At 44.7% G+C, this 144,179-nt stretch overlaps 2 protein-coding genes and 1 long non-coding RNA gene across 8 annotated transcripts; 1 reads left to right on the top strand and 2 right to left on the bottom strand.

The window, feature by feature from the left end:
• Window positions 1-14,746: 14,746 nt before the first annotated feature.
• On the bottom strand, window positions 14,747-66,275 carry SMAD2 (SMAD family member 2). 3 transcript variants are annotated; one of them, XM_062611749.1, is made up of 12 exons: window positions 66,061-66,275; window positions 65,524-65,580; window positions 56,163-56,442; window positions 30,284-30,373; window positions 28,949-29,142; window positions 28,323-28,457; window positions 25,158-25,232; window positions 23,810-23,863; window positions 22,492-22,704; window positions 20,313-20,450; window positions 20,012-20,156; window positions 14,747-16,956 (listed from the first exon to the last, which is right to left on the bottom strand). In XM_062611749.1, exons 3-12 carry the CDS (start codon window positions 56,390-56,392, stop codon window positions 16,833-16,835), a joined length of 1,398 nt encoding a protein of 465 aa, XP_062467733.1. In that variant the 5' UTR covers window positions 56,393-56,442; window positions 65,524-65,580; window positions 66,061-66,275; the 3' UTR covers window positions 14,747-16,832. The 3 variants fall into 3 exon arrangements, with proteins under 3 accessions (XP_062467733.1, XP_062467732.1, XP_062467734.1); XM_062611748.1 differs by lacking the exon at window positions 65,524-65,580; XM_062611750.1 differs by lacking the exons at window positions 30,284-30,373; window positions 65,524-65,580; window positions 66,061-66,275.
• Window positions 66,276-79,301: 13,026 nt separating this feature from the next.
• LOC134160093 (uncharacterized) lies at window positions 79,302-92,044 on the top strand. The gene is made up of 3 exons (XR_009963437.1): window positions 79,302-81,262; window positions 89,877-89,978; window positions 91,685-92,044. It is a non-coding gene; the product is annotated as an uncharacterized LOC134160093 (long non-coding RNA).
• Window positions 92,045-93,211: 1,167 nt separating this feature from the next.
• On the bottom strand, window positions 93,212-142,024 carry ZBTB7C (zinc finger and BTB domain containing 7C). Of its 4 annotated transcripts, none has more exons than XR_009963436.1 (4): window positions 141,911-142,024; window positions 103,454-104,650; window positions 96,297-98,469; window positions 93,212-96,257 (listed from the first exon to the last, which is right to left on the bottom strand). XR_009963436.1 is itself a non-coding variant. In XM_062611756.1 (3 exons), the coding sequence occupies exons 1-3, from the start codon at window positions 104,915-104,917 to the stop codon at window positions 97,833-97,835; spliced, it is 1,842 nt and encodes a 613-aa protein (XP_062467740.1). In that variant the 5' UTR covers window positions 104,918-105,288; the 3' UTR covers window positions 93,212-97,832. The 4 variants fall into 4 exon arrangements, 1 of the variants encoding a protein (XP_062467740.1); XR_009963435.1 differs by lacking the exon at window positions 141,911-142,024 and adding an exon at window positions 104,910-105,288 and having other exon boundaries at window positions 93,212-96,218; window positions 96,258-98,469; XR_009963434.1 differs by lacking the exon at window positions 141,911-142,024 and adding an exon at window positions 104,910-105,288.
• Between the last annotated feature and the right edge of the window lie 2,155 nt (window positions 142,025-144,179).

Genomic DNA, 144,179 nt, shown 5'->3' with positions numbered 1-144,179 from the left:
CGTCACAAGAACAATTTCACAAACTGAAAAACTACAGGAGATATTTTCAAGTTAGGCAGAAAAAGCTCAAAGATGCAAATTGAGATAATCAGGATGCTGAAGAAGGTGTCTTCATTTTTCCCAACAGATTTTTGTCATCTGTGTGAGTCATCAAGCTCTTTTCCTCCCATGTTGTAGGGAAAAGGGGCTGGGAAACAAAGCAACCACAGTGCAAAACCACTTCTTGGAACACCAGCAGCACCTCTGCTGAACCAGAAGCAAAGCATGGCAAAGGCAATACAAGAGAGAGAGAAGCAGCCACTGAAACTGGCTCCTTTTGCAGGTATACAAAGCACCTGTGGCCTGGAAGTCCTCTGTCAGCTCCTGTTTTACCTCTGTCCTAAAGAAAATGGGATTCTTGGGCATTGACAAAAGACTATCAGCAAAAAGCAAGGTTAAAAACGCAGTAATTCAGCCAGTTAACTGCCATCGTTGTTCTTCCTATCTCTGCATTCTTGATAAACAAATCCGTAACAAGATTTTACTGCTCTGTTCCCTGGAGCAGTCTATTAGTCTGTCATTCAACATACAATACCAGTCGAAGCCGAACTCCCACAATACAACATCCCTTAAGATGATCTCCTTTGCATGCGCTATGATGTAATTATGCTAATTATCCAGCCTGCTTTAATACCCTCATCTTTTCCAGGAGGTTTATGATCAAACCTGTTCCTTTAATTTACTTCCCTGCCATTGGAGCCAGAGTGCTTCAATGCACTCTGCCACACGTACACGTCTCTTCGGGATGTTATGGTATGTCAAGGCCACAGGGAGCTTGGACATAACTTTGGTCCAGCTGAAAACTTTAAACATTACTTCTCCTAAGTAGCATTTAGCCAAGGTTTGGTATTTTCTGCTATCTGTAACATTATGATGATAATGCCTGTGCATCTCAAGGTTTCAGCTTTTTTTCCTTGCAGTGTACTAAATTCCATGGGAAACCCTCACATATTTACCCTTCCACTTGAAATGAAAGCCTTGCCTCTTAAATTAACACTTGTCTGCACAAAAAAAGAACCACCCCAAACCCCTAAAAATTTTGGAGATCAGATCATTACACATAGTATAAACCCGATGCATAGTATGAATTGATGCAGCAACTAAGAAGCTGGTCTTTCGATGTCTGGAATCAACTGCTTTAAGTAATACATATGAAAAATACAATTTTACATAAAAATCTCCTTATCTTCCAGACTGCCTGAAATACAGTGTGGTTCAAAACACTGCCCGTGCGGAAGATGGGATATCCTTCACATTCAATGAGTTTAGGAATATTTTCTTTCACATTTATAAAGTTTCAGTGCAAGTGCTCTGCAGGATATGTGTTTTGTAGCTTTTTAGTTGACATGTTCATGCCTGCTTTCCTTTTTTTTTTTTTTAACAAAAAAAATGAATATAATAAAATTTGAATTTTCATGCCTTGGGGTTACCACAAATCTTTCTCCCCCATTAAATATGATTTAAATACCAGTTGGCCATAACCATAGTAAAATAACCAAACATGACTCAGATCCCTTTGATAGAGGGTTTTTTGGTGTGCACCATTTCCATAAATTCCTGGGGGGTGTGTGGTGGCCTTTAGTACTTTGTGATTTGAAAGTGTTTTCACAAACTATTTCCTGTTTTTTTTTTTTCCCCACTCTGTTACTGCTTATCAGAAGGACCTTGTGTCATTGCACAAGAAAAATGATGCTCCTTGTAAATCACTACACATTTATTCATGGGCTGCGCAGAGGGTTTGCACCACAAGTTCTGTGCCTCCCTGCAGCGGCTCTGCAGGCATGGAAATGGTACAGTGACCTCTGCAGAGCATGAGCCAGCACCAGGGCTACCCACAGCTCAGAGCACGGGTGGGTGAAGGTCCATCAGATCCTTTTCCTCTCAGATACAGAAACACAGCTCCAGCAGACTCCACACAAGCTGGTGGGAATGGAATAACCAGCTTGTTCTTTGTGTACAGTTGCTTTCTACCCATGCTGGGTCTTACCTTCAAGTGACAGCCCTCATGTCATCCCAGTAATTCCCCTATATCATTAATGCAAAGGGCAGAGGGGCTGTCCTCTGTGCCAAAAGCAACTGTGAAGCTGCTCAGCTCAATGTTGAGGCTGCCCTCAGGACTTGAGAGACAGGATGCTGCTTAGAGGAGATTTGGAAAAGGACCCATGATGTGTGCCAGAGAAGGAAGCACCTTGGCTCTTTCAACTTGAACAAGAGCCTAGGGGAGCAGGCATCTCAGCAATATGGCAGCAAGACTCAACACATCCCCCTTGTCTTTGCTTGGAATTGCTGAGTTCTCACCTTGCAGCAACAGTTGGCAATGATCAACCAGAAAGACCTTAAAATGGGAGAACTTCCCTGGCATGGAAGGTGTGAAAGAGAGCGCCTTAGAGGTGTTGAGGCTTGGGGAAGGGAACTAGATTAGTCTCTTGGCTGAATCAGACACAGCCGTAGAGAAAAATGTGTGTAAGCTGTGAAGGAAGAGAGCTCAGCTGTGTCAGCCATGAAGAGTCAGGCTTCCTCCATCCTCCCACCACAGGCTAAGGAATCAGAGGAAGGAAACAGATGTCCAACCAGCCACGAGGCATGGGGACAAAATGGATCTTAGAAGAGCCAAAGGGGAAGCCCAGGTATCCCAAAATAGTCAGAAGCTGTAACAGAAAGAGGGGCAAAGCTGCTCCTACAAGACCTCTCTTCAGGTGAATTGGAGTTAGCAAGAAAGACCTTGAGGACATGTCAGCTGTGAGGAACAGCGTTTTAGATTTGGGATGAATCAAGTGGACAAATCTCTGTCTCAGGTTATAGATTGTCCCATATGGATTTCAGGGACCTCAACCTCTTTGCTGGACTGTGATATAAAGACCGCTTCCAAACTGCTTCACTGACCACAAACATCAAAGTGGTCTTCACCATCCTGTCTTCATCAGGATGATGAAATAGCGAAGCTCTAGGAGAGTTCAGCCATGCAATCTGGAACATCTCTGAAAGACCCTGGGCACAAACCTGCTCAAAAGCAGACGCATCAATGTTTCCCACTCACATAGGAATTTATTTACATTGGGCTAGCCCCCATCATATGCCTTTGAAAGCATTTCAAGAATAGATCTCCTACCTGGGGGTGGGGAGATGTAAAACTGAATTCATCTCTAGAGCGTTCAAGGGCAAGCAGGAGGGGAGCTGCTGAGACAAGCAAATCCTGTTGTCTTTACACCAAACCCACAGGGAAATTGGGACCGCCAGACAGAGGAAAAGGTAATCTTTTTGATATAGCAAAACGTGGTTGACAGAGCAGAAAGCTTTGCATGAATGCCTTTAGAACAGCCCAGAGCTTTAGGGCATGAATGTGAAATTTCTGTGTCTACCAGCACTAAACCAAGGCTACTGAAGTTGCATGTATGAGCTACTCCAACCAGAAAATGATGGCGTTTGCTAACACTAACCTGGGGAAGAGACAGGCCTTTGTTCCCAACCACGGAACAAGTCTTCCCACAGCATGAATGGTGACCAGGTTGTTGTGGGAAAGTCTGGCAGTCGAGTAAAGGGAGGCAGCTCCATCTGGGAACACCTGAAGCAAAGCTTATATATGAAACGTCATGTGAAGAACAAAGACCATGTGCCCAAGAGCAATAGACACGATCTGACCATGGTGGTTGGCTGGGATGCCAACTGCAGAATCAAGTTTCATAGAATAGAATGAGGTTTAACATAGTGGAAACCTTGCCCACAGGAAGCCGAGGTTTCTTTCTGGGGAGCCACGAGATGCTCTAACAAACTCCATTCTCACAATAATACATGACTTCAATCAAGATTCACACCTACCCCAGACCACAAAATCTTACCTGCAACCACTGTAGAATGCCTTTGAAACAAGATTTGTGGCTTTTTTTTTCCCCAGATTCTAGCTGTCCTAGGCTTTGTGAGACATACAGTTCAGCACAAACTGTCTTGAGAGGGGAAAATGACTGCTTTCAATGACACAGAGCAAGAGATTGCTTCCCCAGGTTGTAAGATAATGAGGCTGGAGAATTAAACAATAGCACAGCACAGACAGTTGTTGGAAGGCAAGATATTCCTGTTGCTAAGAGTCAGGGGGGGAAACAAAAACCATGAAGGCTGTTAGGAGTGGCCTGAATTCATACAAAAACTTTGAGAAATGCTCACATGGAAAGAGAAGTTATTATGCCCTCTGTAACAAAAGCAGGAGGAACACTAGAACTGAATGTCCGTCCTGTGTGGAGAGAGTCAGATCATTTACAGAGAACCATAGAATGATTCATGTTGTGAGGGACCTTAAAGCTCATCCAGCTCCAACCCCTGCCACGAGCAGGGACCCCTTCCACTAGAGCAGCTTGCTCCAAGCCCCTGTGTCCAACCTGGCCTTGAACACTGCCAGGGATGGGGCAGCCACAGCTTCTCTGGGCACCCTGTGCCAGCACCTCAGTATCCTCACAGGGAAGAGCTCCTGCCTAAGAGCTCACCTGTCAGAAACTCTCTCTCAGAAGTGCCTGGCTTTTTCTTTAACGCAAAGCTAACAAAATTTGGTTGTTTCTCTTGTATAGATTGAAAACTATCACCCAGCACTGTTTAACAAAGGCTTTCTTGATACTTTAAGTTCCTTAAATCACCGTAACTGGAGAAACCTCTCTTTTTTTAAAGCAGTAATTTTCATAGGATTGAGTTATTCTCAATACAACACTAAAGCCAAGGTGTTAATCTGTTTTTGGGGGTTTTGTTCAAACTTCTTCACTCAAGCACCAGGTCATATTTAAAACCCTGCTATCAGTGAAACAGCATGTGTCACTGGTCATTCTCACCCACCTTCTCTGTGAGGTGAGAACTGCACAGATGGTTTATCACATTGCTTTAGAAATATGCACCGGGTTGGTGCCTAAGGTCAAACGAGCCTGACTTACATAAGGAATCAAGGTCAGTGGGGGTCCTTAGGCCTTGGGCAAAGCAGCTTTACCCTTATAGCAAGCAAGCGTGGCTGGTAGTAGTGTCACATCTGCAAATTCCAAGACTACTGAGAACAAAAATAGTAGGTCAACTGATGTACAACTAGTTTCATAAATATCAACACCTGTTTCTCATTATTTTGCCTCTTTGAAGAAGATACTTTCCTATTTCAGCTGGTCAGAAGGCCACCCCATCTTGAGTTACAGGCTGGTCACAGTACCTCCACCACCATCTCATTAAGTAAGGACAAGAGGTCCACCGTGATGAACCTCATTGGGCTGAAACCAGACCAACTCCACAAGCCGAAGGAAGGAGGACACAAAGCAAAACACATCTTTGTAGCCATATACGTGCCACTTCAAAGTTTCCATGACTCAGACATATGGGCTGCCAATGGTGGTACCCTGTCAAAACAAATACTGTGGCTTAGTGAAACAAGCCTGAGGCTGGGAGGCAGGAAGAAGTGGGTTTAGTGCTGGTTCTGCAGACGCACCTTCGGGTAACGGCAACCACGAAATTCCCCGGGATCTTAAACTCAATTGAAAGTACATAGGGTTGACACAAATGAGAAGTACCTGAGGACTCCATCAAAACAGGGCCATAAAACACTACCCACTGACTGCGCTTATCTGCTTTCCATCTGTACATAGATACCGTTCATCATACTCTAACCCTTGGCACTCCTCCACACAGACTTCTAACAGATCATTTTCCCTCTACTCCTCCACAGCTGTGGAGGTTTGACGCCTGCAGTGAGAGAATCTGATGCCTCTGCTGAATAAAACAACCCGTGCAAGAACCTTTTAAGGGAGCGAGGCTGAGAAAAGAGATTTTATTTTAACTTCTCAATTTATGATCATGTTACCTCCGTCACATTCAATATCAGCATTTCAACCCCTTTTAATCTTCGCACTTAATTAGCTCTTTTTGGTGGGAAAGAGACTCTAAGGGACTTGGCTTGTGATATAGTTGGCATTGCCTTGACCACATGGATAACAAGAACACAAAGTACAATCCCACACTGCTCAATGAAAGGCCAGGTTTCATCAGTGCCAGCTAGAGCACAGGGCGTTTAAGAATATCAAAAGAGAGGGAATAGCTCCTGTACACCTCCAAAGGCACATCTTAGATATCACTAGCTTTAGAATTAGCTCAGTCATGGCTGGGGAAAAATCTCACAGCCAGAGCTCCATGGCTGCAGACACAGGAGTATTAGCATCTGATAGGTGAACTTGGGGTTGAACTGCAACCAACACTTAAACATTCCACACCATGGGAAGAAGTTCATCCATTCAGTTAGATCTTGGGCAGAGGTTCTTCCCTGTGAGGGTGCTGAGGCGCTGGCACAGGGTGCCCAGAGAAGCTGTGGCTGCCCCATCCCTGGCAGTGCTCAAGGCCAGGTTGGACACAGGGGCTTGGAGCAAGCTGCTCCAGTGGAAGGTGTCCCCGCCCGTGGCAGGGGTTGGAGCTGGAGGAGCTCTAAGGTCCCTTCCAGCACAAACCAGTCTGTGGTTCTATGAATTCCTCATTGCTCCCATGTTGTTCTAATCCACTGACACATTTTTCTTAACTGGATGTCTTTCAATTTTTTGGCCTAATGTTTAGGAATACAAATGTATTTCGACACTTGGCTAACTCATTAAGATGGGTTTTGGCAGGGTCCTAGCAAATTTAGCCTACCAGCAGCCTCTGCAAGCAGACTGGAGCTCCTCAAGCCAGCATCTGAATCAGTGTCAAAAAAAAAGTCAGTTAATCCATTGCCATCTGTCTTTATTTTGTTAGCCATCCAGTTGGATGCAACAGTCCCATTGATAGCAATTAGTGTGGCCAGTGCTACCTGCTGCAGCACTAATTAACAGCACACGAGTTCTTCTAAACATACCCCTATTTTTTGACAGTACCAGACACGGGATTGGTTGAAGGCAGGGGGAGAAGCATCTTTTGCTTCCCAAAATTATGCTCAACCTCCCAGTGTTACGATAAATCATTCATTTGAGCAACCTGCTCCCGTGGAAGGTGTCCCTGCCCATGGCACGGGGTTGGAACTGGATGAGCTGTAAGGTCCCTTCCAACTCCAACCATTCTGTGGTTCTATGTTTCTTTCTGTTCACTTAAGTGCATCAGCTCTCAGAGAACTCCTGGCTACAAACAGGTCCCACAACTTTAAAGTCACCTTTTGGTTCCCTAATAATGATGACGATCAAGAGGTTTGACCTGAGTGTCCACCCCTAAACTTTAGGCCACAAAAAAAAAGGCCACAGCTCAGGAAGCACACACAAATTATGGTCATTACCATGTCATTACGGTATTACTACAGCTGCAGGTAAGACTCTTGTTAGTCCACCTTGATTTGATCAGAAATGAGGTCCAAGAGGGTACATTTGAACACACACACACGAAATAGGAATTCTGAGTAATTTGTCTCCTTAGGATGGTACCAAGATCAGAACTGCCTTCCCAATGCACCAAGTTCATGTCTTATACCACACATAATCAGTTCAACTGGTGGCTGACTTGTTTCCCAGGGTCTTCACTGAGACAGGACAGCATTGCCATACTGTTTGTCTGCTGAGTGAAACTACACACAACGGTGTCTGCTGACACAGCAAACTAAAAATATAGTAGACATTTGTCACCAAGTGTCCTACGCTTGAAATGAAGCCTCATTGAGCTTAAGTTCAACTAGGCTTTGGTCCATCAGCCAGGCAAGTTTCAACCCAGTGCTCTCAGTCCAAACAGGACTAAAATATTTAGACTGTTACCTGCACACTAACTCACTTCCTACCTTCCCCCCTTTCTTTCAGTAGATAACTCTGACACTGTTTCTTCCTCCCCTTTTCTAACATGACTTCTGTTATTGGCAAATGAGCATTTTGGGGGAAAAATCCTCTTTCATATTCTTCCTCCAGGCCAAAAAGAGCAGAGTTTTCTCCATGTTTGATAGGCATGGCTGCTGATTATGATGCAAAACTCCACTAACTTGGAATTTCAGTGTTTTTCTAATGCAATCAGGAGACAAATTAGTCTTGAAGAGTTTCAGCAGACCAGACTGTGCTGAGTCTCTAGAAAAAACGTAAATCTCTCTCCCCTCACAAATCCCAGAACCACAGACTGGTTTGTGTCGGAAGGGACCTTAAAGCTCCTCCAGCTCCAACCCCTGCCACGGGCAGGGACCCCTTCCACTGGAGCAGCTTGCTCCAAGCCCCTGTGTCCAACCTGGCCTTGAACACTGCCAGGGATGGGGCAGCCACAGCTTCTCTGGGCACCCTGTGCCAGCGCCTCAGCACCCTCACAGGGAAGAGCTTCTGCCTAAGAGCTCATCTCAGTCTCCCCTCGGGCAGGTTAAAGCCATTCCCCTTGGCCTGGCCCTCCATCCCTTGTCCCAAGCCCCTCTCCAGCTTTCCTGCAGCCCCTTTAGGCACTGGAGCTGCTCTAAGGTCTCCCCTTCAGGAGCCTTCTCTTCAGGGGAAAAAAGCCCAGAATCAAACCCCACAACAGAACACCTTCACTCCACAGGATGATGCACAGCACACCTGCTGGGCAGCACTTGGAACACGCCAAGGATTGTCCAAGCATTCTGATTAAAGAAAAAGCAAAATTGCCTTCTTCAAAATCAAAATCAAAATCAATGGAAATGCTACTGCAAACCTCCTTCCACAGAGGTTTTGTGGGGTTTATCACTATTTACTTGTAAGAGTGCTTCTTCTCATAGTCAGGTTGCAGTCTTTTTCACCCAGTGCCAGGCTGCAGGACACATTGCATCAGTTCTTCAGCCTTGAACTCAAGTTGCTTCTGAAGGGACTAGATTGAGCCTGAGCTTTGACAATAAGAGATGCAAAACTAGATTCGTGCTCCCCTCAGCCCAATTTCCATTAAGCTTCCTCCTGTGCTCCAACAACTCTTTTGGTGCTCTAACAAAGGAAAATTAAGTTTGATGATCTTGAACTAGCAGATACATATCAAGAGTGTTCGGGTAACTAGTAAGGTTGCTTTTGTGAATGTATATTGCTGCTGAAGCCAAGCATCAGCAACTCACTCATTTTTTTTTAGCTCCACCACTTTTCCTGTTCTATTAAACCTCAGCATTTCTCAGCCCTGGCTCTTTGCCCATTTTAATTTCATATGCTGCACAAGCATCAAAGTCTGAGTACATTATGAAGATATTTTGCCTCACATCAGTACTAACATCACTGTTGCTAATAGCTGTGGTTTTTCTTCCTGTTGGACTCAGACTTCTGAAGATGTAAAAGATAATGTACTTGTCTAAAGGGGATTATTGTTCCTAAATTAACGTTATCATTTCCAAGGCTTAACTACAGAAAAAGGAGTGGTTCATGTCAGCATATGAATGCCCACCATAGTGCTGTCTCTGTGAGCCTTCTGCAAAGCAGGATCCTATTGGTATGTCCCATCTGGAGGTAGATGCTCTCCAGAGCAACCACACTCTTTTGCACCCCACCACATTCCTCACTGCTCAACAGTCTTCCCATACTTTCACGACAACTTTGCTCCTCGGATGCTTGACAGTCCTTCACCCGAAAGAGGATTTCATTTACTCCCCATAACAGATCTAGGTTATTCTGGATCCTTCTCTACCAAAGTCAATGCTCTTTGCTATTCAGCACTTACAAAAACACACGGCAGCTAATTCTGAACTCTTTCCTCCACTACTGGACCGCAGTCTGGGTAGTGAGCATCCATCCTACCCTCAGGTGGACCTTGTTGAGCTTTTACCCATCTACGCTTGGAGTAGACACAAGCCCAGTTGCCAAAAGCCAAAACCAAGCTCTGCATTCCTTGGCAAGCTTTGGAAGCAAGCATGTGAGGAAGCACAGCACAGATGCAAAGCACAACTACCTCCACCTGTACGCACCTTGGCTCAGGGCCGTAAGACATTTCAGTAGGACCTATACCTGAGCTAACATCCCCTCTGACAGTGCACACTCCTTCTCTGTGTGGTGTCACTCGGATTTCCCCCAGCTCACAAATACCTGACACTGTTTCAGGGCAAGATAAATTCTGCTCTTCTCAGAGCTTCAGCAGGATCAAATCTGGCTCCTCTCCTGAAAAGCCTGCCTCATTGACTGAGGTGAGGCATGGAACAGGCTGCCCAAAGGAGTGGTAAATGCTCCATCCCTGGCAATGTTCAGTGCCAGGTTGGACAGAGCCTTAGCTGACATGGTCTAGTGTGAGGTGTCCCTGCCCATGGCAGGGGGTTGGCTGCACACTCCTTAGTAGCCTCCCTTAGTAGCTAGTCTTTGATCAAAGGTGACCAACTGCCTGAACATCCCCTCTCAAAGGTTAAGAGCTGAGGGACAGCACCCACTTCTTTATCCAAAGATAAACTCCAACTGCTGACAACCCAAGTTTAATCACCTTTTACACTTGCTTACACGACAACTGTTCTTGGAATCTTAGTTCAAAATGAAAAGCCAGGTAGGCCAGACTTTAAAGTAAAGGTACATTTTAAAAATCAAATGGAATTTGCAGCCTCAGGTGCACATTGCTCATGAGCTCAATTAATTCATGAGGCATACGTAATTGTTTTACAATACCTTACTACAGGTTTAGATGAGCAAATGGCTAGATGCTGTTAACAGAAAAATCAAGTGACAGTAGCTTTGCTTCAACCTTTCCTGTTGCAAATTAACAGAACAACAGCAGAGCTGGAGCACCTATGTCCATTGCCACTTAGGATCCTATTCCAAAAGGAACAGGACAAGCAACTTGGCTTCACTGAATCCATCCCAACTAGATCTTCTACATGGGGGAAAAGAATCAAGAGCACTGAGGTCTGACATCTTTACATATCCACTACTTGTCATTCATTTTTCTTTTGCCAACTAACTAGATTTAATCCTGATTACAGTTAATGAAACAACAGCTAATGTAACATCAAAGACTGCTCTCAGCTTTGAAGCCTGGATTCCCGTATTCGTAGCTGTGACAATCTAGTACTAGGAACTTACTCCACAAACTCTGCTTTCCCAAGAGAAGGAACAACAACCTTACTTAGCAAAATTTATACCCAAGAGAGGATGGAAAAGGGGCCAAGGTGACTGAGGGTTATTTTTAAGTTGCTTCTTTTAATAAGGTTTATTATGGTCATCTACTAGCCAAGCTTAAGCGGTTGGGAAAAAAGACATTTCATTAATAGCTTTGTAACAGCAACCAACTTTCAGACCAGTTGCAATAGAATTCCATTAGCAGACCCTTTTAGAAACACTTTCTAAGACAGCTGTCATGTTACTTGCTACACGTGTTATTCTTCTAATGAAGACAGCACCCCATTGACTCTTCAGAGCGAGCATTGATGCTTCAGTGTCCCCAAAATCAGGTTATAGTCAAACTTGTTTTGGTAAGAGCAGCACTGCTTTGTACTCAAGTAAAACACTGTGTGGGTGGAGTATAGTGAAATCCTGTATTTCACAATATTTAAAGTCAAAACCCAGCTGCAGTAAAATTTCAGTTTGCAATGCTAAAAAAAGCCGTAACCACAACGCAGTATGACAAGTTTGAAGGTTGAAACAAAACACAGTTCTCTGTGCCAACAATTTAGAGCTGCAGATGATTATCAAACCCCCAAAATTTCACACTCTCCCACTTCAACAGGAAAAGCCAAGCTGGACAGATGAAAATAAAAACCTTGGTGAAATACGGTAGTTGTGATTTTGTGTAAACCAGTTTAAGCCAACAGCCTCTCTAGCAGAGAGCAATGCAGAGACCCATATTCAGACTTAACCTCTCCCTGTTGATTCTACAGGGAATCTGAAGCGAAGCTAGCTAGCACTGCTTGTCTGCAAGGTGGTTCAGTTCTGATGAAGCACAATGTCCTTAGGAAGAACCAGAAACCACCACAGCTCTCCCCATGTTCTAGATTTGTGTAACAGCATCTGGAAGCCAAAGGACTCCATGCAAGATGCTGAAGTAACAGCAGAGAGTTCTCATTTCACAGAGCTTATCACCCAGGTAGGAAACATACATGAAAAGGAAGGGGGAAATACACAGAGATGATGCTTAACTATCAATTCTCACAGTAAAGGTGAAACAGTCCAGACATACGATGTTGCTCTCAAAGCCTCAGCCCTAAAACAACGTCCACATTAAGCTGACTTCTTCTGTGGAGGCGGAAGGATTCCGAAATGTTAGCTCAGTTTATCCAAGCTGCTAAAAGGCAACTCAAAAGTAATTTTGGGGCTCAGCTGTTTACTAATTTTTGACTACTTGACTATGAAAATCAAGCTCAGACAGGGCTGGTGGTGACAAGAGAGAGATGAGAACCCAAGTGCATAGAAACTCAGGCCAAACTCAAGGCAACAGTTACATACAGAGCTCTTCCAGCTTCACAATACAGGTAAGCAACTGGCTACCCATACTTAAAGTGTTTCCAGTTGAACACTCCCTGTCTGGTTTTTTATTTAAAAAAATTACCTCATAAAACCCCCAAAATAATCCACTTTTCATTTGTACTTCAGACATCAGTACTTTGACTGGCAGAGAAGAAGGATGAAGTCATTCTCCTTATGTACCACAGGCATTACACATTAAGATGTTTGAGCAGGCAGGGGTCAGATTTTGAGGGAGAACAGCAATGAGGTTAAGTCAGAAAGGAACTTGAAGAAACAGAAGTAGGTTAAAATTACTCAAAAGCTGCCAAAAGGCATCTATATAAAACACAGGCAAGCAAACATTCTGAATGCAGGTAAGCTCCTTGTTCCACTAAGCTGTGGCTGAAACAGTGTCCTGGGTTCAGCAGTAGCAGACATTTTTCTCCTCAGTAGCTGGTGCAGTGCTGTGTTTTTGATTTGCAGCCTGGGAACAGCGCTGATAACATCAATGTTTTTAGTTGTTGCTCAGTAATGTTTACTCTGACCAAGGACTTTCTCAACCTCATGCTTAGCCAGGGAGGAGGAGAAGCTGGGAGGAAGCAGAGACAGGACACCTGACCCAAACTAGCCAAAGAGGTATTCCATACCACAGCACATCATGCCCAATATATAAACTGGGGGGAGTCACCCAGAAGGGCTAGATCACTGCTCAGGTCGGGCTGGGTATCAGTCAGAGAGTGGTGAGCAGTTGTATTCTCTTCCCTCGTTATTTCCCTTATCATTACTATTATTGGTGGTAGCAGCAGTGGTTTGTGTTATACCTTAATTCCTGGACTGTTCTTATCTCAACCTGTGGGAGTTACGTTCTTTCGATTCTCCTCCCCATCCCTACAGGAGTGGAGGGAGTAAGAGGAGCAGCTGTGTGGTTCTGAGTTACTGTCTAGGCTTAAACCATGACAAACAGTAACAACAGGAGAGGATAATTCAGTGGTTCTAACAGGAGCCAAACCAAGGTGACTTTCACAGACTGAGATGGCCTTGCAGGCAGGAAGCACCACAGGGCCACAGATAACGCCTGCAGCATCCTTGTACGCTATCTGGAAGCATGCATCAAAAAGAGGGGTACCGTCAAGGTTATCACTATGTTCAAGGCAAAGCAAGTAATACTGCTGTAACTGAAAGAGCCCACACAGAAATTCGTACAAGGAGGCTATAGAATTTGGTCACCCAACTGATTAAAGAACACACAAATGCATAATAAATGCAATTGAGTCTTTCACCATGGCTCCTAAGAGACAAGGGGTTCTTAATCTGTTTCACAGGTGAAAGTAAACATTTGAGGTAGTAGGATGCAATTTTGATTGTGGTAGAAAAAAGTAACTGCTTTAACGAACCTGATCTCAGCAAGTCTGCCACTGATACTAAGCTGCATGGTTCATTTGCTATGCTGGAGGGAAAGGATGGGATTCACAGGAACCTTGACATGCTTGAGAGGTGGCCAACGTCAACCTCATGAAGTTCAACCATGATAAGGGGAAGGTCCTGCACACAGGTCAGGGCAATTCCAGGCACAGATACAGGTTGGGCAGAGATTAAGAGCAGCCCTGAGTGGTGTTGAGTGAGAAGCTCCCCATGACCCAGCTTCAGTGAGCACTTGAGCCCAGAACCCCCGTGTGCTGGGCTGCGCCCCCAAAGCATGAGCAGCAGCTCAGGGAGGGGATCCTGCCCCTCTGCTGCACTCCTGTGGGACCCCACTTGCAGCACTGCATACAGTTCAGGCAGCCTTAACATAAGGAGGACAAGGAGGTGCTGGACCAAGCCTGAAGACAGGCTGAGAACACTGGGGCTATTCAGCCTGGAAAAGAGAAGCTGCATGGAGACCTCAGAGCAGCCTTCCAGTATCTGAAGGGGGCCTACAAGGATGCTGGAGAGGGACTCATCATTAGGGACTGCAGAGATGGGACATGGGGTGATGAGGTCAAATTGAAACAGGGGAAGTTCAGGTTAGATACACAAGTTTTTTACTGTGAGAGTCATAAGGCACTGGAACAGGCTGCCCAAAGAAGTGGTAAATGGCCGTGTTCACAACTAAGTTGGACACAGGGGCTTGGAGCAAGCTGCTCTAGTGGAAGGTGTCCTGCCCACAGCAGAGGTTGGAGCTGGATGAGCTTTAAGGTCCCTTCCAACACAAACCAGTCTGCGATTGTGTGACTGGAGTAGAAGTTTGCATCACTAAACACACAAAGATCCAGAACCTCCACTACAGCTTTACAAAGAAGTGGTTTTAACATCTAAACTACACTTTTCCAGCCACAACATGCAGGACACTCGTGCCATTTATTTAGGTGGATTAGGGTGATTCCTATCCTTCAACAGAAAATATATACAGCAATAATATAAGAGCTAATAAAACCCCACAACTATCATTGTGAGAATTAAAACTTTTATTAGTGTGTTCACATATTAGGCAAACGCAACACGCATGAAGCTTATTTCTTAGGTTCACAAGTTCTACCAATACATTAGTCTACTGGTAAAACTAGCACAAACTGGTAACTGCTTTGCCGTTATTTTTCTTTTAAAGATATCTGGCCCATATTTTCAAGGTTTGATTTTTGGTATTGCTTCAAAGTCCTCATTTTTATGGCATAAACATATCCACCGCTATCATCAATTCGGTCAACTGATTAAAAGCTGTAACACTGGCCACATTTTGTTCTCAAAGCTGAAGTTATGACTAGATGTACTTGCAGAGTACAGCGCTAGTGCAATGGATGAAACAATGGGAAAAACAGACAAAGGCAATCCCGCTACTGCCACAATAACAAAAGAATGACAGACAGCTAGATCACAAGATTGTTAGTAAAATGTGTATTTTTCAAGTCAGAATAACCCTTCTATACAGTTTCCCAACCCTTCCCCAAAAGACTTATTTGTAGAATATATTTCAGAACATTTTTAGTATGGTGCAGCTGTAGTGTCCAAGGGTTGACAATAACATGCACTGTCATGAGGAACCTGGAAGTCCTCCTTCGCTGCTCATACCTCAGCAACCACTATCCTAGAGGTTTTGCAGAAGCAACTACTTTTAATAACAAGGCCCATTATGACATAATGAATGCGTATGATCTGGTATGCAAGTAAGCTAAACAAAGCCACACGGTTCAAAAATTTAAATTCTATTACTGAAATATGTTAAGAAGCTGCATCTATTTAAAACTTATACGAAAGAGTTTAGTTTACTCTGGGAAAGGATTTTTAAAAGGTATTTGGCTTCAAAAACTAAAAATGTTTAATGAAAAAAATTCAGATATAAGGAGTAAGCCAACCACCTTGTGTACTTAATCCAGTGTCCAACGCTATAGTAAAATTCTTATTCTATAAGGAAAACACACACTGATTATAATGAAACTTTACTGTGAGGGTGGTGAGGCACTGGCACAGTTTGCCCAAAGAGGTGGTAAATGGTCCATCCCTGGCAGTGCTCAAGGCCAGGTTAGGCAGAGCCTTGGGCAACATGGTCTAGTGTGAGGCGTCCCTGCCCACAGCAGGGGATCTGAACAACATGATCTTAAGGTCCTTTCCAACCCAAACCATTCTATGATTCTATTGATTCTATGATTCTATGACTCTATGATTCAAAGTAGAAAAAAAGTTCCAAATTACATCAGTACAGCAATACTGTTGGCAATAGATGCATCAATGCAGATGAGTAGAGAGAAGTAGACTTACTGAGATGGACAGTCAGAATTTATAGTATGAATTCATTTTAGGCCCCATTAAGTATATAAAGTGTCTTAAGATTTTGCAGATGGATCTCAAGACATTTCTCTTTCCCTTCCAATAGAGGGATTTTATTTTTTTTATTTTTTTTTTTTTAAGAAGGCAGCAAAAAGTTAAGCTTTTCTACAAGGAAAGTCTGATTTTTAAGCTTAGGACAACTTGAAAACTTGCTTATATAAAAAATACAAAAGAATAAAGGAATAGAGTCTTGGAATTTCATGAGAGATTTGCCCCCCCAGACAAAAAACCCAAACTACTATTTATGAGAACTAAAATGTAGAACAGCACAATAGTGTGATATTTGAGATCATGTACGTATACTTAGCTATTCATGTTATTGATAAACCATTAGGACACTCAATTATATACCCAATAAAAACACCATTAAGAGTCTTTATAACTGTCCCTTCTTTCTGAAGGCATTTCTATACACTAAGTTTTCATCTAGTATCAGAGTATAGGAAACAGAATCCACAAGGTGCTTTAACTGATGAGACCTCAAGTGCTGTTTTTGTTTGGTTTTTTTTTGGCTTTTTTTTTTGTTTGTAGGGTTTTTTCCTTTTTTTTTGGTTTTTGTTTTTTTTTTTTCTTTTTTTTTTTAGAAACCTTTTTTTATGGATAGTAAAGAGTTCATAGGGACCACACACAACTACTATGACAGAAGAGCAGTTATATTAAGTCTGTTGATTGGACTCAGTATTTAGCCCACTGATAAAGGAGGAAGGAGTTTTATGACATGCTGGAGCAGCGTACTGAAGGGGAGCCCATCTGAGTCAACACTTTGTCCAACCATTGCAGAGGTCCATTCAGATGAAGTTCAATCCAGCAGGGAGTGCTTGTTACTGTCTGCCGCCTACAAAATAAAGAATAGGGAAGTCAGGAAGTGTTGGCTGCCACAACTCCATGCTGATCATAAAGGTCTGGCTTTCTGGAGCAATCAACAAGATAAACGTAGTGCTAGATGTTGTCAGAAACCCTATGTCAAAACAGACTCTGTGGTTATACTGTGCTAGCTGATGCTATCTCAAAGGAACACTAAACTTTATCTCTGATTTCCTGTGATCTCACACTTCTACATGTGTTCTGTGCAACATCATAACACAAAAAACTTCAGTGAAAACTGCTCCCTTCTTCTCCTATATAAACTTGCCCATAATTTTCCCCTAATTAAACACCATATATCAAGCCTTAGCAAAGATGAAGAGCTGACAACCATAAAAACTTCGCTCACTCTGCCATATAAACTTGTTTCAGGGATCTGTTATTCAAAAATCTTCCTTCTCATCTCCAAAGTAAAGAAATCTGTATTGGACATACTCTGCTGAAAAATCCTGTTATTTCACTGTACCCACTCCAGGCATGGGAGTTTTCCCAACGTAGACTGGCAAGACTACTGTTGCTAGGCCAGTTTTTCCTAGTAATTCTAGCCACCCCAAAGTCAAAGCAAGGCATTAAGATTCAAAGGCAGCAGATTAGTCAGACACAAACCCAGCCCCTACATTTTTACTGTTGGCACTGTAACCCTTTGCTTTAAGGAAATCTGTTTGTATAAACAGAGAAACTGAAAAGGCAGAAAGATTAAGGCAGCAAAAGGATGGGTTTCAAAAGTTGTGGTTTCACATTTTCTAGGAGAAGAGCTGGGGTCTGTGCTCTCAGCACTCTAAAAAACATTGTTATCTCAGCCCCAAATGCCTATGACAAAAAAAAAAAACTGATCCAACAGAAGAACAATCTAAACCACAGGAAATACAATTCCATTTAGTCTCGAATCCTCTCCCAAAGAAGGAAGTTCATTATTCCACTGCTGTCAACTCCCATACAATGTGTTCCATAACACACTTCCTCCAAATTTTATTACTGGTTCTGTTCAACAACCCTGGCTTTGCACTATGCTGACAAAGGCTGATAGAATAATGACAGTCACTTAGCAGTCAACTCAAAGGTAAAACTAAGCCTCTTCTACCCCACAGACTTCCAGTTCATCTACCACTAAGTCTCTTTGCTGTAATCACCTTCTACCTAACTTTCTTCAGAAGATGATCCTAGACCTGGATAGCTCCTGTGCCAATGTGAACACCTGGCAGCTAAACTGAACTTCTACCACCATCTTCAATTCAAGTAAACATGTATCAAGCAACACAGGCTATTTTGTCTACAAGCTTATACGATGCAACATCTTGCCATACCTGCTCGTTTATGCACATACACCATATGACTAAAATGCCAGTAATGCTTTGACTTTGCCAAGGCCTGCTCAATAAGAAACATGAGGCATGGAAGCTGTAATAAGAATGATGGATTACTACAGTGCTTTCTGGTCTGTTTTGACAACTCAGACTACATTCATTACAATTCAAGGTTGTGTTTGCAGGAGCAACCTCTTCTTGTTTTAATCCAACTGCAGCATAACTCACAAATATACTGCATCAATAATTTATTAGCATCATCTTAAACAGAGATGCAAAGAAACTAGTTCAGCATTATGTCAGTAATCAGTTTCTGTGCTGTTCCAGCAGTGTTTCCACTGCAGCTTTTCCAATCTTATGACCTCTGAATGGTTTACAGACTACTAAGAACCACCATTCTCTCTCCTTAAAAATAACTTTACCAAAAGCCTCCTCACTGTTTTAACCCAGCACCTACACTCCATTCACTTCAAGTTGTCTCCATATAATCTGACTGATTAAGCCTTTCTTCTGTTTGATTTGAATGTTGTATTTAATTATGCCTAAGTGCATACACACTCTTTCAAGCCAAATCTAATAGTTCTTTAAACTTGAGCCAGATTCTTTCTTGTGTACCTCTTGCTAACAGAGAAGTACCAATTTATTCCATTACTCAAATTTCTGATTTCATCTAATTAGGCTTTTACAAAATTGGCTTCATGTAGCCAAGAAGCCTCCCCACATACTGACACTGCTATTTACATGTTTTATTTCAAGAGCAGACACAAGAATCAAACCCCCAGGATTCACAATGGAGCCTACATGCCATTATTCAACCTCAGAAATGCTACAGATTAAAAAAAAATTATATATTGCAATAGGGTATTGATATATCAGACTTCATTCTTTCAGTGGACAGTTTCTAGGGAGGTTTAAGGGATCTGCTGAAAATCACATTGCCAGCTCTCCAAAATAAAGAGATCTTTAATACCACTCAGTCAGAAGTCAATTCCTTCCCTTCTCAAATTCCCAAAATAGATTAAAAACAGGCACTGTCCTCAACTACAGCTCTTAAGTTTGCACTAATAGAGAATGAAATTTGAATGTATTCCAAAGCAGATAAAAGACCTACTTTTTCCACTCAAAAACCTGTTTTTAGCAGTTTTATTGCACAAACAGTCATTTTACTCCTGCAAAGTCTTTTTTCCACTACGAGTCTCAAAATATTTCCCATCTCTTAAATTTATGTTCTCCAGCTGTTTTATTCTGCAGAATGCACTCCAAGTGACTCCATTTCTATTGGGTTCTATCAACTACTTCCCACACCAAAACCTAATGAACTTTTTTATAGTCCATATATATATATATATACACATAACAGGACAGAGGCCAAAAAGACTGCACAACCAACAGACAGCAAATAATCTCATAGCACAAACTGTGAAACTCCCAGATGTTGTCAGGAATTTCCCCACAATAAGCAAGCAAGCACAACCACGTGAGGAAACAGAACTTTGATAACATTCCTTGATCAACAGCCCACTTCGATGCAATACTTAATCAGTTTACCACTCTTTATGACTTAGGAGCAACAGGTTCAACTTACAGTAAGCATACCTACAGTAGCAGTGAGAACTCTGTATGTATAGGTTTCAAGCCAGAAAGAAATAGTGTATTAGTGAAAAAAAGAAAAATTAACAACTCTAAAAGAAAAGGTTTTTTTCTGTGTTTTTTTCCTCTTACCGATATTCAGCTCCCCATCCTTTAACAAAACTCATTCTAATAGTACACATTCTAGTAAGCTGATAAACTGCTTCAAAACCCTGATTCACAGATTGAGCCAGAAGAGCAGCAAATTCCTGGTTATTGAAGATCTTCAGATTGCATCCTATAAAGAAAAAAGTCAGAGTACAATCAATGAATATTTGTGTTTGCTACAGAGAACCCCAAAACTGTGAAGAAGCTATCAACAGGAAATCAAAAGTCATCCAGTTGAATGTATTCACTAGATACTTTTACATGAGACCTGTGGTAGGCTACTAACCTGGAGGAATTTTGCACACAGTTGCAGGATGCCAGCCATATCTTTGATTACAGTTGGGGCTCTGAACAAAAATCGCGCTATCACTTAGGCACTCAGCAAAAACTTCTCCACCGATGTAATAGAGACGCACTCCCCGGCCTGGAGAAGAATTTAAAGGAACTCTAGTTATGATATGACCCAAGCAGATTAACAAACAAGGGAGTGTTTTTTTTCAGAGAAGGCCAAAACTTTTCTTTACAGCGGAAGCAGAAATGTATTATCTACAGGACCACACTGCTGCAGCATCACAGGTGCAGCACGACCAAAGCACAATTAACTGGCACTTTCCTCCAATGAATACACAAAGTTTGAAGGAGAAGCAGAATGATTTCTGGTCAAGAGTGAGACAGAATTTCCTAGCCACATAATGGCTTGTAACCAAATCCAAGTTAGGAAGCATTGTTCCTAAACAACATTTTCATTTAAAGAAGTGCCAGAATTGAAGTTAAAAGGTTAGATTCAGAATTAAAACCTGTGCTAATATTAAGAAGTGTTATATGTGAAGTGCCACAGGCCACTATAGCAAAAAAAGGAAAATAAGTATACCACTTCAACAGTCTCAGCTTACATGCACCCACACTATTTCACAACCCACTGCATACCCCTTTTCTCTGTGCTACTTTGACAAAACCAACATGACTTTATTTAACCCTACTACAAAAAAATATACTTAAGATACCCTATTGCTCACATTTAAATTGTGATCTTGTTATCTCTGAGTGGAAAAAAAAACATATGGGTCATTTCTAGCATAAATAAGCAATGTACAACTGAGCTTTTGATAAAGCACACTGTTTATAATTATCAGGTCTTTTGAAGGCCACAGTTTCTCTTCCCCTTTTTCTCTATTTCTCTATTTTCAAAACAAAGTATTAGCTGCTCTATAAAGAGAGAGCTCTCCTTTCATTTTTGCTTTTCCTCATCGTTGACCTCTTTGATCAGTTAGCACAGTCATAGCTTGAACTTCTGCACATCTAAGAATTTACCAGACAAGCATTTACATTTGGTATCAAGGAAGTCAGAAGATTCTACTGAAAAGATTTTTTTTTTTAGTAAAAATAAAAACAAAGCAAAACAAAAAAAATCTTGTGAATGTGGCTGTCATTAAGCTGACAGCAGATGATTTAGGTTAGATCTCAGGCAGCTCTTCCCTGTGAGGGTGCTGAGGTGCTGGCACAGGGTGCCCAGAGAAGCTGTGACTGCCCCATCCCAGGCAGTGGTCAAGACCAGGCTGGACACAGGAGCTTGGAGCAAGCTGCTCTAGTGGAAGGTGTCCCTGCCCATGGCAGGGGCTTGGACCTGGATGAACTCTGAAGTCCCCTCCAACACAAACCAGTTTGTGGTTCTACTTCAGTGGTTAAACTTTTTTACTAAAAGCAAAATCAAAAAAGATCTCATGAATGATGTTAAATAAAAGAATCCATGAAAATATAAAGTAGTTCATTGAAGAGCTTGAAGTTAAATTGCTGCATTGTGGAAAACAACATTCTTTACTAGCCACTACAAAGAAAATCTTTATGATGTTAAAACAGCACATCATCTCAATGGCAGCTTTTCCCATTTCAGGAAAGAATTCAAAAAGTAAAATGCCCATTCTACATTTCATAAATTAGAATAAACAACATGTTAACTTTTGTAATTAAAGCTTAAATTTCAATTATAAGCAGCTCTGAATATAAATAATACCTAGGGCAGTGGTCTAACAAGGAGCCTGAAATCCAAAAACCTACCCCTCAGGATGCTTTGGTGCACCTTCTTTTTGCAGAACAGCAGCATGAGCAACAGAAATCCCATAGAGCTGAGTGGCTTCATCTGGTGCTGCCTTAACTGGCTACTGACTGAGGAAAGGCAACTCCTTTCAGCTCCAGCCATCACTGTAACTCTTCCCATTTGCTATACGGTAGCAGAGGATGCTACATTTCCCCCCAGTTTCAGAAACTGTGACCTCTGTGTCTTTCCACTACTGTCCTCAGCAAGAGAGACAAAGCTCTCCTTGGAAAGCCCTAAGAGAGAAGTTCAATGGCTGGCTGCACAAGGGTGAAAGGATCCCACCGCAAAGGTCTGCCCATCCTATGTGGATCATTCCTGATAACTTAATGCTAAAATGAAACTAAACAGTTAAAAGATCAGAGATTTTTACCTATATGTCGCCTTGTCATTTCCACCGTAGCGTTTCGGTTCACATTAGAAAGCAGACCTAGACAAAATCGCTCCGAATTTGATGGATCTGTAAAGCCATCTACAGTCAGGGAAGGCTGTGATGCATGGAAAGTTTCTCCCACTCTTTGATTCAATTCGTAATATGCTATTGAACACCAAAACGCAGGCTCCGAGTAAGTAACTGGCTGCAAGTCTAAAAAAGAAAAAAAAAAAACAAAAGAAAATTAAGAGACAAGCTTAACATAGAATTTGAGGCTGAAAAGTTTATCCAATCTGCTGTTAGTCTCTTCTAGAAATGACAGCAGTAGTCTCCTCAAACTACTCATATTATGTTCTGCTTGCTGTCATTTTCACCTACCCTAGTAAACAGAATGAAATTCAATATTCCATGAAGGAAAGGAGGAAGAACAGATGATCTAATCTGACCACAGCTCATTTAGTTTAGTACTTGCATCTTGCTCGGCAAAATTATTAAACTAATGTTGCTGTGAGTGCCAGACATTGAGACATTTCTGTTGGCTTTCTATAACTTGCAAACATTTTGGCAATGTTAAAAGATCAAACTATCAGACACTGAACAACACAAAGGAAAAAATATTAATATTAAAATGATGTTCCCTCTTATTACACTAGATCTTGTATTGTCTCTTTATCTAAAGGCAGTTCTAATCTCCTTTTACTCTCCCCTACTAGAGCTCAGTACCTTCCCTGGGCATCCTCAGCTTTTCCTGTGCTGCTTCTTTTCACCAACCCTAATTACATACACAACTCTCCAAACAGCATTTTCCTATCATATATCCCATCACTATTCCTCAAACAAACTCAAGGGAATCTGATCTTCCTGATGCATTTATACAGACACACAGCAATGACACCTGATCAAAGCAGGTGGGCAACTAATGTGGGGAAAACAACTGTGTTGCTGTTACAGGTGAAACAGTATGTAAGAGGAGCAGAACACAGATACAAGGAAGACAGCAAGTCTAGGCAGCACTATGGATAGGCTAACGTCCTTCAAACTTACTTCTTTTATAAATGCTATTCCACACACAATTATTCTTTCTCTTTGTTAGAATCTCAACAGTTACAGAAAGAGAGTATTTGTTAACAAGTTGTTAACCCAGCCCTACCATGTTATCATCAGGAAGCCAACCCAGTCTCCTCACTATACAGCTCTAATTTTTAAAGTACATACTCATTTTTAATGTAATTATATATATGTGTGTATATATATATATACACACACATATAAAGCGTTACCACACACAGAGAAACAATTAGATGCATTTCCAGCTTACCCAGGCTATGATTAACTGGAGAAAGAGTACTAGGAGACAGCTCTGCTGGAGATCCTGTTGAAGCAACACAGAGCACATGATTTCAGTGCAAATGATTCTTGTTATTTCAGATGGGTAGGTATAACCACTATCTAGATACAGTTTTGTACTGAAATTCTTTGGAATTAGAAGCCTCAGAAATCCTACAACCAATTTTCTGGCATGTCTGAATTAAGATTACATTTTATTTTCCAGGCTCTTGGGAACCTATACCTCCTCATAAAGATTTAATTAACATCTTAGTATTTGTTGTACTTGGCAGACGTCTCACTTCATGTGCACTCTGTGACCACGACTTTATTGATGCACTTCTCCAGTGAGAATGCAGTGACTTCTTCCAAAATTCAGTGAAAAAAAAAAAGGTAAGATTAAGTGGGTAAAGCAAGCGGGATACTGCCTCTCCATTCTCAAAGGAGAGGGTTTATCTCTGCAAAACAACAAGCTGGATTTTCTCTTTTGAGGAAATTATTCTTTCTTGGGATGAGGAATGAAAACAAACAGAAAACCATGCACTCTCAAATGCAGTTTCCACACTAGCGGGTAAAATAAAGAGAAGCTTTGCACAGAAACATACCTACAACAGCTGCTGATGTGAGGCTTTGTTAATTAAGGTACCTATTGTCAAATAGTAAGAAAACACTGTAGCTCTTCCAGAAACTAGTGCAGTTGATTTCAATTAACTGAAAAAGGTTGATAACATCAGCTAACCAAACACACACAAGTCTGCCAGAACACAGCAGGACATTCTTACCCAGCACATTAACTGTGCTTTATCCAAGTCTAAGGCCAACCAAATTACACAGAAATCCTTCCATACAAAGACACAAACACTTAATGTTTCTACTCCTCTTCCAATGGAGCCTTCCATACAAGAACTTATTTAAAATATGGCAGAAGTGGTAAGGTTGTCAGGAGACAGGTTCTCAAAATGCAGCATTTCTGTAACTTGTTTAGGCCAACAGACCTTTTGCTTCAATAAGCCTCTGTCCAGACAGTAAAATTAGGGGTAGGTTGAAACCAATTAGGTATTAAAATCTATTTTAAGCCTTTCTGATGAAGACCTAATTAGACCTATATGTTTTTACAAAACAAATGAAATGCACTTAATATGGCACAGAATATTTTAAAAGCATTCTCTTTGCAAAAATTACTTTGTTCACAAAAGACTGGAAGTGGTATTTTAACCAGAAAACACCTGGTTATACAGAGGGCTATTGCCATCAGCATTCAGGCTGCATTCAGTCTGCCCCGCATAGGGTTCACAACTATTAATACTATGTCTTGAAAGTAGCAAAAAATTAAATATTACCTGTATCCATGCTTTGGTTCAACTGCTGGTCACTTGTTTCTCCATCTTCACTAATATACCCTGGAGGTGGTGTTTCTGTTGGAAAAAAAAAAAAACAAACGGACCAAAAAAACCAAAGAACAACCAAACACAAATCTACCTATTTGGTGAATGACTGGGGAAATCTGAGAGATGCAGAATTCAGCACTGTAGTCCTCAAGCCTTCAGGAGTTCCATATCATACCTGACTACTGAACTAGAATTTCATTTTGTTGTCTCTCTCCCACTGGGTTAAATGTATTACTTGCCTATCTAAAATGTACCATCTCTTGTATTGCCAGTCAACTGTTCAAATGTGTTATATCATTAGCAGATAATCCTTGCTTGTTCCATTACTTTCACTACAGCTAGTAACAATTTTGCAATTGTAATAATCAGATTTCAGATTTAGTAGAATTACAAATGAAATAAACACCTACCTGGTGACTTCTAGAGAAAAATCCAAACAACTACCTGAGCTGTCTTTTTGTAGTATAACCATCAGATCAGATGCCCTCCCACACCTTATGTAAGTTTCTAGATTTAAGTGTTCTTAGTTCAGTCCCCAATCCATTTTACCTTCACTACAGCACAGCTGATTCCACTGTGTTATCTAACTGGTCACACTACAAAGGCTCTATCATCATCATCATTATTATTACCTCCAAGCTCTATGAAAACTACAGCCTAGTCTTAACTAGATTTAAGATGGCATTTCATAGACCAAAGTAAGCTCAGTAATAAGTTTGAAGCATTCTGATACTAGAAACTGTGTCTAATTCCACAGAAATGCCTTCAAAACCCAGGAGAGAATGGATGTTCCTCTTTATTCAAAATGTACTTTGTAATCCAGATAATGCATTAACCAACTGCCTTTCAGGAAATAATTTTCTTTGAACTGAGCAAATATCTTTTCCTATACATTAAAGGCAAAACCTGCATTTCTTTAGTGAAAGTGTTTGAGCTATCTCTACTATCACCTCAAAATTGTCTCCAAGACTTCTGAGGGAGTAAACACATCTAATTATACCATTACCAAACAGCAGAACTTTAAAGATGAAGCCTTTTGCTTAAGAATTAAAATCAAATTATATCAAATACTGTGTCTGAGATTTACAGAAATATAGCAAGATCAGAAGGAAGTCAGCGAGAGGAAGCCAGATTAAGTCAGTTAAATAAAAATGAACCAGAAGGACAATATCTTTGGCTCATTCTGTAAAACTAGTGTGCTAAGTATAGATGTGACAAAATTCAAGTGAGCATTTAAAAGGATGATTAAGGGGAATTTTTGCTACAAAAAAGTTTGACAAAAATCATATTTGTTTTGAATTACTCTTATAGAATTTGTTGTGATAAAGTGGACTCCACACATCTCCAAATCATTTGTTATAGTTAAGCTCACAGCCACAGTAAAAGGTTAATAACCATTTCCAATCCAACCCATGCCTCCTGTTTCCAGTTGCTAATATAGGCACTCTGGCACAGATTATTTTCCACATGTAGTTTCTGTCTGAACAGAGAAGATTTCCTCCACCTAGTATTATTAATACTGTTTCAGGGTCAGGGGTTGAGCACCACCACAGCTGCAAATAAATGCTCAAGTGCAACATTAGAAACTCTTAGCACAGCTTGAATGCTGGCAGAACTGTGGACGACTCAGGGCATCCATAACCTGAAAGGGAACATACAGCCCCAAAGGCCATCCTGCATCTTCATGACCACCATCTTACCAGCTGTAGGTAAAATCAGCCTCACTGTAGACCAAGCTCTGAGAGAGTGCTGGGGTGAGAAACTACCACAGTTGTGGCAACCTACAGCTACGGAAAACAGTTCTCTGAAGCAGGCTGTTGAGACACACAAGAGTTACCAATACTCAGCTAAGTACTCAAGATTAAGTTAGGGAGGTCAAATAAAGATGCCATGATATGAATACAACAGGAGGGTGTCGGTGACAAAGAGGAGGCAAGGTGTGGTTAGCTGCATAAACATTGCAAGATCACACGAATACCTGCAATCACCTTGAACAGACTTCCTGCAAATAAATACCTAGTTGCTTTAGCTCATTTCCACTGCAATGGATTTTCAAATCGTGGCTTTCCCACAGGTTGTTTGCAAATGCCAGCAAAAGCTCTCACACTGATTCAAAAAAGTATATGTAAGTTAAGAAAGTAACACCAGCTTCTAGCACCTTAACCTGTTCGTTGAAGATTTGGTGTCCCTGGGTGGCAACAAACGTGGCACAAACTAAACAGATAAGATCAAATTAACTGATTTGTTTTGGTGCCATTTCAATTCTTGGATACATTTAAAGAAAACATAAGCAACATCCCAAGATGTTTAGACACATCCCAAACGTGCACACTGCATGTATCTGAATTTCAAGGCAGCCATCCTATCCTTAGAGATTTGAATTCTGAGCTTGTTCACAACACAGCAGCAATAAACATTTATGAGTAAACTTCACATTTGCTTGGTTTTACACTTCAGACAACTTCCTGTAGAGACAGGAAACAGGAAGCTGGGCAGGAAACAAAGGTCACTGTTTTTATGTTTCAATAAGGGTACAGACTTTCGGGTGCACTGTAACAGATTAGCCTGGCTATTTGTTTTGGGGTGGAGAACAGGGAATTCTTGGTTGTCCTTCCATACTGAAAGGACAAGACTCCACACAGTAGAAACAAATACACAAAGCAGACCTTGATTGATTGTGAATTACAGATAAAAACACTTCTAAGTCACTGTTTTGCAACTTAAGGTTTTCTCCACATACTGTATGTGACAACACCGAGCAGCACTTTGCTACTCAATCTCCAATAGACAGCATTTGGCAACCCCTGTATGGTTGTAAAACAGGCTTACAGAATAATGTGAAAGTCTACTTTGCACTCATTAGAATTCTGAATCTTAATTAACCTATTGAAACCAATTAAGCTATTGTGAAACCACAGCAATATGGTTTCACACAGGACTGTGTTCTGCAAGCAACACTGTTCAGGTATTTCCATTGGAATTAATACATACAATCTAGTTGACTTAATTTACTGGTGCATCTTTCAAGTTATTTGATCACTTAGAAGGATGAAATTATCTTTGTACCAGTGACACCATGTTAAACATACTGTGTACAGTGGGAGCTAAAAAACATACCTGGTATGTAATTGCTCTGTGGCTCAATTCCAGCTGGAAAGTTAGTGTTTTCAGGAATGGAATGGGTATAGTCGTCAAGAGGTGGAAGCTCCGTCAGAATCTCAGTGTGCCGCGGCACTAGCACGGGAGGCAAAACTGGAAAAGCAAATTTCAAAGCATGCATGAGACCCTCAAAATACACACTTCTGTGAGCTAAAAGGGAAAAAAATCCCAACAACCAACTAAAACTGCTAAAAATTTCTTCAAATATTTTTAGATTTTCTAAATCTCAGTTCTGCTATTACTATAATTGTATGCTGGTGACTGGAAGAAACAAGTTTCTGAGGTGCATCTTGAGTAAGACCAATTCCACAAAGTTGCCTCTATTTTCCTTTTTAATACTTAGCCAGCTGGAAACTGCTAGCAGTATTGGAAGGGTTTATCTGGAGTATACAACATATTTGTAAAGATTTTTCAGTAACCTTGCTATTAAAAACTTTCAGGTGGATAATATTCTCAAAAGTTGCACCTTTAAGAATCTTGTACCTTTGGCAAGAGAAAGCATCATCTTCCTTTATTTTTCATTTAAAACATCATGCTGAATGAGTATAGGTGCTGCTATAGCAAGTCAGAAGGAGTGTTCCTACCTGGTGTCTCCACTCTCTGGTAGTGATAAGGGTTTACACATACTTCATCCTTTTTAAGATTAAAAGCATATTCACAGTTTTCAATTGCTTTAAGTTCATGGTGGCTGTGAAGATCTGGCCAGCGCCACAAACGACAGTAAATAACATGCGGTAATCCTTTACGATGAGATACCTGCAGACGACCATCGAGGGATCTATAGGGCAAAAATGTTGAGAAGTATTTACAGACTGCATGCTGTCTCTTGACTGCTTAAGCAACACTATACACACATGGCATTGGTTGCTTAGTTATTCCGAGAATTCAATGGGTTGACACTGCTAGTGACATTTATACTTGTATTAAAAGGCTTCAAATGGGATAGAAATGATGGTATCAAGCAGTGTTTTAACTTATTTTTGAGCTGCTCAAATTACTGCCAGTGAATTTCGACTTCATTAAAAGCCACTCTACCTCCAACCAAGTATTTAGGATGATTACTTCATATACTTTTTTAATTCAGAAGACAGTTGTTAAAAAGAATAATCACACACTTTAACAGTCCCTTCCGCTGCTAAACCTCAAGGCTTTGCTGTGGCACGGATGTTTTACGTCTTTAAGCATAAGAATTCCCACAGTATTGCAAATAAGCCTATAAGCAGTCAGCTGTCCAAGTGATCCACATGACAGTATAACACAAAAAGCATGAATGCACATCTTGTAAGGGCTGTACAGTTTATCTTCTTGACTTCATCTGCCTTGCTACCAGCTGAAAATGTTTTGCTAGTTTTAAGACAGACTGCATATGCTTACACAAATGCAGATGTTTATGATTGTTATGGGATGGGAGACAAACCTCAATACACAAATCAAGTAATGTGACATGAAAAAATAAAGACCCTGTTTAGAATTTGCCCACCATTAACTACTGAAGAACTTACAAACAATGTTTTAGTAGCTTGTATCTGAGCCAATTAGCAAGATTTAATTGAAAGCTTGTGGCATACAAAGCAGTTTAAACACTTTGTAAGATTAGACCTAAAGAATTAAGTTTCCCAATTTTGTTAATATAAATACCAGATCACATTAGGGCTTGCATTTTAACAAGTCTTCCCATTCTTTCAATAGCACTGGTGTGAAACAGGAATATTGCAGAATTAGAGTTTCATTGGTCAAAACATCAGCTGAGAACACTTGGATTTCTATACTGGCAAGCAAGTACTTTAAAATGCTGTACCATGAGAGACCCTAGGAAGCATTTTTGTCTTATTTTACAACTAAATCATCCCATTACAGACCCTCCAAAGCGAATCCCTCCCACAAGATTTCTATGATGCGAGAGAGGGCAGAATATTCACCTGGTTTGTTCACAGAAGCTGTAAAGGCCTGCTGTATCCCACTGATCTATCGTGTTTGGTGTACTCAGTCCCCAAATTTCAGAGCAAGTGCTGTGCATAAATTGAAAACAAAAACAAAAAATTGATATGAATATGGAACATGGTTATTCAAAACACCATGATGTCAAACATGGAAAAATGTACAGAACACTTCCTTTCACATAGAAGATAGAGCATTGTTAGGCTTGCATTTAAACTGACATCTCATGCTATATTTTCTATATGAAGGAGGCTATCAAAATGGAACACGTGATTCAAGGTAAATGATAATGTTTTTAAGAGGTGAACAAGTTCTCTGTTTTTAAGTAGTTAATACAGTTGTAATGTTCCTTAAAACAGGCAAAACTTCCTCAGCCCAGGTCTTAACAAAATTAAATTTTAAAGGGTAGTTTCTGGGCTTTTTTTTGTGTGTGGTTTTTTTTTTTTGTTTTTGTTTGGTTTTAAACATAAGTCTCCCTAAGACTTCAAAGAAAGGCCATCCAAAACAGAGTGTCACAATCTAACTCTCAGGTACCACCAACTTAAGCATTACTCTCCTTCTCCATGCACATACTCAAATTTGCTGCTTTTCCCAAAACAGGAAAACTTGGGACTCTGAAGAAAAGCACATTATAGCTGATACTTCTCACCATTTTCTGTACTCTGCTTAGTTGAATAACTACATAGTCTCTTCCACAGTATAAAAAACACAGTGTTTAACACAAGTTTACAGCATAGTATTTTAAGACTCAACTGAAGAATAATAAAACTTTAATTGCTAAATCAAACAGAAGGAAAGGAAAGAAAACTAATTCTTTCCCAAACTGATTCAATGACAAGATCACAACAGGAAACAAAAAAGGAGCCTTCAGTCACAGGCACAAAATAAAAGCAACAGCAGATTTAAGCAAAGCAGGAAAACAGCAGGGGCTTATAAATGGGCAGCAGACTTTCAGAAGCATAAATCAAGCTCAGCTCTAATGTATACTTGCTCTGCAACCATTGAAAACTGACAGTTTATATAAGTAATACACAACTAGACTTTGCACCTCAAAGAGAAGCGATTTCCATCTCCACTTTGTTGTTACAAAGCCTGAAGTTTGACTGGATGCTACGCTGCCTTCAAAATAAATAACCTCTTTAAAGAGGAGGCAACAGAAAGAAAAGACTCCAAGTTCACCAAACTCCTAGTTTTAAATATAGGCATTGTGATTTAAATTTATACTCCTAAGCTTGGCAGATACACTTACAAGTTTGGGTTGAGTCCTTAAGAGAAGAGGGGTGAGGTAGGTCTTCTTATTTCTCCTCCCCACACAGGGAGGATTTATTAGTGTTATGAAAGAAAAGACCAGAAAGCACAGCACTGTACTTAAAACTACATTCAGGGCTGACACACATCTCAATTCCACAGTGACTTTAACAAAACAGAAGTGTAGGCTATTGATGAAGAGAATCAATGGTTCTTGTTCCCTTCTCACCTGTCCATGAGAGACCTCATTTCTAATACCATCCCAGGGAGGATGAAGTGTCCATACAATTGAGCAGCAACCCAAATCAGTAAATTGGCTAGCTGACTACAGAACATACCTGAGGAAAATTTACATTTTGAGAGCTAGTTTTCAGCCACATCAGTTCCTCTGTTCATCAGTTCTTCTGTGAAGTGGAACTACATAAGCACTACAAAGGTGGAGGAGAGTGTAATTCTGAGCAGCAGCTTGCATTTACCACAAACACAAGTATTTCATATAATAATGGCCTTTGACATTTTACTGATTATGTACACAAGCAAAATTTCATACTAGATGGCTTTTTGCCTAGAGAGCTGTAGAGAGCCACAAGCAGGCCCATTTGCTAACATATATTCAGCTCTTCAAAAAGCCAACTCTCCCAAACAAGCTACATCTTATCTCAGACACAGGCACCACCACAGCTCTCCAGAAAGAGTGGGATAAAGAAGCATACTGACCATCACTGTACTACCGAAGCCTGTAACCTCTTTTTTATATTCCCAAAATGCTTCCATGACAGTGGGTTGCATGAAGGGCTGGAATAGTTGCCCTGAAGGCATGCAGACAGCCTGTGGGACACAGGGAAGCATCCCTGCACTGTATTGTGCCTTTATATATGCACTACTACTGCTGGTAAGTCAGATCATCATGTACATTAAATAAGAAGAACAATCAGGAGACACAAAGCCTGCTGCATATTAATTGATACAGTCAGCTCTGGCAGCATACTACCTTTGAGCAACAGATCCTTTATACAAAGCAACACTCCGAAGCTGATGCTGTCACTCAGATTACACGTTCCCCAAATTGTGGGGTGCATCACTGGTGCAAGCATGACATGCCATACATTTGCTTCACAAGACTTTTAAGACAGCACGTGCAAAAGTAAAATTTCACAGCCCCTGAGAAAGCATAATGAACAGGAACAGTATTTTATATTGCTAACTTCTTCTCTCTATAAATATTCAAACTACCAACGCTGACAGCAGATTCTACAACCTATGGAAAGAAAACCATACTGAAGTGGCTGCGTGATGAAGCTGCAGCTTGCAACTGAACTAGGACACCATGGAGGGAGGGCAGGCCAGGAGGTACAGAAAAAGATACCAGTTAGAGCAAAACTGCTCTTACAATCAGCAGCTTATATGACACGCTGTCTTCCAGGATGTCTGTCTCCTCTGAGCTCGGATAAATACCAGTGTTTTACTAGCTCATCTACTCCAGGACTACACTCAAACCTCCAATAATCCACAATCAAATACTGAAAAGTGTGCACAAAATCATCCAACATGATCAATAAAGTCAGCTGAACACAGCTTTTACTGTTCACTGGAAAAAACACTGAAGGAAATAAAGCGGGCTCCCCACTTCCCTGCTCACATAAAAGACTCACTGCCTAAAAGATGCAAGACCATTCCCCCCACGTCACCCAGACCGTAAAGTAGGGCTCTGAATATTCACACGCACACCAAATCAAAACAAAATGCCTCACAACTGTGAAAAGCGTATTTCATACACAGCACTCCCATGAAAGGCCACAGTATGCTTATTCATACACAAGCAAAAGGCTGATAGAGGGCAAACTCCCTACTCATCCCTGGCAGCTAGAAAGGTGACTGCATTCTGAATGATGTTCAAACCATCTAAAAGGGAGGTACACACTTTTCAGTAGCATGGAATTACTGCCCCAAAATAACTAGGAGGCATTCTCTCCTAAACCTCCCTTTCTGAAGCACACTAAACCCCTTGTGATATGAAGAGTCCTTCTATGCCTTAGTCCATAAAGAATTCAGGAGATTCAAGGACTAACATCTGCACTCATAAGTCTTGCCTGGAAACGTTCCCAGGCCCTGGGAATGTGATCATGTATGCTAGAAAGCAGCTAGGACATTCCCCCAACACTGGGCTGCGCCAAGTCCTGTTCTCCCACACAATTCCCAGGTTTGTGAGTCGCACTCCATCGGGATTCACACAGGGCAGCTCAGATGAAGCTACCCTGCCCTGGCACCTAAGAGTTTAAAGATATGGACATGGCAGTCCTGAGCCAGTTGGCTACAGTGCCTGGGGACATTTCCAGGCACGTTTAATTTATTAGGAGGGAGGCAGCCAAGACACATCACCATTTCACCTTTACTAAGCAGACTGCCCTCAAACTGAAGTCCAGAAGTACCTTTCAGGCTTCTTATTTTACTAAACAGGGGTGATTGGTTTTGAACTCTCAGTATATCACAGCAGTGGTAAGCCACCATTGTTTCCAGAATACAATTTGCCTCCTGCATCCAAGCTGTACTTTAAATCTTTCCTGTGTAGACAGCACTTAAAAGTACTCCAAAATACAAGTTTAAAGCAAATATACTTCCCTCTCACCAGACACTTTCATTCCAAGGAGCATTATCAGTGTTGTTCTCAAAACAATTTGTCTGTTGACAGAAACGAAGTTAATTATACAAAAGCTAATATTTTCAACCTTTCAACACTAGCTCAGATTAGCAAATCACCATGTTCTGTGGCCTCTAGCAGGCCGAGAGCAAGCCTTCTTGAGTATCAGATTGCTGCTTTTGCAGACCCCACAAAATTAGTAAGTTTATTACCAGGCACCAGGGACACAAAGCATCATACTGGTTCAGCTTCCCAGGTGTTCTGAAGTTCTAACAAGGGAAAACTATTTCCTGAAGAAAGAAGAGATGCTCAAAGGATACTTGCAAGGAATAACAGCTGCTCTTTGAGACCCAGGGAGAAGTTGAAGTCTAGCAGATATCTGGTTAACCTGCTACACACACTAAACCGGGGGCAACTCAGTCCTGCTATTCCTATCTGAGAATCTCCTAGAAAGAGTCATACAAGTTATTACTCGGTCGAACCAAAGATGCTTCTGTTGGAGCCCTTCTCTGAGTGGAGAGGGTTACAAAAAGGCTAGTGTATCAACCTGAATTTTCATCTTCTTCTAAGGAGCAGCATCTCAGATGATGCTGTACAGTTCTGGCAAGAAGAATCTCTAATGTGGCTACCATTATGCAGCAGCACACAGTATGCCTTCACTTCTTCCATTCCATCATTTCCTTTAACAGGAAAACCTGAGCTCCTAAAAAACCCCTTGAATGGCAGCATTGAGGGCAAGGTTGGACAGGGCCTTGGGCAACATGGTCTAGTATGAGGTGTCCCTGCCCATGGCAGGTGGGGGGTTGGAAGTACATGATCTTGAGGTCCTTTCCAGCAGAAACCATTCTATGATAAAACTGGACTATCAAGTCCCTATTCAAATACAGATGAATTCTTGATCTGCACATGAAGAATAAACATGGACAAACATGGTTTGCGCCACACTCCTAAGTGAACAATTTCATTTGCTTTAATGTATCATATCCCTCTTGAAGGAATCAAAGCCTGTATCAAAATCTGTAATAACCAGATATAAACTACATGGGATGATAGAGTCTCAAGTAACACGCTATAGTCACGTTCAAGAGTCAAAAAATACAGATGGACATCATCTCAACTGGAACACACTGCCCAAAAATAGATTCCTGTATTTGCAATATGATTAGGTGGTAAAGGAGACTGACTGACCAGCTAGATGAAAAAAAGGAACAGGGTAAGATGACCATTGCTAACCAGCATATTAATTAATGTTAGTCTGTGACAGCATGACCTCATCTTACTGAATATAGAAAGCCACTTGCATCCTGGCTTGCAGTGGTAGCAATTCTGAATTAGAAACTTCAGTAGTTGGAGATGCAGCTACACAGAACAAACCATAATCCCCACACTGATGTCCAGATGCCAACTAATAAAGCCACCTCAGGGTGGTACTCAACCTAGAGTGCTTAATCAGATTCAGTTTCTCAGCATGGTTAAAAGCCAAATAAATGTACAATCTGCAGATCCAAGCAAGCATGTGCAAGTACTGTCCAAATAGTCATAACCACAGTATCAAATAAGATGGTACCTACTTGCACATACTCCAAGACATCCAAGATATCCCTACAATTTCTTCAAGTGTATTTGCAAAACAGAAGATATAACCAGAGATAAAAGTGGTAGGTCTCATCAGTAATGCCCAGTTTTATAGAGATAGTTTTTTATTTGGGACTATAGTTATAGAATCATAGAATAGTTAGGGTTGGAAAGGACCTTAAGATCATCTAGTTCCAACCCCCCTGCCATGGGTTGGGGGGGGACGGGACACCTCACACTAAACCATCTCACCCAAGGCTTCGTCCAACCTGGCCTTGAACACTGCCAGGGATGGAGCATTCACAACTTCCCTGGGCAACCCATTCCAGTGCCTCACCACCCTCACAGGAAAGAATTTCCTCCTTATATCCAACCTAAATGTCCTCTGTTTAAGTTTGAACCCATTATCTCTTGTCCTATCACTACAGTCCCTAATTAACTGTCCCTCCCCAGAATCCCTATAGGCCCCCTTCAGATACTGGAAGGCTGCTATGAGGTTTCCACACAGCCTTCTCTTCTCCAGGCTGAACAGCCCCAACCTTTCTCAGCCTATCCTCATACAGGAGGTGCTCTAGTCCCCTGATTATCCTCGTGGCCTCCTCTGGACTTGTTCCAACAGTTCCATGTCCTTTTTATGTTGAGGACACCAGAACTGCACACAATGCTCCAGGTGAGGTCTCAGGAGAGCAGAGTAGAGGGGCAGGATCACCTCCTTCGACCTGCTGGTCATGCTCCTTTTGATGCAGCCCAGGATACGGTTGCTTTCTGGGCTGCGAGCGCACACTGCCAGCTCATGTTCATTTTCTCATTGACCAGCACCCCCAAGTCCTTCTCCTTGGGCTGCTCTGAATCTCTTCTTTGCCTAACCTGTGCCTGGGATTGCCCCAACAGTTGAAAGAATCTGAAGCCAGCAGAGTTTAAAACTGCACCCTATGTGCACTAGAACTGTCACACACACACACTTCAGCTGGTATCTGTTGGCCTGGTATATTACTGGTTGTTGTTACTATTAATATATTACCAGTTTTTACTGAGACACAGAATGAACAAAGCGACTATCCTACCACTAACACTATTTACAGTACTGGCAGTGCTCATTGTTCTAGGTACTTTTTGTACTAAATGAAGTGCTTGCAACAAGTACAACATCAGATGAAAGTAGGCAGAACCACTTCAAAGATATTTACATATGAAGTGCCAGAAACTCTATACAGAAGGTGTTAATATTGTCACAATTCATGCATATCTGCAATTCCACTTTCTTCTTCAAAGTCTTGCAAAGTGGAACAGCTTTTAAAGGAGCTAAAAGGCACAGAGTTTAGTTGACAGCCTCCTCAACTGAAGTGGTAGCACTAGAAAGGTAACAAACCTGAAATGCAAATAGCATCATGCTATTCAAAGCCTCTATTATACAGGAATCATTATGGAATGGTCCTGGACATTTAACTTCCTTATTTGTGAAGTATTACACTGAACTCCTACTGTCTTTCCTGAACCTTTCACATCTTTGAGAATCTACAGCCACTAACACATTTGCAAGTCCATGTTCAAGGCAATCTTCTCCATTTGTCTTTCTCCTGCATCTTAAAATCATGAGCCTTTCATCCACCAAATCTAGTTTGTCTGCCCCTACATTTACAGTGCTGGAGCTGGGACTGAAACGGAAAGTAATTTCAGTAAACTGACAGTACCCCATTTATCTGTTTTAAAGTGGGAGATGCAAATGGAATTTTCAAAATCTAGAATTCTCATGCAAATCCCTCCCTTTGACATTTGTTTTCACTCACATTTCACTCAAAAGATTAAACAAGAAAAAAAAAAAACAACAGAAGAAATGATTGGGTTTTCACTTGAACTGGAGAAATTATTTATCACAGGCACACAAACACCTTTATAGCAGCCTAACATTTACAGGATTTACTACCTTGACTGACATTCTGTCAAGAGGGTGGAAAAAAGGTGCAGAATCCGCTTCAAGAGCTACACCATGCTGTCCAAAATGCAGTTATAGTAGTAAGAAATGGCCACTACATTTCTGCAATCTGATTTTCTATTTTGGGCAAATGCCATTGCTTCAACATTGCTCATAGCTGCTTCTGTTACATTTGCCTGAGAAAACAGGTTAAAGTCTACACATTGAAGATCTGAACCTTGCATACTAACTTTTTTTACACACAGTATTGTATTCAGTACAGACAACAGCTCCTACCTAATCTGCCTGACCATGGTTTCCTCAAGTCTGGGTTTCAAATGAAAGTATGTTGGCTGCTTTTCTATTCTAATTTGACAGTTCTTTCTATATGCCAGCAGTTAACATTTCTCCCTAATACAGCCTAAAATGTCTATATACCAGCTAGCAGCAATGCTAATTATATTACCTGCCTTTGCAAACAGTACCTCATCTAGCTGTACAGCAGGTTGTCTGAACAAAATCTCACTGTAAAATGTAGTTTGGCTCAGTTACTGAAATGTACGTTGTTTGTGGTTTCTTTTCCCTGTGCTGGGGGTGGCAGGGGAAAGGTCATTTGCACTGAGCTTACTTAGAAAACATTAAAGAGATCTGCAATAACAATGCAAATGTTAAATTACTCCCATATCTGCCATACTACTTTTTGACTCTTAAATCACTTTGCACCCCTGCAGAATTGACAAACCTTTTTACTTACATCTGGTATTACAGTGGCAAAATGTTGCCTGGTCACTTATACCCGTAACCAGGAATACACATTTTATCAAATGCTGTGACTCAAAGCTACAGCAGTTCATCCCTGCTTGTGAATGATGTGAAGTAACACAAAGGTCCTGATCTTGTTTCCTTGCATTAGAAAAATGTAAACATTCTGTAATTCAATAAGAAATAATTGTTCTTTTCCTGAGTACTGCTAGAGGAATGAGCTAATATCTTACCCAATGCCAAATATAAAAGCACAAGTGTGAATTCTTAAGAATGATTTACACAGATCCGCTGGGTCACTCATCCTTAAGAGGAGTTGGACAAGATTCCTCCTTGGGGAATTTCTGCTAAAAGGTAGTATTAGCAACCAGAGTAAATGGGTATTTACACATGTTGAAAGTACAGGCAGGCAGTTAGTCTGTTAACAGATTCTTTGTTTCTTCAAAGGAGAAACAGATCCTATTAAGTCTAGGAAAATAAGTAACATCTGAAAGAGCTCTAAACTCCAAGAATCTTACAGAACTGAAATCACAGGTTTCTCTTTCAGAACAAGAACAATAGTAAACCTGGCAGCCAGGGCATTTGGATCCCACAGTTGAGTGCTCCCCCAATTGTCTCCAACCCTAGATTTAGGCTTATCTGAGCAAAAGCTTGGTTTTCCCTCTTTCCCCAAATCCAAAAGCAGACCTTTTCTTCTTTGAGCATATGCAATACAACGATTACTGCTGAAAACAGTAATCGTACCTTATCTCCCCGCCTCCTCCCCACACAGATACTCAGGACACACTACATCCAAGAAAGAAATGTTTATGCATGTGCGTATTTAGTGGAGTATAAATCAGGAGCCATTACACAACTTATCATCAGAACCCTTTCAGGAATAAAGTTTACATAGAATTTTGTACAGTATATTCAAGTATCATTACATCAAACACAAAATATAGCATCTGAACCGAGGAAAATGACTTAATAACCTTCCTTATAAATGAATGTATGCTAAAAAATTAACACATCAAAATAGCCAGAAAAGCAGGAGGCACAGGATACAATTAACCTCTCTAACACTGTGGGAAAGAAAAAAAGTCATTGAACAACTCCCATTTACTTCAGCTTAAACTTTAAGAATGTCCACAGGGGATGCAAAAGTGGAACCTGAGGTAGAAAAGACACTCTGTCACAGCCTAACATCTTAGCTGCCCATAGCTCATTTCAGGGACAGTAGCTAGTTTCTTCCAGTTTTGAAGAGTGCCAGGCCAACAAGTCATCCTAATGAACATTATAAGCTTCTGTTGCCCTTTCTAAAGACACACTTCTTCCTGGCTGCATGTGCGACAAGCTGCCTGCAAAAGCAGAAATACAGATACAAGGCAGGCCCCTTCAAAGCACTTTATCCTCCTCTTTTCCCCTATATATCCTGATGTGCTAGCCCCATGCTGTCAGACAAAATAAAACAGCCAACCACAGTGTGTTACCTTTACTCTTCTCTCGATGCTAGGAGGTGCTGGAAGGATAGCACTTCAAAGCTCAAGAGCAATTTTTCCAGGATGCCATGGAAACCAAGCAGAAGTAAAATATTTATTTCTTTTTTTGTTGTCCGTATGGTCTGTTCAGATGTAGGTTCTATCAAAGAGCCTTTACTCCCTGTTCAAAGTCAGGTGGAGAGCAGCCTGCAAACTTGTAGGTTTCTAAATTGCAAGGGTCAAGCAGCACAGAGATGGCGACTGAGAAATAACAGGTATGCAGTACAGCTCAACCTCACTCAGGAGTTGGCAGGGAGCTGGCCACGAGTCTCATGCTCAGAGACGGAAGGCAGGGAGCATGCGAAAAAAGCCTATGGAAATGATGAGCTAACAGCTGCCCTGGGAAATGTGCCCTACAATTCCCTACTCTCAAGGTAACACCACAGCCTTCAGCAGCTACAACCTGTACGTCTCAAACTCTGAAGCAGCCTTACTGGAGACAAGATGAACCACAATACAGATTTACTCTCCCTAATTGCATGTTCAAAAACAAAGCCATCAAAACCAGTGGCTTCTATATACCCTGCATCTAGTGAGGATGACAAGTGTACAATAGGATTCTCAATGGCAGCTCCCCAGACACAAACCAGGTGGTGGTGAGGGAAACCCCAAACAAAAAAATACGGAGAGAAAAAAATATGATCATGTGGACCCACAAGCTCTGAGGACATGGATTCTCATATTTAAGATGACACTTTTGAAATGATAACTTGGAATCCCTAAACTGCTTTCATTGGTTGTGCTATTATATTCAATAAAGGTTGTCTGATTGATGTATTTTAGCTTCTCCTAGTACCTTTAGAAATGTAAACACTTCAAATGGCATTCAAGTTTGCCAATTTGAAACTCCCATAGCTGGAAGTACCATGTTCATTACCCATCTTCAACATTAGTTAGCTCAGACATGTTATCTCTATTTCACCTGAGAGCACCACACCGGAAAATGTCTTTGTACTTTCTGACAAAAGCTTTCCAGAGAAGACAAAACCAATACCTCTTATTAGAGATAAAGGATCAAAACTTATTATCAGAGTAAAGGAAGCATAATCAGAACACATGCTTCAGAAAGCATCCATGTAGGAAAAGAATCAGAGCTCCACATCGCTAGTGAGATGTTGCACCACTTCAGGTACAAGGCAGCTATGAAGCAACTATGTTCGGTAACTCACTCTAGCTGAGAAATCACCATCTGTCCTCTGCTCTCATTGTATGAGAGCCTATGAAAACAGTAGATCAAGCAATTCTTTTCTAATGCTTAAATTACCACTGAAATGCTCCCACTAAAGAGACAGATGACTAGCATGGTCTTTCAGACTGGGAGCAATGTCAAGCTGTTAAATACCTTTCTTTTACTTACAAATTACGTAAGAAATGAAGAACTCAGATTCATCTCAATTTCATTTCACACCATATGTGGTTACTTTTTCTTTTTTTGTTTTGCATTAGTAAGCAATACTATGTGATGGGTTCAGATGACACCCAATGCAATTTCACAGATTAATGCTCTGTATCATCCTTAATGCACCTCAACAGAATCAGAAGTATCAAAGGACAAAGTATGTTTATAGGAAGGCATACCTATCAAAATGCTGACTGATCCATCCACTACAAATTTGTTTGTTAAGAGGAGATAGCAATCTCCTAGAAGATCATACTTTCAAAAAGACATAAACACGGCTCAGCACACACATTTCAGGATGAGCACAAGACAGACATTAGAAAAAAAAACTACCTCAAGTTCTCTGACCACTATTAGTCATAGTAGGTGCGGTGAAATCTCTTCCCACAAGCTCACATGTGCAGCTACCAAGGGCTAAATCAAATAATTTGTTTTAAGCAGTCCGTCATTCTCCAAGTGGGTGAGTGGCTGATGCTAATGCATGAGTGGGCTGTTTTGCAACTGATGGACAGCTGAGAAAACTTGTGATTTTTTTGATTAACCTTCTCAAGCTACTGGGTATTCAATTTAGTGAGGGTAAAGGATTAGCACTGCAAGACATTCATCTTGTCCATGTTCCTCCAAAATACACTGACATGGCAAAAGAACAACAGTTACAGGATCTTTTAACACCTCATTTCAAACTGAAGCTGGCTGTGGACAGCTTCCCCTATACACCCATCCCCTATACACCAGGAAGACAAATGAACACAGGATATACAAAGTACTCAATGTACGGAATCCTCTACACCCAGAATGACCCCTACTGCAGCCTAAGCCATTCATACCCAGCAGAAAATTGGTGAATTAGAATACATTAAACTTGATCCACAGCCCAAAAAACAGACTATCTCTAAAGAGGACAGATACAAAAATTCAAAGAAACAGCAGATATTATATTACAAAGATGTGCAGTGTTTCTTGTAAGGCATTTCAAATGAAGTTAAGGTTGAGCCATAGAGGAAGCTTCCCAAACAACACACTAGAGAAGAGAACTGGATGGTACCTTGTGCCATGACTGTTGTATTATTTTTCTAAATAACAGAATCACAGAATGGTTTGCATGGGAAAGGATCTTAAGATCACAGGCAGGGACACTTTACAGTAGACCATGCCACCCAAGGCTCTCTCCAACCTGGCACTAACACTGCCAGGGATGAAGCATTTATCACTTCTCTGGGCAACCTGTTCCAGTGCTTCACCACCCTCACTGTAAAGAGCTGCTTCTTCCTTATATCCAACCTGAACTTCCCCTGTTCCAGTTTAAACCCCCTGTCCTATCACTGTGGTCCCCGATGAAGAGTCCCTCTCCAACATTCAAATACAAAAATTAAATCAGACAATGACATTATCATCATTCACAGCAATGTCCATATTTTATGAGAACTATTAAAGCAAGTTCACAATTAGAAAGGCAGCCATAGAGGCATGAATAGTTTAATTGTTCTGACACAAGAACACAGTATCTTATTTTCAGAATTAACTTATTGGGTTTGCTGAGATATACTGTCTTATGTGCTTTAAAAAGGCAACAATCAAGAAAGCAACTTAATAATAAGGTGTGTCCTGCTGTGCCTCTGCTCTCCTCAGGCTCAGAACAAATACAGGACCCCCATATTAGACACTGTTGCCAGAAAATGTGTATGCAGGGGACAACTTCTGAACAAGAATTAAAATCTATTCCTTGCTGCCTAGAGGGAGACAGAAAGGATGTGTTAACATCACATGCAAGTCCTGAAGTCTTCAGCATCTTGCTCATGATCCACACCCAGAACACACATCTGAAGACAATGCCCATAAATGCTCTTGCCTCACATGCAATTGCTTAACAGTTAAAGCACCTTCCCAGGACATCCAATAGTTCCTTTTCCTCACTCCACCTAACACAAGTCAACCCTGATCTACTACCATCTGCCTGCTGCTAAGGTGGCAGCTGCCCTGCTCTCTGTCCTATTCATGGATATCCTTCATCCTTTGTCAAGGCAAGGTTGGATGGGCCTTGGAGCAACTTGCTCTAGTGGAAGGTGTCCCTGCCCATGACAAGGGGTTGAAACTGGATGAGCTGTAAGGTCCCTTCCAACACAAACCAGTCTGTGATTCCACTGTAGCCAGAAAGATGAGAGTTTCAAAGGCCTGAGGAACATTACCATTCAAGTAAAGAGCTACATGGCTTCTTGCTGCAAAGAGAGCTGCTTAAATCCTTCTTGGAAGGTCTGTCCTTACTGGCCAAGATGTTGAAGTGTTCCCACGTAATGGACAAACACACTGACACTGTGTTCTTGTAAAAACATCTTCCTATCACAGAACAGACTATTACAGCCATTTTAAATTAAAAAAAAGATTAAAAAAATTAAGTTTAACATGGCTGCCAGCAATGCAGCTTGCAACACACACAACCACTTAAGTGAGCTTTTTGTCCTACTATATTACAGCTAATTGAGAGACAAAGGCGACGGCAAAACATTGATTTTTTTGGTTACTAACTGTGCTTAGAAAAGGCATCAGTCTTCGTAGAATCATAGAATAGTTAGGGTTGGAAAGGACCTTAAGATCATCCAGTTCCAACCCCTGTTCCATGGGCAGGGACACCTCACACTAAACCATGTCACCCAAGGCTCTGTCCAGCCTGGCCCTGAACATCGCCAGGGATGGCACACTCACAACTTCCCTGGGCAACCCATTCCAGTGTCTCACCACCCTTACAGGAAAGAATTTCCTCCTTATATCCAATCTAAACTTCCCCTGTTTAAGTTTGAACCCGTTACCCCTTGTCCTATCACTACAGTCCCTAATGAAGACTCCCTCCCCAGCATCCCCTTAGGCCCCCTTCAGATACTGGAAGGCTGCTATGAGGTCTCCCCGCAGCCTTCTCTTTTTCAGGCTGAACAGCCCCAGTTTTCTCAGCCTGTCTCTATACAGGAGGGTCTCCAGCCCCCAGATCATCCTCATGGTCCTCCTCTGGACTTCTTCCAACAGTTCCATGTCCTTATGTTGAAGACACCAGAATGGTACACAGTATGCCATGTGAGGTCTCACGAGAGTGTGGCTGAAGTCCCCTATGAGGACAAGGACCTGCAAACATGAGGCTGTTCCTATCTGTCTACATCCTTCCATGCTACAAAGCTGCAACAGTCCACATCAGTTGGTATCAGCCTTTCTTCATGTTCAAAATACCAAAGCTACATCATGAACTAATTTTAAATATTAGAGGAACTTGACTTGAAGCCTCCCATGAAAGAGGAAGTGGAGACCAGTTCTAGAATTTAAGTCACCAATTCATCTAACGGCAACTTTAAAATTCTGCATTAAAGCAAAAATCAGTTTGCTGCCTTGGCATCAGGCTTTTCTCTATCCAGTACCCAAGAAAAGACAACTCAAGCACCCAAAGAAGTAGTCAGTTTACCTACAATTTCAGGCAAAAACTCCTAAAGTAAGCTTTAAATTCTTGACCGACTGAAACCTGCTTGTACATTTCAGAATCAACAGCCACAATTTGGGGAATCTCTTCTGAACAAACGCTGAAGTCAGATCACTGGGTAGCACTTGTTCAAGGGGATTTTCCCAATCTCATTGTTCTTTTGCCAATTTTGAAGCATATGCAGTGAGATGTGAACTCACTCCAGCTGCCGATTGTTCTCTTGTATCCTGCTGGTCTGCTTCAAACAATGCAGCATGACAGAAGCCAACGAAAGCTGTTCATGATGACTACAGCATTGTATACTGTAAATTTTAGAAGTTTTCCACCAATCAGCACTGCAACCAAGTCAGAGTAAATGAACAGAAACAAGCAGTAAACAAGACATGGGAAACTGCTTTTATTAAATTAGCAGGTGTAGATTACAAGCAGGATTAAATCAGTAGGGAGCCCATTAACTAGCTATTTGTGTTCAAAGCTGCAGCTGTAAAAGAACTGCAGCATGTTGTTTATCCTATAAATTCTTCTTAGACTAACAGCCTGAGCTACACAACTGGGAAGTTTCTCCTGTAAAATTGCTCCGAGTTGTCATAAAACATTCACCCTAGTAAGAAGAGCTCTCAGGTGTTTTATTATAGAACCAAGAAAATTAAATTGGCTGACTTCTACAAAAAGAATATAAGGAGAGAAATCTTCATCACACTGAATAGCTGGCCTGATACAAAGATGCTAATTACAACAGTAAGACAGGGAACAGTTTAGCATTGACATGGGCGGACTAAAGCTCCAATTCTTTATTAGAAGAAAAATAAGTACTATTTACAAGGTAACTTGGGGCTCAATATTAACAATAAAGCACAGTCAGTGTTTTTCTTGAGTGACCAACATGACTTCTTAATGTGCCAGATACAGGCATTATTCTTCCTGGTTACAGCTTTTTACCAAGATCCACCAAGCAGGTTAAGTCACTACAGCAATCACAAGTAGCTGGTTTTTAATTTGCTTAAAATTCAACAGCCCCAGCATCAGTTGTAACCTGACAAACAATTAATGGCACATAAGAAGCAAGCTTTAAGACTTCTTGTTCTGACTCTTCCTGCTTCTTACCTAAGGCAATCCTAATGAGGAGTAACAGCAACTTGAAGATAAAGAACTTTCATAAATTCCAACAACTCATCACCCCCAAATTTGCCTTCCACATCACTCCAATGGGAACAATGCCTTAAACTTACATTCCCTAACCAAATAATACAGCTTATACCAGTGAGGTGAAGAAGCAGCATCACATACACTTTACAAAAATTAATCTCATAGACTGAAAAATGACAGCAAATTAAAAACTTGTAAGGTTACCCGGGAGAAAGCAGCAGAGGCAAAGCCAGAATCCATATCCCCCAAGCCTCTACCCAGTGCTCCAGTTAGTATACGATACAGTCCCCAGAATTCAACAGGTTTACCTTGTGACTCGAGAGGAAAGCTCCTTTGAACTATGCAGCATTTTGGTATTGGCTAAGTATCTTGCTCAATTTCTGTTTTCACATGCTGGCCTGCCTGAAATGACATGCCAATACGCTTTGCTTGGCACACCATTTCTGTAACAAATTATGTGGATAAGTCACATGGCTTCCTGAATTGCACGAGCTTAAATCTGGCAGCCCTAAGTATCTTTGTTTAATATTCTAAGACTTCCTTTTTCAGGATGACATCAATATTATAAGATGCTATAACCTGAACTATGTCTACACTAAAGCTTAACCTTAGTAACAGCAATGCAGCCCTCCACATCAGCCACAGCTATGCAACAAACCAAGCTAACAGTTATGATTTAGTACTTTTAATAAAACTCCACTCAATTACACTTGAACACAATCACTACTCTTAATTTCAATTGGCACTGCATTAGAAGGCTAGTCTTCAAATTAATTTTTAAATCCAACTAAAGAAAGGCCTCAGCTGCTGTTATATGCAGCATCTGGGCAATGCCTTCTCATTGATGCACATGTATTGTTCTGTAAATATCAGGAATAGGGTCTTGCTGCTTAGTGGCCATTCAAGTAGGAAGTGTTGGTAGAAGAAAAATATGCTACTGGGGGGGGGGGGAGGCATTATCTTACACTCATACTAATCCTTCATCCTACTCTACCTACAACATACACTAATGCTATGAATCAAACAGGAGAAAGCAAAACAAAATAAATCTACTCTTAGGCTTTACTGTGGAAATTATGTAGGAAGGGTAAGGAAAGAGGGAATGACAGCATTTAACTTTTTGGCTTACTCTGCTTTGACCATTCACCATACTCTGTCACACCCCCAGCCACAACAGTTCATCCCAGTGAACAGGACCTCACGACAGTATTGACCAGTTCATAAAACTTTAGTAAGAAATGCTTCAAATACTGTTTTCACAACCAAAGGTCAAAAGGCATTTGTTTAAAGTCAGTTTCCTAAGACAAGTACAACAGAAGCTGCACAGCTGTCCAGCTCCTTCCTTATATATAATTCAGTAATATTAACACCAGACAGGCTGGTATCTCCACATGGTTAGTTTGCCTAAACAGACTTATTTTTCTTTAATCAGCTTAAAAGAAATTGAGAAGGTTGAGACCACCAGTTACCTCATCATTACCTTTAGTTTTGTGATAAAACACCAGTTAGAACTACTTTTATGAGAGCTTTCTGGTTAAAGAAAATACCTAACAGTAGTTTTCAGATGCAGGTAATGTCACTAGCACTGTCTTACTGATTGCTAACCTCAAGTTCAGAAATTTAAGTTTGAGACCTGAAGTCAAATTTGGCATGAATTTTTATCTCCCATTATATGTCCATGCAGCACCTAAAGGCTGCGTAAGCCTCAAGAGCATCAAACTTTGCAACCTAGAGTCTGAACACTGTACTTTACACACAGAGAACTAGGGCCAGTATCCTTTTGTCTATAACCACATTATCCTAAACTTTCAGAAACAAGAGCTGGACCCATTTGCCTTGGGGCAGGATATGGTCTTGGAAAACCAAGTGCCAGCTTCTGCCACATCAGCTTAATAAAGGCTCTAAGGAAATTAGTGCAGTCTCTCAGAGCTCTCTTGTTCTCCCTGCACACGCTAATTCTGATTGCGCAACACAGCACTACAGAACACATACCAGGTGAAAGCTGTCATTGTAACAGTTGAGTAACTCTGAATACAGGTTAAAAACACTGCAAAAGGTCAGAAAAACACCCCTAAAGCCAACTGTTTTGCACTTGCCACTTTCAGCAACAACAGTTTCTCTTGTAGGATCACCTTTTCACAATTTATATTCAGGCAATGCAGGTTGAGTCTATTCACCTGGCAAGCAGCTGTTTGGCTGTTAATGTTCAAGCAATGCAGTAGACTCTACTCACCAGGTAAGCAGCTGCCTGGCTGCTGATGTTCAGGCAGTGCAGGTAGACTTCTATTCACCTAGCAAGCAGCTGCTTGGCTGTTAATAATCAGGCTGCAAAACACCATTTATGAAGAGGAAGCTACACTGCAAAGCTGCCAGAGGATTATGTACACACAGCACCAACTGAGGTAAAGAGATGCCATACACAACAGGAAGTTACTGCAAAACACACCATTGCTTTGCCCATACCACCCTGTGGTATGTAGCCTCTCACATGCAGAAAGGACCAAGAACTTCCTCTAGTCTTTGAGAGAATGCAGAGACAACATTCTGGTCCCACCACAATTAGGGGACTGCAAAGAGCAAGGGAAATTTGATCGTTCTACTAAACCTCTCCAGTTAACACATCCAAAGCCTTCAGAGCACCAGCTATCACAAGGAGCAGCAGAGGATTTCAAAGCTAATCTTGACCAACAGTCTCTGAAATCTCAGCAATCTCTAGCCATACTTTCAGGAAGAAAACTCTTTAGATTTGTTCTAAAGCAGTATTTTTTGTGAAATTACAGCAAGAGGGAAGCAGAGGGGGCTCTACTTTATCCTCAGTAATCCTATATTGAGAAAAAGGAGTCAGCTTATCAACAAACAATTTACAAGCATGCTCTTCCTGTAACCTCAGCAATAAAAATGGTGCTTTAGTGTATTCAGATGTACTGTCTTAAATATCTATACTTATTTTAGAAACCTTACAGTGTTCCACTGTTGTCTTCAGACATTTATAGAACCAATTTAGATCTAAATGAATGCATCAAGACTGAAATACAGTGTATGGTTTGAAAACATTCTTTGTATATAATAGTTCTCAACTTGCGAGGTATGATTAAGAATCAATGTTCATCCCTAACTTGAATACTCAATTATTGCAGCTATGCTACAAAACTAACAGTGCCAAGTCCTGTTTCTGGGAAAACAGGCTTCACCTTTGTCTGGATTGCAAAGTTATTTTAGGATCTACTACGCGAACCCAACTGTCTGCTGTTGTCCTCTTTGCTAACCAACTCATAGCTTAGCAGCAGATACTGGGAACTCTCCTACACCAGTTTTCAGAGGAACCTCCCTGCCCTCAATGTGCACCTCAGTGGGTGACTGTTGAAATCACACATATCCTAGAGCTTTGACCTGAGAAGGAACAAAGGAATTTCTGTATTGTTATCCTCTGAAATCACTTATTTTAAGGAAAGTTCTTAAAGCTTGAAAACAGTCTTTTCCAGAAGCCACATTAACTTGACATCTTTACTTGTGATCAAAAGCATCCTTAAAACTAGGTTACTGCATACAGCTATGCAATCACTTACCTGACAAAGATTCCCAAGGAATGAAAAAACAAACAAACAAACAAAGATAACTGGAGGCATACATTATAGTCAAGAAAAGCTGTGTCCTTTACACCTAAGAGTCACTCTCCAGCATCCTTTAGGTCCCCTTCAGATACTGGAAGAATGCTATGAAGTCTCCACACAGCCTTGAAAGAGAACCAAGGCTCAAGAAAATAAACTTCAGTTATCAGAAAATAATTTGATCATCTGCTGTAAGCTATGCTACTTAGCTATCCATAGTGCTAAGTCACTGCAGAGTTTAGAGAATTCTGACCCCATCAAATAACCCTAACCCTTCACATGCTCGATGAACTTTCACCAGATTCTGCAGTTTTTAAGTATCTGAATCCTCGCAGAATACGTAAGACAAAATTATGGTGTACTGGACTTCCTGGACACCAGGAGCAAATGCAAGAAAAGTGTCAATATCATTAGTCACTTTAACACCCAGAGAAGCCTTTTAAGCTCAGAAATGGCAGCCTTCCATATACCCAAAACCACAGAACCCATTGCAGGGTTTCTTCTTTGCCTCTGGATGTTACAGAAATTCAGAATGAACCTCGTTATCTGAAGCAGAAGCAAGGTGCTTAAGCAGTCTAATTGCTGACTGCAAATCAGCTACATTCTGCAAAAACCCCTCTATCTCACTTAAGCCAGAACTGGGAGGCTGCAGAAAAAAAAAAAAGCAAAAATAAGCTTCTAAAAACCAGGGGATATAGCACAAGCATGCTATTCTCATGTTAAGCAAGAAGGACAGAGGGCACATTTTCTGCATACATACTGAACTGTTAAGCAAGGAAAAACCTTTTTCAGATAATACCTTCTAAAACTCCAACGGTACAGCAAGCTAGGAAGCAATGGTTTGACAGGAGTATTAGCCTTCTCTCCGCACGGGAAGCAGATGCTGCATTTCACCTAAGACTCTAAAGCACTTGCATGGTACTAGCACCACAGCAAAGCATCTCTGAATTGGCATTTAAGGAAGTTGGTATTAAAACCTTACTCTAGCCAGTAATCTCCTAGGTCACTTTTTATCAGCATTTAACATCGCTTTGCTTTTGCACTGTTGTTTCCTCTAATACTTCAGTAGTGATAAAATTTAACTCCTCTGCAGAAACTCAGGACTTCCCATCAAAGCTAAGATTCAAGGATTTCATAGAGTTCCACATATGGTATCAAAAGCCAGTTTACATGATAACTGTAACATGCTACTATTAACATCAATGAAAAAGAACATCTGCTAAAGAAGAAAGTTCGCTACGTATAATCAGGAAGTTAGCTGATGCTGTATTAAACCCTTCTACAGCACTGAAATGAGCACATGAACATCTTGGAAAAAAATGCTAAAATGAAAAAAAGCTAGAGATGCTGAGACTGATGGGAGGCACCTGTATCTCCTTAATCCTCTTGTATATACTAAAAGGGAAAGAAAACAAAACAGTGGTCTCATATGGCTCAGTTCAGCACTGCATCATGCCGACCACGTCGGCAGCAGGACAAGGAAACTGCCAGCAAGGAAATGAGGTACAGCAGTGCTCTATGGCTTCAGCAACAGCTAAGCGAAAGCACAGTGCAAGATGGAATCTTCTGGGGAAGAGAGAATGGATTACCACATGCAACAAATGAGGACTACAGTTGTACCTGGGGATTACTCCCATATAGGCAGATTATATCCATTAGTACTCATCCTTTGGATAAGATAAAGCCCTAATACAGTAGTCACACTACTCAAATATCAGCATATAATCTGAATTCAGCATGAGAAATGGATGCACCCAGTTACAGTTCAGGAAGAACAGCTTTGCATTAACTTTCAGCTATCACAGAATGCCAGACTGGTTTGGGTTGGAGAGAGCTTACAGCTCATCCAGTTCCAACCCCCTGCCACAGGCAGGTACCCCTTCCACTAGAGCAGCTTGCTCCAAGCCCCTCTGTCCAACCTGGCCTTGAACACTGCCACGGATGGGGCAGCCACAGTTTCTCTGGGCACCCTGTGCCAGCGCCTCAGCACCCTCACAGGGAAGAGCTTCTTCCTTACGTCCAACCTGAACTTCACCTGTTCCAGTTTGAACCCATCATCCCTTGTCCTGCCACTACAGTCCCTGATGAAGAGCTCCTCTCCAGCTTTCCTGCAGCCCCTTTAGGCACTGGAGCTGCTCTCAGGTCTCCCCTTCAGGAGCCTTCTCTTCTCCAGGCTGACCCAGCCCAGCTTTCTCAGCCCGGCTCCAGAGCAGAGCTGCTCCAGCCCTTGACAGCTTTTTTTTCCCCGAAAACTTTAAGTAAAATAAAATAGGAGCTACAACAACCTAGGTCAACATTATCCCAAACCTGCCCCCATGTAACTCTTATTAATTGTTCATTATCAGGCGTTTTACAAAAGCAACTCCATTTTGCTATGTCTTGCTTAAGAAGCATGAAGAAATCATGAAGTATAGCTATACTCTTTTTAAGCCAGAAACACTACCCAACTGATCACACCAAAATATTGGGACACTGAAACTACTGATTTTTGTTTCCCTGCTTCCAATTCCAACACCTTACTGCCACCACTGAAATGACTTTTTAAATGACAAAAGACTGTGAACATGCCACTTGACTACTCACTATGTGGCATGGTTTTGTTAAAGTTTGCTTGGATTTTAGCTATCACTAGTTGTAAAGTATTTGTTTCAACAGAGCAATTCATACTCATAAGGAATAAACTGCTCCAGTGGAACATAAATTGTATAAATGGATGCTTATGCTTTATTTCATCACTCACTGCTTCTTGCCCCCCAGTTGTGTCAAAACTGCAAGGGAGAGCATAAAGACAGGATCTTAAATTCTACCAAGTTCATTATGTATTTTAGAAAAGTGAACTCACGTGCCAACATTACGTTTCAGGATACACAGGGATTATGTGATTAGAATCCTACTGGCTGGCTGGGAGGATTCAGCAAGATAACTACAAATTACTCAGAGGGCTAGTGTCAAAAGGACCTCTGTACTTATTTAGCCCCTGCTCTAGATTACTGACCCACTTATGAAGAGCTAAGCACCCCTGCTGTGCAATGCCAACACCAACCCACTCCATCTGTTTGCTTCTGCTTTCTCAGAACCTCTGTTAGTCTGCGTAAGAAGTCATGTTAATTACCACATGAGCAGCTTTTGCATACTACACAGCATCAGCCTCACCTTCATATGTAGTCACCTTGACAGACAGCACAGAAACACAGCAATGCTAATCTCAGCCCAACTGTCAAGGACATACAGTAAATATATGCATATTTCTGAGGGGGCATTGTAACTTAACTTTTGTCCAAGCTGCTCTCAGTTTTGAGAAAAGCTTGTAGGTGTCTAGCTGCTTTGCATTTCAATGATGAAAGAGTACACTAGAGTTAAGTACTGTAGCACGCTCTCTGGAAATCTCCAAGGGGACTAGAAACTTGTGGAACCATAACTGAAACTTCTGTTGAGGCAACAGTGGCAAACAGAAGCATCCAATAACACTTGTCAGTATCTGTGCCGAGTTAAACAGTATTAGTAAGTAAATCTAAAGCTAGTTAAATAAAACCAAACACAACCAAACAAAAAGCCCAGCTGCCACATCAGAACTGCATCTCAGTCTGCAGCTTAGCACCTCAAACTTCCTGCTGACTAGGAGAGACAAATTCAGCATTTTATTATTTATCCCTGCTGATCAGCAGATCTTCATGACATTCATTCAAGAGGGTCTCAAGCAGCAGTTTCACTAGCTTACTAAATCCAAGAACAAGAATCTCCAAAAGTCATTACAGTACTGAGCTGACATTTGTTCTTTCTTGGGAATCCAGACTACTGCTGTCAAAGTGAAATAATATCAACAGCCCAAGAGCCAACTAGGAAGCTCAAGAATTCTGTACAGTGCTGCTGGCAATCCTGATATCATCTCATCCCTTAAAGCCACTTATTTTAAAATTAAACTTTGTATAACAGCCAGCATTACTCAAAGAGCTATCTAGCTACCTACTTACTCCTAAGGTAGTCAAGAAACGCAAAACCAAGGTCCAGTCCTTTTTATAGCTGACAGGAAGACAGAATCATAGAATCAACCAGGTTGGAAAAGACTCTGAACATCCAGTCCAACCATTACCCAACACTGCCAAGGCCACCCCTAACCCATGGCACTGAGGCCTCGTCTCCACAGTGTGTGAACACTTGCAGGGACGGTGACTGCAGCCCTGCCCTGGGCAGCCTGTTCCAATGCCTGAGCACCCTCTGGGGAAGGAATTGTTCCTCAGCTCCACCTAAACCTGCCCTTGTGCAGCTTGAGGCCGTTTCCTCTTGTCCCATCCCTTGTTCCTTGGGAGCAGAGCCCAGCCCCTCCTGGCTCCATCCTCCTCTCAGGCACTTGTAGGGAGCGATAAGGTCCCCCCGAGATCTCTCATCTCCAGACTGAACCCCTCAGGTCCCTCAGCCATTTCTCATAACACTTGTGCTCCAGGCCCTGCACCAGCTCCTTCTCTGGAGCCCTCCGGTAATAAAATACCTCTCTTGTAATGACAGGTCAAGAACTGAATTCAAACAAATGAGAACAGTATATCAAGAACTGCAGGTCACAAGAGTTCTACAGAGTGTAACAAAGGCTACACAGAGTATAACAAAGTATTTGTATATTTAACTTCGTATTGTTTAAAGAATTATTTTCTACTTGACATGACATTTTCTACATGACAAGAGGTCATGCAAACAGAAGGACAAAACAGACCAGGAAAACAAAGATAATCATAAAATAGTTGAGGTTGGAAAAGACCTCAAGATCATCCAGTTCCAACCCCCATGCCATGGGCAGGGACGCGTTGCACTAAACCATGTCACCCAAGACTGCATCCAACCTGGCCCTGAATACTCCCAGAGATGAAGCTTTCACAGCTTCCTTGGGCAACCCATTCCAGTGCCTCACCACCTTCACAGTAAAGACCTTCTTCCTTATATCCAATCTAAATTTCCCATGTTTAAGTTTTATCCTGTTACCCCTTGTCCTACCACTACAGTCCCTAATGAAGAGTCCCTCCCCAGAATCCTTATAGGCCCCCTTCAGACACTGGAATATTATAATACTGTTTCTATCTTCTAACATCATTGCAATTAGAAAACTATTTTTCTGAACTAGCAGTATTTACTGTCCCAGTAGCCCTGAAAGGGAGCTCTTGGAATTCTTTTAAGAGCTTGAGCTCTAAAAGTTAGATGCACAAAGTGAATCTCCATATGGCATATTCAGCTTCTGCTTTACAAAGTGCTTTCCAGTTAAGCATTTGGTCTTTGTCATGGTAAAGCCTTGCTAAATACATAGAGTCATCTCATGTCAAGTCAAATATTATCCCTAATCTTCAGTCTACTGATACACATTAAGACAAGAATGCTCTAATGTTTTATTTCTGGTTGTACTCCAGCTGGCAAAGGAAGAAAGCAGAAGGAAAACTCAGAATTTGGGGACTGCTCTAGGGAAGAAAATATAAGCAGAGGGCAGCATTAGAAACAAAAGGTGAACAGAAAAGATAAGGAACAGAATTAAGGTAGTCATTCATTCACAGCATACTCATAATTTTCCCAGAAAGCAGTGTCAAATCTGAAAGAGAATGCTAAAACCATTACCAGATAACAGCCATAACACATTTAATATATGGAAATCATTACCAACACCAGTCCAATCTAGTTTGTGCTATGATTAATACAAAGTCTAAAAGTAGCTGGATCAATGTGCTAATTCAGATATTAAGGTCGTAAACCAGATGTAGGTCCACTCCCCTAGAGATTAAGTGTCCGGGGCAAAATGCCCAGAATACTCCTGTGCCACCAGGTCTTCTACATTAGCAAAGAAAAGCACACCTGTGAAATGATTTGATACTTGTATGTCATGTAACGTGCTTATACAGGCACCTTTGTGGGACTTCTGTACATGAATTGAGAGCAGCCTTCATTATACTTACAAACGTAACCCTTGCCTCTCGCACAGCAGTTGCTATGAATTAAGTTGAGAAAGTCAAAGGGGTAGAATGCAAGTCATTCACCTACATGTAAATATGTATCAGGAGTAGAATCGCAGCACTAGAAATTTTCCAAGTTATTAAATATAAAGCACTTTCATTAACCAATAACATATTACAGTAAATAAACTGGTCTTCAGCAAACCTGCCTCCAAAGATAAAATTCCCCTTCAAAAGGGAGAATGGATGCAGCTCGTACAACTTAAATGAAACTACCAGACATAACTGAAAATAATTAGATGACTGAAGTGTTGACCAAGGAAAAACAAGTCTTTTGTGTTTTTTTCCATGGAAGCGTAGGTTCCATTATGCCCCTTCGATCATAGACAGGGTTATTAAGTAGAGCATAAGGCAGTGCTAGGCACCACCAGAGCACATACAATCTGCAATCTACTTAGTAATGAAAATTTAAATGTAAAGATGTTATTAGAAATTGTGACTTCACAAAGCATTGAGTCAGCTGTAAGCAAGCATTATATAAAACCAAAAGAATCTAACAAATCAAACACATGGAATTGATTTTTTTTAGCCATTTGTTTAAAGGAAAGCCTAAACATCCATTTTATCATCTCTGAAGGGGTTGCAACAATTTTGAACACAACAGCACTTACCTTGGTATTGTCACACATTTTGTATTGCAATTCTGGGTGGTAATGGCCTTCTCCAGCTCATCCAGCTGTCCTGTTTTCTTGAGCTTCTTGACCAAGCTTTTCACTGCTTTTTCACACCACTTTTCCTCCTGACCATTCTGCTCACCACCACCAGCCCCTCCAGAGCTACCAGATTTTTTCCATCCCAGAAGTCTCTTCACAACTGGTGGAGTGAATGGCAAAATGGACATGACTTTCACCAGACAGGACACTCAGCAAGCAAGATACTCCTGTATGATCCCTAAAAACACAAACCAAAACAGACATTAGCACTGAGGTTTCATAAGAAACAAATACCTTGCTTAGGACCTTTAATTTGATAGGACTGAGCGCAAGTCAGATAACAGTTCAGAAGTAGTCTGAATCATGGCTAGGTACTCCTTCAAGAAGGTTCAAACACAAGTTTGCTGCAGACTCTTCAATAGTTAGAAGAGACTAAGGTTGAATTAAACACTGAATTTGTCCTCAAGACTTCCCTGGCTAAAGTCAACTCCAGAAAATACAAAGTTAACTAGAATCTAATTTGGCATCTAGGCTGGCTGGTTTTCATCCCTAAAATTTTCCACAAGTGACTGACAAATCACATACACATATGTACACATTCTGCCTATCTCCAAATTAATTTAGCAGGCAAAATTGTGTTTGCAATGTCATTACAGTTTGACAGAAGTCTTCCAGCAGCCAGCCATTTCACAAACTTTTTCTCATTTTGTTTGTCATGTTTTCAACAGCTACCAATTTTTGTTCCATGGGGGACAGTGATTTGAAATTCACTAAAGTCTGGTAATAAGGTTATTCCCATCTTTCAGTGTCCTACAGATAATGAAACTTATCAACTGACAGTACTTAAAATCATTAAATCTTTCAAAATTCATTAAAGGATATTTAAAGCCTTAGTTTGCAGTTACCTAAGTAGTAGAACTGTCTGTTTTCAATTTTAATAGCCTTCATTCAGTATCAATTACCTGAATGAGGATGTTTATACAAAATGAAAGATTAGAATGGATGCTGAAATTTGGGCTATGTTTAGCATTCACTGTAATTTGCACTTAAAAATCAGTTTAAAGAGGAAATTATAGCCATTTAAAAAAAAAGTTTTGGTTTTGCAGCTTCTATGAGGCTAGTTTTAAGTATTAAAACATAAGACACAAATCAACCATATCATTTCAGGCAGACAGCTGTTAGCCTGAGAACATAATACTCCTACAGATAGAAATAAGGTTGCGGCTTTGGTTTTGGGGGGGCTTTTCTTGGTTCTTTTTTCGGGTGTTTTTTGGTTTTTGTTGTTGTTTTTTTTTTTTTCTTTTTTTCCACTACAGTGCCATATTTCCAAGCAGCAAATAGGTATTTGAACTCCAGGAAATTACCTTATTTCCAAGCTGTTCAAGTTAGTTCAGCTGAAAATACCTTGTTTTAGCTAAGACTATCATGAGGCTACTCAGTTTTAGCTTTCAAGGCAGCCTGTCTGCCTCCCCAGGCTGCAGAAGCACATCCCCTGCTTCTACCCAAAATACACCAACTTCATCTTACTGAAATTTCCAATCTGCAAAACAACACAGTTGGGATACTTCAGGCTACAGTAATCACGGCTAATTTATGCTTTGTCATGTCTCTGCAGTCTCAGAGAGGACCAACAAGTCAATAAACACTTTATTCTGTGGTTAACTTTAGATCATAAGTTTTCAACTTCGACAGAACAAAATATTCAGTAGGAATGACATTTCAATTTCAACTAAATTATACCTCCATACACCAGCTTCTGAAAGCACCTAAAAACAGGACTGAAGCAAGAATGGTAGGTTTGGGGGTCAAGGAGTCAGGGGTTCCAATAAACAGGGACTGAACTGTTCTGGACATGTTCTGAACTGTGCAGGCCTAGGAGTGAAACACATTAGACCTCCACTACAGTCCACTGAGTGGCTCCAGGGATAAAACAGGAGGCTTGCACTCCCTCTGCTGTTTTAAGGTGTCCAAAATGGGGAATAGCAACAGTCACTCTGAGCTCAAAAAAAAAAAAAAAAGACTTCAACTTTTGAGCAAGGTCATTAGATGTTTTAGAGGCATACAAAAGAAATTAAAAAATACTAAACCAAAAATGCACAGCCTCTTTTGATTCGAAGACCACATTTCAAATGCTAGCAGTTGACGATGTAGTATCTAAACATTAAATTCAATGCTAACAGATGGAGGCAACCAACTACCACCATCATTGCTTATCTACACCTATTCTTCTCCCATTTACAGAGCTCACCAGCACGTATTAACTGTTCTTCAGCTACAAATTTGATTAACTTTCAATGCCCCAGAATTCTCCTTTGATTGTCAGCCTTATAAAACACACACTTCAGCAGGGTTTCATTTACCACCAAGGTAAATTGCTTATTCTTCCAGGCCCGCACTGCTTTTATCTAATCCTTCAGCTTTACAATACTCCTCGTGATGAGGTGTCCAATTTTGCAGTATTCTCTCCCTTAAGACATAACACTGATCTATGTATCATTTTCTGTACTCTTTGGTGCTTTTTTCCTTATTTTTAACTATGATTTGCTTTTCTGTTTCACATGCATGCCGAGTGATTTAAGTCTGGCAGCAGGAAAGAAACCCCATACATTTCAGTTTCATTGACATTTGAACTCTCATACAATTCTGACAGAGGCAAAAACTACAACAACAAAAATAATCTTTTTCTCATTTCCAAAATATTATGAGCTCAGACCTAGTTAATCAGAAATTTCCAGGTATTATCCTTAGTTTTGACCAGTTCCTTTACAGACACGTGCTCATCTGTACCTGTAAAAATCACAGGGTGATCCCCTATCCCCATGAAGAGTAGCTTTTTCCAAAACACAAACCAAAACTTAAAGGCACACATTTAAAGAGGCCTTTATGACAATTATTGCAGCTTGGGAGCTATTTAAAGGAAAAATACAACACACACCACAGCTGCAGTTTAAGAGTCTGGGAGGCTTAAACTACCCTCTTCCTTCTAGCTACTGTTTTGCCACATCAGGGATTTGCCAGAAGTATCAATAAGAATTTCACCAGTTATTTCTGTAGTGGCCCCATATCTTTTAACAAAAGAGCAGAGATTGTGACACAAGTAGGACAGAAATTCATTCAGCTTAATACTTCAGCCAATTGTGGCGAGTACTCATTGGAGTACCCTGATTTATGGAGAAACAGCACTCTGCTCCAAGCCTAGAGGAGGCATCTACAAAAAGCAAGGCATGGTTAGGTTGAATTATGAGCAATTTGGATAAATGCAAAGTATGCAAGGAGAAAGCCTTGAAATACCCTACTAGGTCAGAAGAGTACTGCATATAGCCTGGTGCTCCATCATCTCAGGTGGCAAATGGACATGCTACTCAAGGCCATCACAAACCTGGCTAATTTATGTGGCCCACTCTCCCCATAATTATTCAGCATCTTAAACTGTTACAGCATGAAATTGAAGGCCACATTCCTACCTATTCCCTTCAACAGCTATTTATGGACCTGTTGTTCACAAATTCATCTAACCACTTTCTGAACCTGCCTCCCACAATCTCTTGTGGCAGACAGCACCACAATTTAACTGCCCAATGTTGTAAGAAAGTACTTTCAGCTATTTTACTCTCTTCCTAGTTTCAGAAAGTGCCTCTTATTCTAGCACTGCAAGTTTTGCTGAAGAACTGTTTCTACTCATCTGCAAGCTTCATAATTCTGTACATTTGAATCACGTCCCCCCCCCCAAAAAGAGGGCTATCAGCCTTTTATCACAAAGAAGTATCTGAATGAACATAGCTCATACAGTTTGAGAAGGTCTTCTGGGCAGATGCCATGCCTGAAAGCTTTACTATTTCAGTTAAATTACAAATACTCCGAGTACTGCATAAGGACTGACCCAAAGAATACAGGAAAACTCTATCAGCCTATGGTCATCTTTTCATTTTTCTTTTTGGTCACAGTACCCCAACATTCTCCACATTGTAATTAAAATAAAAAAGGAAACCTACACCTCACAAGGTATTTGGAGAGGGGAGGCAGACACCACATGTTTGAACACCTGGCTGGAGCTCAAACAAAAATGAGGAGACCTACACCTGCATTGGATCCTGACTATATCCACCCAGACAGACTCAGATACAATGTTTTACACTAGTGGGTTTAGGAGTCGCTGCTGCAGCTCATTTTTGACCAGCAAATCCCAGTTTCCACTCTAACACTCCAACACACTGGGACTCTGAGTAATTGCAGGGAGAACCCCCTTCTGAGCTCAACTATAGCTGAACTGTTAGTATCAAGGCAGCAGTGCAATACAAAGCAGAAAGCTTCCACTATTTTTTATCCCCTTCCATGTTCTCTGCATTGTGCCTTAAAACTGGAGCTCTGAATGCTCAAGGAATACTTACTGCTGCTCAGAGAAATACGACTGCTTCTTTAGATAGCTGGAACACATGGAGCACGTGCTGTTACTCCCAACAGATTAATACTGGAAGACTAACAAATTGCCTAACTTTGGTAGTATTTGTTTCATCTCTGCCCCCGTAGTATCTCTCTGCTTCCTGATGCACACATGTTTCTATAGTTGGTCAAACAGTGTCATAGTTGGCACTTCTAAAGTCATAGTTTGAGTCATGTCTGCTATTATTCAATTCTACTGTGGTTCTCTGGAACAAGTATTAAATATTAAGCCCATGATCCCAGCAATAACTAAGCATAAAAGATGAACAAAACCTTAAGGGCAGCATGCTAGCAGAGTAAAATCTTCAAGGGAAATTTTTCTTTCCAGAGTGTCTGGAACATGCTATAAACACATTGGTGCTACCAAAAATATCAAGTGATCAAGTAATTTATTCTAAAGCCTTATGCAGCATATTTTATATCAGTCTGACTATTCATCTTAAACTTGAAATAAAGAAATCTGATCTTTCCTGGTTTTACTACAAGTATTCTGGCTTAGAGGAATTTCATTTGCGAGAGCTCTTCTCGAATAAAGAGGACAGAAGTTAAGCTTCTGAGGAAAGAAGATCGAGGAAAATAATTTGTGGTATTTGAGAGAGTCTACGAGTTCATTTCCTCCCTATTTTAGCCCTGTTTTCATACTTATTTTTTTTTTAAAGGCAATGTTTTTTTCATTAATCCTGGAATTCTGACAACATTCTTTATCAATTTCACCAAGCGCACAATGTTTCAGGATATTTTAGAAGATGGGGGAATATCCACCCTTTCCCTTCAGATGCAGCCCTGTGACATTACTGGCTTCAAGATAAGGTAGCATTAATTGAAGCCTAATCTATTTAAGGCAGCATAATAAATTATTTTAGAAGACCTTACATTAGTCTAGACAGTAGTGGGATTTGAAGTTTTAAAAGGCATAGCTTGTGCAGTACTGCATGTCTCCTATATTAAGCCAAAATCATTAATACTTTAAGAAACAATAAAACAAGTATTTCATATTGCATTGAGCCAGTCTTTCCCCTTTCAGGCAGAATACACTCTAAAGCACTTGGTGAAACAGACAAGAGAAGACATTTCACTTCTATTGCACCCACAACCACTCCAAAAAGCTGCCTTTGGAGATTCCAGAAGGGCTAACTCCTTCCCCTACAAATGCACCTTAGAGACACCTGGTTCTGCCACATTGCAGGAGCTCAAACCTACTGCAATGTACAAGACTTTTCTGAAGAACACACCACCATGAGATTTAAAGATGGTGCCCATTCTTCTCCACTCATATTCAGGTCAAGGTAGGTCAGCTTTAGGTATTCCCTTACTGGATTTGAGGTGTTGGCAGGTTTTTGTTTGAGGAAGATGGGGTTTAGAGCTGGGGGAAGGGGAATTCTGCCCTACTGAGCAATGCCCTCAGATCCACCTCAGTTCAGCTTTTTAGCCAATTAGGCCAGTAGTGGGGAGAGGCCCTGAAGAGCTCCCTCCCAAGGGGCTCCATCTGTCCCACAGTTCCATCTGGCCAGCTCACAGGCCAAAGCTCAAAGATATGAAGCCAAGGTCCTGGTTCAGCTTTGACACCAGCCAATGAAGTTCAAGGCAGGCTGCTTGTGATCTGAGGGGACAAGAGCAAAGAAAATTCCTCCTCTGGGTCAGCTCCGGAATAGGAATTTGAAACATGCCTATATAGAGACTCAATGTACACATTAATTTTTATTACTCTTGAGTATTGCCATGCATTTTGAAACTCTGAATAACTGTACTAACTTTACATGGCTCAGTGAAAACAGAATTACCCACTCCGAAAGTAGACTTCCTTTTTTTTTTTGCTCTTGCTCACTTCATGAAGTTTGATTATGAGTCAAATGAGAAAACTAATTTCTCATACAAGGAGCTAAACTAAGGAGGATCATAATGTTATGAAAGCTTCATAAGCTGGGGTTTTCTCCAATTACTGCAAATTACAGACAAATGTAGTAATGAAAAGCTATATTGCTACTACAAAATTTGCACACTGCATGTAACACATTCATTCCTGGTACACCAAAATTGCATGCAACTGAAGAGAAAGAAGAAACGTTCATTTTACTGACCTTGGGTTAAGCTACTAATGGGACTATTTTAGCAACTTTTCTAGAACTGCAAAAGAGGAAAATAACCACAACTGCAGTCAGCCAATCCACCTGCCTCTGCAAAGCAGCAGAATTCTTCCACTTAGTATTATGAACTTTGCAGCATTGATCCTTAAAACTGAAAGACCTTTTTTAGACCTACAAAAGCACAGAATAAACACTCCAAACCACAGCAGTTTAAGCCCCTTTTACCTCCTTTGCTTTGACTAAAATTTCCCATGTGTAGAAGGCAAGTATCAGTTTCCTTATTTTAGAAAATAAATACTCCTGGGCTAAATTTGACAGGAACATTCATAGAACTGATTATCAGGTACCTAGTTTTGATCTGCATAGCTTAGCAGCTTCTCCACTTCCTTAAACCATAAACAATTGCATTTAACAATTAGTTAATGCAAATTCACTTTCAAGATAGGTCTAACCTAAATGTTCAACAGGCCAGTCCCCCACAGGCCCCTGATATGCAAGAGCTCTCTCTGCAATGTCTAAGGTTAACCTCTATACCTCCAGTGTAGGTAAATCTAGCCTGAGCTAGACTAACCTGACAGGAGACTCAGGAACTGCTCTCTCACAGTCTCCTCTCGGCCTTACTTCACACAATGGCTGTCAAACACACATAATAATTATAAAATGTCATCTGGAATGAAGCCTTACTGTTTGTAGAACAGATTCTCTGCTGAGAGTGGAGAGCAACATTTTAGGAAAGTTTTCTGCAGTAGCCAATTTCTTCTAGCCCAGAGAGTATTGAACACAGGGCTGCCTGTACTATTCTATTACAAAAAAAAAACTAATCCCATCGCATGACCTGCAGCAATTCAGTTTAACAAATCAACAATTACAAATATTTTGGCAAAGTAAGCTTAGGTATTGTTTGCCTCTCAGCACAGTTCACAACCAGTTTATGGCTTTATGATAAAAGTCATTAAATCCAATCTGAAAAGCAGAATTTACAGCTCACTTAGCAAGTCAGGCCCATAAATGGATGCTTTCAATTACAGGGCATTTACGTGCACAATCATTATGGCAGTGCTGAGTACATTTGGAAACTCTAGAATACTTTTTATAATAATTAAAACTTTGCGTACTATTCTTTATATAAACAAAACTTAGGAATTCTCTTCAGTCTCAAGCAGAGCTCAGATTCATTGTTATACAGAACCTACTACAAAGCCTGTTCTCCCAGTGCTTTTGTGGGAAAGGGATTAGAGAGGTGGAAACAAGTTTTGTTTTTTAAAGTTGCTTTTAGTAGCACAGATTTTGCTGAGCTCCAATAAACTCAATTATATCAACTGGTGCTCAACACTTCTGAGAGATCAAGTGGAACAGGAAGATGGAGGAGGACCCAGGAGGGCCTTTCATTTGGAGATTTACTGAGCAATTCAAGCCTATTTGATTTTGTTTGTGAATCTACCCTCTAGGTGAAACAGGAGATCAGTTACAAGACAAATTTTAACCTCATTTTTTTACAATTGTGTCGTTCTTTTTACCATCAAACAGAACCTCAGGGAAGTTGACATATTCTTCAAGATGTATTACTCACACCCAGCTTCTTCCAGAAAGAAAACTGGATCTTCAAACACTTGTTCTCTTTGGTGACAGCCAGTGCAGTCAGGGTCTGACCCACACAACTGCAGAACAAAATCAACTACCAGGTTACTCTGTTAAACATCCCAACATATTGTTAAATATGCACTTAGACTCCGCTTTGAGGTAAGTTTAAACCACCTTACACGGGATCCTCCCCTTCCTCTTTCTAACGGCATTTGTAACCAACGTTATCTTTCATCATGATAGTGCTAAGCAAACGGGGGAAGGGACTTCAAAAACCTCCCCTTTACCTACATTCCCACTCCCCTCGAATTCCCTAGAGATTGTAAACACTAGCGTTTTAAAGCTACAACTTAGACAAATAACCTGCAACAACACTGCAAAAGTCTTAAATAGCAACCTGGTTCTGCTAAAAGAAGCTTCTCACCTTAACAAGAGGTGAAAAGCTTTTTTTTTTTTCAGCCTGAACAACAGAGCAAAGACTGATCAGTCTCTCACTACAGAGTTCAACCCCCACAGAAATAATGTCATGAATCAGTCTTGAAAGTACAGTTCTCCAGGCTAGGAGAAGAACACTTAAGAACAGACTAACCTGCTGTTATGTGCAGATCTCCTAATAAGCTGTCATTATAAGCTCCATGCTACAGATGGAATCTGGCTCTTTTATAACTGTGATAACATGAGCTCTGCACACAACATTCACAGGTTGCAGCATTTACTAACAGCACTTTCAGCAATACTCCTTTGGTAAATTCACTTTTTCTTATGGCTCTGCGTTTGTAAAGACTACAGCACACATGTGTTGGAATCTTGGGGCTGTCTGGTCAAAAACTGTGACAGACAAGCAAACCACGGGACAAGGGTGCAGTCTGAATCCCAGCTGTTCAATTAACAGCTCTCCAGGACTATCACACTAGCTCTTCACTCACCCACGTGTGGGGGGTTTTCTTCCCGTCCTTTTTTACTTCCCCAGAGTAAAGAATAAAAACTAAAGTCACACTTTTTCTCTTCCCTTCCACTCCACATAAGCAAACTACACACATGAGCTCTACAGCTCTGCAGTACCCCCAACTACTTGTATTTTTCATGCACAGCCTCTCCCATGCGCTTATCTAGCTAGATGAAGCACTCAACAGACTACGCTTGTTTACATCTCGCAGTACACAGATAACTACAGCATTAAAACTAGTGCCATGAAGAAAACCACTAATCTTAACTCGCTCGTGTACACGTCTCGTGTAGGTAGCGCTTATTTCACGTCCGTGGCTCTGCACCTAGGAGGGGAACAGACAAAAGGGCACTGGCTGAAGCGGAGCCTAAACACTTCTTTTGCAACTTGCGCTTAACTTTCTCCACCACCCCGGCGCGGAGTACTGCACACCTAATCTCTGCAAGAGAAAAAACACTGGACAGAGAAGGAGAGGAAGGAGAAGCACTGATATCCCCCTCCTCCCCTCGACCCCCGTACACACAGCGAGAGGGGCATGGACCGCTCCTTCCCACCCCTCACCGCGGGGACACCTCGGCGTGCGGCCGCTGCTGCGGTGACAGCGACCCCCGCGCCCCCCGCCCCGCTCCCCCTCGCACACCACCAGCGAGCAGCTCCCCGCGGTACCGGCAGCTCCCCCAGCCCCGTCCCGCCACCGCCGTTGCCCTCCGCAGCCGCCCGCCTCGTCCCACCACAACAAAGGGGGAGGAGGGCGTGGAGAGGCGCCCCCGGCCCCCGCCGCCACCAGGCCCGGCCCGGCTCTCACCCAAATCCGCAGGCAGACGGCGGGACCCCGCTTCCCGAGCCGCGGCAGAGCGGTGCTCCCCGTCCCGCGGCGAGGTCGAGTCGGGCTGCGGGAGCACCCCGGAGACCGACCTCTTCCCTGAAGAGGCTTGGGCTCGCCCGGTGCCTCAGCGCCGACTGCCCCGTTCGCCGCCTCGCCGCTTCCCTTTACCTCTCTCGGCGCCCCGCCCCGGCGCTGGGCGGGGAGGCGGAGCACTGGTTCCTCCGCCCGTCTCTTAGGAACGGCGAGCGGTGATTGGCCAGAGGGCCCCGAGGCCCGGCCCGAGGAGCCAATCGACTGCCAGCAGAGGGGCGGAGGGAGACGCAGCCGGGGAGGCAGGGCTTGCGTGCCCCGAGCGCCGGGGGCGGAGCGGCGCCGCTGATTGGCTGAGCGAGCCATCACTCCTCGTACCAGCACCCGCCGGGGGCGGTTGACCGCGGTAGGAGGGGCGGAGCGGAGGTTTGACTGACCCGCGGGCGCGCAGCCGCGCTGGCGGAGTGATACCACGCGTACTGCTGATTGCGTCCCGTAACCTGCCGCGATAGGGCAGGGGTGGGAGCTGAGAAAAAGTAGTGCGCGCCTCGCCGGCGGGAGTGGTCGTCCTGCTGCCCTCAAAACCGTAATTAAATCGAAGTTTAAATGCACCTTGCACAGGGGAGGGCAAAATCTCTTCCCTCAGGCACGGACCCGCTCCCCACCCTTCCCTGCTTCCCTCATCTCATCTCCAAATGGATTTAAACTGCCCCGAGGCTTCATCCGCGCACAGCACAGGCTGGAACGGGCACTGTGATGCCGACACAACGCTGAGGAAAGGCTGCCCCTCGTCCTAAGTGGCTCCTCAGTGTGGTTTTCCCCTCATGTCATTGTCTTGCCTTGATTCCAGCCACTGCCTTCAGTGGAGCTCACAGTGCCGGCCACCCGTGGGGCGGTCACGGTGTAACGCAATCGAATTCCTAACCCTGAGCGGCCAGGCTCACCACAGGTAAATTAAGAGCTTGTTGCCCCACAACAACGTGACCAGGACCCATCAGCACCGAAAAGCCGTTGCTTGTCCTTATCCCACCACCTTCCATACGTCCCAGCCGCAGACCATTTGTCTTACACAGAGTCACAGAGGGGTTTGTGTTGGAAGGGGCCTTAAAGCTCAGCCAGTTCCAGCCACGGGCAGGGACCCCTTCCACTGGAGCAGCTTGCTCCAAGCCCGGTCTTGAGCACTGCCGGGGATGGGGCAGCCACAGCTTCTTTGGGCACCCTGTGCCAGCACCTCAGCACCCTCACAGGGAAGAGCTTCTGCCTAAGATCCCATCCAAGCCTCTTAGGTCCCATCTCACAACTCAAGAGGTTGCTTTCGCAGCCGTGCTCCTCTCCCAGCCTGAAAAACTTTCTGGGTTGGAACTGGATGATCTGAAAGTCCTTTCCAACCTTAACTATTCTATGACTCTGTGTAGGTGCTGTGATTCAGTGTCCTGGGCACATGCCCCATCTCAACGGGTTTGGTGCTGTCAGGAGCCAGGTGAGGCACCTCTCCCATCATCTATCCCTGCTGACAGAATGATAGATGTCAACTGGCATAAATCTCCCTTTTTCCTTTTCTATGCTTGGAATTTCACAGCCTGAAGCACGCATGCAGCTTTATTCCATGTTTTTGTTGCATTTTTTTCACCAGTTTGAGTTTCAAAGTTTGAGTTTCAAACTTGTCATAAAATTAATATAAAAGTAAAATGGAGGAGATTTTGCCCGAATGCAAATGGCATTTTCCAAGGCCAGTTTGAATGCGCTTTGAGAGACATGGTTTAGTCTGAGGCATCCCTGCCAGCAGCAGGGGGTTAGGATTGGTAAGCTTTAAGGTCTCTTCCAACCCAAACCATTTTGTGATTCTATCATTCTAAGATACCCACTGCAGACAATGGGGAGCTGCTAACAGATTATCATTGTGGTTTTGAAAGATAAGGACGCGTTCCAGTCATACTGTATCTGAAAACAGAGACCGGCTGCCCAGCTAGCGCAGCACTCGCTTTTGTGAAGGGTTCACTGTGTGCAGAGATATTTTATTTTTCTATGAACACCAAGTTAATTAAGCTCAGTTTTCCTATGGATTTACGTCTCCCATTCCCTTCACCTTTCCACTCTATTAAATCCACAGCCCCACTCTAATATCCCAAAGGCTGGCTTCTGATATATCCAAGGCTGACTTCCATGTCCCAAAACTAATTTTTCTGGTTCGTAACTTGGCCATGGACTAGCACATGCTGGTTCAGGGCTATGTGTTCTCTGGCTGGCCAGACGCCCTTCGATTCTCTGCTGCCAAGGAAGCCAAACAGTGCTGATAAGGGCTGAGCTTTCTCTGCTTTCCTCCAGGGCAGAGCACTAACAAGGTTTTTCTCTTCTAATGCCAATGAATCTTGGCCAACATTGCGTTTCCAAAAGCCCTGTGCCGATGTTAGGTTTGGTTGAAATAGAACAAAAGGTTGACTAGCTTATATTGGGGGATGCAGACAAAAGAAACCCATCAAATCTGTGTAAAAATCCTTTCTTTAGGGAAGGAAATTGCAAGCAGTAGGAGAAGTAAAGCAAATGGAAGAAGGTGGTGTCAGGGCTGCAAATCACAGAGCCCAGAAGCTACCTGAGAAGCATGGTTGCCGTGGAGAAGCCAGGCAGAGATGTGCTCGTACAACATGAACACCACTAGAGAAAGGGCTCCCAGCCATGCAACTGCAGAAATAGCACTTAGTTTGGTGAAAACAAAGCAGTGAAACTCACTCCCTCTTACCAAAGCAGGATAATGACAGGTCATGATAACTGAACCACATAGCTGGGCATGTTTTGAACACAACTGGTTAGGTATTGGTGGGTGGCAGGTCCATTAGTATTCAAACCTGAGTGGAAAAGCATCAGCATCTCTTGCAAGGTTTGCTAATGTGTCAGGGGAATCGGCATCCTCACACGAGCAACACAGTGGTCTTTCACAGTCACCTGTCTGCAGGAAAGAACAAGGGAAATCATCTGAAATCTGAAGGAAACATGTTGAAACAGCAGCTGGCTGCACTCTGCTGTAGAGAGTACACGTTGACTTCCCAAAGGCTGTGACCAAATCCCCAAAGAGGTAAAAGAAACACAATGCTGATACCAGATAACTTCAAAAGACACCTGTGATTTCTAAATGACCCGAGGCTATCAGATATTGCTGCGTGAAGCTGGAGACAAGTGTAAAACACAAGGCCAGGAAGGCAGGGCTTGGAGGCAGAAGAGAGAGGTTTTATGTTAAGGGCATTATTGCCAATATGTCAAAATTATCTGTTAAACTGAAAAAAAAAGAAAAAAAGAAGAGCTTTGAACAGAGCAGTGATACAAATAGATCAGCCAGCACATTGGAGGCAGGAAGTAATGTATGACAAAAGTGACTATAAATCCATGGAGAACCGCTACTAAATGCTCCCAGATTTCTTAGCTCATTCCATTGAAGCAGTACCATACAGTTTAGTAAGTGCTTTGTCTCTTACATCAGCTACTGCAGTGCTGCTTCCCTGCTTACTGTAAATGCCATTTCAGCATGCTATTTTCTCTCTGAGCTTACATGAAGGTAGCTTTCATCTTCCGCAAATCTGCGAAAGATTATGAAAGGGGGAACGGCACACAGAGAAGCTGGGTCTGGAAACTGAAAGGGACAGATTCCCTTTCATGCCACATTACTTCATGGCCAAATGGCATGAAAGAAGCCTTTCCTTGTCATTGCAGGATTGCCAGCCACAGTGACGAAGAGTCCAATGGTTGCAAAATCATCCCAGCATGAAAAAACTCCTCTAGGATTGAGACTGTGTCTCCCCCAGGCTCAGAGGGTTAAATACCAGCTAAAACCACTTCTCTTTACATCCCATGAAGTCTGTAAGCAGCTTCACATTATGTCCCTTCTTGTGGCAGCATGAAGAGGGTTAAAGAGGAAACCACACTATGCTTTTCCCATCGCACAATGAGAGGCACAGCAGTTGGTTTTCGAGACAGCTAACTGCTGGCCTACTGTCCAAACAGGCATTTACATTGAAGTGAGTAGAGAAGAGCTTTAACATCATAAATTAAAAGAAAGCCATTGCGTGAGGCATAGAAGTCTCCAAAATGAATGGGAACTACTCAGTCGTACTGGTGTATAGTAGATTAAATATGCGCAAAGGGCCATGTACTCCTTGAACTTTAAAAAACACTGCGACTTCAGGCTGGGATTAATTGCAAAATGCATAAAAAGGTGTTTTATATTTCTGCTCTTGTATGTATCTTTTCAGTCATAAAATTGCACTGAAATGTTGAAACTCAAATCTGTTCACTACCTCTTCTGAAATGCAGAAGTGTGTTTCCAATATGTAGTTTCAGACTAGGCTGTTAGGAGAGTCCTAGGCAAAGTGAAAAAAATATAAGGGAAATAGACCACAGTGCAAAATCCAGATTGCCAGCCCTTGGAGTCTGCAGTGTCTGTCCTGTACCTTTGTCAAAGTGAACTGAAGATATAACTGGTATTCAAAATAATGGGATAAAAATGAAGATATGTCTTTCTGGCCCATCATGGTACCAACTTGTTTGTCTTATAAGGTAGTTATATTTATCAGATGGAATGGAGTTAGACAGTAATCCTTGTAAGTGATATCTCATCTAAGAAGTTCATAGTGCACTGAGAAGATGGACAGGCTGGAGAGCATCCAGAGAACAGCCATGAGGATGATGAGAGGACGGGGCAGCCTGTGTGGAAAGGGTGAAAGAACTATGTTTGTTCAGCCTAGAGAAAAGAAGGCTCAGGGGAGACCCTGTCACATGTTCCAGTATTTAAAGTGTGGCTACAAAGATAGTTTCCCTTTTTACATGGAGTTCCATGGGAAAGATGAGGCAACGGGCACAAGTTACTCCTGGGGAGATCCTGGTTGGACACAAGTGGAAAATTTTTCCTAATGACAACCAACCATGGGAATAATCTCCCCAGTTAAGTGGTGTGTTCCCCAACATTGAACACTGTTAAGATTTGGCTGGACAGGGTGCTGGGTTATCTAGTGTAGATCATGCTGTGCCTAGACAGATTGGACCAGATGATCCTTGAGGTCCCTTCCAGCCTGGGATTCTGTGATTCTCCTGATCTATATATCTGCTCAAGTTCCTCATTTACACTGCATAATTCTGATGAGTAAATGATTTAACTACCTTAACTTATCTTAACTCCTAGTGCCTCTTTGCACATAAACCTAGTTGCCCTGAGTAACCAAAAGCAGAGCAAGTAGGGAGAGACAACTTTGGCATAATCAAGCAAACACTTGAATTTTGAACTCTTGCTGCATTAACATGCTTCACATTGCACTGAAACGGAACAAGAGCTTTCATACAGCTGGGCAGTAAGGTCTTGCCACAGGAAAATCCTGAAGGCCTGGATCCATCTAGGGAGCTTCACGGCTCAGATGCAGTCATGGATGTTATACACAAGCTCAGTGAACTCAATTTCATGCTAGTCTCCTGGCTTCAAAGCCTTGGTTTTACACCTGACTTTAGGTGTGGTCAGCGACACAAAGAAACGGTGATGTTTTACCATGCTTGAACTCAAAATGCATTTTAATTAGGCTTGGCTGGCACAGGATGCTGCCGTTCAGCAGGCTGCAGAGCCTCTGAGATGATTCTGCAGGACCTGCATCAGGACCAGCACCACCAGATGAAGAGAGGCAGGGGCTCCCAAGGGTCCATTTGGACAGATACCCTCTACTCCTAGCTAAGGGATGTCCGCTCTCCGCTGTCAGTTGTCACTGTCTTATTTCCTTCTGTTTTCCTGATTTTTATAGATTAGAAACATTTCTTGTTGTCAGCATTTCTGTTTCTTTTCTCTCTGTCCTTTCTTGTTATTCCAAATACTGCACCATTCATCTGCGTACATCCTTTATTTTGAATTAGTTGATTAGAAACACATTTATGCTAACCCCAAATAAGCCATCATTAATGTGAAATAGCCTTGTTTACAAAGAGATTTACGCAAGTTTATCTTTATTGACTTAAACAAACAAGTGTAATTTGTAAGTAGGCCTTGGGGGACAATAGCTTTGTTTCTGAATTAACGGCAGGCCCTGGTCCAGCAAGGATTTGTGTACATGTTTAAATCTGTGCAGTGAATAAGCCAGCTGAATGCAGCAGGATCAGTCCTAGGAACAAAATTCAGCATAAATGCAAACCTTGGTATGATTAATTTTTTATCATCCTTATTCCGTTTTTTTCTGTTTGCTTTTTCCATCAAGCAGACATTAATCCATTACAGCGAACCTGCAAAATAATAATAATAATAAAAATAGCTTGTGCCTCCCTAGGAAGGATCAAAATAAACCAATTTATGATGTGATCAGTTATTGCAATACAGTCTGTTTCTGTTTTACACTGTGTAAGGCGCACTATGCTAATTAAGCATATGTTTGTATAGATTAGTCTCAATGAGATTTACCCCAGTTTTCTACACCATCTGTGCAAGATTGGTAGCCGAGTTGGAAGTGATCTCTGTGTATATTGTCTGTATTAGTTGAAGAAGTGTTTAGAATCCTTTGAGGTAAAAGTTCTATTTATGTTACTATTGGTCTTGTAAAGCTTTAGCTATAGATTTTGGTCATTCTTTTTGTGCTTTCAAAAACTGGCAGTTTAAGGCAATATCACTTTAAAAGTTATTGTTACTCTGATGGACAGAATAGATCAAGCAAGAATTCAAAGAACCTGAGAAGTCCTTTCTTGCTTAGTCTTATTTAGAGATATAAAACATACATTCCTGTTTATGCAGGTGAAGATATCACCAAGTAAAAATGTTGCCATAACGAAAAATTAGCCTTTAAAAATATACTGGGACTTTATCATTAAAAACTGATACATAGAAACATATAAAAACCATCATGTTGTTTATTTCAGCTCTTGGCATTTATCATGAAGAATAACTGATGCAAAAAATCTCTGTCCTTCTAACGGCACTTGTAAGCAACTGATGGCTTTTTCTGTGTAATCTGCAGGGAAGCCTGTGTTAGAGCCTCCATCCCTGGCACTCCGCATTACCAGGGAGGCAGGCTGATTTCATGGCTCTGGACAGCCCTGGTGTGGCACTGTGGCAGCCTCGTGTTTACAGAGGAGACTGGGGAGAACTCACGGAGTTATCTCTGCCTCTGCTCTTCCATGTAAGGCTCAGCTGGTTTTGTCCTCTCCCAGTTCAGAATCGAGTGGGTGCGAGGAGCTGGTGCTGCGCACATGTTCTCTGTCAGCACAGCAGAATCTCCACTCTGCAAAAGCAGGTTTTGTCCTGTTGTACTTTGGAAGTGCCCTTCTGGCAATACAGACCAGTTTCTTACCAGTATGTGGGAAGGTAATGTCCTGATGCCATGTTCTGACTGTAGGATTTAAGGCAAAAATCCACATTTTACCAGAATCTTAAAATTTATGATTAAGAGGAACAATTATTACCATCTATTCTTATGTTACTCTCATCAAAAGCCAAATAATTTCCACCACACAATCCTTTTTGAGCCTGTAACCTTTGCAGCTCTGAGCTATTGAATATCTGCCATGGAAAAAGACAGCTCAACTCCGATTACAAACCTGTGTTGGGAGGGATCCATCAACAGCCTGGTAAGATGGTGTGGTGAAAATGAGAGAGCCTTTTTCTTTTATCTGTAAGGGCTCTGTTTAGCTTCAACTTAATGCTGTTAGATCTCATTATACCTCTTCATTGGTTTTGTTTTGCTAGACTGATGTCTTTACATAGACATCTTTATGGCATACAAGTATTTGGCAACTGAGAGCAAGTCGCACCTCAGTGTTTTTCTTAAATAAACAAACTAAACTGAATTTCTTTGGTCTTTTGTCACAAGGAGGGCTACCAAACTTCCAGGTTTATCCCTCTTTACCTCTACAACTTGCTTTTTGAAGTTTAGACACTAAAACCATGAACAATCCTTTAATACATTTACAGTGTTAGAACTTTTCTCTGCTTTTATAGAGTTGTTTTCTGTTTATGTGTTCAGAAGCCCCATTTCCTCTCTTGGCTTCTATGTAAAACTGGGAGTAGATACAGTGTTTTCAACAGTGACCTCTAAATCCTTTCTAAAGTCACTGCTTTCCAACTTTTCACTGCAGTCCCCACTCTTTAAAGTTGAGATGTGCATCCTTGATTCCTTGAGACAGCTGTCTTGAGATCTCCAATGTGAGTGACTACATTTACTGCGCTGTGCAGATCTGTCTACAAAAGTAACTTGTCAATACGTATGGAACATGGCAGTAGGAAAGACTCGCAGTTTACAGCCACAGGCAGGGACAGCTGATTTCTTAGACCTTAGAATTTACAGGTGAAGGAAGGTCAGGCAATAACAAGATCTTAAATGATTTAGAGCAGCATCACTAGTGAAAATGGAAATGAGAGGTATGTCTCCTGACCAATGTGACCAAACAGAATTCAGAACTGCAGCCTGGCTGGGTTAGCTTCTTCATGCAAGTTTGACACAACTGTAGGCAAACATACAGTAGATCACACAGATTTAAGCACTGAAGGTAAGGAAAACACAGCACATAGGCTGCAAAAGCAAATTCAGAACTTAATTAGCCTGTTGCTACATGCCACAGAAAGGAGCAGGGCAGGAGAGTTATAGATGATGAGAGCCCCAGAAAACACAGAAAATGCTATGCACAAATAAATAGAAGCAGCAGCTGCAAAGAACAAGTGGCAAATGAAAGAGGCTAATGTAGTTTCTACCTGAAGCAACGGCAAGATGTGACATTAGAGATGCTCAAGAATATTGTTTAAACTTTGGACTTTGCAGAATGGATGCAAGTGTCTTGCACAAAATCAAGAACCAGGTCTTATGGTAAGGATTTAAGGCAACTTTGGGCAGTTATTTTTGGACTTGAGGACCCAGCTACTACAAAACTACTCTGTGTGTAGTTTTGACCTTAACTCCACTCCTGCGTGGAGTTTAATCACAGGCTTCTCCTTAGCTAGCACAGGTGATAGATGTTTGTGCTTTTGCAGGGCAGAGGCTGGCAATTATGGCTCTGTGAAGCCCTGAGTGGTCCTGATGGATGACTGTCACAATACAAAGCCTTGAAGGACCTTGAACTGGGTGCAGTTATTGCTGTTAAATTTTGCCTATGAAGCTCAGCTTGCCTCTGGTCCATCAGTGAGAAAAAAGTCCTGCTGAAGTCAAATGAAAGAGAAGAATCATCTGGAAAGCCCTTTCCAGGATGTGCCTATAATTTAATCAGACTTGAAGTTATCTTGATTGAACTCAATAGCTCAGGGTTTGTGAGCACTGTAACCAGAGCAACATGGAGCTCAGGGCTGGCTGCTTACGTGGGTCCTGGGTGGATTTTGCAATGCACCAAAATCGGTGTTACAGGTGACGATGCTGTGTGGGGAGGCAGACAGTTGGCGAATGTCAGTCTGAACTCTGTCACTCTTCAGAAACATGGTGAGGACATGCATCAGGTGGGCTTTGAGTCCAGGAGTCATTCTGCCCAAGAAAAGCACCCAGCATAAACCCTTATGACTGCTGATGGGCACTGCCAGCTACGATGCTCTGTGTGTGAATTGCCCTCTCCTGGCAGTGCTAAGGGAAGCAACAGCCAGCATGCTTGGGCTTCTTTCTGATTATCCATTCCTGGCTGCTCCCTTCTCATCCTTCCGCTGATGTTCCTGTTACTTCTCCTCCACTTGATCCGGAGGAAAAGCACATATAGCGTCTCACCTACCACGTGTCAGCGCCAGACAGCTGATTGTCAGGCTACCCGTGAAACTGTCTAGACACAGTGATGTGCTGTCAAAAGCACGAAGTTAAGAGTATGATAGGGGAGAATGTTTTCCCGGTGAATCCTCTTTCAATCATCATCTCGGAGGCTATTTGTGTTAGTGGCAGGTACAACATTTTCAGATGAAGACATGATTCGATTAATCAGCTCTGCTTCCTTAAGTTGTTCTGGGTGTTTTTCCAGAGTCCATCCCTGGCATCAGCTCAGGCTTACATGAATTCCCCAGGCACATGGAATGCTGCAGTTACAGGTAGTTCGCACTTATTTAGAAGGTAATATCAGCATAATGGTCTCCTGCTGCTAGATAAAGCCAGAAGGAAAGCCGTGGCATTTTACACTTGATACACATTTAAAAATGAAGGCTAGTGGCTTGAAAAAAACATCTATTTTGGAACAGAATATCAGTTTCTCTTCTTAGGTTTGTTCTCAGAAAAAGCACAAGGAGTGGAGAGGAGCAAGAGAATCATCCCAGCACCGTTTATAATTCTAGATAAGATTGTTGCCATTAAGGGATTTTGCCATTTCCCTCTCCCTGTTTTGAGCACCTTTTGATGACTGAACAGCGGCTGATATGACTCAAATCTCTAACATGGCCTGACTGCAGTTTCAGCTGGAAACATTGGCGAGACAGTCAGGTCGCTCATAAAATGAATTACTTTAAAGATCTCCGTGTTCTGAGCCAGGAGATGCATTGCATGGCCACTGCCTGGGGATTAAGAACAAAGCCTGCAGAAGGGAGATCAGAGAAACAGGGCCAACCTCCTTGTGCCACAGTACTTATGGTTCCAGGAAAGAGTATTTAGAACGTAGCTTTGCTCTGTAATATACACACAAAAAAAGGGCATTTTTGGGTTTTACAGCCTAAATGTGTAGTGTCTTTTGAGGGGTGCCTTCAGGCTACCTCCACACCAGCACCTTATCCCTGAAAGCAGATGGTTGGATGCACTTCACCAGATGTTAGATTTCAGATTCTAAGTTGGTCACCCTAAACTTCCCACAGCCAGAAGGAAAAGAAGCCCGTTTAGAAGAAAGATAATCTGGTGCATTTTAGAGCTTGTTTTAGGGTGGGATGAAAGACCCCCTAAGACCCCTATTACTCTGCACTAACTATAAAGGGAGCCCGTTCATTTTTAGATACCTCAGGTTGCTTCAGATCTGCCAGCCTGGCCACAGACACACAGCAGAGCATGTGAGATCTAGCCCTGGAACCTCTTTATGACTGACCACAGCAGCATCATGTTCTCTTTCATGCAGCATCCTGAGCACATCTGGTGTACCAGTGCAGAGCAGTGCATGGTGCTCACATCATGCCAACTGGCCACAGCCAGAGACGCCAACTGGCGTGGAATGAGCAACGCCCAGAGTACAAGACTTTCGGCTTTCAAAACAGGGCGGGCACATGAAAACTGTTATTGCAAATGGTCCCTGGCCTGACCTAAATCCCAAACCATGCCCTAGACTTGTCTGGAAGAGCGCAACTGGACCATGGCCAAGCCTTTGCTAGGAACCGTGGCAACCAGGGAGCACGGACAAGGGGAGCTATGTGTGCTGGGATTTCCCTGGGACTTCCCAGCTGCATCTGCATGGTGCTGGGATCAGAGTGAGCTGCCCCAAGGCTTTGGCATGCTGTCCTTCTGCTGCAGAGCAGACCTGACATCCTTCTTAGAAGAACTCAGAGCTATCCGTCAGTAGGTTAATGCATACCAGCAGCAGGCTGGGGCACAGAGCTTTGTATTAACGTTGTTTTTCTTTCACAAATTGATTAAATAACCCTTACTGTTCCAGACTTCCTCAGCACGATTGCAGGGTCAAGCCTCAATTCTCCAAAGGCAGGCAGGTATATCAGCATGATAGACTGAAGAATTAAAATACGAATCTGCCGACTACTGACACATCTATGAGGCATGTAGATCTCTGACGTAACACCGTAGTGCCCAGCTGAGATGGGAAATCTGTATGATAAGTTCAGGACAGGGTTTGATCCAGGAGCTCCGGCATTCCCTTCCCTGCTTTTGCACAACATCACTACTTGCCAGTTGTCACCTTTGTCTTCCACTCTTCATCCTTCAAATTCTTCCATCTATTGCACGTTTGTTTTACAGTTTTTTCAGGAATAGAAGACTAAGAAACACTGGCTAAATGTTTTCACCCTATGATGATATTTTGTTTATATCAACACATCTTAATATCCAGATATTAGGTATGCTTCTATAGGACTGCACAGGGGTCCTGTGGGGGGATTTTGGATTTATTTCTGCTTCTATCCAAGGTAACTCCTATTTTGCTGCCCTTTGTGCCAGTGGACAGCAAGCTGTATCTGCCAGCGTTATCCCCAACAAAAGCTTCATCCTGCTGGATATGGAGGAGCCAGTGTATGTTTGCACCTTGTGTATACCCCCTTCACAAAGGGCCAGTAATTGTTAAATAAATTATATGCTTTAGTGTCCGCATGTTAATAACTCTAATCCTACCTCCAACTACCAGGTTTAGAAATGTGATTAGGGAGGATTATACCTCACCTAATGCCTAATCGCTTGTCTGTTCTTAGCTGGCCTTTTATTTCCACACACACAGCATAAGGGATCTAATCAAACATCTCGCACGCATGGAAAATACCAAGTGAGTTAAAAATCAGTTGAGTGAGAGCAGGTAACAGCTAGAAACCAGACGTGACTGAGCACTGAGACACTAACCCGTGTGGTTACAGCTCTGGGCAGCACCCAACCACTCCCTTTGCACCCCAACAATTTAAATACATGAAAACCCAAAAGGGCTGGAGGTACATCTCCACCAGACTGAAGCTTTTTTTTTTGCAGACAAAATATGTGAGGTTTCTCCATACAATTCTTGTTTTCATTTTACTTTACTTTGGAAAATGTGGATGTCTTTTCTGGCAAAACTAATGGCCAGGTTAGTGAGCACTGCACGAGACTTCATTAACTCCATGCTCCCCGTCTTGATGTAAGATTCAGTTGCTAGGATGTGGCAATGAACATGAGGTGATGTCTTACTACCCCGAAGTAGCAGTCCACAAGCTGAACATCACTGAACAGAATTAGTGGATGTGATGCTTTTACTCTTGACTGTGCAAACTGAAATCACCAGCTACTCCATCTTATCTAGCATTCACTTCACGCAAGAGCCTGGAGATAATACACCTCTTACACGTCTTCTCCTAACAGTGATGAAGACAGACAGGCAACATCTTCAGGGGTTCCCCAAGTGCCTACATCACCAAGGAAAGTGGGTGAATAGGAGAACCAGTAGAAACAGGGTCTAGAAACCCTCTTTCAGTAAGAAGGACCAAGTCCTTCCCTGCCATAAATTACAATAGCTCTGTTGATGCCATCAGGGCTACCCTAGTTGACCTGCTGAGGCTCCTACAGTCCCTCTAAGACAGAGACTATTTAGATGGGCCTGTAGGGACAGGCCAAGGGGAATGGCTTTAACCTGCCAGAGGGGAGACTGAGATGAGCTCTTAGGCAGAAGCTCTTCCCTGTGAGGGTGCTGAGGCGCTGGCACAGGGTGCCCAGAGAAGCTGTGGCTGCCCCATCCCTGGCAGTGTTCAAGGCATCAGCTCCATTTTCTCCCCCCTTCCTTTGCCACATAACACATACCCAGCAGCAGCTCACAGCCAGACCAAGCCAAAAGGACTGAGCAATGGAGCACAGGGGTTAGATTTCATTTCTGGTAGCAGCAATCGAAACAGGAAGGTTTGTCAAGTCTGTTTACATGTTTGTGAAAGGTTTGGAGTTTTTTTTAATATCACTTTTTGGAGTGGTTTCATGTTGTTGGCTTCTTTTGTTTGAGTAAAATTAACTATCATCATTTTCTTTGCAGTTTGTAATTACAGCACCCTGCTGATCTATGAAGTGTTGGTAGCCTTGAGGAGTCTGGGTTGAAGCTGCTTGTCTGTCTGCAGTGTGTGGTATCAGCAGAACTTGGGACTATGTTTAGGGGAGCAGAAAGGAGCAAACTTTTGCTGGAGAACTGAAATTGTGTTCTGAGTACAAATACAAACAAAAGCATGATAATGAAGAAATACCTAAGGACTCAGCAATCTGGGACAGATAACAAGATTTCAGTATGTACTTCAAATCTAATCTCGAGTGAGCAAACAGCCTAAATCTGCCTAATAACAGTGGATTAAATTGTAGCTTAGCTAAGTAATTATTCCTTTTTTTTTTTTCAGAGTAAATTTATCTTTCATTGGGCCATTACTTTAAATTGCAATGATTTTAACTATTGGATTTTAAATATCTGTTCTGTTGGCTGATGGAAACTAAGATTGGTCTCCATTTTTAGTTTTCAGTGTTGAAAACCCCAGCAGCACAGCTTGGTGCTAATATAACCACAACTGCTTCCTTACTAGACCTGCATCTGTGAATTTGCCATCTTGGCTACTTCAGAGAGATCTAGGTAGGCACTAAGTATTGAGTATTGAGGCAGATGGACATGGATGGGCTGTGGTAGAAGCTGTAGGCAGACACCTTTCTGATGGACACCCCAAAGTCTCTTCTAGCATTTAGTCCAGTGAGACAGCACATGGCAAACCCAGGTGAGGACCAGTACAACACAGTAAAAGGTAGGAGATTCTATACTAGCAGTTAAGCACAAGACCAAGTTTGCTAATGCTTGGGTGCAAACATAGGCCATGTTCTGGAGTCATCAGAGGAAGGGAATCAGGGTATATCTTAAGATAGACCCACGGTTTTTATGTCATAGCCAAGCTTGGATCACTTTTTTGGCTGAGTCCAAGCTGTGGTTTGGCTGGACCAAAATTACACACTTCTCTGTGAATAAGTATGAAGCTCTTGTTGCCCTACAACATAACTGTAACTCCCAATTCTTATTCAATGCCTGCAATAACTTTAGGGGTTTGTTGCAGTCCATCAGACAACATATCATGCAGCATGATGCGGCTGCCTTGTTGGCCATTGGTGGCAGGGGCTGCAGCTCTGCCTCTCGCTCAGTACAGTTGTATAGCCCAGATGGGCTCAGCCCTCTCCCCTAGATCACCTTGAAGAGATTCAGATAGATGTGAGCAAATGGAATCCTTTGTGGACCTACTCCATGGTTTTGCAGGCAGAGAGAGGTGATGATGGGGCAGAAACAGGCCTAAGCCTTGCTAAGGAGCACATGAGCCTGAGTCAGCATGTACCAGAATGGAGTGAATTCACTGATTTGCCTTGCAAGTGATTTCAGGCTTTGGAAGGAAAAAGAAATCCTAACCCCGAGGAGCAGTGACTCAAGGGGTGTGCCTGTGGTCTGATGCCTCCTATGGCCAATGCCTGCCGGGGAATGTGCCCCCAACATGGAAATCTAACCCTGCAGTAAGCTGGCACGCTCACCCTCCTGCTAGCCTGAAGCCTCTGTGTAAACCAGAACCTGCCGAGACAAGGTAGACAGAGATCTTCACCCTTTTGCCTGTGATGATCTATACCTGCCCATGCTCTCCAACCTGATCCTGCCCCTGCTGCAGGCAGTGTGCAGGTCTGGCTGCCCAGCTCCAGCACTAGCCTGGAGCCTATAGGAGCACAGTTTTGTCAAACCTTCCCTCCAGCTGGCTCAAAAACCTGTGAACTATCGTTTTCTAACCAATGTAACCCTCTCTTGGCTGTTCCAGTAGCCAAGGCAGGGAGAAATTATAGGGTTTGAAGACTGGAGTAAATGGGGGTTAAAAATACTGATGGAAAAACTGAGGCAGGGGAGGAGAAGGGAGAGCAAACAGCATGGATGAGGCTAGCAGATTTGGGAGAAACACAGTTAAAAGAGTTTGGTGTTCAGGTCATAGAATCCCAGACTGTTTTCTGTTGGAAGGGACCTTAAAGCTCATCCAGTTATAACCCTCTGCCACAGTCAGGGACACCTTCCACTAGAGCAGCTTGCTCCAAGCCTGTGTCCAACCTGGCCTTGAACACTGCCAGGGATGCCAGCGCCTCAGCACCCTCACAGATCCTGAGACATGCTAAACTTTCACCTCAGAGCCACTTCTGAGGATAACATCAAATCCTGGAGGAGCCAGTGCCCTGGTGTTTCAGGCTTCCCACCCTCTGAAAATGTGTTCCACATCCATCTCCAAGGAAGCCAGAGAAGCCGAGGGGTAACGCATTTCAGCAGCTGATGAAGGACCTCTCCTGTCCCAGAAGTTTCCAGCAGGAGCTAGAGACCATCTCACCAGCTGTCTGAGAACTCAACATTGAGCAAGGGAAGAGCTGCCTGCTGTTTGGTCACTTCTGACACTGAAAATGACTCACCCAGCAGCCTCCATCACTGTCTGTCTGCTTGTGACTGATCCACAGGTGGCTTTTTAGTTATCAGACTTTTTTTTTCCTTCTCTCTGCGTCTGTGACACCTGAAAATTCAACTGATGCAGGAATGCTGACCTGCAAATTGGAGGGAGTGCATGGCAAGGAGGGAGAACACGCATGTGCCTTCCTTGATCTTCCAAGGGAGGAAAGCAAGAACAGCAAGCTTGTACTCTAAAAGAAAAGGATAGAAAACAGATTATTTTTCTCCCCATTATTCACATTTTGCTTTAGCTGTATCTTGGGTGTGAAGATGGGTATTAGAAGCAAGTGCCTTTGAGGGCTTCAGGACATAGTTCAAGCTTGACCACATCAAGGGCAACATGCACCAGACAGAAGCCTGAATTACTGAACTAACATCGCAGGGGCCACACTTCAGGTAGCTTTTGACAAATCACTGCCAAATCAGGCAGCCAAATCCCATTTTAGGTGTTCACATCCATAATCCAAGCCCTGAATATCAGGTTTCAGCCACTGTCAAAGTTTGCCATCCTCTGTCTGACTCCATCCAAACCAGAAAGTCACTGCAGTGGCATCATTTCCCCACAGCACGTTCAGAACTTGCTGTTCATCAAGCCTAAGTTTTCTCTGCCATCCTGTGGCTTGCTCACTCTACACTGTGAGCCTCTGGTGCTTTTTGCATTCAGCTACCCTGAAATACATAAAGATTCCCTGCAAATGACTGTCCAAGTATCTTTCATTCTCCTAAAGGACTTCTGCCTATGTTGAATTGTACAGTGACCAGCTATCTGCTGGTGGCCTCCCTTCAGACTGGAACATCTGGACAACAACCTTGCAACTGGGACTTTCAGAGCAATGTTAGCTTCTGTGGAGACAGGGTTAGGTTGCACAGATGTTGTCCTTATCCCAGTCCCCCTATGTAATCTCACTTTGATACCAGAGCCCTCTCCTCTGCAGAGATGGCAACACATAAAAGGTTCAGCTAGCATTTGTCTGTCAGGCCCTCTCCATGGCAGGATTTATAGATCTATTTCTTGGTTGATTAAAGTAAATAAATAGGTGTTTTTTTTCTCCCAAGATTTAATAGTTTCTACTGAGAATGACAGTATCCCCCACAACTGTCCTTTCTTTGATGAGAAGATAGCTTGGAAAGGACATCACTGTTCAGTGTAAGCATGTGTTTTACCTTCTCACTAATCAAAACCATCCTTGTTTTTCCCTCTCATAAGCTGGCACATGCTCCTGTTCCAGCTTGTCTTTGAAGTTACAGTTTCTGGTTTCCACTGTCTTTCCTTCCCACCCTCCTTGTTTTGAAGGAAGAGATCATCCAAGGGACACCAGCGTGTACATGCTCCAGAGCCCTCCAGCTCTGCTCCAGAGCAGAAGCAGGCAAGACAAATAAACCAATATTCCTCCACTGTTTCCAAGGCAAAATCTCACAAAACCACCTGATTCCCAGCCTGGGAAGCAGGACATGTGCTATCTACACAGTGATGTGGGATACTGGGGAGGTGAGCAGGGAGTGGTGCCTACCCCAGGTGCACTATTGATCTCAGCAACAGATCTGTCCTCTTTGGAAAAAAATAGATATTAGAGATGTCATGGATTTCCTGGGACACAAATCCTAATATTCATTAGAAGCCTCAGCCTGGGGGAAAGTCACTTTGGGAAACAAACCACCATTTTCTAGTAAGATTTGAGAGGTTTTTCATTCATGATGTTTAGGGTCTGTCTCCAAAACCCTCTCGTCCGGCTCAACTAGAAGTTGCAGGTTTGATACATAGCCCTGCCTTGGCAGATGGGAAATTAACCATCAAAACCGTTTGTCAAGACTCTCTCTGTAATCAGATGTATGCTTTATTCTGCTTCAGATGTCTGTCATAGGACAGGATGAATTATTACACGGATGCACCTCCCACCACTGCACACAGAAGTAGCCTGGATGCCAAACCTATAGGTAGCCCAAGCCACCCTGCAAGGGGAAATTCTATGTTTTGTATTGCGTAAGGTTGAGCAGATGATTACAGTGATAGGAAGGTCATAAAACATCAGTTGCACACAGGGGTTAAAGCTCCATCTCACTCCCTGGGTATGGGAGGAAGCAAAATCAGTCCTTCAAATTTCAAGGTTCTGGTGAATTTACGACATAAATTATTCATTGCCGTAAACAAAGACATTCCCTTATCTACCTCATCTCTACTTGCCTAGGCTATAAATATGGCTGCAATTAATTATGGTACAGAAGAGCCAATAAAATTAATTATCTCCCATAAACCTTTCCTTCTGCTTCCTATTTTAAGGGCAGTAACCAAAACACACTGCCAGGAGCTTGTGCACATACAGATCCTGTTAGGCTTTGGTCCTGCACCAGCAGAGACAACCATAGCTCTGTCCTGATGCCTTGACTGAGGTCAGGTCTTGAATGGCTGGATTGTGTCTCTCATGTGGGCAGGGCTGGTGCTTATGTGTTCATGGTGCCACAGGGATGCTGCTTCCCTCCATACCTGCAAATGCAAGGCAAAACCAATCATCTGGATCCTTTAGTTTACAGGAGACGAACTCAAAATGTGACCTACCCAGGTGCATGGCCCCCATGGCAGTCCCCCAGGCACTTTCTACACGTTCAGAGGGGTCCTGAGCTGAAGCAGAGGACAAGGTTGAGGTTGGACTAAAGTTCTTTTACTGAGGACTGTGCATTTTGCAATTGCAGATGGTCAGCCTGAAATCAGGGTTGGTTTTGTTGTCTACAGTGTTCATCTCCTTTAGCTTCAAGTATCTTAGTAAGGAGACCTGCAGTTAAGACTCTGGGCTCCTGTTAGAATCAGTGGGGAGCCACAGGCATGTTCAGGCATGATCCATTTGTGACATCTGAAGAACGATGAGAGGGTTCATGCCCTAAAGTGCCTGTTTATCTGCAGTGACTACCTGGAGATGCCACAGCAATGATCTGAGGTGGTCCAGCCCCACTGTCAACACAATCCAACACTGCATGGCCAGACTGCACTGTCCTTGTTCGCTGTAGGTGGACACAACACAGCTCAGCTCACGCTGAAAGTCTGGGCAGGGCAGAGAACTGAGCACATATTTTACACTCTTGGGTTAACACGTTACCAGAAAAACAGCTTCTGCTTTCTGATCACGTTTCCAAACCTAAAGAAACCCATTCTAGGGTCACTCTCTGCAAACTGCCCAAGTCCCAAAGCACAGTCAACAGCCACAGCTTCACTTAGTGGCACGCAGTGGCATTGCTGGGATTTTAAATGTCTCTTTGCAATTAACAATCCTGAAGCAGGCTGGGCTTTTTCCCTTGGATGCAACAGCCACAGGAGCAAGGGCAGATGTTGGAAGAAGAGTGCTGAACAGCTGAAAATACTGAAAAGTCTTTGGTCAAGGTACTGATGTGGTGCATCTAAACTGGTTGCATTCTGGATATTATCAACCATGTTACCTATGATAACTGTGTTGGAAAAGACATCATTTTTTAAGCTTCATCATTTAGCTGGAAATATTGTCAGTAATAGAAAGAAAAGATTAGATGTCGGTCTGGCATGTTCAGTGGTATTTATGCTCCCCCTTCTGGGCCTCATCCCCTGCTAGCTTCTGTCCCACGCTCATCCTCCCAGCTCACTCGGTCCTCCTGTGCTAGTGCTGCATCTGCTAGATGGATGCATCTGCTGGGGAGAAATGAGCAAACCAGAAAGGGCTTTCTGCTCATTCAGAATCTGACATCTGTCCAGGAGGTGCCCTTATAGCTTCTCCAGGACATCAGGAGACAAGGTTTTATATTGACTTAAGCATTAAGCTCAGGTGTGTACGGTGAAGAAGGCTAAATTTATGGGGTTTCTTACACTATCAGGTTAACTCTCAGCTCAAAACCTCTTCTGACACCAAAGCACATCCCTGTCCACTTAAACTTGCTGACCAGCATTTGGCAGGGAGGCAGGGAGAAGGACTCTAGATACTTTAGCTTATGCTTTCTAGATTGATCAGGGGCATTTTTCTACCTGGTGATCAGATATTTTCTCCTTTCCAGGCTCCTATAACTCCTGCTGCCCCAAAAGCTCCAATTCCTTGTTTATGGCTCCTTTGTCACCTCTTTATTTCAGCTTTTGCACTTTTCATGCTTTTCAATGCTTGGAGACACTTCCTGTGACTTGGCTGAGAGTGGACCCACACATAAGAGCATCAGTACCTGCACAGAGGTTAAGGGCACAGCAAGACTCATCAGTCCTTGCAGTTAATGTTTCCCATCTCTGCCTGAGCAAGCACCTCTCTGTTTGCCAACAGGGATGAGCATGTACCTGCTCACCCTGACACTGAAATTAGCTCCCAAATCCCTCTCTTCCCTTCTCTATTCGCAAATCCCATCTCATCCTTGGGGCGATTACAGCCATAGCAGGGAAGCAGCATCCCAATCAATACAGCTAATACACACTGTCACACCAGGCTCCCTCATCAGAGCACAGCAGTCTCAGATTAAGCAGTAATCCTCACTGCAGCCCACAAAGATGGATAAAGTCATCATTTCTGTTTTACAAATAGAGGAGCTGAGGCAGAAAGGTGCTGCCTTCCTCTAAGGAGCCCCAGTTCAGTCCTGGACTCAAATGAAATGAGGCTCTCTCTAAGCAGCGAGATGGGGCAAGATACAGCTCTGGGCTGGAAATCACAGTGTGCCTGGTGCAGGCACACTGTAGGAGAGGACACAAGGTACTTAGTTTATTGCATGTAATGGGAGGGCTCTCCACCTGTCTTAGGACCCCTGCTTTGTGTGAGGCCAAGGCCTCTGTTTGTCCAGATAAATTGATTTTTCAAGTAAAAAAGTGGCTTTTTGAGCGTTTAAACCTTTTGCACAATGCAGGTATCCTCTCTCACCCGCAGCTGGCTGAGGATGGAGAGGAAAGCCCATTCACCCCAGCAAGGCATGAAGGAGGTGCAGATCCCACCTTCCCTTCCCTGGAGATCTAGGATTAACCCAGCACAGCCTAAAGCCCCTTTTCAGTGCTTTGGGCATCACCTCAGCAGGTGATGGCCCTCATTAGCCCTTCATCTTGCACATAACAAGCTGAGGGCACACACATAGCCTCCTGCCTCTGCTCTGCTGAGGCACACCTGGAATTTTGCCTTTAGTACCACACTGAATCCCATCCAGAGCATTTAAATGTGTTTGGTTCTTCAGGGTTGACTAGTGAAAGCTTTGACTGGAGAGAGTGGATGGTCTGGTAACCTAAGGATCAGTGCACAGAAGGGAACACTCAAGATGCACATACTTCTTTCCCCACATTTAGAGGGCAACTTGCATGTCAAAAGTGAGGTTTATCTGACCCATTTCAGATGTTTACCTTGAGAGAGATTGTTCTCTCCTTGACTACTGGAAAAGTGCAGACAGCAGCATCTCTGCTGTGGGTGTCTGACCTAGATAAGATGGCCTTTCCTTCACCCAGCCCATTGTAGGAGATGCTCCCAATGTACAGAAACATCCAGAACCTTCAGATTACCAGGGTCGTATTTTTCATATCTTGTTGATGTCTTGAAAATCCCTGTTCATGGTGTATTTTTGCTGAACTAGGTTAGAGAAAAGCATCACAAAGGGTAAGTGGTGTCCTCCAAAACCCCTCAGCATCTTCCATCTCCATTTTAGCTGCTTTGCATCAAGGGCCCATTGCTGCTGTTGAGCATGGAGCTGCTTGCCCTGGTCCTTCCTGCATGGGCTCTTGTACTCACCGAGCATCCTTCTCTGGTCCCCAAGGCCTCTCCAAACCATACCTACTCCAGCATGCTCACATGTCCCTCTTCCTTCCCTCAAGGTCCATGCAAGCATCCTCCCGGCATGGATTGGGCATATGGCCTGGCATTATGGGGTGTTACTGCAGCAGTTGATGTGGAGCAGTGTGGGCTTCACCGCGGTGGACACACACGTTTGCTGCAAACAGGAAACTCACATGTGTGTGATGTGACTGTGTTCTGTGTTTTGGGCATCCCTGCCCATTAGGTTGCTTCAGAGCATCACTGCGTGGGACATGGTTTGTGTTGGAAGGGACCTTAAACCTCACCCAGGTCCAACCCCTTGCCACAGGCAGGGACACATTCCACTGGATCATAGAATCAACCAGCTTGGAAAAGACCCTTAAACTCATCCAGTCCAACCATTGCCCAGCACTGCCAAGGCCACCCCTAACCCATGGCACTGAGGCCTCGTCTCCACGGTGTGTGAACACTTGCAGGGACGGTGACTGCAGCCCTGCCCTGGGCAGCCTGTTCCAATGCCTGAGCACCCTCTGGGGAAGGAATTGTTCCTCAGCTCCACCTAAACCTGCCCTTGTGCAGCTTGAGGCCGTTTCCTCTTGTCCCATCCCTTGTTCCTTGGGAGCAGAGCCCAGCCCCTCCTGGCTCCATCCTCCTCTCAGGCAGTTGTAGGGAGCCATCAGGTCCCCCCTGAGCCTTCTCTTCTCCAGACTGAACCCCCCAGCTCCCTCAGCCGTTCCCCATCACACTTGTGCTCCAGGCCCTGCTCCAGCTCCGTTACCCTTCTCTGGCCCCTCTCCAGCACCTCAAGGTCTTTCCTGTAGTGAGGGGCCCAGAGCTGAGCACAGGATTCGAGGTGCAGCCTCACCAGTGCTCAGTGCAGGGGCACAATCCCTGCCCTGGCCCTGCCTCTGCACTGGTGCTGATCCAGGCCAGGATGCTGGTGGCTTCCTGGCCGCCTGGGCACAAGCTGCTCATGTTCAGCTCCATCAATCAGCACCCCCAGGGCCTTTCCCATGAGCAGTTTCCAGCCGCTCTTCCCCAAGCCTGGAACGTTACAGGGAGTTGTTGTGTCCCAGATGCCGGACATTTTGCCTTGTTGAACCTCATCCCATTGTCCACAGCCCATGGATCCAGCCTGTCCACATCCCTCTGAAGAACCTTCCTATCCTTCAGCTGATCAGCACTCCCACTCGCCCTGGTGTCTTCATAGCAGAGCTGCTCTGGTGTATCTCTGGTGTTGCTCTCTCTGTTATTTTGGGGTGGAGGGTGGCAGCCTTCCTTGGAGACAAAACTTTACCGCAGACGTCTGCTAATGCAGAGTACAGTGCCCTGAACCAGCCACAGCCAAGTGGGTCTCTGATGGCTCCTGCTGCTCTCACTGGCTCATCTTGGCATGGTCCCTGCCAAAAAAGTCCTCTCCTGGTTACTTTTCTCTTTCCCTCTTTCTCACTGACTGGCTGGTATCAGATGGGGATGCTGAAGACAGTGAGAGAGGGTTGCATAGGGATGCTCCTTCCTAGTGTCAAATTAAACAGCCTGATGAAGCCATTGCCAAGGTTCACCACTCCCAAGTGGTGATTTGCAGTCATGCAAGGGCCTTTTATAAAGGGTAGGCTGGCAGCACACACTGAGATACCTGTGTGCTGCAAGAGAGACATGAATAAGTCTCTGTGCCTCCCCGTGCCTCAGTTTCCCCACAAAAAGATTGAATTCTATCTGCGAGGATGACAGCCAAACAAATATACGTATGTGGGTGTGCTTATATATTTATACGTACATCAGGGTCATTGAAACTTGGCTATTTCTGCTCCAAGTGCTTGGAGCTACAATGATCTTTGTCATGGGCTGAGCTATCAAACACAAAAGAGGAGGATGCCAGGCAGAAGCATGAGGAGCACATCTATACGTGGCTGCTTCTCCAGCAGCTCTGCCTTTTCCCTATGGGAGATGAACTTCCACGTCCTGTGGAGCTTCTGCCTGCTCTTCACTTTCCCCTTCCAGTTTCAGAGTGACACAGTCCAGCTGTTCATCCCTGCAGCAACACTCAGAGCAAATCTCCGCTCACCTCCACTTCAGGTCCAAGGACCACATCTCAGAATGGTTGTGAGTACTGATAGGTGGCAAAGTGCCTGGGAGAACTTTGTATTTCGAACTGATTTTTTAGTGATTATCATCAAAACCTCCTGGCAACAGCGAGGGCCAGAAATAACTCCTGAAAGCTGCATAAATGAGAACCCAGGTCCTGAGGACTCAAGGGCAAAGCCTTAAGTATTTCCCAGATGATGCAAAACTCCAGCTAATGTGGCAAAAGTTGGTCCCACTGAGAAAACCCTGTCCTGTTTACTATGGAAGCTGAGTTAACAGCTACACTTGAAAGGCAGGCAGGTTTACAGCCATTGGTGTAAGGATTTGCTGGAGGCTACCCAAGAGCAGAGGATGGTTTTAGCTGAAAGCCAGGGTCTGTCCTTAAAGCCTCAGACCATGCCTGGTCTGAGCAAGCCAGCTCCTTGTGTGCTTTGCATTGCCTGCCTGCAAATTGGCTGCCTGAATTTAAGATGACCCCTGAGGCTCGAGGCGCTGCATGAGCTAATAGGAAGCCCGATCAGATTTGTGACATCTCGGTCAGTGTCATCTCCACGGGAAGAAAGAAATAAAATAAAACTTCCAATTATAAAGGGGGGTTGTGTGATGGCACTGCTGTTTGGCTTCTTCCTTTGTATTTGCTTTCATGGGTTGGTTTTTGCCTCAGTTAATAAAGAAGCTAGCTTCATACAATTGCATAAGATTTGTATGTGTCCTCTATACTCACATGAACTGGGTAATATTATTAGTTGGACCATGAGGGGAAGAGGGAAATATCAGCTAGAGCCTTGTTGCGCATTGGAAAGTCCTGTGGTAGCTCACCCTTGGGCTGCAGGGAGCAACTGTCTCAAAATTAGTGCCATGAGGTCACTGATGGTTGTGTGTGGGATGTTCACAACCTCATGGCCTAATTGTTTGGTTATGGTTAATGGGGGTAGGAAACTATTGGAATAACAGAATCATTTCTGTTAGAAAAGACCCTTAGTATCATAGAGTCCAGCTGTTATACTCCATCTTAGAGAAGGCTCTGGGAGACCTGAGAGCAGCTCCAGTGCCTGAAGGGGCTGCAGGAAACCTGGAGAGGGGCTTGGGACAAGGGATGGAGGGACAGGCCAAGGGGAATGGCTTTAACCTGCCAGAGGGGAGACTGAGATGAGCTCTTAGGCAGAAGCTCTTCCCTGTGAGGGTGCTGAGGCGCTGGCACAGGGTGCCCAGAGGAGCTGTGGCTGCCCCATCCCTGGCAGTGTTCAAGGCCAGGCTGGACACAGGGGCTTGGAGCAAGCTGCTCCAGTGGAAGGTGTCCCTGCCCGTGGCAGGGGTTGGAGCTGGAGGAGCTTTAAGGTCCCTTCCAGCACAAACCAGTCTGTATTCTGTGACCTCGGTGTGGCTCAGGTTTGTATTTCCTGTGCTTGGCAGGTGGATGCTGCAGGGTGTGAGGGGAGGCAGTGGAAGATCGTGCCCACACTGATGCAACCGAGAGCCGCAGACACCTGCAGATGCAGTTACTGCACCGCCGATGTCCCCAGCATCGTTCTGGTGGCAGAGCTGCCACCGGGCCACCACACGAGGGCAGTGCAAGTTTGAGTACTCCGCCGGGAGCTGCAGAAAGGAGATGAGTAGAAACGGGTAGAAAAGTCCCAAATTTCCTTATGTTTTTTTTAGAATAATAGAATATTTTGTGGGTTTTGTTTTGTTTATTCATTTACTGTTTCTTTTTCTGAGTACAGATTTCATGCTGGGCGGGATCAGACATCACCAGGGGTTGCTCCGGAGCCTAATCACCCTTATGGGGACAGACCAGATGCCACATGAAGGGGTCACCCTAGAGGACCACTGCCACCACTTGATGCCATAACTTCTCCAGCCCCCAGCCCCACAGCAGCATTAAAGATACACGAGCCACTCACTGCTTCAGATAACAGTTTATTTTCTCTAGGGGTGTAAAATGTGCAGCAGGTACATCTACAGGACTGCTGTTTTCTTAGCCAAGAGGAGTCGCAACCACACAAGAGACAGAAACAAAGAAACCTAACAGTATTCTGCCCTACAGAGATTAGTGCAAGTCATGTAAGACATCAGTTCACACAGGAAAACAAGGCAAAAAGAAGGCATTTCCAAGCCACAGGTATTTTGTCTCCTGACATTGGGATGGGGCTGGGAGGTGGGATGGGGCTGTTTTCTCTTGAGCTATGCAGGGAGACAGTTTTCTACAGGAAGGGTGTTTTCCCTTTTCTTCCCTTTCTTTTTGGCTTGGAAAGAAAGTCACACGTGGAGCAAGGAAGTGCAGGCTGTCAGAGGTACCAAAAAAGCAATGGCAGACCCTAATAAATGCCATAGGAGACTTGATGCAAAACACAACACTTTCTTCAAATGAGGTGGTTGGGGTCTTTGCTTCATTTACTCTTGGATGTTAAAACTTTCCTCTGCAACCACACAACCTTCCAGCTTCAGGGTACTGTAAATAAAGCACTAATCCCCTCCAAAATGGGCGTGAAAATGCACAGGACTGGGGGCACAGCAGGTCCTGTGGAGCTACGGGCCAAGATGGGACAGTGTCTACAGCCCCACTGGTGTCACTGGGAGTCCCGCAGAGGACCACACATTAGTTGTAGAGCATTTTAGGGGCCATTTAAAGAAATTACTCATTTCTTGTTTTCTGCAGGTAACTGCCAAATAGAAGAGCCTTTTTGCTTCCCAAAGTGCAGGTACTTTCTGTCCTGGTTTTAATACCTTTTTGGACGTTCCATTTCTCCTACACAACTAGAGGAAGATGCTCTTGCACCACTCACCAAAGGGTTTCGAGCCAGGGGCAAAGAGCTGCCCATCCAGCTCCGTGCTACTCGTGCAGCAACACTAGGAGCAAGCAAATGGTGTGTGTACAGCATCACCCCAGCACCGTTTCCCCCACCATGGTCTGGATGATCCAGCAGATAACAGCAGCTGCTCAGGAGCAGGAATGCAGCCATATGTTGCTGCTAACAAGCATTTACTGAAGCTGGTTTTGCTCTGTGATTCCCATGTGTCTGATTAGCGCACAGCTCCCCTGAGCAGTTTCCAGATTTTTCACCCTCCCCTTGCAATATTCTTTTTTTCTTCTTTTTTTTCCTTTTTTTTTTTTATTGCATTATAAGCAAACCGTAAGATGAGCATAAAATGGGGTCACAAACCCAAAGATTTTAAAAGAATTAAAATAGTTTAAATAGCTAAAAAGCAATCCACTTAATTTTGCTTTTGTATATGTTTACTGCTCAGAAACACACTGTTTATACGCTGTGGTCCTGCAGGCTGTGAGCGCAGATGAGATGCTCAGCCACTGACTGTCTGCCCTGGGAGGGGGATTGGTATTTCCATCTTTTCAAGCCACATTTTTGGACAGTGCCCACAGGTCCAGACCCCATCCTGAGCACCTAATGCTGCAGAGTGCTTCTTGTGAGCATGAGGGGAGGAAAATAAGTGGTTGCTGTGAAAGCTTGGGATGCTTTGCTGGGATTGAAGAGGGGTGTATGACCCCATTAGCCTAAATCCCTGGCCCCCAAGGTTGGGAGGATGGACTTGGACCCTTATTTCCCATTGTATTCCCAGTGAAAACAGACTGGGAAGAAATCAAGCCAACTGAGCTGGGAATGATCACTGGGCTGTGCCAGCATCCCATCCTCCTCGGAAAGGTTTTGCCAGGTACAGCCCCATCAGCTGAGCAGAGAGGAGGGAGCTGCAGTGATGGGAACATCCCTCCCCATGGTTAAGCTTATCTCACTGCATCTATGGGAAACGAAAGTTTAGTCCAAGCTAGTTCTTCCAAACCACGCTGGTAGGTAGGAGATGACAAGTGCCGTGGAAGGTGATTCATCCCACCCTTGGGAGGTCCAGTGTAGGTGGGGTGAATCACCCTCCCGCAGTACCTGCCTCCCTCAGAGCCAGGATGGCTGCAGAGGAAATCACATTGCAGGTTAGGACACCCAGAACTGAAGTGTCAACATGCAGGTGTCTCAATGTGCACAGCGTCTGTTACTTCACTTCCAAACGTGAAGTTTGGAAGTTTGAAGGCTGAACAACATGGGATGAGTCCCAGTGTTCCCACCTGGAACCTGTTTTCCAAGGTTTTGCACCACTTTCAAAAATTAACAAGGAGCAGCAACGTGAATTACAAGGCTCACATTTGTGTCAGCTGTGTTCACAGAATCATGGAATCAGGAAACGGTCTGTGTTGGAATGACCTTTAAAGGCCATCCAGTGCTAAACCCCTGCCACGGGCAGGGACACCTTCCACTGGAGCAGCTTGCTCCAAGCCCCTGTGTCCAACCTGGCCTTGAACACTGCCAGGGATGGGGCAGCCACAGCTTCTCTGGGCACCCTGTGCCAGCGCCTCAGCACCCTCACAGGGAAGAGCTTCTGCCTCAGAGCTCATCTCAGTCTCCCCTCTGGCAGGTTAAAGCCATTCCCCTTGGCCTGTCCCTCCATCCCTTGTCCCAAGCCCCTCTCCAGCTTTCCTGCAGCCCCTTCAGGCACTGGAGCTGCTCTCAGGTCTCCCCTTCAGGAGCCTTCTCTTCTCCAGGCTGCCCCAGCCCAGCTCTCTCAGCCTGGCTCCAGAGCAGAGCTGCTCCAGCCCTCGCAGCATCTCCATGGCCTCCTCTGGCCTCGCTCCAACAGCTCCACGTCCCTCTTGTGCTGCTGCCCCAGAGCTGGATCAGGACTGCAGGGGGGGGTCTCTCCATAGTGCAGCAGAGGGGCAGGATCCCCTCCCTGAGCTGCTGCTCACGCTGCTGCTAATGCAGCCCAGTGCTCATCAGTACCTTCTGCAGCTGGCCCCAGGAGCCATGGTGAGAACAAGAAACCACGGCATCGTGAGCTGGGGAAGAGCCCCACATGCTTCCATCCCCAGGCTTGGTGCTCATCATGCCCATCCTGGATGGGGAAGGGAAGCAGAATCCTGGGAAGGCACCTCCCTGCTTAGCTGTGCTCCCACATGGATACCTGTGGCCTGGAGTCACCACACAACATCAAAAATGGGAAGAATTAGGGTTCTCTCTAGTTCTCCCTCTCCACCCCAAAACATGATGGCTGCCAGAACCTGGCTCCATCCATCCCTACCCAACCCAGCACAACATGGGAAAATCAACCTTAACTCACTCATCACAATGCCAACAGCCCCTTGGGTTGGAGCTGTTACCAGCTGGATGGTTACTTAATGTGTTCTTATTTTGGCTTCCCAAAAAGTTCCTTTGGAAAGCACCAGATTTATGAGACCAGGGAACATCCAAAGACCTGAGGCCATAGGGATGGCCATGCCGACCCGAGCAGGAAGGCAGCTCTGTATCTGCAGTGGCTTTGCACTACAGGCAACAGAACCAAGTCCTGCTAATAATTTAAGATCATCAATTAATGTAGTTTAATAAATACATAAAAGGATATGGTATCTTTTTTTTCCATCCACTTTCTAGCATCAATCCAAGTTAAGGGTGATTGTCCCGTGAGTAAGTAAGGCAAATCTGTTTGTGTGTGTGTTCCTCTCTCCTTTTTTTGTTTTGATTTTTTTTCCCCTACTGTTTTGTACATAAAGCAGTCACATAAAAATAGTTATAAATAGAAAAATTGCAAAGGCTTTTCCCCGCTAGACAAATAGGAAGGAGAAAACAAACAAAAAAACCAACCCAACCAACCCAACAAACAAATCGAGACAGAAAAAAACACCTTGCTTCAAGTCCTCATAGATTATACAGTACTCAGCATCTTTGGATACTTTACAATGACTCCAAATCGTAGACAAAAAAACACCTGAAGTAACCGTCCATTTGCAAAACGTCGCTCGTGTGAGAAGTTGGTATGGATTAAAAAAAAAAGGTTTGATGCAGTTTTAAGAAGTTTTCTTCTTTTTTTTTTTTTGAACTCTCTCAATTGACTTGTTGCAGACTGAGTCTTTGCTGATTTCTGATTGGAGGAGGAAGCAAGCATTGGGCAGCTCCTTGGGATCGTTCCTGCTAAGGATGGTCTCAGAGCAGAAGTCCTTCATACCCTCATGGTGGGCTGTGGATCCCCTGTGCCCCCTCCCATTCTCTGGTGGGGACACCATCATCCAGCCACCGCTTCAGAGCGACACCATTGATGGGCAGGCCAAGAAGTTAACGAACCCATGGTCCTTTCATCCCCTTTGATTCTGCTGATGGTGAAAGGTAACAGTAAAAAGAGAAAGAAAAATCCCTAACTTGTAACATTTACATTATCAGGTGCTGGCTCCATGTAAAACCAGCTTCCTGGGGCACCCACCTCAAGCTGCCTCAGCCAGTGGTGAAACTGGGGTCCCACCTCAAGCTGTCTCAGCCAGTGGTGAAACTAGGGTCCCACCACATCTAAGAGGAGCAATTGGAGGCAGATGGCCATCAAAAGCCTTTATGCTCGAAAGTAGCTCATGGTTTTAAGAGCTGAAGGAGGCTGATGAGGCAATTGCAGCCACTTTTTCATCCTCAGAAGTAATATCAGGTAGGGGTGGCCAAGCAAGGGTCTGCAGGGATGCTGGAGAGGACTCCTGACCTGTTGGCCACCATGGGTGAGCTTCAGCTTGGAGCACCCCATTGTATGTTACCGCCTCATGTTTTGAACCAACAAATGGTGAAGAAATAGTACTTCTCCTTCTTGCAAGTAGACAATCTCAATCTCATCTGCAAGACACCTTTAGTGGAACTTTTTTCCACAAAGATCCCTTGAGACAAACAGCAGGGATATTTGCACATCCAATTTTTTTCCCATCGGCATTGCAGATTCAGGGACACTCCAGTGTTTTGTGAATTTCATCATCAAAATCTGTATAGGAATTAGGGGGAATTAAGGACAAAACCCTATACCTTTCAGAACGGTCAGCGGCGGTGAATTCTGACTCTTTGGTTTGAAATGACGTTTTCATTTCAAAATTCCCCCATGGTTTATTTTCCCAAAGCAAGGTTTTAATAAAAGCTCAGAATCAAAAAATTTCTGATCCTTCCGAAAGTTTTCCTTCACCTTTTCAAGCAACTGCAGTCAAAGTACTCAAAATAGGCTTTGGTTCTCCTTCCGAAGTTTTGAAATGGACAAAGAACCAAAATAAGTAAAAATCCCCTTTTCCACCCAGCTTTGCTTCTGGGTGATTTTCTATCTTTTTTTTTTTTTTTTTAATTTTTATTTATTTTTTTTTTTAGCTTTTTTTTTTTTTTATGTTTTTAGGGTCCCACCTCAGGGCTTTCCTGCCAGCCCTGCAAATCTGATATACCACTGAGAAAGGCAATGGCCAAGATTCTTCCCCTCCCAACATGGTTGCTCGACCCTTCCCTTTACCCCTTGTAGAATGAATATTGTTGCCAGACATGGGAAATAATTAAAAAAAAGAAAAAGAAAAAAAAGGAAAAAAAAGTCTTTTTGACCAAAAGGGCCAAGGAATGTAACATATGAAAACCAAGTCTGGACGGCTTGTCAGTGTCAAGTGGGTCCTACAGGTGGAAAATGGGGGACATCTCCCCCAAGAAGAGCCATCTCATGGTGATGGCCATGCCCTGGACTAAGGCAAGTGACATTTTTGGGAGGGCTGAAGAGAGCAGCAGTCCTGGCCTGTCCTTCCCAGATGGAGCTGTGAGCGGTGGGTGGTTGAATGGGGCAGTAAGTGCCCCACAGCCCCAAAGCCAAGTGCTTTGTAGAGTCTAAAGTGCTGGGGCCGTGGAGCACAGGACCCACCTATTCACCCACTTGCCCTGGGGAAGGCCCCATGCCTCAAACCCCATGGCAAGCCACGGTGGGGAGGGGACAGAGAGCTTCTTGGGGACCAGATGACGTGAAACAGCAGACAAGGATGCTGAGAAAGCTGGTCATCCTGTTGGGAAGGGAAGCAGACCTATGGTGGGACCAGACATGGGTTTATTTGCTTGCCTCTGAGATGGGAGCCACATGGCCGAGCCCTGCCAAGCCGTTGAAACCTGTGCTCCATGGATCAGGGAGGGGGAAGAAGGGTTGGGCAGCAAGGTTTTCATTATGGCCCAAAGCGAAGGCGAAGATGCTCGCGTTCCTCTCCATGTCCAGCTGGGCTCGCCTGAAGAGCTTCATCTGGGTTTCTTCAAACTGGCTCTCCAGCTCCTGCAGGCTGAAGGGGGACTTGGCCCCGCTCAGAAAGTGCTTGGGGCTGGGGCCAGGAAGGCACATGGCCGTGCTGCCGAGGTGGCCGCTCATCTCCTCCAGCGTCGGTGGCATCACGAAGCTCTTCTCCACCGGTGGGCCCCCGGGAGCAAAGAGCAATCCGGCCGCCCTCCATGCTGCGGGCTTGCGTCCTCTCCGGGGCCGCGTGATGCGGCAGCTCTGGCGCTTAATGTGGCGGTGGAGGTGGTCGGAACGGGTGAAGCTCTTGTAGCAGAACTCGCACTGGTAGGGCCGGATGCCGGTATGGATGCGCATGTGGTTCTTCAGGTCATAGTTGTGCACAAACTTGGCGTTGCAGTGGATGCACAGGTATGGCCGCTCCCCAGTGTGTTTCCGCATGTGGATCTTGAGCTTGTCCTGCCTGCAAAAGAGAAGGAGCTTGGTCAGGGATGTGGTTGAGATTGCTCCTTGGATCAGGAGGGGGAAAGGCAATGGGAAGGTGAGGAGCTCATCCCGGGGCTTACCCCAGTGTATAGATACTCTTGGAAATCGGTGTTTGCATCCATCTCCTCCTTCCCGGAGGGACAGCACCTTAAATATCACACAAACCCCCCTCTCCATCTCAGGAGTGTGCAGCCCATCCCAGAGAGTTCAAAACAGCCTAAATTTGAGGAAAAAACCTTCTGGAATAACCCCCAAAACCATATGGTGATATCTAAATAAGTACAAGCTGCATTCCTGCCTGCAGACTAGGAAATTAGTTGAGTTCCGAGAGCCTGGCAATGCAAGGCAATGCCGTCCAGAAGAATTCCCTCCGGGAGCTGATTTTCCTCTCCTTTCATTCTTGCTCTGACCGCTGGGTGTCTCCGGAGCTCTGATTTGCACCGGGAGCATGGCACAGGGTGAGGCAGCAGAGGTGCAGGCAGCGGCCGGCACCGCTGTCCTTCCCCGCTTCGCTCTCCAAGGTCAGCACACATCCAGCCTCACACACGTTCTGGGGAAGGTGTTTAAATACAACCATAAAATCCACCCCAAAGGCACGTATTTACAAATATAGTGGTTTTGTTTTTTTTTTAAGGGGAACGTCTAAAACCAATAATATTTTCCTAAGGTGGCAGTCCCATCAGGTTTCCTTCCAATGAATGTTTCCTTCTGCAGTCTACAAAAATCACAGAACTTGCAAGGTGCTGCTTCTGCACTGATTTCTGCTACCTTGCCTTTGTGTATCTTGATACAGTTCTCGGTGATGTGACCAGCAGCACTCCAATGCTGTGAGGAGTGCGGCCTCAGTATGGGCATCCCTGCACACCAGTCCCTCGGGATCAAGGATGCAGAGATGTATCCCTATCAGGACAGTCACTTCTTCATCAGATGATGCTTTATTGCCTTTAGGAAACCAGTCCCAGCCTGGTCAGGCATCTGCAGCAGCAGCACTGTACAGCTCCCTGCCTCTACAGAGGTTGTAACGAGCTCATATGAGGTTTACAACTCACACAGATTTTTAAGGAGACAGAAGAAAAGCATCTCTGTCCCCCTATGCCAAGCCCAGAGCCAGATCCTGACTTCCCACTCCGAAATATTCAAAGATGCTGTTATCCCAAAAACTCAACAAGGGCGCATTTTCCTAAAGGGCTGGAATCAGTTCTCAACAGCACACGAAGCTGCATGGAAAATTTCATCCCAAATGGATAATGTACAGCGAAGTCGTAAGCAGATGAACGCAGGGGTTTGCAATGCGAAATGTTCGGAAACGTTAATGAAAAGCAGAGCTACCAGCCCCACCTATAATATAATTTAAACCTATATATGTAATGTTTAACCTAGCAGGATTGCTTTTCCTAATAAACAAGCAGCGCACCAGGATTACTGTATAATGTAAATACAGGCAAAGCTTTTTTTTTCAGGCTATTACACATCTCCGGCAGCAGATGGGGAGAAAGAAACTCAATCCTCCCTGCCCCGACAGCATCTCCGTGGGATGGAAGAGAGGTTTTATGGCTCTAACTGGAGAACCTCGGAGGCTGGGGGTGTGTGTGAGATGCTCCGGCTGCAGTGAAGCACCCAGGGGAGGATGCAGCATGGGGAACGTGGGCTTTGTGAGACGGGAGAAAGAGAACCGTGCTCCGTGTGTGTGAATAACCTTAATGCAATTGCATTAGGAGAACGATTAGGGCTCTGCGAGCTGTCACAACACAAATAATAGGAACAAATAATGTTAACCTTTCTGGCTGGAACAGTTTCTCCTTGAGCACTCTGGGGCTGTCTTGGTGGAAAAACTGAAATATTTGCAGTTTTCTCCAGCATTTCAGCAGGGCAAACCAGCAGAGTAGGAGCTGAGCAGCCTTTGTTTAAGGAAAAAATTAATGAGCTATTAAATGAAGTCCTGCTTCCTGCGATCAGATGTCCCTGAGAAGTGGGAGTGCCAGATCCAGGTGCATGTGGGGTCCTTGCCGTGGGATGCAGGACCCACTGACATGAAGGAGAAGGGATCTGATGGGGGGAGGTTGGGGGACTCCCCACCCAGGAAAATGTATTTTATCTACTTGTTTATTTGCTTCTCCACAGTTCCTGGAGCACAGAAATAATGCAAAGGACTGACTAGGTCAGAAATCCCATTTGGGAACCTTGGCTTCCCTGCACCCTCATTCCCCGGGGACCCCACCATGGGTGGCCGTGTGGGCATGCATGTCCCTGGTGCAGGCACTGCTCACTGCTCCGGGTGCCAGTCTGATGCTTTCGGGAAGCATCAGATTCCCCTCAGGAGCAAAGCACGTAATGCGAGTGGCAGCGCTCAGGAAATCCCGGCAGAAATCTCTTCCTGCATCTCAATCACTCCACTTTGCTTAAATACACTTTTCCCTAGTGGAGAGCCCTCACATTAGAGTAATGCTGAAAATGGCTAAAAACCTCAACTAACCAATCACAACCAAACAGCTGCGTGTTTTCCAAAATGCATTTGAAAATAAACTGATGTTTTCAAATTTCCACTTCACTCAGGGTGTTAAATGAAAAAAAGAAACCCTGCAGGCTCCAGCTTTGTGTAGGGTGACCCGTATGAACAGCTTTGGTCTTGTGAATGAATCTGGGAGAACGTCATCCACACCACTGGGTTAATCCCTGTTTTCTTTGGGGTTCTGTTCTTGGATTCTGTTCCTACCCCTGTGCTTTGTATTTAGAAGCTGGTAAATGTATGAGAGGGTGTCTGATTTAGCCCTGTGTTAGTAATTAGCTAAACCATGCTAGACCATCTCCACGTGGAACTTTTAACCTCCAAGATGCTGATTTAACCTGTCTGGATTAGGGGTCAGGATACCTGAATTCCCACCTGAACCCTCCTACTAACCTCATCAGTGACTGTGAGTCAGTCCCAACATCTCTCCGTGACTCAGTTTCCTCAGATGAAGCCAATTATGCTGCCCTTCCTTGTAAAGGACTTTGGGATGCCCCCTGGGAGGGCTCAGATTTATTATCCCCATTAGAGAGAAGGTGTTGATGATGGGTCAAATCAAGCTGTTTCCTTGTCAGCAACTAGCACCTGCAGCATCACACCCAGGGCAGCGATGGGGCTGCAGGATGGGGCTGTCCAGGTGAACCCTCCAGCCTGGGATGCAGCCACACTCACTGAGCTGAACCCATCCCACTCCTCCCAGAAGAGCCCGCCTATCTGGAGGTGACAACCCAGTGCTAACCTCAGGATGCAGCAGGATCCAGATCTGAATTCCTGCAGGCGGGAATTAGCACCCGGCAGCGGCCTTTCCCCTGCACATAGCAGGGGGAGCTGGCTCACGTCGCATGCACCAGCCCAAGGCATGATGTTCCCTGCATTATAATACGGTGTCTGCTGCGTTAATGGAGAGGAGCATGGAAATTTATTTTCAGGTCAAATCCTCATCATCTGCATAACTTCCACTTGAATATTATCACAGGGATGGAGAAGAAAAGGCAGGCTGAATGTGGGAGCACCCCAGGTGTCCGGACATTGTCAGGAGCTCACTTTTGCCTACTGTGCATATTATTTTCCTCTGGTTTGCTCGCCCCAGCTTAATAGGGCTCTCTCTCTCACACGCAGCCAGGAGCTGAAATACCGTGGTCTTGTCAGAAAGCTTTATTATTATGGTAAAGATTGTACTCATTAGATATTAATTATACCCAGCAAGAGCAGGTCCAGGAATCTATTTGTCTCTGCTCACCGATTAAATCTGCCCAGCTTTTCAGAGAAGGGTTGCAAGCAGTAGCATTAGATTTGTGTAGCCTGCTCTGATTTATTACTATTGAGGGGTTTGCTGGGGTAAAGAGAAGTGCAAAGGCTGGGATTTGGTAGGAGGGGTGGACTGGCTGGTCATGCCTGCCTTGGAGCAGCCCACGTTGGGGCTGGTCTCATGTAACCTAGGTACCCAAAAGTTAGTTGCTTTAGTTAAGCCCTGTCTTTGGGGTCAGGGATGGCACCTTTGCTCATCTCCTTCCCTCATCTACCACTCTGAGGGTACTGATATCTTTCCACTGACCACAGAGAGAGAGACCAGGTCCCAGGCTCTTGGGTGGCCAGTGTTCAGGGTGATGAATCATAGAATCATTTAAGTTGGAAAATACCCATAACATCATCAAACACAACCGTGAAGCCAACACTGCCAAGTCCACCACTAACCCATGTCCCCAAATGCCACATCCACATGTCTTTTAAACACCTCTAGGGATGGTGACTCCACCACTGCCCTGGGCAGCCTGTTCCAGTGCTTGACAATCCTTTCCGTGAAGACATTTTTCCTACTATCCAGCTAAGCCTCCCCTGGTGCAGCTTGAGGCTGTTTCCCCTTGTCCTATTGCTTGTTACGTGGGAGAAGAGACTGACCCCACCTCGCTATTAACATATAATAATTAGGACCTAGCCTCAGAAAGCCCAGACCCTCCCATGTCTAAACATGTGCAACTGGGTTGTGGTCTGCACTGATGCCAAAATGCGCAAACACGAACTAATTACATCCCGCAGCTAGATGGCCCTCCCAGCTCAATGCATCTCCCAGCACATGAGAGACAAAACCTCCTTTACTGTTTGACCATCTGTTTTCCAGCTCCTGCTGGTCCAACTGTGGTGAACTACGGTGGGGTTGAAAATACCCTGTTGCTTATTTAAGCTTTTGCCCAGTGAGGGGATGGATCCAGTGAGTTGTGGATGTGATCCGCAACCTACCAAAATCAGTAGGTTCATTTCTTTCCTCCACCCTCTCTTCCTCTCTTTTTGTTTTTCAGAAGGGATAGAGATCATGCCCTGCCTTCTTTACTGCTTTTTGGGGAAAAATATATGTGTAGCTTAGGAGTCACCCACAGGTCATGATGTGGCCCCCCTCAACCACCACCACCGCCCTCCCCACACATGGCCATGCACAGCAGAGGTACCCAACACATACCTGGTAAAGCGGACTTCACAGATATTGCACATATACGGCTTCTCTCCCGTGTGGGTCCTCATGTGTCTGGGCAGCTTGCCGGCTCCCATGATGACTTTGTTACAGATGGGACATTGCTGTGATGCCTTGGGCTTTATCTTCCTCTCTTCCTCCAGGGGCCATGGTGGAAAAACTCCTCCAAACTGGGTAGCGCTTAGGAAATTGAGATAAGCGCTATACTCAGTCTCGGCCTTAATGTGCCCTAAGGGAGCTGCTGGGGTGTTGGTAAATATGTCCTTGAAGAAGTCATTAGGGAAAGGAGGCGGAGGCAGGTCTTCCTTCTCCTCCTCTTCCTTGATCTTCCTCTTCTTGATCACCAGATCTAAGGGGCCGTTGTCTACTTGTGGCTCCTTTAGCTGGGAGAAGGAGTTAAAATCGCCGTTCCATAGATGTGGGAAGAAGCTAGGGGCAAAAGGAGAGAGAGCTGGCCTCCTTTCTGGGATGTTTGACTTAGGGTACAAGTTTTCCCTTAGCAAGGACTCGATGGAGAAGTCTCGTATCACACCCAAGTGTCCAGAGGAGTTGTTGGCTGGGTAGTGATTTGGACAGTCTTTAGGTGCTTCTGTATATGCTTCTTCGGTAAGATCAGACTTAGAAGGGCTTTGGTGACAGCTTACTTCTTGGACATCAGTTAGATTCTCCTGATTGACGAAATTTTCCACTTCCTCCTCCTCCTCCTCTTCCTCCTCCTCTTCTTCTTCATCTTCATCATCATCTTCATCTTCTTTGTCATCTTCCTCTTCTGCCTCTCTGTCAGGCTCCATGATTTCAAGGCATACATTGATAATGCACTGGATCTCCAGCATCTTGGCAGCGCTGAGGATGTGCTTGACATTTGAGGTGGTGATGGTGAGGGTTGAGGTGTAGGCAAACTCGAGGATGGCAGAAAGTGCTTCAGGCTTGACAAAGTCAATCTCGTAAACATAGGGCTGGTCTGTTAAAGTGCCGGTAGTGAAGAGTTTTTTGAAGTACTTGCTGCAGGCAGCAAGGACGGATCGATGTGTCCGGTACTCCTGGTCCTGGACAATGAGGATAACATCACAGAGGAGACCGTCATGCCGCTGCTCATTTAAACCACATAAGACTTCACTGCTGTGGTTTGGGAATGGGATCCCAATAAGATCTTCAATGCCATTGGCCATATTCTCATTTAGTGCCCTAAGACAAAACACAGACAGTGCAGCATTAGCAGGGGATTCACAGTCAATAATGCTGAAATGACCCTGCCTTCTTTTGGTGTCTTCCTCTCCCTTGCCTCACTTAGACCTCTGTAATCACCCTCTGCTTGCATTGCCCCAGTGCATCTCCATGTCACCTTCAGCACCTTCCAGGTCCTCTGTGATCTAACGTCTGCTTCCCTCCACATTTCTTCATCTCTTCCTTTGTCTCCATCCTTCTCAGTTCCCACCCTATTCACCTTTTCATAACCACCACAAGCTCCCTCTTTCACATCCCTCCCCCAGGAACCTTGTGCAATGACTTCCCTCCCCATCACGTTTCTTCCATATCCTCCCACACCCAACATCTTTCCAGGCACATGTTGGCTTTGTCCTGCCAGGAGCTATGTGGGGAAAAGGCAATGCTGTATTGCATCACCGTGCCAAGTGCCAGCTCCTACACTACTTAAACAAGATGAGCCAGGGAGATCCCATCTCATCCATACAATTGTTTTGAGGACTGGTATAACTAGATGTCCCAAACAGGAGGGATTGCTGGTCATGGCTGTTTGATGCAGTAGGACAGAGGTCCTTATGGACTAGCAGGTCTCCAGTTCTGTGGCCTCCTGCTACATCATGCGTGGAAGCTATCACATGTTACCTTAGCAGGTAGACAACCCACATAGAGATGTCTTCCCAAAGGAGCTGGGTGGCAAGAGAGGTGAACACTCATAGAAAGACAACCAGGGACCAGGGCCCTGGCCAGGGCAGATGAATGTCTGCTGTCTTCACCTGTGGGCTTGCTCCATCCCTAATCCTGTTCTGACTTGTTAGCGTGGTATCAAATGCCCTGTTCATCTGGCAGACACCTTCCCTGCTACTGCAGACCCAGTTTCTAAGGGAAATTTGGAAGCAAAAAGCCCACACCCAGAAGGAAAACCTGATTTTTTTTTTTTTGCCTTTTTTTTTTTTGATCTATAAGATGTTCCCTCTTTCACATGACTCCAGCAGCCCTTCCATATGAGAAATCCCAGGGAAGGAGAGTGACTTCCTCCAGCAGGCAACAAATACATTAATCCCATCACACACGGAATACATCAAACAGCCAGAATAACTTTGAATACACTAACCCTTTGGAAACCCCCAGGACACAGAGCATGTATTCATGCAGACAGCTCACAGCCAAGGGGTTAATCTCCAAGAGACCCCATGGTTCACGTAAATAAAATTGCAGCCCCACACCAGCCCCTTTTGCAAGGCTGAGACCATCAGGCAGGTACCCAATCCCACCCTGCACCACCTCCACATCTCTCCTGGGATCCATCGCCATGTCCTGGGTGTCCTTCCCTTCTCCGTTTCTGATTCCAAACCTCTTTCCCACCACCTGGTGGGACCAGTAGGGACCTGGTCTACCCCATGGCAAGGGGCTGGCTCCCACCCTACCACCTGCCTCCAGCCCTTGGGGTTAGAAAGAGCTTGGAGGGAAGGAGGTTATCCAGGGAAATCCTTGGCCAGCAAGCCAGTCACCCTTGGGGAAGGCTGGGGAGGTCAGATTGCAGCAAACATTCCCGTGGGAAGAGGACTGCTGTCTGCCTCCTCCTCCCTCTGTAGGGTCAACCTCCAGCTGAGACCTTGGAGGTATCTCCCCCAGCACTGCTGCGTGAGAGCTGGCAACCAAAAGCCTTGGGAAGACAGCACAGCATAGATGGATCGCACCCCATGGAATGGTTATGGACTGCCTGGAGCAACGTGGGATGGGGGACAAACCGAGCTCATGAAGACTTGCAAGAGGGCTGGAGGGCAGCCCCACCTTGGGGACCCCTCTCCAGCACCTTGCCGTGCCCAGAGATGGGGAGAGCCCCCCTCCACTCCAGCCACTGGTATCTGTGGGCAAGGAATGATGCTTCAGCCCTGCATCCCACGGTGTGCCCATTAGCTCCACGCTAATTATGTCTGTTGTCTGAAACAAATTGATTCATTACAGTGTGCTGTGCTCAACCATGTTAACTAGCTACACTCCTCCACCAACCCGACCGGCTCTGTATCAAATCTTCCTTGAAAATCACAGATAAATGGAAGTAAATCCAATGTGTTCTCCAAGTGGAGTGTAAGATAATGAATAACCCCTGAGCCAGGGAGGAAAACACAGCTTCCTTTTTAGGCCTTTGTATCCTGAATAATAAGCATTAGCAATTAAATTTTTATTGCTGTATTTATCTTCTACTCATTTATTTTTGTTTGGAAGGAGCATTAGTGCTAAAGGAGCTCCTTGCATGAAGGAACGTGTCTCCCTCTGAATCTATTTTGATCTTTTATTGCCAGATCACCCTAAGTGCAAAAGATCAGAAAAGCAGAATATTGGGCTACCCTGCAATTAATCTTACAGAGTTTTTTTTCGGGACATTAAACTCCATCCTCCTTGATGGTGGATTATTAACTCAGCAGCAAGAAAGCAAGAAAAAAAAAATTAATTAGGAGATCAGGGGCTATATGTGATTATAAAATGAAATGATGTACAGCTCCTTTTGGTGGAAATGGACTCCCTTTCCTCCTGGCCCTTTCCAGGTGTGCTTCTGTTAATTGGAGCACTTAGGTAAGCTGATAAAGCCAGGGTGCTGGCAAAACTGAAGGTGATTCTTGTCATTTAAATGGAGGAAGAAACAGCCCGTTCATTTGCATGCATTTGCATTTTTTTAACTCTCAGCGTGGTTTGACAGCTCCAATCTCAGCGAGCCTGAGAAATGACCTTATGGTTCCCATGCCCCCAGGGAGGGCGATGGCCAGAGGCTGGAAGTGTGCTGAGGTTGACGTTTTCCTTCCTCCTCCTCCTTTCTCTCCCTCCTTCTGGGCTCCCCCCTTCTCCTCCCCAAGCCAAGGGAGGGGTCCTCAAGAATTAACAGGCATAAAAATAGCATCCGATGGCGACAAATGCCACCAGTGCATGCACACGCACATGTGAGCGGGCGCCAAGGAGTTAAACAGAAAAGTCACATTTTATAATAGTTACAGCATTGTTAAAATAAACCAGGGAGGGGGGGGGGGAAGGGTGGAGGGCACCTAAAATAAATGTATTCTGCAGATGATGTCTCGAAACACTGCATTTATGGGCATGCTTAAAACTCATTCATTACTTTCTTGCCAGGAAAAGCCCCATTTATAAAAGCTTTGTCCCCTTTTTGGGTGAAAATCATTCCTTTTTTAAGTCCCCAGGTACGAGCCAGGGAACGCAGTGGTATTATAAACCGCCTGTTATGTACACTCCCTGGGTGACCCAGAGCTCATCCAGAGCACTCTGCTGCTCAAAAACCCTTCTGGTTTTTATTTTTATCTTCTGGTTGCTTTATTCTCACGTCTCCTTTTAACTTCAAGCCTCATTCAGTATAATACAGCCTCTGAAAACCAGTAATATAAAACTGAAATATAGGGAGGTGAAATGTTCATTTAGCATCGTGACAAGTAAAAAAATAGAAGCATGCTCAATGGGCTATAGAGATTGTATGTATAGAATATAGATAAACGAATATTGCCTATATTCATTTATATGAATGGAAACGGGGGACTGACACAGCTTGAAAGAGCCCTGGAAAAGACGTGCCAGCCCTGAAGTGGGGCAGAAGCCTGTCCCTGGGGTCTCACTATTGCTCAAAGCCAGGAGCAGGAGACCTGTGAGGGCTCCTCATCATTGCTTCCCTCTCCCATCTCCTTCCTCATCTTCAGTGACACTGCCCTGCAAAGCCCATGGAGGAGATGAAGGCTGCCAAGAGGAGCCCAGGCTTGTGCAATGCATGGCTCCTGGTTCAGGACTCTGGCTGGGACTGGAGATTTCCTCTTCCCATATGCTTTATCTGTGGGGACAACCTGAGTGTTAGCTGGGAGATGGCAGTTTCGGCCTTTACTTGTACACTGGCGTGTAACACCATTACTATGGCATGCAGCATTGATTTATTATGTGTATAATTTATATATTTCTAATCTTATACAATCTCTTATCTATCTATATGTACATATTTGTATATCTTTATATGTTTATGAACTTGTATCTATATATCAATATATAAATATATTTTTATATATTTTCTATATTTTCTTATTTCATATTTCCATATTTTGATATTCATATAGACATTCTTGGAGCATTTTCTCTTAAAATTGCTTGGCCTTCTCTATGCTATGGTTTTCCCCACAGGAAGGTGGGGAATCCTGTCTACAGTTCTTTTTGTTGTGCCTATATTCACTGTCTCCAGAAAGACATGGGGGTGCCACAGGGTAAGCCGGGGAGCACAAAGTGTCTGCATCCTCCTCCCAGGCCATGCTCATTCTGCATTCAGCACAGCGGAGGAAGGAGCCTGAGGCTCCAGCTGATCTCTGCCTACTACTGGTGTCAAAATGACATTTTTCCAGACACATTCCCAATGGTGTCTCCAATTCTTCCCTTCACCCAGCCTGTGCATGGAGCAGGGTTTTGGTGCAAGCCCAGGGGCAGGGCTTGGGGTTGAGCATCCCCTCCCCAGCTGGATCCTGACACCCAGCACAGCATCCCTCAGGCACAAACTCCCAGGAGGGATTCCAGCTCTACACCTGAAGCTTGAGACCATCAGCAAAGCATGCCAGAGGTGGCTGGACCTGGATTCAGGGCGCTGAGCACCCCTGGCCACCCCAACCTGCTGCCCACACTGGAGAGGCAGTCAGCAGAAGGTTCTCAACAGCTTTCCCCATCGCTATTTATTTCCAACACCAACTGCCTTCCTCCCCTGCTTGGAGCACCGGGCACCTCAAGGTAGAGATACTTTGATGCTGCTTTACTACCTGCTCCCCTCTCCTAATCCCTGCTCCAGGCTGTGGGAGCAGGGTGGGCTGGCTGCTCTCCCTTTGCATCCCACCACGGTGCCATGTGTGTGGACCTGCCTGCCACATCCATCAGCCCATAAATATCTGTGGGTTTTCTTTTTCCCCGGGTTTATTTGTGCCTCTGTAATGAGGCAATTAAGATGTGCATGTGAGATTACCCTAATCTGTCAAAACATTACAGCTACTTTCTAGGGGATATGCTGACCAGTGATCGACAGCACCTGCTATATAGCCACAGTGTTATTTTGGGGGAATAGGAAGAATTGCTGTTAATGTGGGGGGAATAGCTCCATCCCCACATCAGCCAATTGCTCCATGACCTTAAGCAAGTCCCTTGTGACCTTGAGCAAGTCCCTTGTGAAAGTGTCCTTGAGCAAAGCCACCCACATTGACACCCCACCCTGGGACAACACCATTGCCTTGGCCAAGTGCTTGACTCCAGTTTGGAAGACTCCTCTCATACCAAGGAGTTAGGATCCCTAAAACCCCATTTAAAAGGCAGGCAGAGAGGTGGGTCATTGTTTTAACTTTTATAAAGAAAACCCCCAATAAACCAAGCAAAAGGAATGTGTAAAACCCAAAAAGGCAAATATTTCCTTAAGCACACCTCCCCTCTGAACATCTTGTCTCCAGAGGAACGTGTTATTAAACCACCCACCCCAGTACCCAGCGTTCCTCCCCTCCGGCGGGAAGGTGGGGCAGAGCGTGCTCCTCTCCTTTCAATCACTTCCCCATGAGATGCCTGAAACGATGAAGAAAACGTGGTGACACCAACCGCTGCCTCCCTCGCATGGAAATCACCTGGGTTTTAAAGCACAGGAGACACTTCCCAGACCCAAAGATGATGCTGTGGGAGGGAACTGGCTCACTAGCAGTAGCACGAGGGTTTTATTGCTGGGATGGGTGCCCCAGCCTCCAGTAACTGAGACCAGCCTTTCCCTTGGGACCAGTCTTGTTTAGGGAGTACAGGGTTGAGCCAGGAAAGCTGGGGGTGTTTGGTTTTTAAGAGGTTCACGATAAGCTCATCCACCCAAAACTGAGGATCCCTCCTCAAAAAAAAAAATGAAGGATTTTGCTGAGATCTGGACAAAGTAGAAAAAGGTAAAGGTTTCCAAAGGGATGCTCTGGCAAGGAGGGGTGCAAAGAGAGTCACATTTGCCATGGAAGATGCTCACTTGCAGCAAAGATGGGGAGGAAGCACTGTGGGTGGCTGTAGAGATGGCATCACCCCATTTGGGTCCTGGCAAGGGAGCAGCTCCATAAACAGAGCAGGTCAGTACAAGTTAAGGGGATGCTCTGGAGGATGGTGGTGCAAAGTTGGACAGGGCTTGGAGCAAACTGCTGTAGTGGAAGGTGTCCCTGCTCATGGCAGGGGTTTGGAACTGGATGAGCTTTAAGGTCCCTTCCAACACAAACCATTCTGTGATGCTAACAAAGGCTGCCTATAGTGGCCAACCAGGGCTCCAGTGACACTGACACAGATGAAGACCTCCCACAGGTGCTGGGAGGAGAGGGATGGCCAAGGAGCCCTGGGTGGCCTTTTTGGCCAGCTTCGACAGAGCCAAGGATGAATGAGACAGCTCCTACCTGAAGGAAGAGCCCAGAAGGTGAGCATGGTTTGAGCACATAATTAAAGTGGTTACACTTCAGGGACTGAGATCACACTGGTGACCTTTACCCTGGTACTTCTCCAGTACCCACCGGACTTCACAAAATTAATACAGATCTCCAAATGAAATCCTTGAGCATACAAGGATTCATCCTTATCAACATCTGTCTGGCAAGTTAAGCTCATGTGAATCATAGATATTTACATATCCTATATGAAACTGACGTTATTGGGCTGCAACTATTCATTTCCTATAAGCAGACCTTCAGAAAGCCATCTTCACCTGAGGCCCCTGGTTCAAGAGCCACCTCCAGGGTGTCCAACAATCCCAACAATGACACATTTCACCCTTTTTGTATTTCAGTGACAGCCACTCTTCCCAGTTTCCAAAATTCACACAGAAGTTCAGCCAGCCCACATACCTAGGGGACATCAGTACTGGAGATGTGTTGTATATCACTGGGGAAGTGCCATGAGCACTATTTGCTTAACATGATAAACAGTGATTACAGATGCCACTCATTCAGTCGCTGAGGTGTGAGAGCACAAAAGCATCTCCTGTGCCTTTTGTGAACCCATCCTCAGGAACTTTTAAGAGTTATATATGTTGCAGCAAATATTATGCATCTCTCAACAAATCTATCCCTGCAGGTTAGCTCCAGATACCGAGAGCCTACACAGGGCACCCTGTGCTTTAACAACTTTGTCTATGTACAGATACAACCTGGTGAAATTGCAGATTATGAATCAAATCTCCCCCAGTGAGCTGATCAGTCTGGTGCCACTGGTTATAATGGGAATTTGCTGCTCCTCCATGACCACCAGAACCATGGGGTATTTAAGGCAGTATTTCCTGGCCTCAGCTCCTCTGTAGGCTTGTTGCTTTTATCAGCACATGATGATGAACAGGTTGAGCTCCTCTCCTCTCTCCTTTGTCTCCCACCATGGTAAGCACCAGGTATACAAAGAGCCCCAGCATCCCCTTAGATCTACCCCAAGGTCTCCCACCCTCGCCTGACCTTGACTTAATTTCATAGCAGGCTCCCAGACTGTGGTATTAAGCTGGGTGATCAACACCCATCCTCTGGGTGAGCTTGTAGGGACCTGCCACCCAGCAGCTCTGCACACTGTGGGACGAGTGCTCGGAAGATGCTATCACACCACCAGGACCAAGCCCCATGGCTCTCCTATTTCCTTAAAACCAGTTCTTGGGCCCCAAATAAACACAAACGGGAGCTCTTGCAGGGCCAGAGTAGTGTTCAATGCATCCTATAATAGAAGGGCCATGTTTTCACTTTGGTTTCTTCTTTCTGGCTTCTTTAAATTACCCAGCATGCTTCACAATTTCAGGGTTTATATAAATCTCCAAAATCAGGAGCTCTGGGTCATTTCTGGGTGGCAGCTTGATTAAGTCTGCATGCAGCATGACAAGTCCCATCCGATGTGCTGGGCAGGTTTTGGCAAGGGGGGATCCCAGTGATAAATGGTCAAATAAACATAAACAATTAGTGGAGCTATATTGAAGGCACAGCCTGACTCCAGATGGTGTTTTAGGTGCTTCAGTTATGCACAAAGCAGGGGCAAATTTATTAACCACAGCATCTAAGCAGGTAGCACAGAAGGGAGTTTATAGGGTGGTCACATCTGACCATGGTGTTTCCCTATAGCTTTGTCCCCCCTCCCATTCAAGCAGCTACTTGGAGCTCTGGAGCTCAAGGGGGATGGTGCTCTGGGCATCAGCTCCCTTCTGAACCTCTCTGTTGATGTTTTGGGAGGTGCTGCAAAGCTGGAGGTGCATAACAGTTATGGAGGTTTTCGCTTGGAAAGCCTCAGTGGTTCCTCTCTGCATTCCTTGGTGCTCTCCTGGACAGGCTCCAGCATTTAGGGATGTTCAAATGCGATGTCACCAGTACAGAGAACCATCCTGGCTGAGTATCTCCCTTCCTTATGTATCTATATGGACACACATACATACACATTATACATTTGTGCTTGTGTGTGCATAGAAGTCCTGTGGAAAGGGGAAGATGTCAAGTGAAACAGAAGTTTCCAATTACCCTGTGCAACCACCCCACTCTCACAGGAACTCACTCACACTTCAAGAGACGTGTCCCCCCTCCCACACTGTGTTCTGCAAACAACGTAAAATAATAAAACGACCAAAATGAGGGGGAAAGAAAAGACAGCAGGAGAAAAATACCAGAGATTCACCCATGCTGGAGCTGGCCTGGCTGAACATCAGGGGTCTGTTTCCTGCAGCATCTCTGGCATGAGATAGAGGAGGGTCCATGAGATATGCGATGTTGCACAGAGAAGCTGTGGCTGCCCCATCCCTGGCAGTGTTCAAGGCCAGGTTGGACACAGGGGCTTGGAGCAAGCTGCTCTAGTGGAAGGGGTCCCTGCCCGCGGCAGGGGTTGGAACTGGATGAGCTTTAAGGTCCCTTCCAACCCAAACCAGTCTGGGATCCTATGACTGTTGGTCACTGCCCATGTCTTTGCAGCCACCTTCCTCCAACAGGAGGCTATATAGGATATGTATATATTTATATATGTATATATAGGATACATCCCTATGGGTGCACAACATTACAGCCCTGCGAGCTCATTGGTGGTTGGTACCTCCTTCCAGCATGGCCTTAAAAATAGCAGAAGAAAAGCCATTTCCTCCCATTCTGAACCTCCTGGGAGAGCAGGCCGGCCCCTGTCGCTCTGCTCTTCTTCTTCGGGGCCAGAAAAAGGAAAAGGAATTAAAAAAAGGCTGCTATTGAATGGCGCGCACACACTGGGTGGGTTTGCTTCCTGACAAGAAAAAAAAGCCACGGCGGAAAAATGTGCCCGGCTTAACCATGGAAAACTGGTTTGGCTGGCGTCCCTCTGGAGTGGACAGGATTGCGAGGGCCTTGGATGCGGATCGGGGTATGGCTGTCACCAGTGAAAACACAGCTCCGGAATAAAGCGCGCTTTTGGGAGCTCCAAAAAAGCAATGGATGGGGAACCAGCTCTCCCCTCCACTCCTCATCTCTCCCTTTGCCTCCAGAGAGAAAGCCACCGAAGGGAGGGCTTTGGGAGTGAAAATAAAAGGGTCATAGCGCTAGCACGTTAAATCAGAAGCAGATGTGTGCCTGCTCGCCAGCCTGAGTCACCGCGGGAGGGTGGGGAAGGGGGGGTTATCGCTATTTTGGTGCTGGGTGTGGGGTACAGAAAACAATGCGAGGAGAAGGCGGTGCAGTGTTTGAGCAGGCTTAATATCGGCTTGGGAGCAGGTACAGGCAGGCTCCACAAGCAGAGGGGTGGGAAGATCAGCTCCGCAGTGGCACTGGCAGCGGCTGCACTCCAGACAAGGCTGCTCCTCCCGACCCTGCCTGGGCTCCCTGCTGCATCGCTGGGCATCCCCTGTTGCGCACATCCCGTTTTGGGGGGGGTTCTTGCTGTTCCCCATAGCATCTCCCACTATCATCCCACCAGGAGCTCCCATCCCCATAGAATCATATAGCCATAGAATGGTTTGGGTTGGAAAGGACCTTAAGATCATCCAGTTCCAACCCCCCTGCCATGGGCAGGGACACCTCACACTAAACCGTGCCACCCAAGGCTCTGTCCAACCTGGCCTTGAACACTGACATGGATGTGGCATTTACCACCCACTGCTAGACCCAGGGCATTTCCAGCCTCACACCAGGGCAGTGGCAGGACCCTCATCCTTCCTCTCACATGGACAACACATCTCACATGGAGCTAGCACACCTGTAAAACCCAGCTTGCTTTGGAGCAATCCTCACAAGGCAAGCTCAGACTCACCTCTCACCATGCCCTTCACTACTGGCACCACGTTGGCATTCATTAGGCTTGTGCTCCCACGGGTATTTACAAGAGCAGTACCTCAGATTGGTCTGTTTTACTACAGCATAAACAAAATATTATTTTTCTGCTTGGCTCTCGTGGCAGCCTTTGCAGCCTCATTCATTTTTAATTGCCATTTAAGTCCTGGAGCTCTAAGCACACGAGCTCCCCTGCTATGGCGAGGACAGAATAGCTCCTACGTGGACATAAAGTGGCTTTTGGAGAGATGTGTCCATGGAAAGTGCCTCTGCAGAGCACCTCCTGTGACAGCAATTCAGCTTGCAAAGACACAGCTCCTCCAGCACCACCACCACATCAGCTGTACCATGGGCAGAAGTCTAGTCCTGGGCTTGGACTGTGCTGATGCAGTCACCCTTGACATAAGACGAGCCAAGGCCTTCATTTTGGAGAGGGGACCCAATCCACCTAGGTTTCACCCATACGGGTGTCTCCTCAGAGCCACCTACAGCCTCAGTGACATTGTAGAGGGCATTAGGCAGAATGGGTTGAATATTGCATCTCCCCATCCTTCGCTGACCCGAGGATGGATGCTCCATCCCTGGAAACATTCAAGGTCAGGTTGGATACTTTGAGCAATCTCGAATAGTTGAAGATGTCTGTGATCATTACAGGGTGTTGGACTAGGGGGCCTTTAAAGGTCCCTTCCAACCCAAACCATTCTGTGATTCTACAAGCCAGCACTTCTCTGAATCCTATGTCCTGACCACATTGAAACCCCAGCAAGATGCATCATGTCTCTAACCTTTCTGCTGGGCATTTCTAGAGGAAATACCACCAAGATTCAGCAAAGGACAGTCAGGGAAAGGGGATGAGACTTCCATTCAGACTTCTTGTATGTAAACCAACCAATTAATGAGTAATCTGAAGACCACAGGTAACATATGAGCGTAACCTTACAGTGTGGCCCAAGCACCAAATATCTAAAGGCAACTCCCTATCTTCAGGGGATGATTTAATCCAGCTCTGAAGGTTACAAAGCAATTTAACCAAAGATCAGGGATCAGATGCAGAGCTCATTTGTATCTCCTCCTGTGCGCAAAAAACCTTGGTTTCTCTGCCAACCTGCTAGAAAGGTAAACAGCTGCTGAGTTGTCAGCTCAGCCTTGATCCTGCAAAGCTTCACCTGCCTGAGCAATCCATGAGCTTCCACCTGTGTCCAGCTTGGTAAATCTAGTTAAAGCTGGTGGAGGAATGAAAATGAAAAAAGCATCTGAACTCCCCCCATGGTATAACCTGGAGAGAAAGAAAAGAAAAATATCTTCTGCATGGAGACAATAATGAAAATCAACAGGATTCAGTTTTCAACCAACACTTCTGCAGGCAAGGAGAGGGGTTGAAGGATCGGACCCCCAAGCGAGGCAAGCCCTACGTCCCAGCTGACAATGTGCGCACGCCAACTCACAGTCTGATTTGATTTAAAACAGCTGAGTTGTAAATGAGGCTTATAATGGAATTGGCAAATGACCTTTCAATACAGCATTCAAAAATAGCCAGGGCTTGAGTCCGGATTCAGCTCTCGGCTGGGTTTGAGTGCAGGACCAGGGGTGCATCATGCCATCAGCTATGGAAACAGCTCAGGGAAGCAGGGAGAAAGCCCAGCCTCTCTCCTCTTGGGGATTCAGAGGGGTGAACCTTCAGAAAGAAAAAGGAAAAGTAGGGAAAAGGAGAAGAAAATGCAGCCTCGGCATGTAAAGAGAGACAGTCTTGCCTGTTTGTTTTGGCCTATCTTGAACTCCAGGCAGTTTCCAACTGGAACCCAGAAATGCTGATGGTGTTTGGAGTCTGTCTGCATCCCTCTCATGACGTGAAGAGGCATTTAGGATGGTGGGCTGGGATTTTTATTTTTCTCCTTCATTTTTTCCCTAACAACTATATTTACTGTTACATTTTGAACTCCCCATGCTGTCATTACAATGTCAGATGAAATTACATGTGCGATAACCATAACATCAATGAACGCACACGTTCGCAAAGACTGCACAGGAAACATTTTCAAGGGAAGCTACTCACACGTCCGGGCTCAAAGGGGATGTCCAAAAGAGTCTTTGAATTACAGGGTGCTGCCTATATCCAGAACTTGGCCTTGCTGGAGATGGACAGACTGATTTTAGGCTTTTTCAGTCTTTGCTGGATATTCTTATTTATCCTGGGGTTACTATGGATTGAATCCAGAGATTTAACTGATTCTGTTCTGGATTTGCACCACTGAAAAGAGGATGAGAACGCTGTAGTGCTCTGCCCGTGGATCTGAATTGCATCATCCTATAATGACCTTCCATGCTGGTGCAACCGTGAAGATGCTGGCATGATGGTAGCTAGTTCATCAGTTAAAGAAAGAGATGCATGGGCACAAGAACAGGGACAGCTCTACCATTGCAAAAACACTTCCTACCAAGGTGGCTGGCTCCCTTTCACACAAAAAACTACATGTAGCCCTATATAGCTACAGAATGAGGACCAATGCTCTCTCCTGGTCCGAGATGTACTGAAGGTATAAGAAAGGACTCCCAGCTTCTCATCCACTATAAGACCAGAGGTAACTACTCCTCACAGCTCTGCCTTTGAGGCTGTTCTTATGAAAATCCCAGTTTCGGCTGGGAAAAAGCAGCAACCAGGTTTCTTCCAGCAGCTGTGGGCAGCTGAGTGAAGGGAACCTGGCTGGTGCTCCTGGAGGATGGTTCCAGCAGCCCAGTGATAAGAGGCAACAACCTCCAGGAGAGAGGCATTGTCTTCCATTGGCACAGCTGGATGTGCTAGGCAACATCTGTACAGTTCTGATTGCATCTGCTTAGGGGGAAACAGTACAACTATAACTAGGCCAGTCTAGCTAAATTGCTACAGCTTCCAGGCAAATCTATGGGATGTTTGAGATCAAGCTCATGGTGCAGTAAGAGAGATCCATACCTACAGAGGTTTTGGCTTCTAGACAGTATCTTACAAAGCAGCTGCTTTGCTCTTGCTATCTTACACAAAAAAAGAAATGGAGATATCTAACACAAAAGCAACCCAAAGTGTCTGTGGGTTAGATATGTTGTCTCCCTCGCACATGCATGAGGAGCACATGGCTGCTGCTTCATACTTTTACCAGGGTGCAAGTTTGATCCACCTCCCAGGCAAAGGACTAGAGGGTGCTCTATGCATGTGTGAGTTTGGTAAATGTCCTGAAGAGCACCAGCAGAAGTATAGAATCACTCACACTATTTCAGAATGTTTGTTTTGGGCTGGAAAACATCAGCCTTTCACCCCACTTGCCCACTATTTGACTGTATTTTGCATATCCTTTCAAAGCAGCCTTAATTAAATGCATTACAGTGAAATCTCTCTAGGAGAGGAAAATTCATTAGTTAAGGGGCCACAATAACAGCAGACATTTGGAACCATCCACCTCCCTGTTCACCCACCTCACCTCCCACCTCTGGTGTTCCTAATCCACAATATGCTTTTTCATTATGTGCATCACATCAGGAAAATACCCCTTGCAGCATTTTGATTTCTTCTCCCCATTTGTCCGTGAAGACACTGACCAACAAGTGACCTAAACGCAGCATTTTGCATTTTAAGTGTTTTTTTTTTTGTTTTTTTTTATATACACATATATATCCATTCAGCCCTTCCTAGGAATGGGCAGGAACCCAACAGCTTGCCAACACCGCACTTCAGAACCACACACCAGCTTGATGAAACACCAGTGCCGCAGCATGCTGGGGACTTTCCTTTTCCAAGCTGGTACTTCAAAATATTTATAAAGGCACTTAAACCCCCATTTTGACCACTGCCTCTATTTGCAAACCCTGCCTTGACATTCATGTCAGGTCGAGGAGAGTAAAGCTCGCATTGTTGGCATACCTGAGGATAGGCAGAGGGACTCGCTCCCTGCACATAGAACAAAGGCCTGAGTTATTGCAGAGCTTTGCCTTCCACCGAGAGCAATTATGGTTAGAGAAAACCCTTGTTTATAGCAGAATCCTTCCAGTTGGGGAAAAAAGAGATTTAATTATATGGTAATGGTGCTGTAGGCGTGTTTGCGAGCAGAGCGCAGATGTGGGAGCAGGAGGCTAGGAGCAGGGCTGCTCCCCTTGCCCAGGTGGATGCTGGTGGTTCAAGTCTTCATGGATGGTGAAAATGGGGATTTGAAGTCTCCCTCTGCGGCTGTTAAATGGTAAGCACTGAATCAGGCATTTGCACAGGGCATGCAAAGCATGGACAGTAACAAAAGAGGCAGAAGAGGCATCTGCCTCACCAGGCTAGGAGCAAAAGGAGGGGTTTTAAGGTGAGATCGATGGCCAAAATACCCAAACCTTCCCCCTTTCCCCTTCCCTGAGTCATGGCTTTGGAGACAGGCTTGCTAAGGTAAGTCATGAGCCAGGTTTGGTTTCCACTCTCTCTTCCAAATGGTATTGCAGAATCAGAGCTCAATGTGAGCTGCTGGCATTTCACATGCAAAAAATGGTATATAGGACCTCATAGAGTCATAGAGCTTGACCAGACCCTTATAGAAAGCTCCTTATAGAGGAAAAAATATGATCTAGTTAAAGATCCAGAGCTCCTCGGTGCTGTGTATGCCAAGGTACATGCTCATGAAGCTCATGCATCAGAGAATATTTTTCTAGCCCTGTATTTTCTTCCATTTATTTTAAGGAACAGAGTGTGGTTTCCTCTCCTGTGTTTCTCATATTTAGCTTAAAAATAAAAATTGAACCTATATCAAACTAAACAGCTTCTTGCCCAAGGTGGTAAAAAAACAACAAAAAAAGCACCTCTTCTATGGAGAACCCATCAGGAAAGGGGAATGTAAGTCCCCCTGTGGCTGCATTCCCCCCTGCAGCACTCAGCCCCAAATAGCCAGTGCAGAATTTGCAGCAGATCCTTCCTACCATCACACATGACTTCTCGGAAATGTATAAGGCATCTAACAGAGCACAGTCTGATTTATACTTAGAGCAGGGCAACTCCAACGACCGCAGGAGCTTGGGTGTAAATCTCCAGGCACAGGAACAACAGCAGCATAGCCCTGGACCTTTGGATTCACTCTGTTCTTAATGCCACTGAATAAGAATGAGGGTTTAGGGTAAAAAACAGGGATGGGGGGATTTCTAAGGGTACAGCACTATAAATAATCATTGAAGCCATTTCGTACGTGCCTCATGTAACCCACGGTAAGCCACAGAACAGGTATTGAGAAGGCCACAGAAATTATCTGAGGGCTGGAGCAGCTCTGCTCTGGAGCCAGGCTGAGAGAGCTGGGCTGGGGCAGCCTGGAGAAGAGAAGGCTCCTGAAGGGGAGACCTGAGAGCAGCTCCAGTGCTTAGAAGAAAGATGGGGACAGAGATTTCAGTAGTGATAGGACATGAGGGTTTCAAACTGACAGAGGGGAGACTAGGGGAGATGCAGACTAGGTAGAAGAAATGTTTTCATAATGAGGGTGGTGAAACAGGAGAACAGGTTGTCCAGAGAGGGATTAGATGCCCCATCCCTGACAGCGTTCAACGCAAAGTTGGATGGGGCTCTGTGCAACCTGATCTAGCTGAAAATGTCCTTGCCCAAGGACAGGGGTTGGGACTGGGTGAGTTTTAAGGGCCCTTCCAACCCAAACCAGTTTGTGGTTCTGTGATTCTATGAAGGCCTGGTTAGCTAGAACTGGATGCTGTCATGCACTCTCATTCATCACTGTTTCCCAAAATCTGTAAGCTTCCCAGGTTCACATGCACAATGAGAGGAGCACAGGTCCCCTGGGTGTATCAACACCCAACCCGCCGTTGACCCTACACACCAAGGGACTATGAACGTAAATGAAGCCTCCTCTCCCTGCCCTTCGGGTGGGTGAGATGTGGGGTCAGTTGTTGTAGGGCAGGGGATGATGCCACACTTACTCCCCCACTATGTAAACAACCCATTCCTAAGATCTCATGCCCATCCCAGCTCCAGATCTACACCAAACAGATACCGATATCCTTGTAGGCACACAGGTAGGGACGGCAGTGAAGCATGTGGGTGCCTTCACAGTCCAGGTTAATGATTTCTCCTTACTGCCAACTCTTGCTGTTCAGACAACGTCTGACCTGTCCACAGAGCAGAAATACACCTCTAGCAACCCTGCTGAAGTTCTAAATGACCTTAGTTTTCATTTGATCTTCATCAAAGGCAGGTTGCACCTCTGTTCTTCAGGTGCATTTGAGCTTGAAGGCATGGGAGAAAGCCCCATGTTAGAATAAAGAGGAGACTGCTTGTGAAAACATGTGCTGAAATGAGAAAATGAAATAAATGGCCAGTCCTAAAAGAGAAAACTCCTGCCATAAAGCAGAATCTGAGGGAAAAAAAAACCACGGTCGTGCACTGCCCTGCTTTGCTAAACAGGCAGATGGGACCTGTATTTCTCTTCTGAAACTTTAATGGGAAGAATATGATTCTGCTGCAAGCATAGTTTATATGCCTGGCGATTAAAGAGGAAGGGAAGAGTGTAATTTATAGAATTGTGAAACACAGAGGATAGCTTTCTGGCTGCAATGTTTCTTTATTTTCTTATTATTCCTTTTATTCTTCCTTTTGCTTCTAGGCTTGTGAATGGTGATGGATGGGCAACAACGGAAACAGAAATCTTGTTTTTATATTCACGAGGCAGGTACAGCCTCAGCAACAACAGTGGCTACAACAAGCTGCACCTCATCTGAACAAGAACAATCCTAAGACCAAGAAAAAGTGCTTTGTGTATTGTTCTCCTGCTCCTATGGCCATCTCACCTCTCAGCTGATAACAGGTTTCACGTTTACAAACAAGAAGTTTGAGCTTTTCTTGCTCCTGTTGTAGCTGGCAACAAAATACCATGGCCCAGCTCACACCCCGTCTGATCCTCTAGACCCTGTATTCCCAGGGTGCTCCTCACCCTTTTTGCTCTGCCAAGACCCTGCCACTTCCCATCCATGCCACCTTGGTAGAAGAAAGAACTACTTGTGTTCGGCTAGAAAGCCACCTCGTACAAGAAGACATGGTGGTCCTGATGGCCAACACGGTGCCCAGGAATCAGCAGCATGTCTTTGCAGTGAAGATGATCAGACACACGCTGAGTTGCACTAGCAAAAGTGCTGCCCATATGTCAAGGGAAGTGGTCTTTCCCCTTTATTCAGCACTTGTGAGGCCACAGCTGGAGCACTGTGTCCAGTTTGGGCTCTCCAGACAGACATTGTCATTGTGGAGGCACACCAAGATGGCTCGGGAGCTGGAGCAGCACTTAAGAGATGTTTGTTCAGCCCAGGGAATGGGGCACGAAGGGGAAATCTAAGTTTTCAATCTACCCACCTAATGTATAACTACAGAGAAGGTGGAATAAAATTCTTCCCAGTGCACAAGAAGCAATGTTCAGAAGTTGCAGAAGACGAAGTTTAGATCAGATGTAACAAAACCAGTTTTTAATAAGAAGCTGATCAAGCCTTGGGATTTGTATGCTTGGAGACACTCAAAACTAAACCACACAAAGGTATGAGCCTGACCTGCAGTGTGAAGCTGAAGCAAGAGCCTCCAAAGGTCCCTGCTACCAAAGCCATTATCTGATTCCATGCTCCAGTTTTGCAGATAGAGAACCAAGGCACAAAGGAGGTGAAATAACGCAACCACAGGCACACAGGGGACCTGAGGCCACATCTTCAGAGAACAACCCAAATCCCTTCCCTTGATGCTTTTGAGTAAATTAAACACATCACCATAGTCATGTGTGTGTGCACTGGGCTTTCTGAGGTCATCTGCTCTCCTTGCTTCCCTGGTAAAAGGTAGCGCTTCTCTAGCTGCAAAATTCTTTGGATTTTCTTTTTTTATTGCTTTTTTTTTTTTTTTCCCCCTCTTCAGGGCCAATTCAGCAACTCATCTTTCTGCTGAGACTGTCAGCAAAAGTGTCAACTGTACGGCTGGTTTCTGTGATGTGGAAGCATGCCCACCAAGACTTGGACCAGGACTATGCAGCCCATTTCACATAAACCACCAACCAGCCCACACTTGGCAAAAGCTGAAGAGCGTATCAGCCATGCCTGCATGAAGCCTGGCTTTGGGCCATCTTTCTCCAACCCTCTGAGCAGCCACGACATAAATCTTGCTCTTCTTTCACTAGTCTCTGCCTTGACAACACAATCGCTCGGCTCCCCATGCCATGCTCTCTTTGGGTGTTTCAGAGATGCGTCAATGAAAAAATGAACTCCCTATCCTGGCACAAAGAGAGCAGTTTTTCACAAAACTAACCACTGCTGCCCTTTCTCAGCTCACATGTTTGCTGCAGGAGGAATTCAAGTCCTCATGAAATCACTATGGATATTAACCTGCATCAGGAGCAAATCCATATTCCTCCCTTCTGGGGAATAAGCAAGAAAACCATGCCCAGATGAATGCAGGGTGAGAATTTTGCTTCCCCTCCAATACCATAAGTCTTGCGCATGTGCATGTGCCCCATCCTTTATGCAGAGCTAAATTTACTCTTTAGAAAGGATACTGCTTGTCCCATTGAAGTCAGAAATAAGGAAGAAATGTTTTACTGTGAGGGTGATGAGGCACTGGCACAGGCTACTCAGAGAAGCTGTGGCTGCCCCATCCCTGACAGTGTTCAAAGCCACACTGGAGCAACCTGGTCTAGTGGAAGGTGTCCCTGCTCACTGCAGGGGGTTGGATTAGATGGCTTTTAAAGGTCCCTTCCAACACAAGCCATTCTGTGATTCTGTAATAAGTCAGCAGAGTCCTCCCATTCATCCCAGTGAAGCTATGGCTCCTGGTGAACACAGGAAACCATGCCCTGAATTGGTAAAATTGAAGCTTTGTGGCAATTTTTATATACTACTTAAATAATCTTTTTTTTTCCCTGGCTGGAACCTCATTTATTGAATTATTCCAGACTCTGGCTTCAGAGTGTTGCTAGAGCCTGCTCATGGGATGCCAGGACCCCACTGTGTGCTGGACAGTGTAGGAAGGTACATCCCCAGTGACCACCCACAGGGAGACCATGAGGCCAGCAGAGAAGACAATGGGGCTGGACATGATGTGTATTCAGCTCGGGAAGTTCACACAGTTATTACACTATTAGCATGGGAGGGTGGAGTCCTGCTTCTGTCCAGAGAGAGGGAAGAGAGCCCATCCCCTGCTGAAAGCTGTGGGTGGACGTATTGCACTTGGCCAGCCAGAAGATTAAGGCAGGTCACCTAATTTAACATTTCCCAACGGAAGGAAGGGAAAAGGCAATCCAGGGAGGACAAAGAGCACAGGTAGAATGCCAGCTGGAGAAAACAGGGTGAGTAGGAGAGGCTCCAAGCAGAGAGAAGCCGGGAGGAAGGCTTGTGGGGGGAGAGGAGGCTGCTTGGCTGCACCAGCCACCGAGTGCTTCAGACACGGGGCACAGACGAGTGGAGCCACAGAGCAGGGTGGGAGGAGATGAAGGGAGCAGGCGGGAGAGAAGATTAGGGGAGTGCAAGGCACAGCAAAGAGGAGGAGAGAGGAGAAGGAAAAATTATGCATGGCCTCAAAGGTCACAAGAGTCAACTTCAAAAGGATTCCTCAAAAGACATAAAGCCAATGTCTTCATATTCAATTATTTAGTTTTCACACAAATCTAAGTAATATGGGGAGGGGAGGGGGGGCTCCCAACACTGGCTTGGGCAAAGGGATGATGAAGTGGAGGGCCGATGAGAGAAGTCTGGGACTCTTTGCATTCCTAATGGACCAGACAGGGCTGGAGGTGGTGCTATCCCCCTGCAAAGGATGTGGAGCAAAGGAGAGGATGCTTTTCAGGACGGGGGGACAGTGGCAGTAAGCAGGACTTCTCCTTTCTGGAACTGAAAAATGTTAAAACTTGACTTGCTTGGCCTGACACAAAATGCTTTCCCTAAATTCTGGCCATCTGTTTAATTAAAATCATAGGAAATGTTGAGGCAAACAAATTACGCTGCCTGCGAAAGTCAAGACTTTCTCTTTGAAGATGCTGAAATGAAACCCTTCCATTTTTCACAATTCCTCCATTAACCTGACAAAACTGACCTGCACGCACAGTAGTTTTTCTGTCATCAAAAACTTCACTTTGTACCAAAACACTTTTAGCTGAATTATCTCTCCCAACTGTACTTCAGGAAGTTGAAGCAAAGTACAAAGCTGAAAGAGCTGGCTCCTGTATCCTGGGGCGTTCAACCCATCAGCACAGTTAAAATCACTGACAAGCTATGGCAAGCTAATGTCAGTAAAATGGTACCCAACAGGAGGTTTGAAGTCAGCACAGTGAGCTCTACAATAAGTTCCAGTCCATTAAGCACCAGGCTTAAGTAAAATATTGCAGCAGGTCACATTTTAAAGCGGACAGAAGAGGTTAAGGAATCACTGAGGACTCAGGAGGATGCTCTTGGAGGAGAATGGAAATTCTGCCATACCCTTTTTCAACTCCCTGCACTAAATACGGTTGTTTTTCTCCCAGCTGTAGGTGCTTCCTTCCACTCAACAGAATGTTTTCCAGCCGAGGCTGGTAGCAGGGACTTGTGCCACTGAAGCAAAGCCATGGTGCTGTTACACCACAGTGCCCAACAAGGCGATGACCAGCCACATGAGGAAAAATACCCAACAGATTGACTTGGTGAAGGTCATGTAATAGGTCAGTAGCAGAGCAAAGAGCAGAAATCATGTCCTCCGGTTTCTGCCCACCTGGATCCCAAGCGTTTAGTCCTTTTCTCTGTTCAGCTTTGACCTTACGAGTTCCCTTAACCTTATCCTGGTAGCTTCCTAATGGGCAAATAAATTTCTGGAGAGTATCTTGAATTCTTTTTTATCACAGACTGTATCAGTGTGATAATAAGATCAGTCTTCAGACTCCCCATTAAGTCACAGAAGGTGTGGCCATCAGTCATGCTTTTCCCAGCCTTAATTGCCAGACAGACACTTTAAGTGGAAAGTCCATCTAATGAGCTCAGTCATTAAAACATCCCTGGTTCCTATTTGAGATGGGAAATTATATTACTCTAATAAGGGGGTTGCATGTTTGCCCCCCCATTTAATCATGTGGCACAGGGAAAGGTGAGACTTCGCAGTTCTGCCTTGGATGTGTTTCCTTTAAATACAGCCCCCTTCCTCAGGTAAGAAAAAGTGATAAACCCCTTCACAGAAGAACTGTGTGGTTGAAGAAGAAGGCATCAACCTGGAAGCGAACGAAGTGGCTGCCATGGATGCAGGAGGTTCACCACTAACACCGTGGATGCTCCCAAGGGCTGGCCAGGTGGAGATGGTGGAAGAGCCACCATGGTGGCTGAGCCAGGTGGAGAAGATGTGACTTCTGGTGTGCCTATGCAAAAGGCCATAAGAGAGCTATGAAGTGGGTGCTTCAATGGGATAACCCTTTCCTAAACAGTTTGCAAGAAAAGGCTCAGTTTGGACAAGGAATAGGTTATATTGGCCACTTGTGCCAGTGCAGGAGCCTGCACCATGTGGAAGAAGCAGTCAGGTAGTTATCATGATCCTCATCTCACAGAGAGGTGGGAAACTGAGGCAGGACAGCGCAAAAATTCAACAGCCCTTGCATGAGGCAACTCCAGTCGAAGCTGGAAGCCCTATGCCAAGGGGCAATTCTCTCCTGCCCTGTCCAGTCCCAGTAGAAATACCCACCTTTCCCACCTCTCCATCTCCTACCACTACTCACCACAGAAAGCTCCATTTAGGTTAACTCCTTCTAGGAGCTCAGCCCCCAGGTAAGATCAACCCAAGTCCCTGGTGGTCTCTAACCATGTCTTTGGTTACATGCCAACATGCCCATCGAGATGCTCCAATTGACCCATTCCCACCACAGAGCATCAGCGGTGAGAGCTCCTCCGCAGGGAATCCCGGAGGGAAGCCCGGGCAAGCCCAAGTTACGAGCTCCACATCCAACGGTGGTTTTGCCAGGTGCTTGGAGCGCTGGTTCAGAGCGATCCCTAATAAAAACAACGAAGCACGGAAGGGTGTGTTGCTTTTGGGTAATAATACATCTTAGAACTGCACGGTGAGGCAAAGACAACGCCGCACCCTAAGCCACCCGAAGGGTGTGGGCATTATACAATGATTTGCCCACACCCAGAGCCTCCGACGACAATTAACATCCAGCCCCGCGCAAAGATCGGTAAATAACGTATCTCAAACCAGGAAACGTTGGCATTTTCCTTGTGCATGAAAAAAAAAACCCCGAAGATGTGTCTTAACATGAACATCACTCTGGGCAGATCTGCACCATCACATCGCACCATGATTATTTTCTGCCCTTATTCTGTAAGAAGCCAGAGTAAAGTCAATAGCAGTTACAACTTGATTTATATTAAGCATGGATTTTGGAGCTTTCATCATTTCCCTCTTTAGAAAAAGGACCCTAAAACAACAAAAAAACCTAGATGATGGGGAAATTTAAATGTATAATTAAATTTTGATAACGACAAAGTCATGCGAGGTGCTTTATAGATAATAAAATGACAAGATCTCATCACGCCCAAGTTTATTTTCATAGCCGTAAATCTACTTCTGGTAAAGTCGTCGGGAAAAGATTTTACGATTGAATAATAATGGAAACAAAACAGCACTTATTAAAGGGAAACGGGAGCAAGAACTCATCCAGTGTTGAGAGACAACAGAGAAAATCAGTTTGTTACTAAGAAATAGCAGAAATAACTCTTTTTTTGCCAGCCCAAGATACCAGCAGAGAGACCAGTTGGTTATTGACTGAGATCCCATTATTTTTTTTTTGTCCTAAATCACAGTGCTGTGATTCTCATGAAAACAGCAATTAAAGATGCAGCTCCAGGGTTGCACCTCCAGCCGCGAGCATACCTTAGAGGAAGAACAAAAAAGCAGCAAAAGGAGAGTTTCTCCAGACCCATTATAATTTTTGAGGTCAAGAAATCTGAGTTGCTTTTCCAACATAAACTCACCTGTTCATTAAAAAACCCGAACAGATGAAGGTTATGGTAAATCTACCTTCTAGATGATGAGGAAAAAAGGCAACACTGATGCTACCGGCTTTGTGTCTCTGTGAAGGATGGAGCTAGTAGAATTTCCATATACCTGCCTAAACCAGGGAGGCTCAAAGCCTTCCCAAGGGACAGGCGGTGCTCCCGAGGAGGAATGCTTGTTGCAATATTAACGAGGGAGGAGACAGGACTGCCAGGGAGAAATGAAATATATCTTCCTGGCTGACGCAGCGGGGACAGTTTGGATAGCTCAGGAGCAAGGGGGTTAGGCTGGACACTGCTATTTGCCTTCAGGGCAGTCAGTCAGGGCAGATCAGGAGATGTTTGTATGGATAAGAAAGTCCCGATTGCATTTCTGAATTCTGATTATGGGCAGGAGAAGGGATGGATTTTAATTCTACAGCTTAGATCTCAGTAACAGGAGCAAAGTGTAGCCCTACTACCAGCATTACGTACAGGCAAGGAAATAAAAATACACACTACTTTGTCTGCTGATGATAGCTCAGAGCATCTTCAGATCAGACTTAAGTTTCTACTGTGCAAGGTTTATACTACTATTATTGTTATTGTTATTGTGACTGCTATTATTACTGTTTTTATTATTATTGCTACTATTATTACTACTATTATTACTACTATTACTACTATTACTAATTGCAATGGTCATTTATACTGAACCAGTGTCCTGCAGCTACAACTGGGATGCTCATCCCCTTATAACCACTGTATACGCAAGACCAAAGAAGGAGCAATCCATTCCTAAATGTTTGTGCTCCAAAAACACTGTGGGAGAGAAAAGATTACCTGGTTTGTACAGATGAGGAACAGAAAGACTTGGTGATTTGCTGAAGACCATGGAGAAAGCCCATGGTAGAGCCCAAATTTGGCGTTAGCTCTTCCAAAAGCCCAGCTCACCGTTTTCTCTCAACTATCAGCCTGAGCTTGCTCCTGCTTAAGGCTTAGATTTATCTTAACTCTAGAGGGAGCCTAAAGCTCAGAGGGGCTCCAGATCCAGGCCACCACATGCGTTCCCATGCCAGGAGGTTGCCACATGTGGAACATTGTGCCCACACCTCAAGGGTCAGCGGTATCAGCCCGGGAGCCGGCTGGCTGAGCCCATAGAATCACAGAACATAAACTGGTGTGGGTTTGGAAGGGACCTTAAAGCTCCTCCAGCTCCAAACCCTGCCACAGGCAGGGACACCTTCCACTGGAGCAGCTTGCTCCAAGCCCCTGTGTCCAACCTGGCCTTCAACACTGCCAGGGATGGGGCAGCCACAGCTTCTCTGGGCACCCTGTGCCAGCGCCTCAGCACCCTCACAGGGAAGAGCTTCTGCCTAAGAGCTCATCTCAGCCTCCCCTCTGGCAGGTTAAAGCCATTCCCCTTGGCCTGTCCCTACAGGCCCTTGTCCAAAGCCCCTCTCCAGCTTTCCTGTAGCCCCTTCAGGCACTGGAGCTGCTCTCAGGTCTCCCCTTCAGGAGCCTTCATAGCAGTTTTGGCACCCAGCAAAGCCAGAGGATTTTGGTTTGCAGCAGGAGAAGTGTAAATGACCCAAAGGTGCTGGTGAGGTTTGTGCTGGTGGCATCACTGGAAACTCAGCAGTTCCACAGCTCACTTTGGATTTTCACTGAACAAAAGCAAAATGATTTTGGTACAAAGGAAAATTTGGCTTCCAGGGAGAGCCAAAGGAGAGCTTTCATGGGAAAAATTGGGATAGTCAGAGAAGCTAGGAATAACAGCTCGTTGCATCCAACACCCAGCCTGGAGGAAGGAGAAGGCAGGTGGGGCTTTGCAGGCAACCAGAGATGCTCGAATAAAAGGTACCATCATCAGCAAAGCGGGGCTTTTCAAAACATAAACAGTTTTGGGGAAGGAACGAGAGCTAAAAATAAGCAGCAGCAAGTGAAAAAAGGGATTAAAGGAGCCCTAAAGAAATAGTGAACAGCAAATTGCAGAGAATTGTTCAGCAAACAATAAAAGGCTCCTCGCCATCTCCCTGCATCAGGCAGGTGGCACTGGGAGAAAGCAGCCCACGACAAATGATAGCTGCAAAAGGGGAGATGGAGTGGGGGAGAAATTTCAGACCAGGCAGATTTGTTAAGTGGTTATTTTCCCTCTGTCTTTGCAGAAGACAAAGGGGAGGTAAAGCTCCCCAAGACAGGGATTGTATTTCACTCGGCGGTCGAGAAGTCGTTCGAGTGTCTGCAGATAGCAGCAAGAAATGGTCCTAAAAAGATTAGAGCTCTTAAGGTAGGGCAAAATACTATATCCAGACAACACACTTGAGTTTTAATGACAGTGGGGAGAGAATTGAGTGAAGCATTGTCTGCTGCCTTTAGGAAACTGAAAACTAAATTTGAAACAGCACAGACTAGAGCTGGACTTTTCTCAGGAGAAAGGCTTTACTCCTGCCCTTTAAGCATCACTTTTTATCCTTCACATAAATTCTCCATTCACTGCTTTCCCACAGCCGACACAGGTTTAGGAAGGAGCTTCTGTGTTTTTAGAGTGATTTGGGTATCTTGCCTTTGAGCATCTCCCTGGCTGTAATGTATTTCTTCTCACTGAATCCCTCTGTCAGGCTATTATCCGTGTTTACGGATACCCAGCTGAGGGATAAAGAAGCAAAGTGGCTTCCTACAGATGCATAAGGAATGTGCTGGTAAATAAACTCACCCCATATTCCCCAAATTTCAATCCCCATACCATTCCCCTGTTCATCCTGCCTCTGTGATTCCTGTGCTGTTCCTTGCTAAAGTGGGCAGGCCAATTCCCAGTGCTTGCAAATCAGCAGAGCTTCCCTACAACCCATTTTATACTTGGGAGCAAGTCCAAGTCTTAAATCACAGTCCAGTCTTGAATCACAGAATCAGAAAGGGTTGGAAAAGTCCCTTAAAATCACCAAGTCCAGCTGGAAACCAAACGCTGCCAAGTCTACCACTAAACTGTATCGACTGGGTTGGGGGTTTTGTGTCCTCCCAGAAATGAGGGTGATTGCTATGGACCCCACAGCACTGCATATGTCCATGGGGGTCACTAGGACTCCCCTGTGCTACTCTTGGTACAAGGGCAAACCAGGGCACAGCCTTGCTGCCAGCCTCATGGCTGGAGGAGCATTGCTCCCATGTTGCCCCCAGCCAACCCCTGCACAGATGGGTGACACCGAGGTGGCTCTGTCAGCCTCATCTCAGCTCCTGCATCCCCCATCCAGGGACTTTTGGCTGCAGGGACCCATCCCCCCCGACCTTGCCCAAGGCTCTGTTACTAAGAATAAAACACAGGAGGGCTTTGCAGCACCAGCGTGTGGTGGGATAATTGCAGGGAAGTGGCTTCTGTAGCCCAGCGACCACAGTAATTGGGTCCGGGCCATCCTGCAGCCAGGTTTCCCATGCTATTATCCCCTTATTAATAGAAACTAAATCTACCTTTTCAGAGAAAGCACTGCAAGCCTGGAAATTATGTGGTGCAGGGCTTCAGGAAGGCATCTTTGCAATAGCATCAGCCCTTCGCCACCCAAGGGCCGGATCCTGGCATGGGGTGCTTCCACCAAAGTTGTGGCAAAATTCCAGCCACCCAGACCCAAATTTTCCTCTGGTCATCGGAAAGGCAAATGTGAGACTCAGCCACATGATGTGGAGACAGGCGAGTGAGATTTGGTCTATAAACTAATTCATCCCAGCAGCATCCCTTGCAAAGTATAGCAGGGAGTATTAATTTCATCTCCCAAAGGAAAACTGAAGGTAAAAAAGGCTTGAATTTCCCTTTGCCCACATGGATGGGGTTTGACAGGGGACACAAGCTAAGCATCTATAGATTTAGGGCTGGAAAATAATGAGGAGCATCTTGCTTGGGATACTCCTGCCTGAGTGCTGCGGGATGTCAAGTGTAAAAGATGCAGGTAAAAGTGACAGCATCTTTTTAAGGAGAATCAGCCCGCAATGCCAGGGCTGTCCCTGCTGGAAGGTGTGAAAGCAAAGAACCAATTTCTGAGAAACCCAAGGACAAGGTGAAAGTCTCTGCATGGTATTCCAGACAGGACTTCCAGGCCAATATAACAGCAAGGCTTTCTATGGCCACAACTAATACAGGTCCTTCTTCCCATCCCTGTCTAACTTCCCCTTTGAAGCTCAACTTGGAAACAGCCCTGGAAAAAATGTTATCATTACTTTTTTCATCAGGTAAACAGAGATAAGGCATGAGTCGGCAATAAATCTGGGAGGCAGATTAGGTGCCTCCATCCAAAGTGCAGTTGACAATACAGAGAATGAGATTAAGTTTGGCAATACAGAGAATGAGATTAAGTTTGGCAATATACAGGATGAGATTCAGTTTGGCACATTTGTTTTTTAACGCAGACAAGAGATTCAGGTTTATGGAGGTCTTCAGGACCATCTGAATCTCCTCTCAAATTTGGGATTTGGTTTGAAACTTCCCCAGTGATGTTTCCTTCCACATCCCCTTCCGATTTATGGTAGGCAAAGCCTAGCAGATGGCCTCCTACAGTAACGTCTTTAACCATCAACGTTGTTAATGCACTCAAGAATGACAGAAAGAATTATCAGCCCATAGTATTTCCAAGCTTCTCCTTTTTTCTTCACCCCTTTGCCCAGCTTTTAACACTTCGCGTTTCAACGACAATTAATACCAGCCTCTCTGAAGATAAATCCTACAGGCTTGCAACCAAGTCCTCGCAGAGCCAAATCAGCACAGATGTGCTAAAGAGCAATGCAGATGGTTTCTCCTTCCCCTGAAACTTGAGACTTTGTGTCTGCTCGACGCTGTGGTGTTTTGCAGGCTGGGGATGTCAGGAGCACGTCCCATCCCCATATGGCAAGCGAGAAGTCATCCCAGGAAGATTAAAGCAGAGAGAGGAGACCTGGGTTGCCTCCTGCATTTTTCAGCCTTTCTCCATCACTCTGTGAAAGCCTGGTGCTGTTCAACAGCTACGTAAGGGATGAAAAGCATCGGGGAAAATAAATAATACATAAATGCCAAAGTGCGTTGCCAAGGCCACTTCCAGGATGGATCTGTACCCAGGCGTGCTCCCCTCCGGACGTCTGCCTGTTCCTGCCCTGCAGACATGTCACTGGGAGTGAAATGGAGCTCCTGGGCAAGGCGTTGTTTCAGAGTGATGCATCGGGAAACCTTGCAGGTGACAGAAACTGTAATTGCTGTGATTAAACTTCACCGGCCCATTTCACCCCCGTGAAAACCAGCTTCCCTGCTGATTTCAGCAGGAGCACGACTGATGTCTCTGCCAGGGGAGAGGTTGGGAGTGCTAGGGAGACCTCTTCCCAACGCGTGAGCAAAGCCCCGCTGCCAGAGCAGGGGGCTCTTCGTGCCATCTTCTACCCTCGAGGCCTCCTGGATGCTCTGGCTTCCATGAGGACCTGAACAATGCTTTCCAATATCCCTAAAAGCAATCCAAACCAGGTGCAGAGAGACAGCAGTCTGACAGAAGGGGGCCTCAAACCCATCGTGAGATGTTGCAGATGACTCCTTGGCGTTCAGGGCAGCAGCATCTTGTGTCCAGAGGCTGCAGAGACCTCAAGAGAGCTATGCTGCACTCCACCAACTCCATCCTCATGTCCTTATCTCCAAAGCAGCTTGGCCACATCTGTCTCTATTTTTCTCAGCAAACCCCTGAGAGCTCGATGGCTACATAGCAGTAAGACATAAAGTATTGATCACTTAAAATAGGTTTTAAGAATACGAAATAAAGATACCCAGTGTACCCAGCACCCCAGGAGTGGGATGTCTGTCCTCCAGCAATGATACAGGAGCATCCAGTCCTGATGCACTAGGAGGCAGGGTGCTGGGATGCAGTGGTGAGGAGCGTGGTCTTTGAGGTGGCTGCTTCTAACCTTTCTGTGAAGGATCAGTCATGACAACCCTCCTGCCTCACTGCCCTGAAACAGCCAAAACGTCCCCAGAAAAGCAGTTTGCAACCCACTAACCCCTCTCTCCTCTCCCATGCCTGCTGCAGAGGGCAGCTGGAGGGGGTCAGGAGATGCAGCACACAACAGAACACACAGGGATGCTGCAGGGACTGCTCAAATGAGATGTACCCAGAAAGCCTAACTCCTCTGTAAATACCCCCTTGTCTGCTAGGATCACAACTGGCTACAAAGGTTGAAGATGTTGCTTGAGGAATATTAGATACAGCTGTGTACATGTATTTGCCTTATTATTTTTTTGCTAGTGGGAGATTATAATGAGACCAGGAAAAGAGGTGGAAAATACTCTCCTCGCTTAGCACAGAAATATAGGTAACAATTATTAGGCAATAATTGATTCATCCGATACTTTATTAACTGGAGTTCGGGTGTGCAAGTGACAGGCTCTGCAGCAAGCCTTTCATGTGACACATTATTAAAGGCTCTTTTTCTGGCTCCGAAAGGCAGTGGCTGGTAGATCAAAGGTCAGACATTTCAAGGAGTAAATTGGTTTAATGTGGCTGCAGATAGCCTCACAAAAACCTAATAAATATGCAGGGAAATGTAAGGAGAGAAAATTGTGGACAAGAGAGACAATTACTTTGAAACCAGGATAAGAGCAGCGCAGGCTCAAATTAATCAGCATACTGGCTTCTCTCTGCCTCAGGATTTAGTATTCAGAGCAGGAGCCCAGCTGGTGGTGGGATGTGATGGAGGGGGGCACTGGTACCTGATGCCGAAACCTGCCAGGGGAAGATGCAGTGTGTACTTGAGCCCAGGAACCCCCTGTGTGCTGGGCACTGCTGTGAAGGCTCCTGAAGGGGAGACCTGAGAGCAGCTCCAGTGCCTAAAGGGGCTGCAGGAAAGCTGGAGAGGGGCTTGGGACAAGGGCCTGTAGGGACGGGCCAAGGGGAATGGCTTTAACCTGCCAGAGGGGAGACTGAGATGAGCTCTGAGGCAGAAGCTCTTCCCTGTGAGGGTGCTGAGGCGCTGGCACAGGGTGCCCAGAGAAGCTGTGGCTGCCCCATCCCTGGCAGTGTTGAAGGCCAGGTTGGACACAGGGGCTTGGAGCAAGCTGCTCCAGTGGAAGCTGTCCCTATCTGTGGCAGGGGTTGGAGCTGGAGGAGCTTTAAGGTCCCTTCCAACCCAAACAATTCTATCATTCTATGATTCTAAGATGCTCAATCCCAAGCCACAGCCAGGATGGTGGTGCCTTAGGTATATGGGCAGCCACCTGTGCCCCACAGTGAAAGCATGTTCACAAGCACCATGAGATTTTGTGGTGGCTGCTGAACACACTATCCCTCCAAGGCTGTGAATCCCACAGGGAGCCCTGCTGTGACCAAGCAGGCTCATTGAAGCACTGGGACACCAGCAGACAGCAACTCTTAGCCCAAACCCCAGTGTTGAGTGGTAAAAAACGAACACAGAGGGGATTAATTGTAAGAAGTAATGCCTTTAGCCCATGTCCTTGTTTTTCACTTATCTTGTGATTTTCTCAGAGGCAGACCTCCTTGTTTTTAAACTCGAGGCAGTGATTGCTAAATACTTCTGAGTTTTTGTTTGCATTTCTTGAAATGTCTTAACTCAAATGACCTCCAAACGCTTGCAAGGCAGGATTTTTTTTGCTAAAAAGTCCCAGCTTCACTCCTTTTAATTAAAGGTGAGAAAACACCCACTCCAGTTCTCTAATCTGGAATGGGACTTCCTGCAGGAAAACAAAGAGCAATATTCCCAGTATGGCTGGAAACAGGAGTGGAGGAAACAAATCTATAAAACAAAATGCCTGGTCCCCCTCGGAGAAGCAGATAAGGGCACAGCCTCTTTGTGTGCCCTTCCTCAGCTGAGTCACCATGCTCTGGAGAGATTTATCATGGCCCTAGTGGATAGAAAGATCAGGCAGCACAACCTGCCTGAGATTTAGCAAAGCCAAGCCTTGCCTCCTCACCCTCATGGGGACCTCCTGCAAGCATGAAAGAGCTGCGACCCAAGGGCTTAAGTTGCTCCATCAGCCATGTCCCATAGGCTGGAACACCATCAATGAAGGAGATCCATCTGCCCACTATGTTGCTTTTGGCGGCTTGTGCTGGCTGTGTCCCTCTGCCCAGGATGGAGTTGGACCCAGGGTAGCACTGATACCTTCCTGTTAGGAAACCTCATGAGAAGCCTTGGGGATGGGTCAGAGGGGGAGAGCTGGTGCTATGTATGTCCCACTGGTCATGGGGTGCTTCTAGGAGAATCCACATACTTCAAGAGGAACCCACATGCTTCAAGGAGAACCCACACTTCAAGGAGACCTAATACTCCCAGGGGAACCCACACACTTCAAGGATGATCCACACTTCACAGAGAACCCACATATTTGAAGGAGAACCCACACACTTCAGGGATGGTCCACACTTCATGCATCACTCACAAGGACAACTGATAGGTCACAGACCTCCAAAACCTGCAACCCACGCAGGCAGTGCCTGCCCTGAGTTACTTGTGCATATATTGCTCTGCCATAAATCAGGAGCCCTGACAGTGTAATTTGTGTCTGAGGAACATGGAACAATTACAAAATCAGCCCAAACACTATTTGTTTCACAAGAATTTGCCCTTAGTTAGCACTGTCGTTCTGCTTTAATTACTCTGTAATTAATTGCAACAAAACTGTTTGGAAAGTGCATGTGCACAGTGGAATGGCTGAAATATCACAACCTGCCTGCTCCTCTGCAACCACAAGTGTTACATGTCTCATACTCTTTCAATATAAGACTTTAAATTCATTTCATCACCCTATACCCAGAGCATCTCCAAGTCATCTCAAAAGCAGACCAAGACATGTGGAAGGTGATTACTGACTTCTTTTACATCCAGGGAAATTAAGGCGCAGAGAAGCTAATCTCTTCAAACAAGATTAAGAGAGCAGAAGTTGCCAGAAGTGAACCAAGCTTGGGCATGGATGTAAATCACAGCCTTTTTCTCTGCCCTGGGATGCTCATATGTTCCCTTGCTGCTTCCAAAGCCAACTAGCACCCTAAAGAGGCTTAGACCTGCCTCCTGTCCACGGAGAAGGCTGTCCCATCCATGAAAGCAACAATAACCAACACCTCCCTAGAGACAGAAGGCAGTAAGACCTGGATCTGATGATAAAGGAAACCAAATCTGACCCATTTTTGCAGTCTGACCCCTTCTAATATTTCCATTGTCTAGCTGTGGCTTGGGGGCATTAATCCGGGCAGAGGCGGACTTTCAGAGTCCCCTTTCAGCTGGTGTTCAGTCTCTCAGTGCAGACTATACCAGCAACCGTAATGCAATCGCTAGGAAACAAGAAGCCACCCAATGCATCTGAGTCTGCCTCGAGTTTCATTCCCTGACCAATTATTTCCCTGCAAGAAAGGCAGCATCAGCAGAAGCCAGCATCCCTGCAAGGCTGGGAGAAGGCCTGGAAGGGATAAGAGGGACAGGAGACAGGGATTAGCTGATGTGAATCATCTCTCCCACACCGCCAGTGACTGGTTAGGGCAACAGCTTGTTGGTAGGGCAGGAGGGGAAACTTCCCATTTAGAAATTGCTCAACATTGGTAATTAAAAACGTTCTCTCCCCCCCCCCCCCCCAATAAGAACCTTGAAGAAAAAATATGCTCTTGCTTTTCTTTCCTACTTGCTGTTTTCTTTTTTAGCCTCCTCCTCTCCTCTTCTCTTCTCTTCTCTTCTCTTCTCTTCTCTTCTCTTCTCTTCTCTTCTCTTCTCTTCTCTTCTCTTCTCTTCTCTTCTCTTCTCTTCTCTTCTCTTCTCTTCTCTTCTCTTCTCTTCTCTTCTCTTCTCTCTTTTCTTTTCTCTTCTCTCTTCTCTTCTCTTCTCTTCTCTTCTCTTCTCTTCTCTTCTCTTCTCTTCTCTTCTCTTCTCTTCTCTTCTCTTCTCTTCTCTTCTCTTCTCTTCTCTTCTCTTCTCTTCTCTTCTCTTCTCTTCTCTTCTCTTCTCTTCTCTTCTCTTCTCTTCTCTTCTCTTCTCTTCTCTTCTCTTCTCTCTTCTCTTCTCTTCTCTTTTCTCCTCTCCTCTCTTTTCTCCTCTCTTCTCTTTTCTCCTCTCCTCTCCTCTCCTCTCCTCTCCTCTCCTCTCCTCTCCTCTCCTCTCCTCTCCTCTCCTCTCCTCTCCTCTCCTCTCCTCTCCTCTCCTCTTTCTCCTCCTCTCCTCTCCTCTCCTCTCCTCTCCTCTCCTCTCCTCTCTCTCCTCTCCTCTCCTCTCCTCTCCTCTCCTCTCCTCTCCTCTCCTCTCATCTCCTCTCCTCTCCTCTCCTCTCCTCTCCTCTCTCCTCTCCTCTCCTCTCCTCTCCTCTCCTCTCCTCTCCTCTCTTTTCTCTCTTCTCTTCCTTTTTTTGCTCTGCTCTGCTTTCTTCTCTTTCCTCTCCTCTCCCTTATCTCCTTCTAGCCTCCCTACCCTATCCTCCCCCTCCTCTCTTCCTCTCCTCCCTCTCCTCTCCTTCCTCTCCTCTCATCCTCTCCTTCCTCTCCTCTCATCCTCTTTCCTTTCCTCTCATCCTCTTCCCTCTCCTCTCCATCAATTTCCCCCCAGGAGGCCGTCAAACCTTCTCACCTCCATTTTCCTGGGAGCAGACGGAGCCAACCACAAGAGAACACTGATAGAGAACATGAAGAGTGAGAACACCGGCTGTCACCCAATGACGCACCCAGATTCCATGTGTTCCTGGAGGTACCACAAGCCTTTGGATCACTCCCCAGCAGGCCAGAGACACAGCCATGTAGAGAAGAAGGGTCCAAATTTTGCATGAAGGCAGCAGTCCCTGTGCAGGGGGCTGTGAAGCCACAACTCTGGCTGCCCCGTTGGCACCATGGTGTGAGGCTGCATAAGGAAATCCCATAGAGGGGTAAAGGATGCATCTCCTTTAAGGAGGTCATGGGCTGATGGCAGGCAGGAGTTGACCAGGGGCTGGGCAGGCACCGGGGGGGGGGGTGTCCGAAGGCAGCAGCAAAACAATCTGGGTTATCAGAGCAGCAGTAACTCTGGAAGATCCACCTGATTGAGGAGACCTCCCAGACACATGCCTAGAGAGCCTGGGGTTTGGCAGAGGATTTGCTCCATCAGCTTCAGCTCACCTTGGCAAAAGGTGCCCAGATACCATGGTGACGGGCTCAGCGGGGATAAACACCGAACATGGGTGTGGGTTGTTTGCATAGTTAGGAAGCTGGCTGGTCTCCATCCCTCCACCCTGCCTCCTCCCAGCAGTGCCAGGATCTCAATCCAAAGTGATCTCCTACCTTCTCCTGGGCTGGCTCATCTGCAGGCAACACGGAGTCACTTCCCAAACTGGTTCCCTGCTCGGCAGGGCAGGGTTGGGGACGGAAGCCCTGGGCTGCTGCCTGGCTCCGCTCCCTGGCAGATAGAAGCCAGTTAGTGGTCCCAGCATCCACGTCCCTGCCTGGACCCACATAGAGACAGCACAGAGCCTTCCCAGTGTGGGATACCCCCCCCTCCTTTTCTTCTGCAGCTGCCAAGCACATCGAGCCTCTTGCAAAACAACCAGCTGGGATGTGGCATCCTTCCCCTCCCCAGCCAGAAAAGCACTCACACCAAGGACATCTTTTTAGGGAACAAAGCAACCCAAGAGCAGCAAGAAATAAATCTGTAATTAAGGCAAGCTGCTCCCAGGAGTGGGTACTTGAAGATTTTGCAGACCTGTAAGCAGCATTGCCATCAGGAGCGCGGCTCCTCTCAGGTTTCCAGTAAGGAATAAAAAAGCTCTGACTAATCTAAAGAGGCCTCCAAATCACTCTTGGCAGAAAGCATCCCAGCCTCGGATCCCCTCCCTCTATTCATCGCTAAAGCTTTCAGCTAAAGGAAAATAAACCATGCAGCTACTTCGCTGACCTGACCTGCAGCTGGTGTAGCTGGGTGCTGGCTGACCCTTCTATTATACACCAATATAATAGCACTTACTACGTACACATTATATAGATTTATATACCATGTGCACATTTATAATATATATAGATATTGCATTTAAAAATACATATATGCATTGTGGGGCTGCCTCCCAATCCCCATCCTGCTGGGATGATCCCTCCCATCGCTGACCGCTTTGCCAAGATCATCCACACATGCCTGATAATACCATATTTCACTGTGGTCTGAGATCCTTCACCTCTTCTAATTACTCCTAAGTTTGTAAAACCATTCCACTGGCAACATTTAATGGGAATAAGACCAGGACTACAAACTGGGGAGTGCAGACTTCGGTGTTTTGAAACTATTTCAGTAACTTGCTGTTTAATTAAGAGCAATAGCACTGAAATTATGTCAGTGAAACTTGCCACTTATTTACTAATTAGAGGAGGAATTTCAAAGGAGGTTATGGGAGTTTAGGTGCTGGACAGCCCCGGGCTCGCTGGAAAATCCCAGGTTTGAGCAGCTAATGCTTGCTCAGTGCTCAAACACGCCGGGTCTGATTCCTCATTGCCTGGCACCTGAAGTAAACAGCATCAGCACAAGCGTAAAATGGGTGATAAATGCTGCCCTGCTCCAGAACACTGGTTTGAAATGTCCTTTTTGAGGTGGTGGGAGTGATGGAAGGCATTAGAAGACCAGGGAAAGATGCCAGAGCATCTCATCTCCCCTTCCAGGAGCTATTTGCTGTGCTGTCCTGGAATGGACACACCAGGATGCATGCTGAGAAGCCTGCGAAAGGTTTGCTCTGTGGTGTGGGGTGTTGGAATGCTCAGGGCTCTGACAGACCCAACTGCCTTTCCTGCTCCCAACCTCCACATCCTCCCAGGAGGAGAATCCTCCCTCCAATTCCACTTCCACCAAGAAAAGAAAGGAAAGTACCACTCGGCCTCATACCCCCAAATACTGTACCTGGGCGAACTGGAAGGTGGCTGCCACATCCCCTGTTTGAGGGCAGAACAAGCTGCAGCTCCCCGCACAACCACGCTGAGCACTCCCGTCCACCCGATGTGCTCCGGAAAACAGCGCTGGGATGGCCGAGCGCTGGTTCCTCCTCTGCTGAGCACATTCCTCCCCTCCTGTTTTCATTCAGCCCAACCTTAAACAAAACCATGGCTGTTGTTTTTATCGGCGGTGCAGCCCTGGGAATTACCTACGCAGGAATGGGGGTGCTGGAGAGGGGGTTTGCGCTGCTGAAGCAGCATTTACTCTCAAGAAGGAGCTGTTAGAAATATTAAAGCTTAACTGGCTTAACTGGGTATAACACACTATCCTGCTGCATCCTGTTTCCTAGTGCAGAAGCAAAAAGTTCCAGAGATTAACTGACATTTAACTACAAACTGTAGGTAAGGGATGTCAAGGTAAAACACATCCAGTGTTCCCAAGCACTCTCTGCTTATGGCATGGGCAGTACAGAGCGGGTCGGCTTGAGCTGGGCTTAACCCCACACCAAGCAGCAGCCTCATGACAACCACACTTCCCAGCCTGTCTTTAATAACTACTTCTCTTCCAGCATCAAATCTACTGAGACATTTTAACTGTTTAAGAGGAGACTGGGTTGTTTTCTGCAAGTTTTCTGCAAAGAACAACCAAAAGAGAAATGATTTTAAATCAAATACAATACTATGTACATATAATACAATAGAATATAATACATTCTGTTCTATTTTATTATAAATATTAATCATCTGCCTCATCAGAGCCCTTCTGCCTTCCCAGCAGGAGATGTTAGTAGATGTGTTTTTGCACTAATATTTCCAATCTGTAACAACCAAACAACTAAACGGACTCATGAAAAGACCCGCAAAACTGTGAGGTTGTATCATACAGGTGTTGACACACAGCCAAAAACTCCGGGCTTGGTAGAGATTCAAGACACTAAGCAAGGAAATCAGAACGAGAATCACAGGTTCAAGTTCAAACAGCAATGTAAACGGCAATAGATTAGTACAGAGGATACTTACGACGCGCTGAAGATTCCTAACACGAGCACGATCAGCCTCCGAGCATGAAATTCAAGCACCTTCCCCTCCCCTCAATAAACCACTAAAGCCCTAAAAGAAGCGGGGTGGAAATTAAAAATCACCTATTTCCAAAACCAAAAACACAGCATCCGACCCACCTTCCCACTCCCGGTGCCAACACTCGTCCTCCCCTCGCCTGCCGTGGCTGCGCGGGGAATCCGGCTGCGTTGCTCCTCGGGTGCCTGCAGCCGAGTGGAGATTGTCATTGATTTGTGTGCATAAAGTTAAGCCTTTCTAGGAGCGGTTAGGAGAATTCACTCCCACCACTCCCTCTAAACCAAAAGTATTTGGCAGAGAGCCCTCCTCGTCCACCTGTACTATTAACGTCTAAACAACACACGGGACGTGGACCGATTTTCATGTTTTCTTTTTAAACAAGCACACAAAGTTCTTTGGAAATAAAAACTTGGGGGTTTGTTGTGGTTTTGGTCTCTTTTTTTTTCATAATCTCATTTTTCTCACAGCAGATTTATAGCATCCTTTTTGTTCTGCACTTGGCTGGCCAAGCCTTTCCCTGCTGTAACTGGTCACCTGTGACCATTTGCTGATTTGCCCCAACACAGGTGATTCTTTGGGTGACTTTCCTACCAACCTGATCTGCTTTCCTGGCAAACCATTCATACCTGAGACAAGATAAACCTGGCGAGAAAACCTTCTCTTTGGAAAAGAACCGGGTGTAATTTAACTAAAAACCATGCTTGTGCATGAACAACGCAAGCAAGCAAGAAGATGGAGACAAAGCATTTTCAAAAGGGGTTGTTTGCTTACCCAAGTCCTCAGTCACTGACTTGTCCAAGTGACAAAACCCTAAATTGGGTCTTGCCCAATCTAAGGAATAAATGATTTTAAAACCCTTCCCAAGAGCCCAGCACAGGACTTCAAAGCCCCCACAGCACCCAGACTTAGTGCCACATCAGCTGCTTCCATGCACCCAACAACTGCATCCTGCACCCACCTCGTGTGGTCCCTGTCCATGAGGATGTCCACTGTCGGAGCCTGGCTCAGTAGTGTGCTGCCTCCACGAGCAACCCAACCTGGTTAAGCCCAACTTGCCGACATACGTACAACCCCAAAGGGTTGGCCATTGTGTTGAGTGATAAATAACAGGTCCCTCCTCTTCTCCTTGTTAGGTGCCCTAAGGATCAGCTCATTCTTGTGATTCAGCCCCAAGTTAAGCAGCCACATCTCTGAGCATTAACCTAAACACTGCATTTAATAAAATACTAGTTCCTTCCTGGAGCAGGTATTACCACGGTGAGGAAACACAGATTTTTGTTAACAGATCTGATGAAAGAACCTCAACACCAAGTCCCATGTTACACGCCTTTCTGCTGTATTTCCTTAAAGAAGCACACACACAAAAAAAAACCCCAAGCAAATCACAACCAAAATTGTTTATACAAGGGAAATCTTTCTGAATCATGAGCAAAATCAAGTGTAAGATAGCCTGGGGCAATCTGGCACTCTCAGACACAGCTTGGAAGAGCTCCGTGCTCAGAGCATGGTTACTTTTGAAACTTTCATTACACACTTTCTTGGTCTGTAGGAAACAAAAAAAGTGCTGCTTCCATCCCCACACCCAAAACACTATCTGCAACTCCTCTGACTACTGGGTTTCTAAGGAGTGTCTGGGTAAATCAGTAAATGAAGTCGGTGAGAACAATACGTCTGGCCCCAGATAAGGGTAAAGCAGAACTTGGGCAGCATCCAGGGACTGCCAAGCCAGCACAGAGAGGAACACCAATTGCCACCCACTGCTTTTCCTGGTACTCCCACAGCCTGCATCCCCTGCAGTATGGGAGCACCTATCCAACCACTCACCCACACCACAGCCAAGATCCCCAAGCAACTCCTCATTTCCCACAAAAGTTAGGATTTTAGCTGGCCTCCATCAATCCACCAAAGCCAAGGTGTTTAAGAAACAACTGTATCTGTCCCATGCTACTCAAGTTCATTGTTGGTGGTGCTGCTTTCCCAAGGTGGCTGTTTATCAGTGTGTATGGGAACATTCCCAGCACCACTGAGGTGCTGAAGCACGTATAAAGAAGAGCAACAGGGGTGGGAAGGGCCTGGAGCACAAGTGTGATGGGGAACAGCTGAGGGAGCTGGGGGGTTCAGTCTGGAGAAGAGAAGGCTCAGGGGGGACCTGATGGCTCCCTACAAGTGCCTGACAGGAGGATGGAGCCAGGAGGGGCTGGGCTCTGCTCCCAAGGAACAAGGGATGGGACAAGAGGAAACGGCCTCAAGCTGCACCAGGGCAGGTTTAGGTGGAGCTGAGGAACAATTCCTTCCCCTGGAGGCATTCAAGAGATGTAGATGTGACAGGTGTCCCTGCCCATGGTAGGGGGGTTGGGACTAGATGATCTT

This window comes from Pezoporus occidentalis, unplaced genomic scaffold, assembly GCF_034315485.1.
Source record: "Pezoporus occidentalis ecotype Australia unplaced genomic scaffold, CSIRO_AGI_Poc_V1 ctg157, whole genome shotgun sequence".
Lineage (NCBI taxonomy): Eukaryota > Metazoa > Chordata > Aves > Psittaciformes > Psittacidae > Pezoporus > Pezoporus occidentalis.
This window is presented reverse-complemented; position numbering and strand designations above follow the sequence as displayed.

Coding starts and splice junctions, on each gene's coding strand:
- SMAD2 (XM_062611749.1), bottom strand. CDS start 56,392: ATGTCCATTTTGCCATTCACTCCACCAGTTGTGAAGAGACTTCTGGGA. Junction 25,233..28,322: donor ACAGAGCAATTACATACCAG/GTATGTTTTTTA, acceptor TTTTTCCAACAG/AAACACCACCTCCAGGGTAT. Junction 23,864..25,157: donor GAACCAAAGCATGGATACAG/GTAATATTTAAT, acceptor TTGCTTCAACAG/GATCTCCAGCAGAGCTGTCT.
- ZBTB7C (XM_062611756.1), bottom strand. Junction 98,470..103,453: donor TGTGAAGTCCGCTTTACCAG/GTATGTGTTGGG, acceptor TCTCTTTTGCAG/GCAGGACAAGCTCAAGATCC.